This window comes from Megalops cyprinoides, chromosome 15 (assembly GCF_013368585.1).
Source record: "Megalops cyprinoides isolate fMegCyp1 chromosome 15, fMegCyp1.pri, whole genome shotgun sequence".
Lineage (NCBI taxonomy): Eukaryota > Metazoa > Chordata > Actinopteri > Elopiformes > Megalopidae > Megalops > Megalops cyprinoides.
In genome coordinates, this window is record NC_050597.1 from 33,023,717 (window position 1) to 33,167,895 (window position 144,179).

The 144,179-nt window shown below is 41.6% G+C and overlaps 5 protein-coding genes, 1 long non-coding RNA gene and 1 pseudogene across 9 annotated transcripts in view; 4 read left to right on the forward strand and 3 right to left on the reverse strand.

Moving 5' to 3' along the window:
- Positions 1-3,119: 3,119 nt before the first annotated feature.
- LOC118789717 lies at positions 3,120-11,531 on the reverse strand. 2 transcript variants are annotated; one of them, XR_005005475.1, is made up of 5 exons: positions 11,469-11,529; positions 10,732-10,790; positions 5,002-5,037; positions 3,432-3,479; positions 3,120-3,249 (listed from the first exon to the last, which is right to left on the reverse strand). It is a non-coding gene; the product is annotated as an uncharacterized LOC118789717 (long non-coding RNA). The 2 variants fall into 2 exon arrangements; XR_005005476.1 differs by lacking the exon at positions 10,732-10,790 and having other exon boundaries at positions 11,469-11,531.
- Positions 11,532-20,338: 8,807 nt separating this feature from the next.
- On the reverse strand, positions 20,339-49,547 carry dnajb12a (DnaJ heat shock protein family (Hsp40) member B12a). Of its 2 annotated transcripts, none has more exons than XM_036546276.1 (9): positions 49,376-49,547; positions 47,660-47,837; positions 47,229-47,374; positions 46,656-46,829; positions 45,157-45,236; positions 44,212-44,321; positions 23,582-23,754; positions 22,477-22,608; positions 20,339-22,151 (listed from the first exon to the last, which is right to left on the reverse strand). In XM_036546276.1, exons 1-8 carry the CDS (start codon positions 49,506-49,508, stop codon positions 22,487-22,489), a joined length of 1,116 nt encoding a protein of 371 aa, XP_036402169.1. In that variant the 5' UTR covers positions 49,509-49,547; the 3' UTR covers positions 20,339-22,151; positions 22,477-22,486. The 2 variants fall into 2 exon arrangements, with proteins under 2 accessions (XP_036402169.1, XP_036402170.1); XM_036546277.1 differs by lacking the exon at positions 49,376-49,547 and adding an exon at positions 49,115-49,195.
- Positions 49,548-49,719: 172 nt separating this feature from the next.
- Positions 49,720-51,543, forward strand: trmt2b (tRNA methyltransferase 2 homolog B). Its single transcript, XM_036546274.1, is given in 2 exon segments — positions 49,720-50,121; positions 50,123-51,543. Coding segments are annotated over 2 exon segments (1,359 nt in total). The 5' UTR covers positions 49,720-49,861; the 3' UTR covers positions 51,222-51,543.
- Positions 51,544-54,285: 2,742 nt separating this feature from the next.
- Positions 54,286-65,611, forward strand: scdb (stearoyl-CoA desaturase b). Of its 2 annotated transcripts, none has more exons than XM_036546566.1 (6): positions 54,286-54,360; positions 55,202-55,438; positions 59,950-60,080; positions 63,305-63,510; positions 64,649-64,881; positions 65,231-65,611. In XM_036546566.1, exons 2-6 carry the CDS (start codon positions 55,213-55,215, stop codon positions 65,428-65,430), a joined length of 996 nt encoding a protein of 331 aa, XP_036402459.1. In that variant the 5' UTR covers positions 54,286-54,360; positions 55,202-55,212; the 3' UTR covers positions 65,431-65,611. The 2 variants fall into 2 exon arrangements, with proteins under 2 accessions (XP_036402459.1, XP_036402457.1); XM_036546564.1 differs by lacking the exon at positions 54,286-54,360 and adding an exon at positions 54,853-54,982.
- A 10,593-nt stretch (positions 65,612-76,204) lies between these two features.
- LOC118789746 lies at positions 76,205-77,547 on the reverse strand (annotated as a pseudogene).
- A 37,343-nt stretch (positions 77,548-114,890) lies between these two features.
- On the forward strand, positions 114,891-123,148 carry wnt8b (wingless-type MMTV integration site family, member 8b). The gene is made up of 6 exons (XM_036547079.1): positions 114,891-114,961; positions 116,002-116,035; positions 119,312-119,450; positions 120,298-120,423; positions 120,962-121,104; positions 122,413-123,148. Exons 1-6 carry the CDS (start codon positions 114,891-114,893, stop codon positions 122,974-122,976), a joined length of 1,077 nt encoding a protein of 358 aa, XP_036402972.1. The 3' UTR covers positions 122,977-123,148.
- A 20,174-nt stretch (positions 123,149-143,322) lies between these two features.
- The window catches only part of hif1an (hypoxia inducible factor 1 subunit alpha inhibitor), a 15,241-nt gene continuing 14,384 nt past the window's right edge, over positions 143,323-144,179 (forward strand). The window contains exon 1 of the mRNA XM_036546603.1: positions 143,323-143,705. Within this exon, the coding sequence (XP_036402496.1) occupies positions 143,523-143,705 (183 nt within the window). The 5' untranslated portion in view covers positions 143,323-143,522. The remainder of the gene's footprint in view (positions 143,706-144,179) is intronic.

Below are 144,179 nucleotides of genomic sequence, written 5' to 3' on the forward strand. Positions count from 1 at the left end.
CTGAGGGTGAATTTATTAAAGACTGCGTGATGAAAATGGTGGAGAAAATTTGTCCTGAGAAGAGGCAAGAGTTTGCCAATGTTTGCCTGGCTCGTAACTCTGTGGTAAGGAGAATTGAAGACGTTTCTTCTGATATTAAGAGACAGTTAGAGGCAAAGGGAGTTTTTTCGTTAGCCTGCGACGAAAGCACGGATGCATCTGACAGCGCTCAGTTACTGATTTTTTTGAGAGGAGTGGACAATGAAATGAATGTGAGTGAAGAGCTACTTGACCTCCAGAGCCAAAAGGACCAAACAAGAGGAACCGATTTATTTGTTTCTGTTTGTTCCGCCGTAGATGACATGAAACTACCGTGGAATAAAGTCACTGGGATTATTGCGGATGGCGCACCTGCCATGGCTGACGAGCGAAGTGGATTATCAACCCTAGTCTGTAACAAAGTCAGCGAAGAAGGAGGCAAAGCTATAAAACTCCACTGTATTATTCATCAACAAGTTCTCTGTGCCAAACATCTGAAATATGATCATGTTATGAAACCGGTGATAAAGGCTATTAATTATATTTGCTCCAAAGCCCTGTGCCACCGCCAGTTTCAACAGTTTCTACTCGACATCCAGGCTGAATACAGAGATGTTGTGTATCACAACGACATAAGATGGCTCAGTCGGGGGTCTGCACTGCAGCGCTTCTACTCTCTTAGGGAGGAAATCGGACAATTCTTGGCAAAAAAGGGACAACCGATGCCACAACTATCTGATCCTGTTTGGCTGGCTGAATTTGGATTTTTAGTTGACATAACACGACATCTGAACGCACTGAACACGAGCCTTCAGGGGCAAAATGCAGTGGTAAGCCAACTGTATTCACACATCAAAGCCTTTGGGACCAAGCTGCTACTTTTCCAAAGGCACCTGTCACAAACGCAGCCCAATACCACACATTTCCCATCGCTGCAGGAAATAATGACAATATCAGTCCGTAAATGAGGAGGTATGCAACATCTCATTTCTGGCTGAGGAGTTTCAACAGCGCTTTCGGGATTTTGCAGCTATTGAAACAGAGATCGCGCTTTTTTCCCTCCTTTCTCCGTGGACCCTAATGACACTCCAGACCACCTGCAGCTGGAGCTCATCGAGCTGCAGTGTGATGCCGAGTGTCACAGTTGGCACCAACAGCTCCCTCTTGTCAATTTTTACCACCAGCTGGATAAAGGCAGGTTCCAAGAGATTCGAACATTTGCTAAGAAAATGCTGAGCTTGTTTGGCTCGACATACGTGCGAGAAGACATTCTCGGTTATGAACATTAACAAGAACCGCATGAGGACGAGACTAAGTGACTCTCACCTGCGTGACATCTTGCGCATCAAAACCACTGACTTTTAGCCAGACCTGGCCTATATACTACAGTCAAGATCTCAGTATCACCCTTCACATTAAGTGCAGGCAAGTTATTGTTTAGTCTTCTGAGGTGAATAAATTCTAAAATCTCAGAGAATTGATTTTTTTGTGATGACCAAAACCACAGTTTTGAATATGCACTGAGTCATTTCAATCCGTGTATCATTTGTTCTTTTGTTTTTCAATTGACAATCAAAGCGGGTCTCGGGTCTCTGAACCTAGATATGTTTAATCTTCTCGAAAGTTTTTTTTTTTCCAGACAGAATTTTTCTTCATTTTATGTGGTCTTCAAATATGAAAGGCAGAGTGATTTTGGTAAAACCTTGTTTGGATTTATTTGTGTTCTGTGTGAAGAAATGAAAAGTATGCCATTTGCAATAAAAATTTCATAAAATAGTTAATTTGCAGTTAATGTTAATGGTTCAAAGAATGTCAGGCTGAATGGTCGGCCCCCACACATTTTCACCTCACCAAATCTAGCCCTCTTTGCAAAAAGTTTGGAGAGAGAGAGAGAGAGAGAGAGAGAGATTTTTCCCCACCCCGATTGTTTCGTGGTGGTTATGTTGTAAAGCACAAATACACAATGACATCAGGTCTTAATTCGAATGAGTTATGGGTTTGTTGGATCTTCATGGATGGCTTTCTTCAAAGGAAGCAGACTTGTACTCCCCAACAAGCAAGTGCCCTCACTGAATTAGTCCAACCTCAAAATAAATTTAAAAGGCGATAGATAAATAAGAGCCATTGAGTAATTGTGTGCTTTATAATCCAAATAGTTGATTATTTGTTTCAATAATCGATAGATTATTCGACTATCAAAATAATTGTTAGTTGCAGCCCTAGTCAGATGACATGTGATCACCAATGGTGACCAGTCTGGAGGCTAGGTGGCCTAGGTCAGTGCATGATTCATGCATTTTTTGGGAATCCATTCTTGGTCAGAGATTTGAACAAGGTAAGACAACCACCACCCTATATTGCACACATCATGCTGTACTGTGACAATTTCTTTCTATCGTTCAAAGGGTGTTTTGATGGCCTGCTGCTTGGAGACCGAGGCTACCCGTGTCTGCGTTACCTGATGACCCCCTATCCTGACCCACAAACAAGGGAGCAAATAAATTATAACATGGCTCACAGTAACACAAGGGTCAGGATAGAGATAACATTTGGTGTCATCAAAGCACGCTTTGCCTGCCTGCAAGGCTTGCGGGTGCGTCTGGAGCAGGCATGTGAGGTGGTGGCAGCATGTGTAGTGCTCCATAACATTGCCACTATTAGAAAAGAGAGAGCACCATGCCAGCTGCCGATGCCACCAGATGTAGTGGACCCAGTGACGTTGGGTCACCCAACAGGAAGAGCCGTCAGAGAGGTCATCACAAATCAGTTTTTCCACTAATAAAAAAAGACACATGAAATTATTATTTTTTGATTTATGTATTTATTTATTGGCATTCTCCCTTTCCTAAAAATTAAAAGAAAAAACTTACAGATGGTAGAGACATATTGATCAAAGGATGGTCAATGTATAGCAATGCCTTTTTGTCATGTTCCAGTTTTTCTATTTCCAGTTTTTTTCTATTTCAAGTTTTTTTTTTTATTTGTAGCATTTTTTCTGGCAGTTGGGCTCAAGCATACGCTTATAGAGCGACTGCACATTGTCATATCCAACCTGCACAGCAAAACACATTGAGAGAACGAACATGGCATGCAGGGTTCGGCATCATTAGTGTTACATATTGTCAGTATGAATAATCCTTTTAATAGCAAAGGAAAAGCTGCCCTTTGAGTTCTCTGAGAGGCCTGAGAGGAGGTAGCCATGGGTGGGGAGAGTGGTTGATTTAGCTCCTCCTGAAAGACAATAATGCGATTACCAACTGACCAAAGCTTTGTTCTCTGAAGGTTCATTCTCATTCAATAGATGTATGACTGGAAATATCAGCTCATGACAATTTGCCATACATAGCCTAGTATTAGCCTATGTTAGGTAGCGTTAAATAGACATAAAAATACAAGTGATGAAGTGGGTCAACCTGGATGTGTGTGTCTGACATGGCTGGCATGGTCTCCTCACCCAAGTCCTGAAAAAAAAATTAAAGAGAAAAGCTGTTAAGTTGTGTCAACATATCAGCATTGATAAATCCACAGAACTCCTCAATTATTTCCACACTTACTTTTACCTGAGAGAAAGATGAGGGGCATGCTGGTGGCTGGAGCAGATCAATAGTATCCCCCTCAACTATACATAAGACAGGCATGTGAACTACATAACATTATTTTAAACTGGCCAATCAAAACAATTGATATGACATTACCCTGTACATAAAGGGTGGGACATTGAGCTGCCACCAGGGTCAGAACTGACTGCCCCCTCAACCCCCTCCATTATGGGCCTTCCTCTATTGTTCGCCATTGCCAACTCCTCTGCCTGTGAAAATGTAGCAGGAAGTGGCTCTCCTACAGTTTTCACTACCTCTGCCTTTTTCTGTGAACACATAAGTGTAGGCTACACACCACATCTGTACTCAGTATTAATGATGAGAACTATTAATGCACACCACTTGATAGAATATTTTTATATTTCATCCTGACTTGTTGCCTGGTGCACTTTCCACTGGGGTTGCAGCTCAAATGATTGTTAGAATGAAGTTATTCTTAACACAATACCATTACATTCATACAGGTAGCCCTACAGCCTAGGTGCTTTAGAGAGTAGATCTTAATTCATTAACATTGAGTAAGGGTTCAATTTCAGAAATGTAGCCCGTGTAGGCTATAATTAAATTATCCTAATTGTTTTCACATATTTAGATTTAGACTATTTACGTGTCCTTACATTTCAGTCACAAAAGAAGAGTCCGTAAGACAGAGAACATACGACAAGAACACTGTTTTTACGAATGTACTCTGCAATGCGCTGCCAACAAGCTTCCCTGGCTTTGTTGGCCGCCACGGCGTTAGATTTAGCCGTTAACATTTCTTTAAACTCCTCATATCCTGACATTATCAACGTACATTCTTCTGGGGAAAAATACAGAACACGAGCCATTATGCAAATATTCCGCCTGCTTTGCTGAACACGCCCCTTTTATGCGAACGCGCACAAACTCCGATTCAGTTAACACCGAATCAACCGACTGAAATCTTACTCACCGTCGTAGTACCATTTAACGACTTAGGCAATCAGAGTTTGTCAACCCTGACTTTCCTTGATAACCCCGAGTTAAATCTGAGTAGGTTAAACTCCCTTCGTAGTACAGCCCTCCGGTCTGCTAATATCAGAGCCCGTATACGCTAATATTAATTTATTGCCTGATCTAAAATCTCTGCACGCCAGATTTGCGGCGTGGGGCCGGAGATGTTTAACCCATGCTATCAGGTCTGTTTCAGTTTATACAAATAGTCATGATTTGTCATTCTACAACGGATGCTTGAATTAATTTTCTGGTATGACAGCTCATGTAAATTCCTCTTGAAAAGGTATACACAAGATTAACATTACCATAGCAGTCAGCTGACAGGAAATGTGTCACGATCGTGCTTGAAATTGTTTATACTTAAAAGAGGAAATGCTGTAAATTTGCTCACTGTGTCAGAGCTCACCTGTCTAGAGCTGCCACAGCCTACTGCAGAGGGACCCTGAAATAAAACAGGTCTTGTTGAATAAGACAGCCCATTTGCCGTATTTGCATGCAGTAGTAGATTGAACCTTGGTTCAATGTGAGGCAAACAAAACAATGAGAAATATTCATAGGGATGTTTATTAGCATGTTTAAAATGATATATAAGCATATTGTTGACTCATAAAAGTTCAAATAATCACATGAAATGAATAAACTGTAAAGCATGAAAAATTGTAGTCATAAAACTATTAGTATCAAATGAGCTGTAATTGTTAGCATGTTATATCCAAAATGAGTGCAGTATTATAAATTAAACATTGCACCATAAGTGCATTAGATATTTAAGCTACCTCAGGAAAATTGTGAAATGCTGATTGCTGTACACATAGGAAAGGATCCATTTTAGCATGTAGCTCTTCCACGTTCTCTGGGTTTTAAAAACTGTTTTCCAGTATTACAACATCAAGCACCACTGGAGATTTGGATAGTCCACATCAGTTTGTGGTAATACAGCCTCAGTGTCTAGTGAAATATTTTATGGATGAGCTAAATACTTTCCCAGGGTGATTTGTTTGTGATGGCAAAAAGACTCTCTAAACTCTGTTAAAACCAGGCTGTGAAATGCACGCATTTGGGCAATGACACACTGTGAGGCACTCCAAGCAGAACTGTCACAATTCCTAGGTATGTCTCTAAAAGGTGTGTCAATACAAGCAGCCTGGACTCATAGAACATGATGCTTGAACAAAAGAAAACCCAACCTAGAAACAAGTTATAAACATCTGATTTCAGACCATTAACGTTACAACACTACACACACCATAGAGGCCAAGCTATGTAAGGTGAATGTAAGATGATTTTTTTAAACTTCAATATATTTAATGTCACTAAACAGTAAATACAGTAAATGATTATGCTTGCAAAACAGCACAGATTGTCTGTAGTTTGTGTGCTTGCAAAAGCTACAGTGTGAAATTGTTTAATTAACAAGGATGGCATATATATATATATATATATATATATATATATATATATATATACATAAATTACATTAAATGCTCATGACACATCACAGCTTTTGTGAGGTCTGTGTTCTAAACGTTATTGTTCATTGCACTCAACCTAACCTAAAAGTTTATTCTCTGTTTTGTAATTTGAATTTTGTAACACAAGAAAGCTATAATGTGAAACATTTAAGAGAAAGCTTGGGGATTACTTGCCACTTAGTTGTTCAATTTGCCATCCTTGGTAATTAAACAACCTCATGCTGTAGCTTTTGCAATAGCGTACAAACTACAGACAATCTGCGCTGTTTTGCGAGCATAATCATTTACTGTATTTACGCATTGGTGTCAATTATTCTGTGAATTATTTGTTTTATTGTTAATCAAGGAGGATAAAAGGGAACAGGTTGAAAGTAATGATAGATGTTTCAGCTTCCCCAGTTCCCAGCTCACCAGCCGCCACTGCTTACACACCATTTAATAACTTACTGGGAGCTGATTTAGTCAGGTCTTTATGCTCAGTCCAGCACTGATGGTCAGCTCTGTGGAGAATCTGATTACCTGGTTACAATGATGTGCTTAGGCCATTACTGACGGTGAGACCTATAGAGAATGCAGTTACCAGATTACAAAGTCCTGTTTTTATTCCTCTCAAAAGTGTTTTAAAAGACTGTTTAATGTAGAACCAGCTGGCCTCTGACATAGAATGAAACAAGGTTGGAATAACCTATCTTTACATTGTGAAAGCACTCCATGCATCTCTGATGCTAATACTTGTGTGGTTTTGCCTATAGGTTGTGCTGTCCTAAAAGAGAGCAAGCTAAGCAATGTTAAGCTCTTTCCCTGCTCAGAGCAGGCGTTGGACCTCTGGACTGTGGACAGCGTATTATGAAGGTCATGTGTCCTACTTTGTGAAACAGAGAATATGTGTTTCACTGGGCTTGTCAAAGGGAAGACATCATTTATCAGCCTGCATGATGACAGAGCTACTGTCACATCCTCCCACTCTCTCTGCATCTGAATGATTAATGGTTCAGACTGCAGACTGGTCATGAGCATATATCCATTTATGCCATTCATTCTATGACAGCATTGAGTTTGATTTTATAGAGTTCATATTTGAAAGTGTAGATTTAAAAGTATGCATAATTTCTTACATTGACTACGATTTAACCAGCCAAACTGTGTTTAAAATGTCCATAACCTAAACCGCTGCAGAAATCACCACATTACCATTCCAATAAGGGGTACAGATGTGATACACTAAAGGTCTGCTTCAGCTATCTGCACCTTCCAGGCAGATATTACAATTTAAATTCAATACTCTTCATTGAGAGCCTTGGACAAGAAGCTGCTGCTGGCCTTCTATCACTCCTCTGTGGAGAGCATATTAACATACTCTCTGGGGGTGTGGTATGCAGGCTCCACAGCTGAGGAAAGGAAGGCAGTGCGGAGGGTTATTAACACCACCCAAAAAATTATCGGCTGCCCTCTGCCCTCCCTGGACGACATATCCAGATCCCGCTGCCTCAGTAAAATTAAGGCCATCACAGGAGACCCCTTACATCCCGCCTATCACCTGTTTGACCTGTTGCCCTCCGGACGGCGCTTCAGGTCAATCAAGTCCCACACCACCAGACTAACCAATAGCTTCTTCCCCTGGGCCATACGGACTGCTAACAAACACACTGACCACCCCCCCCCCCCCCCCCCCCCCGCCCAACCCTCTACCTCAATACACCTGTGCAATTCCACTGTGCACTTTAAGTAGTTTTTAAAAAGGCCACATTAATGCACAAGTTTTTCTTTATATTTCTTTTTATTTACAATGTCTTCTTTTTAAATTTGTATTTTACTGTATTTATTGTATATATTTTTTTTTCCTATGTCGTGTGCCTTATTTGTATTGTGTTTACATAATGTTCCTCAATGTTCCTCAGTGCGCTGCTGTTGCAGACCACCCACAATTTCGTTGCACCCCCACCGTGCAATGACAATAAAGCCTATTCTGATTCTTGAGGAGTAATACTAAATATTGAATTAACTTTCAAAATTAGGAAAGGCCCATACTCAAATTGCTGACACTAAAATCAAAGGCGTTGCTCTGGAAACAAATCATATATGGACAGACACTGGAAATTAGGATTTGTGTTCTTTTGTGTTCATGGAACCGATGATCCCTCCTGTAATGTGTATTGATGCGCTACTGTGCATGGTTTGTGTTCTATGGGCCTCTATAGATTGATTGCATTCCCACGTTGTTCTGTGTGTGACTACGAGTGATGCAATAAAGAGTCGCATGGACTCAAGTTAGCCTGTGTGTGCATGTCGTGACACATTATAAACATTACACCTCAAACGTCATGAGTGTTAAAGGAGCTAATTGTTCTGCAATCAGCTCTCACAGCCACAGCATTTGGAAGGAGAGGGAAAACAGATCCATTGCACTGGATCTATGTCAAATGCAATTACAGGCCCAAAAGTGACATAACAGGAAATCCCTCTGGCTAAAGCCAGACCATACAGAAGCATACAGAAGCCATCTATTACCCTGGTTTCCCATGTAAAAATTTCAATCAATGGTCAAAGTTTTATTTCAGTGTCTCTCTGTACTAGCTCTCTGTCAGCTCTAGACAAAAGCAGTGAGCAAATTATAAGTATAAACAATTTCAAGCGCAACATTGACACATTTGCTGTCAGCTGACTGCTATAGTAATGTTGATCTTGTGTATGGCTTTTCAAGAGGGATTTACATGAGCTGTCATAGCAGTAAATACAATCATGCAAGCCTCTGTTGTAGAATGAAAACCCACAACTACTGGTATAAAACTGAAACAGGGCTGGTAACCAAGACAAAACACATGCGGTGCTAGTTTATGCTGCCAGTGGGAGATCATGTTCATTGTGGTTTTAGTTAGCTCCACAAAACTGAGCAATTTGCATGGTTTCCAATTCAGTCCAACACCCAGTTGTGCTGTGTTACAACAGAATACATAATGATAATGATAATGCAAGCATGTTTACTGTAATTACAGTGCCATGCAAAAGTTTGGGCACCCCTGGTCAAAATTTCTGTTACTGTGAATAGTTAAGTGAGTAGAAGATGAACTGATCTCCAAAAGGCATAAAGTTAAAGATGAAACATTCTTTTCAACATTTTAAGCAAGATTAGTGTATTATTTTTGTTTTGTACAATTTTAGAGTGGGGAAAAAAGGAAAGGAGCATCATGCAAATGTTTGGGCACCCCAAGAGATTTGAGCTCTCAGATAACTTTTACCAAGGTCTCAGACCTTAATTAGCTTGTTAGGGCTATGGCTTGTTCACAATCATCGCTAGGAAAGGCCAGGTGATGCAAATTTCAAAGCTTTATAAATACTCTGATTCCTCTAACCTTGTCCCAACAATCAGCAGCCATGGGCTCCTCTAAGCAGCTGCCTAGCACTCTGAAAATTAAAATAATTGATGCCCACAAAGCAGGAAAAGGCTATTAGAAAAGATAGCAAAGTGTTTTCGGGTAGCCGTTTCCTGAGTTCGTAATGTAATTAACAAATTGTAGTTAACAGGAACGGTGGAGGTCAAGTTGAGGTCTGCAAGACCAAGAAAACTTTCAGAGAACTGCTTGTAGGATTAACTAGAAAGGCAAATCAAAACCACGTTTGACTGCAAAAAGACCTTCAGGAAGATTTAGAAGACTCTGGAGTGGTTGTGCACTGTTCTACTGTGCAGCGACACCTTCATGGAAGAGTCATCAGAAGAAAACCTTTCCTGCGACCTCACCACAAAATTCAGTGTCAGAAGTTTGCAAAGGAACATCTAAACAAGCCTGATGCATTTTGGAAACAAGTCCTGTGGACTGATGAAGTTAAATAGAACTTTTTGGCCGCAGTGAGCTAAGGTATGTTTGGAGGAAAAAGTGTGCAGAATTTCATGAAAAGAACACCTCTCTAACTGTTAAGCACAGGGATGGATTGATCATGCTTTGGGCTTGTGTTGCAGCCAGTGGCATGGGGAACATTTCACTGGTAGAGGGAAGAATGGATTCAATTAAATACCAGCAAATTCTGGAAGCAAACATCACACCGTCTGTAAAAAAGCTGAAGATGAAAAGAGGATGGCTTCTACCACAGGATAATGATCCTAAACACACCTCAAAATCCACAGTGGACTACCTCAAGAGGCGCAAACTGAAGGTTTTGCCATGGCTCTCACAGTCCCCCGACCTAAAAATCATGGAAAATCTGTGGATAGACCTCAGAAGAGCAGTGCATGCAAGACAGCCCACGAATCTCACAGAACTAGAACCCTTTTGCAGGGAAGAATGGGCGAAAATCCCCCAAACAAGAACTGAAAGACTCAAAAGCTACAAAAAGTGTTTACAAGCTGTGATACTTGCCACAGGGGGTGTTACTAAGTACTGACCATGCAGGGTGCCCAAACTTTTGCTTCGGGCCCTTTTCCTTTTTTGTTATTTTGAAACTGTAAAAGATGGAAATAAAAAGTAATCTTGCTTAAAATATTAAAGAAACATGTCATCTTTAACTTTATGTCTTTTGGAAATCTGGTCATCTTTTACTCGCTTAGCTATTCACAGTAACAGAAATTTTGACCAGGGGTGCCCAAACTTTTGCATGGCACTGTATCAGTAATAACAACATTTCTGATACCCCCATAGTATAAGAAGGTCCTACTGTACTACTAAACTTACATAATTTATCAGTTCGTTCAATCATGTCTCCTGATACCATTTGACTTTAGGCGTTGCAACTGGAAAAAAAATCCGTTCAAGGGATATTAAGAGACACGATAATTATGTTTCCATCTCAGTCAAAGCCCTATGAACGGAATACTACTGAACGAACTACTTTGAAAACGATATAAAATCACTTAATCTGACTGTGTGGAACCAACGAACTGGTTTCGATAGGAAGATGCAAGTTTTTTTTTTCTTAATACATTCTAAATCAGATCCGTAAACGATATAAATGCCCCACCTGTGTAGTTAGGCTTTGTGATACTAATTACCACTTTTCATGCTTTTACAGTAACTAGTACAACAAATTAACAAATAGCAAAAATAGCAAAACTGTTACAGCATATGTTCAAATACGAATTGAACAATTTCATAAATATAACTTTCATTCATGTAGTCACAATATATTTAGGATACTTAAGACAAATACTGTACGGCTCTGTAAGTGTGAACGTGTGTAACACTTTCGCCAATAACTAACGTTTTTCCATGTGTTCTGCCCTCAAAATGCGTTGGCTTTCCTCGCACAGTTTGGCAGACAGCTACTTTCAATAAACACCCAAGGAAGTTGCTTACAATTGGATATTTACTTTTTAATTCCGTTTTAATTGTGGTTGTAAACTGAAAAGAAATCACATCACACTTGCTAACCTAGCAAACATTAACCATGCAAACAGGTTCATCGAACTTACAAGACAAATCTTTTCCCAGGTTCGCCGAATGGAAGTTTTGTACGCCTTTACTCTGCTGACGACTAGCTCGAATGTGCACATAGCACGACGAGTCAGGACTGCGTAACCAGTGAAAGTAGCCCATTGGAGGGCGCCATAACCCCATGAAAGACAGTCCCTAACACCATGATTATGATCAAATTGAAGTGATACGGAGTAATTACTTTTCTGTTGTGCTATCCTTTCCTTCTGTTGAACGGCTCTATTGCTCTATAACGATTTGCACTGCGAACTCACGTCTCTGAAGCGGTCCCAGTGTCTGATCTTGCGGCTGTACGGGGAAATGGCGGATAGCCATTGCTCATCTCCCATAGCGCTCCCCTAAACATATCCCTCCTGGATACCTGAAATGATCTGTCTGTGAGGTAGGACTTGAACCAGCGAAGTGCAGTGCCAGGGATGCCCAGTTCAGCAAGGGTGGACAGGAGGATCTGGTGGTTTCAAATGCAGCGGACATGTCTGGAAGGATGAGGGTCGATGACATGGAGGCAGGTCTCGCCACCTGCAGGGTGTCGACAAGAGACAGGAGGGCCGTTTCAGTGGAGTGGCTGGTTTTGAATCCCAACTGATTGGAGTCCGACAAGTCATTCTGTAAGAGAAGAGCAGAGAGCTGGGGTTTTAAGGAGTGGCAGTGTAGCATAGTGGTTAAGGAGCTGGACTTATAACCAACAGGTTACCGGTCCGATTCCCACTGGGACACTGCTGCTGTACCCTTGGGCAAGGTACTTAACCCACAATTGCCTCAGTAAATAACCAGCTGTATAAATGGATAACATTGTAAAGAACTGTAAGAGTGTCTGCTAAATAATGTAATGTAAGGTGTTTCCATTGCTTTGTTTACCCCCTGAATACTATTCTAGCATAGACCAGCTATGGAGAGAAGCTGCCATTTGCACTATAAAATGGTTCAAAACCTATCTAGCCCTTCTCCTAATGGCCACACCTTGTCCTGTTTCTTACATTTTGAATCATTACAGGCTAATCCTTGTAATGATCTCCTGTGCACATGTTTTCATTATAAGTGTCAGACAGAGCAGAATAATCAGATAACATACCAAAGTGTTTCAGAATGGCTGATGACTAAACAGCAGTTCTCTCTTTCTTTGTTGCCTTAAGGCATGTTTTAAATGAAACACCTCTCTGGAACAAAGATTAATCAGCAAGAAGAAATTGATCACCAAGTCAAAGGGCTAGATTTATCTGGTGTTTGTGTGCAAGTTATGGGGGAAATGGAGGCCAGGAGGGCTTAAAAATGATGTAGGATTTGCCCAGCAGTCACAGCAGTTCAATCTATGTCTGACATGCATATATATTACTGTGGTGAATGTGTTCGAAATGGGAGGGGATTTTGTAAATAAGGTCCATTAAATATTCAATTGAATTTATCAATGCCCATGTGTATTTAGTACAAGCCACTTATTTGCCTGGAAATGTAAAGACTGCTAAAAATAGAGATTTCTGCTTGCATTTTTCTGCAAAATAATATCATTGCAAGAACTCAGCACTGCAAAGAAGCTCAGTTTATCTATTTCATTTGCAAATGTAAGGGTGTTCTTTTCTGCTTCTGTGGCGTATTATATTAGGACTGTTCCTTCTGTTCCTCCTATCCTGTGTAGCGAGAGTAGACTGTTTTTACATCATTTGTGTAGTCATGTGACATATGTTTATTTTATACTTATGCAATATAATATGCATAAAAACTTTAAAATTATAGATATATACAGTATGTAGCAATGAACTCTTTCCCGTTTCACTTTGTCTCGGGGGGAATGCTGGTGCTGGCCAGAGCAATGCCAGTGATGTATACTTCATCTGTATCTTCACTTCTACAGTCAACTAGAATTTAACAGAAGTTGAGGGTGGCCACAATAATCCATAAGACTAAGGCATTGCGTCTAAAATGCTGTGGAAGAGCTGAGCTGCCAGAATGAGAAGATTTGTAACATGTCAGCGGCCATCAGTGTAGCATAGTGGCAAAGAGCAAGGCTCATAACCAAAAGGTTATGGTTTGATTCCCTGCTGGGGCACTGCTGCTGTACCCATGGACAAGGGACTTCACCCACAATTGCCTCAGCAAATATTCAGCTGTATAAATGGATAACATGTAAAAATTGTAAACTATGTAAGTCACTCTGGGTAACAGCATCTGCTAAATAACAATAATGTAATGTCCAGGTGCACATGCCAGTGGACTGTCTACGTTCACCCCTGGGACTGTCATCCACAGATTATCTTCATCTGGTATTCTAAAAGGAGACTTTCTTTTGTCATTCCATGATAATGTTAACAAAACAGATCACACTTGTAATGTCTGAGGGTATATCCTCTGTCCACAGACATGCAGCTGGGGATATAAAATCCAAATTTCACGTTAAAACTGTTTACGTCACAGTCCTGTACTTTGAAAAGTATTGTGACATCACAGGAGACTAGAAGGTGACTAGAACACACCAGTGAAGTGGTTTGACCTCTGGATGACTGAGAAATTTGTTGGTTTTCAGGTCTACCTTTCAGTCTTTGGTGTGACATGGTAGGCAACTGCATTTATTATGAATGACCCAAAGGTTTCAACAAAGAGAATAATACATAATAAAACAAGAAATATATTTATGACAAAACACCAGGTTTTTAAAATCAACTTGACGAAGAAGATCTAGTTTTGTGAGTGTCACTAGACATTGCTTACATTAAAACCTGTCTCCTCCTCTACTCCATGCACATATTTCAAAACTGCTGATTAAGGCATGTCTGGTGCATTAGCCAATCACTGGCCTCCTCCACAGTCACAATTACACAGACAATGACAACCGGTTTGAAGTTGAAATGACATCTTGATGGAATGAAACTTTCTGTGAGAAAGTTTGAATAGGTCCTTCATGAACACTACACAAACAATTTACACTCAGTGACCACTTTATTAGGTACACTTCTCTAATACTGGGTATGACCCCCATGTGCCCCCAAACTGGCCTGAATTCGTGGCATGGATTCAACAAGGTGCTGGAAACATTGCTAAGAGATTCTGCTCCATGCTGACAGGATAGCATCACGCAGTTGTTGCAGATTTGTCGACTGCACATTCATGCTGCGAATGCCCCGTTCCACCACATCCCAGAGGTGCTCTATTGGATTGAGATCTGGTGACTGTGGAGGCTATTGGAGTACACTGAACTTATTGTCGTGTTCCTGGAACCAGTTTGAGATGACGTGTGCTTTGTTGCATGGCGCGTTATCCTGCTGGAAGTATCCATTAGAAGATGGGTAGTCCGTGGTCATAAAGGGATGCACATGGTGAGCAACAATACTCAGGTAGGCTGTGGCATATAAACAATGCTCAATTGGTATTAAGGTGCCTAATGTGTGCCAAGAAAATGTTCCCCACACCATTACACCACCTCCATCCTGGACCATTGACACAAGGCAGGATGGATCCATGGATTCATGTTGTTTACGCCAAATTCTGACCCTATCATCTGCATGTCGAGGCAGAAATTGAGATTCGTCAGACCAGGCAATGTTTTTCCCATCATCTACTGTCCAGTTTTGGTGAGCCTGTGCCCACTGTAGCCTCAGTTTCCTGTTTTTAGCTGACAGGAGTGGTACCCGGAGGGGTTGTGGTGGAAAAGTGAAAACCCTATATGTAAATCATAAGCATTGCCACTTTCACCCCACCAGAGAAAAGCGCAGCTTGACGTGATACGATCAAGCTTGTTACATGGTGGAGATAAATTATTGCCAGCAAACGTCATTGCCAATAACTAATAATGTTAGTTTTTGATTTTAGCCACAGTTATTGACATATTAACTGTCAAGTTATTGATATATCAGCCATTTACTCTATCTATGCATGTGGAGGTCTGGAAGTGTATATGGAAATCAGACAGTCCAATATGTTAGCCTTAAATAAACAATATATATTGTATTATACTTTGTATGCATGTGAGTAAAATCTAAAAGGAAGGGTCAGAAGAGTACAGAAGACTGTGGGAGGGTAAGCAGCTGTTGAAATGTAATGCCTCCTGGGTGGTTGCCTAATTTACATTTACATTTACATTTTATTTATTTAGCGGACGCTTTTATTCAAAGCAACGTACAAAAGTGCATACAGTAAGTATTAGCGACACTATGGGGACAGGATGTGTACAGTTCCACAATGAGACAGTTCTCAGCTGAGAGCAAGGTCTATTTGAGGACACAGTACTATCTAATTTATACAGCTACAGGGTATAGGGAAACTAATAGGATCCAACTTCAAATAGCGCAATGAGTGCCAGAGTAAAGGCGGTAACAAGAAAACAAAACACAAAAAGCACATAGCAATTTATAACAGCACTGATCCGGGGGGATCAGCAATTGTGTGACAGGTCAGTCCAGGTACAGTCTGAAGAGATGTGTCTTCAGACCAGGTCTGAAGGATTGGAGTGATGGAGCTGTCCGTAGCAGGACAGGGAGTTTGTTCCACCACTGGGGAGCGGTGTAGGAGAAACGCCATTGCCTAGCAGAACAAGAACCTCCTGCTTTGTCTGTGCAAGGAGCAAGACGTCCAGTTGATGCTGAGCACAGGGGCAGGTGTGTAGGGCTGGATGAGGTCTTGGAGGTAGGTAGGGGTAATTGCAGAGAGCAATGCTTTTTCTACTGAGAACTGGTGACCCATGGCTTTTCAAAAAGGACTCTAGCTCTGGCCACTGCCTCCCTGCTTGCTGCTCTGCTAAGCAGAGGGGTAAGTTGATTTTGGGAGGCGACACTTCAAGGTGATCCCCTGGCCTCAACAGATCTGTTGGCTGCCAGGGGCACTCAGCTTCCCCCTTTGACGAGATCAATGCTCTTTGAATGCTTGTGGCTGATTCTTCAGTTGTGTATGCATGTGTGTATGTGTGTGTATGTTTATGTGATGCACTGTGTATGATAAATGCTATTATTACTTTTTGTATAGGACTCTGTGAGTTAGCAGTGGCTCAATGGCAAACTATAAAAACTATCAAATTATTTTATCTGTTGTGTTTCAAAGAGAAAGCCACAAATTCCATATGAATTTGACTAATATTATGGAACTATGATCACAAAACAGCCACCAACTGAATAATTAAATGGCTTTTGAATTCTTCCATCTGACATTCTTGAAACCCACAGACAAACAAAGTTTTCCTTCATCAGGGTCTCATGCGAGAAGGAGTCACATGAAAATATCTGAGGCTTGTTTCAGAAATGGTTGGAGTCTTTTCAGTCAAATGGATGTATCTGACCATGCGCCAAGAGCAAAATGTGCCGTGTCAGACCTGCTTGTGTGAACAGCACCACACCATCAAATATCCATAAATAACAAAGCCAGGGGAGCTGATTGGTGCATGACAGAAAATTCCATGAAGAGTCGCTGGACACAATTAAGACTCTTTAAGGTTATAAAATAAGTATTAAGCACAGATTTAGGGTTTTAGATAAAGTGGTTTCGAGGCCTGAGGGTGCCTATTGAGGCAAATATGAGAGCTAGAACACTGGCGCACCCCTTCTGTTGGGGAGTGGGGTGTGGGGGGTCCAATTTATCAGTGTGCTTTTGAGAAGGCAGGCTAAATTATTTCTCCCCTCAATGGGAAGTCAGAGGAGGCAGAGAAGCTAATGTACACACCTCTCCTTCCCTCTCAGATAATGCAGCAGAAGTCTTGGTTCTCTCTTGCAAGGCCAGTGATTAATGCTTCTCGCTCACAATGTTTCAATCTACAAGCCACTGCTGACTTGACAGTCCATCCATCTCAAGTCTGACACACAGGGAACCACAGCCGGCTCAGCCCAAGCTCCAAAAGCAAAAACTTGGCAAAACCTCAGTTGATGCCTTGTCTGTCTATGAGTATCGGACTCCAGCCAGACTGGCTTGAAAATTTAATGAAATCTGCTTGCCTTTCCTGAAGAATCTGGGGTGCATACCATTTGTGTGAGTTTTGATTTTCTCGAGACATGCTCTGATGCATGAATGAACTCACGAACCTGTGGGCAGAGTATGCATTACTGGATGAGTATGATTGCTGGAATATATATTTGACAAGCAATCTTTGGATTTCCTTATTCAGCAAATGCACCGCTACATATTCATTACGAGGAGAGATATTGGCATTTCCCACAATACTTTTCAGCACTGTTACATCATAGCCCTGACGCTAGTGAGGACACTCTTTGGGGACTGTGGTTAGCTGATTATGCACTCTGCACTGGTGCAGAGTGACTTATGCATTCCTAATGCATTCCTCCAAAATATCTCAGCACATCGTCCACAGGCACGCATCTAATATTTTATGTTGACAAACACCCAATCTTGGATTCATGCTGTCTGAAACCCATTATGACAGCAAGAGGTGGGGATAGCAATCAGGACATGTGTGCTGACCACTGGGTTGTCAGGGCTGATGCCCCCTGCACCCAGACAATCCCCCCTCCCACCCACCCACACCTGCGTGACTGCACTTGGAGAGGGAGGGAGGGTAAGGGAAGGAGGAAGTGACAGGTTGCTGGGACATAGGGTGACAGAGCTCTTCCAAATGCAAAGGGTCACAATTGCAGGGGTGTTTTGCCTCTGCCTCTCTGGAAGCCACCCATTCATGCCCCCTAAGGACATGAACAGAGACCCTCTGTCACTGCTGTGGAGGACTGCCTGTCACAGGCATGTAACATAATGATTCATACGTCTAATTACAGAATGTAACAATACCTTCTTTCTCACAGATTTCCAGTTTCTTGTTACCCTTTTGCGAATGGTGAGGTAATAATGTTCAGTTTTTCTACACTCATTTTCACTTAGATTTTCTGTTAGTGACATTAGGATTTTATTAAACCACTCATAAAGTCCACTTCCATGGGGACAGCTCTGTATTAGGCTTTGGAAGATAGTGAGCCCATAATAAAGCAGAAAAGGTACACAAGAAAACTCAAATAAAACTCAAATAAACTATGTCAAGTCACTAAGGTGGTCTTCTTGCAGTCATGAGGGCTCCCCCTACTTAATTTTTTTGTTTTTATGTTTTATGTATGTAATGTAAACCCTAGAACATTGCCTCTTACCTGTATTCCTGTAGCAGTGCACATCAGCACCACTAGAAACAGAATCATCATTCTGATTCTTTCAGTAATATATTCAGCTTTAAATCCACCATTGTTCCATCTCTAAGCAGCTCACACAAAGGCTAGGGAAGTATTTTTATATATGCTCTACTGAAATGTCTGCTTTCTTAACAACATACTCCTGGAGTACCCTCTTGTCTTGAGAAAAATACCAAGCTCTTGATCCATCTCAATAAAGCAGTCATCTGAACTGTGCACTGCAGGGATATGTGCCAGACAAGCAAAAGGTTGACAGACGACATATGTCAGTGAGATAACCTACTAGATTTATGCAGAGGCAGATATGGGCAGCCTGAATACACTGACAGGCAGGTAACCTGGCAGAGCTGTGGGTAAAATTGACTTGTTGTCAGGACATTACAGGTTCCATTGCCAGGTGTGGCCCTGCTGTTATACCTGTGGTGTCCTCAGCAATGTCTGTAGAACTTCATCGCTTCATGATTTGACTAAATGAGAGGGTGATGTAATCTGTGAAAGTTTCGGTCCATAAGGGCAGTGGCCAAACAAACAAATAATAAAAAATAAAAATTTAAAATATATTTAGATATTATATATTCATATCCATATTTGTTCAACGTTGAAAAAAGGGACAGATGCTAATGCCAAAGGAATTCTGAATAATATTTTGATGTCAGCATAACACATAACTGTCTGATCATTGCAAAGCAGAATATTGATTGGATGAATTAGCCTCTTGCAGAAATAATAATGTAACCTATTTCAAGGTCCCTTTTTACATAACTTTTTTCACATTCATTCTTCTGCACCAAGTGTGCCACCATTTATTGTACAATTGAAGCACTAAAAGAACATACAGGCAACCTGGCAACACGCTTTATGTATGAATCAACTTCTAAAAGCATTGTTAAATAAAACTAACCCATATTCTTTTATGCAAATGAGGAAGTGCTTACTGAATTGCTGTTTGCAAGGCTGTCACATGTAATGATTAGTATTCTGTCAGCCACCAAAGATCGCTGAGAGGAGGCCGTTTCTTGTTAAGCATGGTGTTACTATGGTTACTGGTTCATGAACACTCGCCTAAGACTTGCCCCACGACATTTCCTCTCAATGCAATACATGAGCAGCGAGCCCTGTTTACCATGCAGAAAGTACCACAACTCTCTGAAATACAGCAGCTATTCAATGATTCAGTGATGTACAAATCTGTAGGGAAAGTCAGACAGCATTCTTCCTTTCCAGACTCTTTGGTCAGTTGTGTTTGCCAATAATGATCATTAACACTATCAAGTAAAAAAAAAAAGACTCAACTGTGAAAGCAGGCTCCAGGAGGGTTTGTGATCTGCATGATACTCTTTGGTGTTACCTATCTATGAGCATTTCAAAGGTGATTTTCCAGTTTCAGAATTCAAAAGATTCTGAAGTGAGATGGGATATTAGTGTAATGATAATACAAAAAAAGAGTAAACAAAGGGTTTTGCATAGGTTGAAATGATCCATTAAGGAAATAAAATGCTTGCATCCACGACTTAAGGGTGACTGGAATTTGTCTGTGTTGTGGTTTACTATAAAAACACCATGGGGTTCAGAACAGCGAGTGGTCAAAGAGGCTGCTTTAGCAATTCCATCAACGGCTCCCGGCCTGAATCTGGACCCCTGCTCCAAACCTGTGATGCACTGTGCCTCTGGTTGAAGAAAAGTAGCATTCCAACACAATGGCACCCCCTTTTGGACACACCAGTCCACACAAAGCTCAAAAGGAGCACCATGACATGTTCCTTTATTAAATCAGAAAAGAAACATTTCTTTAAAGAAAACAAACAGCTTCGCTTGGGATTTGAGTCTCAGGATCTTGTTTTTGCTATTCATCAAATTTGGCCTCTGAATAAATACAGAATGAACAGCATCAGCATTGTATGAGATTAATATTAATTACATTCTGTATCAAGTATAAAGGAAATGTAAAATTTAAGCAGATCATATACTGCTTGTGATGACTGACTAAAAAGCATTACTTGAGGGGTAACAAATAATGACACAATGTCAATCTTACAACAACAAACACAGGCATACAGGAAAAACCTGTGCTGAAAACACGCTAAAACCGTGCAGTAGATCACCTGTAACATGTCCAAAACACCCTCGAATCCTGTACCACAAACAGCGGCTACCAGCCCACTACTTTTCCATTCTGTCTCAGTCATGCCCCTGGCCCAAGAGTGGACTTTGGAGTTTATGCAATGTTTTTTTCCACAGGATCACAAAGTACCTTTTCCAAATCTTGCCCAAAGGTAAAGCAACAAAGAGAATTGTGGAATCATGCAATTTTGCAACACCCCCCACCCCCCTTAGCTATAAGTTTCCTCTGGAGTAGAATTAGGGTTTATCACAATGTGTAATGATATCACAGATGTGGCAGAACAGTTCTCAAGGTGTTACTGTTGCTATACCAGCTGTTATCAAAATGCTGTCTCGCTCACACATTAAATGGATGGAAAGGGTGACCCGCATAGCTTTACATGTCATACATTTTCTCCATTTATACAGCTGCTTTATATCTGTTTATATCTGCTGTTGGCAATTACAGCAGTGACCAAAAAGGGAACTAACAAACTTTTTACCACTACACCACACTGCTGCCCTGCTCCTTACCGCTACACCACACTACTGCTGTACCCTAGTGACAGAGTAGTTGCAAATTTCCCCATTTGCTGGGATTTCTCAAGCAGTGGAAATGGTGAGAGTCTCCAGTACAATGTTTAGATGCCAGACCAAAGTCAGTATTGGTGTTTCAGCTCCCAGATGCAAATTATACTGCAACACACTACATCTCAGTCTTAACCCTGCCCATCCTCTTAATGAAGTCACAGCTTTGCCTTTTAAACTTCCTCACAGAAACAGCTCAGATAAAACACCATCTTCACATCACCTAGTTTTTAATAAATACAGCTTTTGCCACTGATGCAATTTTCTTAAATACTAATTTGTGAGCTTTGATTGTTTAGAATACAACAAGCGAGGTTTGACTTTTTCCATAATAAAACGAGGAAGCTTTATAATTTACTCTAGTTCCTGCAAGTGAAAAGTAGAACATGTATACATATATAAACTATAAAAATGACAAACCTTTAATTGGCTCACTTAACTGGGGAAGGCAACCACATCTTTTATCAACAGTTTATCAACAGATGAAAAATAAAAGTTTGGACCATACTAAAAGCTTCATATTAGTAGCATTCACAGACTTTGGAGGACAGACAAATTATATTCAAATCACTGTCTGATTTCTTTCCAGGACCCTCTGACTTCTCTGGTGTTGGAAGGTCCTAGGGGATTAATAGGGGCTTTGTCCATTTTCTGGGCAGGAGGATGCCCACAGGAAGCTCCTGGATCCACTTGGGGGTGGAGATCAGCGCTCCACCGCTCTGGGCTGGCTCTCAGACAGGGCGGAGCCAGACTCTGCTGTGCCTGATTTTTTTTGCTGTTTTACACTCCAGGGTAAAGAATGTTTGAACAAGGACTTAGGTGGACAGTTTTCATCATTATAATACATCTTCTCAGCAACTGTGAAACAACCTATGGAAAGACAAAAAAAAAAACTGGCATTAAACCTACAAATTGAAAGCCATATGGATCAATTTTCAGTTGTTACACATGTTTATCCATGTTGAAACCTCTCTCATGCGCTTCCCTTTAAAGGAGAGGCTGTAAAAAAAACATTTCAGCAAAAAAACAGTGGCCGTATGCATGTTTATTTCACAGGATACCATTTTCTCTATGACATGCATAAAAATTCAAAGAAACATGAGGTTTGAAGTATTATTACTCATCTAGAATGTGCAGTATGCAGCACAGATTTAAAGACCACTTTGCAGAGCAAGCCCAGGTCTTAGTCACACACCTCTCTCTCTTTAACCATGGAGCAGGACCTGGACTTCGGACAGCCTGGTGCAGCTGGGCGTGCCCATCTTCTGTGCCCTTTGGTACAGCTCGCTGTCTCCGAAATACCGTGCCCGATACAGCAAGCCCTCCTCTGTAAGACAGGAAGAAGACATTTAAAATATTCAGCTCAATATAGCAAGCCCTCTTCTGTAAGACAGGACAAAGTGGTTTAGAATGCACTCTATCCAACTAAACTGAAGTGAATGACTCTAAATCTCAAACAAAATGGCAACTGCAAGATAAAAGTTGATAAAAGCAAAACAGCTTATTTAAAATTTGTATTCATTATCTTACACAGCAATATTACAACAGCAATACCAGCATTAGTACTACAGTTTAGCTTAAAATTGGCATATAAAATCCATTTTTGCATGAAACAAATCTCAGTTTCTGGAATATGACAAAGCATTTCAAAATGAATGACGTTTACAGGCATTTCACGGGATCAAGCCTGAACAGCCATTGGTGCCTCAACCTACAAAGCATTTTGTCCAGGAATTACTGTCCCCAACAACTAATGCAATGTTTTAGTAATGTGTGAGAACTGTATTTTGTAAGGAAGGATGTTTTACATTATGTTTCCATGTAAGGGAGGATCCTTTTCTAAATCACCAATTCAAATCTCTAAGATCTACAGATCCAATTAAACACACTTATTTTTAGACAGGCTAACTGTCATTATCTGTGGTTGTGATTGCCTGTGTTTGGTGGCAAGCCATTGGCTAATGAGCCACACCTGAGTAATGAGCCACACCTGCCTTAATTAGCCTTGGGGATATGGAGTTTTCGAGAGCAGATTATTTGCTGTGGCTGTGAATAACATGCTTTTGATTTGTTTTGGAAATAAACTATTTGGTTTTTGTACAGATATGGATAAAGACATAATCACTGAAATGTGTAAACATTTATACCCGAGTGTCTCAGGGCTACCTTCAGCGAAGTCTGAGCAGACAATACACACAGACTGCCAATCAGGTTGCTGTGTGATGAACATGATTTCACTGTATTATGCTGTCCCATATTCCATAAACAGGGTAATGGCACTGTGCTGTGCTCAGCCTTACTCTGCTGCTTCTCCTTCCAACAGTTGTTCCGGAGGTTGGAGATGTAGTCGTCCTCCACACTCCTTTCCACGTTTTTCAGATTCGCTCCTGTGTACTCCTCAGAGAAGCGCTCCCCTACGTAGTAAGGTACCTTCAGTGTTCCCGTCAGCCTCTTCTGCGTGTGTCCCGCAGACCTGCGAAGGGGAGGAGCAGATGAAACCTCAGGATCCAGGATGCCCAGCCATTGTTTGCACAACCATAAAAAGGGTACAGCATAGAAATGTCAAAGATATCTGGACAGCTAGGCAGTATGTACCCTTCAAATTTGCGCAAAATAATACAGCGATCCAGAATAAAGATCCCTTCCCGATTTACCCACAGTATCTGAATGCTAGTGCATTGAACACTGTAGGTACTGAAGTGACCTTGCAACCCCAGTGAATCTGACAAACTACTGTTGACTGTAACAGCCTCTTCAGAACAAGGTAACCTTCATTAAATTACACTACATGGCAGCCACCACAGCAAAGCTGTGAAGTGAAATCTTATTTACAAAATTAGATCTCATATTGAATGGGTGGTAAAATGTCTATTGGCTATAGGAAACCACTTATATAGGACAGGGCCAAGTAAACTGAATCATGGCTTCAGTCACTTCCAGGGATGCAAACTCATCAGGGGTGGAAAAAGGTGAAAAAGATGCGAAAAAGATGCGGCATGCCCCCAAAAAAGAATATCCAAAAAAGAACACTCAAATTCTTGCAACACCTAAAAATGAGCGACCCCCACTCTATAATTATTAGAATTGTCCTATTTTGTGATAACATTCAAATTCTGTTCAACATAATTGTCCACTTTTCTTCTTTTTTATGTGTGTATGTATGTGGCTTTGGCAATAATGCTGCTGTAACATTCATGTCAATAAAGCTTTCTTGAATTGAATTGAATTGAATTGAATTGAATTGAATTGAGAGAGAGAGAGAGAAAGGAGTGAGGGAGAGAGAGGGAGAAAGGAGAGTCATAGTTTGTATGAGCTCCTAGTTTTTTTTCTTTTTTGCAGTTTTAAAATGAGAGAAAGTTGAAATACTTGTATACATCAGCAATATGATGTTACCTAAAGAGTGAATTTAAACAAAAACAGGACCGAAATCAACAAAAGATTGCTAAAGGGACAGCTGAAGGGACAGAAGGGCAGAGCAGTAGCTAACTCTTAGAAGGAGATCAGCAAAAGACAAGGAGGTAAACTGGAATACAAATAAAATCCATCTTTTCAAACACCGATCAGAAGTGAGTACAACAACAACTTGAGAACTATACTTTTCTAAGTCAAAGGACAGAAAAAATTCCTGAGTTTGAGCTTTTACCTTTTTAAAATGGGGCTTTAAAATCAAGGATAAAGCTAAGCTAATTTGCTAAATCTTAGCTAAACTGTTAAATTTAAAGCTCAAGAGGACAGTTACACAGCACCCCTCCAAACATTCTAAATTGTATCCATTCAAATAAGCTGATAAAATGATCCAATCAGAAGAGGAGCTGCCCCTCCCCCTCTGCCCTGCAGAGTGTCCCTCTCCCACTCTGCACTGAATACTGTCCAGTTCAGTGCCCCCCAGAGATTACTAATGAAACCCCAAGAAAACAGTTCAAACAGAAACTCCTGAAGGCAAGCCCAGGGACACTTTTTGGAGATCTGTATGTAACCCACATGGTGAGTAAGTACACGCTAGGTTCAGGAAGAACTAAAAAAAAAGGCTAGCTGGACACCAATTAGGCAGAACAGAACACAGATGTGTATGCAGAATAGAGCAACTGTATTAACAAATAGCTGGCATTATCCAAAATGAACAGCAGCAATATACAGCCTCCACATACAGCCTCAATCATCACTTCCATTGTCTTTTTCTTTTACAATTGTATGGATGCACCCTCAAAATAAAATAAAAGTAATAAGATTAACTCCCTCATGTTCCCACTGGATGAGAAATAATAGTTTCTATTGGTGTTTGTTTGCCTCCTTTATGTGCAGTGATGTGATTGCTGGAGTGCATTTTGGATGGAAACAGCGGAGTGCCACTGATGCAGAGGAGACAGCTCGCTAGAGCACATTCCAGGCTGTCTGTCGCAGGTGCTTTGCCTTCTGTGATCATAACGTGATGGTACTGGTATCAAATTGTGATATGAAAGACACAGTCAGCTGTCCTGAGCATACAGACCAGGAATTGTAATAGTCCTGCTAATGTTAGCACTGTACAAACAAAAACAGTTAGGCATATTAATACTAGTTAGTTATACTAGTAGCTAGTACATCTAGCTAACATTTAACAGATAACATAGTCAGCTAGAAAACTAAATGTTGTGACAGGGTGTGCTGTAGGGTGATTTTTTGCTATTACTTTTGAGTTAGGTAACATTAACTATTCTTGTTCTTCTCATGTTGGCATTATACCTGTTGGCCAAACAAGAGGAGCATTAGTAATACCTCCAGGATTGTTAGTTTGCTATTCTGTCTTCTCCAGTTTCAAATCCCATCTGTGTGGCTACAGCCTAGGGTTACTGTAGTTAACATCACAATCAAGAGCGTTTAAACCATGCTGTAGTCTGCCATGTACATAGGAACATGACGGACAAACTGGATCTCAAGGCAATATGTAGACAATTTGTGTCAGTGAGAGGCGAAGACATGTTTTTGGGTCATACGCATGTACTTGTGGGTGCATGTAATAATATGGGAGGGGAAAGAAGACAGAGACATGGGGCCATGTTAAGGTAGACAAAGAAATATGTGTTGATTTAAACCTGCTGTATAGAGTAAAACTTTTACATCTGGTAGAAAAAATGATAAAATGGCCATGACACAAAATTTATCAAAGCTAAGTGATATGCATGTTTGTATCAACACCAGTTATATTATGAATTTAATTGTTTAAAAGTTAAAATGCTGTGATTATACTGATAATTTCTCACCTTTTATTGTGTTTAAGAAAGCACTATATTGTCATAGTATATTGTGTAAAATTTCAGGAAATGCAATGAAAAATTCCTAAATTTCTGGCGTAGGACCCCCAGACTCCCTGCCAAATTTATGTCCCCACCACTTTCCAAATCAAACCTACACCCTTGATCCAAGGTATCGAACAGGTACAAAAAAAACCCAGCCTGAATAATAAATCAGGACTGATGTATACAATTCCAAATCTACTGTATATTTCAATAAATTTTAACTTAAACTGTTTAAACCTGTACTTTTATTATTTAACCATTATCCAGTATAACTTGCTGTAAGACTCAAAGTTTAACTGTACAGTTACAACTTCTAACTACAAAGGAAATAGATATTCAAAGCAGTTAACACTAAAAAATGCTAACATGTGCAAGGAGTGATTACAATATGTCTACCCACCGGGCAATTCACTTCAAAAACTATTGCATGCTTGGTTCACGTGAACACTTGCTCACAACATAATATGGCTAACACAGGCTGCTTGCACTAAGAAATATCACCGAGCAATAAATGTATCAATCACAAACTACAACATTAAACTATATTAATAAACAGAAAATGAACTACACACTTTCAGTTGTACATATCTGTCAGAAAGCATTCTTGTTCAAGTACATGAATTACAGCCAATGAATTATAGTATTTTAAAGGAATACCAACGGAGCTTAGCCATGGCTAGCATAAATAATAAAAGCAGAACTCACGAGATTTGCAGGAATAAAAGGAAGAATGACGAAGATAAACTGCTCCTACGAAGGTTTCTTTGATGTTTTCGTGTTTATAACTTAAATAGAATGGTTTTATATTAACTTTTATTTTAATTTGTTCTTTATCTGATCAACACGTCTGCTCCGCTCACTAGCAACGGCAGAAAAGAAATTATTGTCGTATTGAAAATTAAGATTGACATAAAGGGCGGGACTACTGCAGTTTGGACCAATAGGGAAATGACACCTAACACAAGACTGAATACTAGGCAACCGCCTAGCAACAACTTATCCACTTCCTAGCGATCGTCTCATATACGTAACCACGTTTTTAGTTGCCGGGTTGCAATCACACTCTGCATTTTTTTCAGGAAATGCACTTTTCTAGTTCTTTTTCTGTAACCCGTCTGGTCTTTCTGTAACCCATCTGGTCTGACCCCGATCAGTGTGCTTGTATACAGCTAAGCTGTACCCGCACTCGTTCTTCGCTTTTTGTTGTTTTTTCATGTATTTTTTGCCGGAGACTCCCATTCATTTTCAAAATCACCCCCCTCACACTTCACTGCCTTCCCACTTGGTCACTTTTCACCCCGTAGCCACCATACCTCACGTTGCCTTGGAACAAATCACTCAGCACTCATCCAAGACCACCTTGACCTGCACTCATTTTTTTGTCATTTTTTCCACCAGTTTTTTTTAACTCATCCCTCCATCCTGCCATTGACTTCAATTCATTTTTCAAAGCCCTACCACACGGTCACACTTAGGCTGTTAGCAAACGTACCTCATATGCTGGCACCAGGTCATGCCATCCAACACTCACTGAAATAGTAACTTCGTACTCGCCTTTCACTCCTTTATTCATCCCTCCATCCTTTCATTGACTTCAGTTCATTTTTAAGGTGTTACCACTCGGTCACCTTTGGCCTGACAGCCACCGTACCACATATGCTGCCTCAGGTCAAATCACCCAACACTCATTGAAAGCCATACTGACCCACACTCATCTTTTACTTGTTTATTCATCCCTCCATCCTCCCATGTTTCAAAGTCTTACCACGCAGTCACCTTTCTGCCTATGGTCACAGTACCTCATATGCTGGCAGAGATCATGCCACCCAATACTCACTGAAACCCATACTGACCCCACACTCGTCTTTTACTCATTTATTCATCACTTCATCCTCCCATTCACATCTTCCAGTTCATTCAAGTCTTACCGCTCAGTCATCATTTGACCAATAGCCACAGGATCTGATATGCTGCTTTGGGTCATGTGACCCAACACTCACCAAAGGTGGGTGTGTCCCCTCCAACCATATTGTTTACCCTAGCAACCATCTAGCAACCACTTAGCAACACCCTAGCAACCGCCTACCAACACCCTAGCAACCACCTAGCAACCACTTTGCACGACTTTGGCAACCACCCAGCAATGCCCTAGCAATGCCCAACGACCATATTGTTTGCCCTAGCAACCACTTAGCAACACCCTGGCAACCACCCAGCAACACCCTAGCAATGCCCCAGTGACCATACTGTTTACTCTAGTAACCACCTAGCAACACTCTAGCAACCAATTAGCAACACCCTAGCAACCACCCCCCAACAGCCTAGCAACCACCTAGTAATGCCCTGGCAACCACTTTGCCACATCCTAGTGATTGTCTCATATATGTTAACACGTTTTCGCTGCCGGGTCGCAATCACACTCTTCAGGAAATGCACTTTTCTAGTTTAATAATTCTTATTTAATAGTTATTCAGCAAAATTTTCCTATGGGTTACATGTACAAAAAAGGCAAAGTAAGCAATCTCATCTTCTACTCAGACAACCCAAGAGCCTGGCACAAAGCTCTGATCAAGTACTACGCTCTGTGAAAAAAGAAGGAATCTGCAATGAGTGGAAAATAAAAATCAGAGATTCAAAATGACCCTGATAGTGTAATGACAACAGTGAACATTTACAAGAATGGAACTATCATGGTACAAGGAAACCTAAGAGTGTTTCAAGTTGGATTTAATAAAATAAAAAAATAGCTGAGAATGAGAGGTCCCATGATTGTGAGAACTCCCAGAGGGAGAGAAACACACACTGTGCCCCTACTGTCAGCAGCAGGGCAGAGAAGATTAATGTACCCCCCACCACAGAGTAGGACCAACCACCATCAACACAGAACTCCCTGATCATAATGAAAGAACAATTCACACAGCTAGAAATTGAACTAGTGCAACTCAGGGAGACTGTTCTTAAACAGCAGTCACAACAGAGAAGGGACAGCTACAGGAAAGAGCTGTCTGCACTAACAGAGCAAGTGAGAGAACTGCAGAGGGACAGAGACAGTTACAGGGAGGAGCTGGATATTCATAGAGAGCAGGTGAAAGAGCTGCAGCAGGACAGAGACAAATACAGGAGAGAGCTAGCATCACTCGTAGAGGAGTTGAAGGACAGAGACAGCACAGTGCAGAGCCTGAGAGAGCAGCTGTACTCCCTCAGCCATCAAAACCCACCAACACCAAAGACCCCCACCCAGACCAACCAAGACTCCCAAACCCAGCCTCCTTCCTCAGCATCTACCAGCTCACAGGCAACCCCCTATAGCCAGCCAACACACACACAGCCAACACTCATGAGGAAAATACGGACGAGAGACAGGACTCAGGAAACTCATGGACGCAGAGAGTAAATTCATTGATGAGAAAAAGCTCTTCCCAAAACACAAAGCAGCTAAGCTCTGATATCCCATTACCCAAAAACCCTTAGAGCTTATCAACAAGAGACAACTTGTCACATCCTGATCCACACAGGAACAAATGACATGAGGGCTCAGCGAGAGACAGTGGCTGATTCACTGAGAGCAGTAATAGAGAAGGCCTGCAACACATTTCCACAAATCAAGATTGATATATCCACCCTACTGCCCAGGAAAGATTTTCACCCACTCACCATCCAAAAGATTAATGCCAGTGTCTCCAGGGATTGTGCACTACGGCCAAATGTCCATTTCAGACATCACCCCATTCTGAACACTGACTATCTCTATGACCATGTCCATGTACATAAAGAGGTAGTCCCTGTGTTTGCTAAGACACTATAAGGTGCTGCACTCACTCGGAAAATCACCCCTCAAACACACAACAACAGAGGACACCCAAATACCCCTCGACCAATGAGACGCACCTCAGCACCTCCAGATAGAGCATTGCGAACCCCCCCCCAACAAGGATCCAATATCACAACTCTCACTATCCACCACAGCCAGGCAGGCAGAGGAGACCCCACGAGAACCCTGGACCAGCAACTACCACCAACAATGCGAAATGCTAGCCTAGCTATTAAACCTTCAGCTATGGTGGCGAGCACGGCGAGTCTCACTGTTGAAGATACTGACACCATATCCATGAATCAACTAGTAACTGAGCTAGCTAAGCAAAGGTCCGTTCTAAAAGAGGACATCTCCAACTTGATTCAAGAATCGCTAAAACCACTTCAGACTGCCGTGGATGCCATACAGGACACAGTCAACTCGTTCCAGACCAGACTTGTGTCTGCAGAAGCCATAGCTGGTGAGAATTTTGAGTGCCTGAACACCGCTGAAGCGGCAATTAAAACTCTATAAGCTCAAAATCAGGCGTTGTTAGACCGGGTGGACGATCTTGAAAACACCTGAGAACCTGAGAATAGTGAATATACCAGAGGGCAGCGAGAATGGCAAAGATCCAGTTTAATTTATAGAAGAGCTACTCACGGAATATATGGGTCTGAATGTTTTCACTAAACCGCCAGAACTGGAGAGAGCTCATCGGTCTCTCGCCCAAAAACTGGCACCGGGGAAGTTGGCGAGAGCATTCGTTGTGTGTTTTCATCGATTTCAACAGAAAGAAGCGGTATTACGATGGGCAAGGAATCATAAGGTTAAGTTTCACAATATAACCATTCGATTTTATCAGGACCTGAGTGCGGCTCTGGTGAAAAAACGCGCGGCCTTCAATAGAATTAAACAAACATTATACAAGAAGGGATTGAGGTTCCGCCTGCTACACCCAGCCCGCCTGAGGGTGACATTTGGCAAAGAGACGCTCACCTTTGAATCGCCGGAGGAAGCACAAGAATTTTACAACAATCGGATCCTATCCAAGGATTGAAGGGAAGTGACAACAGATTCTTTCTTTAATACAAATAAGGACTGTTCACATAGAATTGGCTTTGATTGTAAGATACTCTTAAGTAGGCCTGGAGAGAAGTTGCCTTCATCATGATGCGTTAAATATGGACAATTATTAGTAAATGAGGGGCTTTTAATCTGGTTATTTCAGCAAGTTACCAGTAAAGGGGGATAAGACCACACCATCTTATTCCCATTGTTGGAGATATTGGGGCTGTATTCATATTCTATTATGTATAATAAGTGACCAGGCCTAATATTTATCTGTTCATTACAGTCTATGTGTCAGTTTTCAGACCTCTTATTCAGATTTATTGGATAAGTGTTTAGAACTTTCATACTAATGTTAATATTTACATAAAAGATAAAGAGACTTTGGGATTTCGGTAAGTCAGCATAGTTCTAAAGGGAGATGGTTAAGGCAAAAAATAGCGAGCCTGCAGTTTATCCCAGTTTGGGATGTAGACTAGGCAATGTTCACGCTATATGTTTTTTTTGTATTGTTAAGTGTTTGTTGGATGGGGGGAAGGGGTTTTAAGGGATTGAGGAAGTGCATCATCGGTTGTCAGAATCAATACCGTATGTGTTTAGATTATGAATAGCAATGATCAGGATTTGGGAGGGGCTGCCAGATTCATATGCTGGAATGTCAAGGGGATGAATGGACCAATAAAACGGGCTAGAATATTTGCACACTTGAATTTTTTAAAATGCAAAATTGCGTTTTTACAAGAAACTCATTTATTAGTGAAGGATCAGTTTAGATCAAGAAAATCATGGGTGGGACAACTCTTTCATTCAAAATTCAACCATAAATCTCGAGGTACAGCTATCATAATTCATAAAAAAGTTCCTTTTAGTTTGACAAATGTGATAGAGGTCGATATATTATTGTAACAGGATCATTATATTATAAACCAGTTATATTGGTGAATGTATATGCTCCTAATTGGCCGATGAGAGATTTATAAAAAAAGTGATATCATCTATACCCAACCTTAATTCACATTCTCTTATTTTTGGAGGAGATCTAAACTGCACAATCAACCCTTCCTTATATCTCTCCAACCCAAAATTTAATTTTCCCTCCAAAATGGTGAAAAAGTTGTCAGCATGGACCAAGTAGGTAGTACTGACCCATGTAGTTTTTTTTCCCCTCGGGGAAAACCTTCTCCTATTTTTTACATGTCCACCATACATATAGTAGAATTGACTATTTCTTTATTGATAGTGCATTACTCTCTTTAGTTAAAAAAAATGATTATTCATCTATAGTCGAATCTGATCATGCCCCAGTAATTCTAGATCTCTCAGACTTCTGGATTGCACCCCCTGGAGATTGGATACCTCTTTATTAACCGATAAGGGTTTCTACCAAATGATTTCATCAGCCATCGATGATTTTCTGGAAATTAATAAAGTAGACAATGTATCTCCCACGCTACTGTGGAAGACACTTAAAGCAGTGATTAGGGGAAATATTATTTCATATAAATCCATGCTAAATAAAAGTAGATGATTAGAGAAAGAAAGACTGATAAACTCTATACAGGCCATAGACAGCCAGTATTCAGTTTCCCCATGTCCAGAACTTTACAAAAAAAGAATAGAACTCCAGGCTAAGTATGAGTTGTTATTATCGAAAAAACTGAAAGAATGTTACTGAAATCACAGGCCTTTGTATACGAGCATGGGGAGAAGTCTGGTCGTTTGCTGGCTCACCAATTAAAAGGTAGAGCATCCGAACATATTCCATGCATAAAGAAAGAAAATGGTCAGCTTACAATGGACCCTGTCGAAATTAATGACACCTTCATGGCATTTTATTCAAAACTGTATTCATCCAAAGCACGTAAACAAACAGATATGGATGACTTTTTCACCAACCTACACATACCTACTATAAGTTCAGTCAGTAGAGCAGAATTAGAATGTCCTCTCACGCAATCTGAAATTTCAGATGCAGTCATGACCATGCAAAATGGAAAGGCCCCTGGTCCAGATTGTTACCCAATTGAATTTTTCAAAAGATTTTAATCGAAATGAACTCCACTTTTATTAGATACACTATATGGACAAAAGTATTTGGCCACACCTGTTTTTCAGGGTTTTGGCTAGGCCCCTTATCTCCAGTGAAGGGCAATCTTAATGCTTCAGCATACCAAGACATTTTGGACAATGCTATGCTTCCAAATTTTTGGCAAAACAGTTTGGGGAAGGCCCTTTTCTACTCCAACATGATTATGCCCCAGTGCACAAAGCAAGGACTATAAAGACATGGTTTGATGAGCTCGGTGCGGAAGAACTTGACTGGCCCCCACAGAGCCCTGACCTCAACCCCATCGAGCACCTTTGGGATGAACTGGAATGGAGATTGCAAGCCAGGCCTTCTCACGCAACATCAGTGTCTGACCTCATAAATGCTACAGAATGAATGGGCACAAATTCCCACAGAAACACTCCAAAATCTTGTGGAAAGCCTTCCAAGAAGAGTGGAAGCTGTTATAGCTGCAAAAGGGGGACTCCATATTAAAGTATATGTATTTGAATACAATGTCATTACAATGTAATGGTCAGGCGTACAAATACTTTTGTCCATATAGTGTATGTTTGTGGACTCACAAGTTAATGGGGTTTTGCCGCGGACACTAACAGAGGCCTCTATAACACTCTTGCTGAAACCTGGGAAAGACAGAAAGGAATGTGGGTCGTATCGCCCTATTTCGCTGCTCAACTGCAACATAAAAATATTAGCCAAAGCACTGACACAACGTTTGGAGACAGTTATGGCAGAGGTGATCTCCCCGGATCAAACGGGATTGATAGAAAGGAAAAGGAATGACGTCCTAATTCGCCTTCTAAACATTATGTATTCACCAGCATCCAGTGGGGTGGCAGAAGTGGTTATTTCTCTGGATGCGGAAAAAGCATTCGATAGAGTAGAGTGGAGTTATTTATTTGAATGTTTGAGAAGATTTGGTTTTGGTCCCAATTTTATGGCATGGGTTGAGCTTTTGTACTCATTTCCAAAGGCATCTGTGGTTACTAATGGGAACCACTCAAAATTTTTTCCATTGACAAGGGGTACATGCCAGGGATCACTGATAAGCCCACTCTTATTTGCTATCGCTAACGAACCCCTCTCTATCATACTTAAGTCAACGTCAGAAATATACGGGATTCAAAGATGGGGATTCAACCATAAGGTGTCTCTGTATGCTGATGACTTACTACTGTATGTGTCAGCCCCAATACAGTGCATTCCTCATGTATTAAAAACATTTCATAGATTTAATGTCTTTTCTGGTTATAAACTTCACTTCATTAAGAGCGAATGTTTTCCCATAAATACTCCAGCTCGATCTATTCCAGATTCAAATTTACCTTTTTGTATGTCCAGAGATGGGTTTAAATATCTAGGTAGTAATATAGCTCAGACCATCCCTGAGCTTTATCATAAGAACTTTACACTGTTGGTCAATAGGTTAAAATCTGATCTCCAGAGATGGAACACCATTAATTTGTCACTGGCAGGGAGGATTAATTGTATCAAAATGTTCTCCCTAGATTTCTTTACCTTTTTCAGTGCCTTCCAATTTATCTCCCCAAATCTTTTTTTAAGTCTATTGAGATTATATCATTATTTATCTGGTCTGGTAAAGCACCCAGAATACAAAATAGATTCCTCCAGAGGCATCGTACCAAGGGAGGCTTGGGTTTACCAAATTTTAAATTTTACTATTGGGCAGCAAACATCCAGAAAATACTTCACTGGTGTCAGTCACCAAATTGGATCTGGTGTAAAACTGAAAACAGTTCATGTCTTTCAACATCCCTCCCAGCTTTAGTTACTTCTAAGATCCCCTTACCTATCACAACATACACTTGACTCCAACTGACATTAATACCTTATGTATTTGGCAACAATTTAGAAAACATTTAGGTTTAATTAACTTCTCCACTTATGCTCCTATTTCTTGTAATCATTTACTTATTCCAGCCAGAATAGATGCAACATTTTCGGAATGGAATAGACGTGGTCTCTCCAGATTTAAAGATTTTTATAACAAAGGTGTGTTTGCAAGTTTTAATGAAATTTGTGAAAAACTCAACCTCTCTCATTTAAACCAGTTTCGGTATCTTCAGATCCGCCAGTTCATTCGTTGCAACGTTTCAGATTTCCCCAATGAACCTCAGTCATCTGTCATGGAAGATATAGTGTATCAGGGGTGGCCAACCCTCTCCTGGAGAGCCACATGTCCTGCATGTTTTAGATCTCTCCCTGCTCCAACACAGCTGATTCAAATGATCAGTTTGTTATTCAGCAGCTTCAGGAGTTCATAATGAAGTTGATCATTTGAATCAGCTGTGTTGGAGCATGTTGTTTTAATTTGGCAGGAGACATGGTTAAAAGAGATGAGCCCACAGGCTGTCCCCCAGGTTATAGAGTTAGTAGTCCCATCTACCAAACTGAAAGGAGTGACTCAAGGAAGAAACTCAGGGGGGATGCTTATTTGGTTTAAATCAGAACTTTTACACTCAATAGAACTAGTCAAAAAAGGAGAAAATAATCTGTGGCAGAAAACAAACCATACCGACACCTCAAAATCTCTTCTTCTGTGCAATTTATATTCTCCCAATAGAGTCCCCTTACTTTAATGAGGACACCTTCTCTTATTCTTATTCTCTGTGACCTAGAGAGAGAAATCAGCCACTTTCAGACTCAGGATCATGTTATGATCTGTGGAGATCTAAATTCTAGGACTAGGGATGGGATGGGACTTGACTTTGTCAGTACACAAGATGATGATTTCATAACGGGAGATAACATCCATTTCCCCATTTATTCCCCCAGTCAAAACTACGACAAGTCCACAAATGCACATGGGAAGGAACTGTTGCGGCTCTGTCGAAGCCTGGGTCTGTGCATTGTCAATGGTAGGCTACAGGGGGACTCCCCTGGACGGTACACCTATAGCTCAGCTCTTGGCAGTAGCACTGTGGACTATGCCATAACAGATTTGAACTTGACCTTTCTGAGAGCCTTCACAGTCAAATCACAGCCTATCTGAACAGAAGAGAGACACCGAACATTTACACAAGGCCCGGAAAACGTACAAAATCAAACCCAGCTACAGATGGGGTGAAGACAGCTCTGAAAATGATCAAAGCTCAGTGATCAAATGATCAAAACTCCTGAACTCATTTCTATCCACAAATTACCCACACGATAAAGAAGGCATGAACCTGGCCGTATACCACCTAAGCAATATATTTGAGCATGTAGCTCAAATTTTAAATTTGGCCACCACTAAAAACAAAAGAAAATAAAATCAGATCATTGGATTGATTCTGAATGCAAAAAACAGAGGAAAAAGTCTGAGAAAATTATCAAACCAAAAACATCAGCAACCAGACAACCAAGATATTCGCATTCAGTATACTGAATCCCTCAAGAGGTATAAACACACAATAAGAGTAAAGAAAAATAAACATATCCAAAACCAACTGAAACAATTTAAAAGAATCAATTAACTCAAACAAATTCTGGGACAACTGGAAATACTTAAAACAAAAGGCCTCATGACGATTTAGCAATTCAAAATGGAGATATATGGAGAGAGCACTTTGCAAACCTATTTTAAATTCTGACCAGCAACAAATATCCGACAGACTGGAAAACCTTGAGATTACTATAAAGGATAATCAAAACCCACTGCACCTTCCAATAACTCAGAAAGAGCTTGAGGGAAAGCTACACAATCTCCAGCCCAGAAAGGCCTGTGGTGTAGATGGTATCCTGAATGAGATGCTAATAGATACAGACCTCAAATTCAAATTGGCCATTCTAAAGCTTTTCAATCTCATACTAAAGGTAGGCTACTTCCCTGACTCCTGGAATGAAGGACTTATTACCCCCATATATAAGAATGGTGATAAATTTGACCCAAACAATTACAGGGGCATCTGTATCAACAGTAACCTTGGGAAAGTGTTCTGCAGCATACTTATCACAGAACACAATGTCTTAAGTAAAAGCCACATTGGATTTCTCCCAAGTTATTGGACATCAAACCACCGTTTCACCCTTCACACCCTAACCGATGAATATGTAAGCTAAAATAAAGGCAAAATATTTGCTTGCTTTGTGGATTTCCAAAAGGAATTTGACTCTTTGGCATAAAGGACTATTATATAAACTCATTCAGACTGGTGTGGGGAGGAAGTTGTATGATGTAATTAATTCTATGTATTCCAGCAGTAAGTGAGCGTTCAAAATTGGATGTAACAGGACTGACTTTTTCCACCAAGTGACAGAGCTGCAGTTTTGAGTCCTATGCTATTCAACATTTACATTAATGAACTTACATTTACATTTACTCATTTAGCAGATGCTTTTATCCAAAGTGACTTACAATACGAGAAATACATTGAAGCTACAGTATGAAAGGAGGCCTTGTAGTAGGCGCAAAGTGCTAAGGGAGCTGTAAGGGATAAAGAAAGACAATGCAGACAGAAAGGTGAACCGATAAGTGCTATAAGATAAAGTGCAACATAATAAGGTGAGGGTTAGAAATGTTAGTATGTTAGGCGAGAAGGTGAGTTTGGAAAAGGTGAGTCTTCAAGAGATTCTTGAATATAGAGAGGGACGCCCCAGCTCTTATAGCCTTTGGTAGCTCGTTCCACCAACTGCCTGGACTGCGAGGAACGCAGTGATCGATTGGGAGTATAAGCCATTAAGATGGAGTTCAAGTAGTTGGGAGCGGAGCCGGCAAACACTCTTTAAGAGAGCATTAGTGACTCAAACTTTATACGGGCGGCTACTGGTAGCCAATGGAGCTCGATGAGTAGCGGTGTGACGTAAGCCTTTTTGGGTCCGTTAAAAACCAGACGCGCCACTGCGTTCTGGATCATCTGTAAGGGTTTCACAACACATGCTGGTAGGTCAGCGAGGAGAGCGTTGCAGTAGTCGAGGTGAGAAATAACCATGGCCTGTACCAAGAGTTGGGTGGCATACTGAGTTAGGTAAGGCCTGATTTTTCATATGTTGTACAGCGCAAAGTGGCATGAGCGAGAGATCGCAGCAATATGGTCGCTGAAGGATAGCTGGTCATCAATCATGACACCCAAGTTCCTCACCACCCTAGTTGGGGTGAGAGATGAAGAGTCAATATTGATTTTAAGATCATGATGGACAGACTGGTTGGCTGGGATGACTTAGAGAGGTTTAGCTGAAGGTGGCGTTCCTTCATCTAAGAGTAGATATCAGCGAGGCAAGCAGTGATCCGAGTAGAGACCGTGGAGTCATCTAGCGGGAACGATAAGTATAGTTGGGTATCGTCAGCATAGCAATGGTATGAGAAACCATGTGAGCGGATAATCGAGCCCAGAGCGGTGGTGTATATTGAAAAGAGAAGGGGTCCCAGCACTGAGCCCTGGGGCACCCCTGTGGAGAGGCGATGGGGTGAGGATGTTTGCCCTTGCCAAGACACACTGAATGAACGCCCAGTGAGGTAGAATTCAAACCAGGAGAGTGCTTTTCCCGAGATGCCCCTGTCAGCGAGCACGGATAACAAGATACGGTGGTTTACCATGTCAAAGGCAGCTGACAAGTCAAGTAAGATGAGAACCGAGGACTGACCCACTTTTGAGGAGTGGCCACTTTTGAAACCAGACTGATTGGGATCAAGGAGACTGTTCTGAGAGAGGAACTCAGAGACTTGTTTGAAAACTGCCCTTTTGATAACCTTAGAGTGGAATGGAAGCAGCGAGACTGGCCGATAATTCTCAACTTGAGCAGGGTCAAGAGAGGGTTTCTTGAGCAGAGGCCTAACCCAGGCCTGTTTGATAGCCTCAGGAAATGTTCCTGAGGCCAGTGAGCCTCAGGAACACAATCATGTGTGATTGTAGGCACAACGGTAGGAGCAATGGCTTGGAGAAGGTTAGTAGGAATAGGATCCAGCGGACATGGAGTAGGACGGCTACAAGTCAGGAGCTCTGATACCTCGCTCTCATTGAGAGGAGTAAAAGAGGAGAGTGAAGTGTACTTGCCCGAGGGAGACTACGGGGGGCAGGTGGTATGGTTGCAACCTGCTGCAGGTGGCTCAGAGAATTGGCGACTGATTGCCGCAACCTTATCTGTAAAGAATGAGGCAAATATATTGGCAGAAAGGTTTGTGGCTGGCGGAGGAGGAGGAGGGTTGAGAAGGGAGTTGAAGGTGGAGAACAGCTTCTGAGTGTAGTACTGCTGATTTTGTTGTTGTAGAAAGTGGTTTTAGCATCGGTAATGCTGGATGAGAAAGAGGCCAAGAGTAGCTGATAACCCTGTAGATCAGCAGTATCAGAGGTTTTCTGCCATTTTCTTTCAGCAGCCCTTAGCTTTCGGATGGTATCTGACAGCCTTTGGCGGGGCTGGTTAGACCGGGCAGGCTTGGTGGATAGTGGACACAAGCTATCCAGACATGAGCTCAAAGTGGAGCAGTTTCTGTAGCATCATTGACCTCTAATGAGGAGAAAGTGCTCGGCGGAGGTAGAGCGTAGGTAACCGCTGAGGAAAAGTGGGTTGGAGACAGATTTTGGAGGTTGCGACGGGAAGAGACCAAGGGTGGTGGAACAGAGGGCAGTTCCGGGAGGCAGACAGTGAAGCGAATGAAGTAATGGTCAGAGAGGTGCAGCGGCTTGACTGTGAGACAGTTCAGTTTCGTGTGAGTATGAGGTCCAGTTGTTTGCCAGGAGGGGAGGAGACCCTGTGTAACTCAAATGAGTTTATCAGAGACATGAAGCCTGCTGAGTTAGGATTGTCTAAGTGGATGTTCAACTGGCACACACATTACGGAATTCTACAGTTCCCAGACCCATACTGCAGGACACCGAAATGAAATGTTTGCTTTAATGCAGATTATTTGGTTTTGCTGTCACCAACAAAAGTGGGCTTGCAGCATAGCATGAATGTATTGGCAAAATTTTGTCAAACATGGGCCCTGAAAATAAGTCCTCAAAAAACCAAGGTTCTAATCTTTCAAAAACGTTCCAGGCTACAGGGAAATTTTACAATTGGCAACATCAAAACTGAACAAACAAATAACTACACTTACTTAGGCATAACTATCAATTCAACAGGAAACTTTGGCTTGGCTGTGAAGGAACTTAAAGAAAAGGCAAAAAGAGCATTTTATGCCATCAAAAGATCGATCCAATTAGAGTTACCACTTAGAACTTGGATTAAACTATTCACATCAATTATTGAACCTATTGCACTTCATGGCTGTGAGGTGTGGAGTCCATTCACAAAATGTGACTTTTCAAATTGGGACAAACATCCAACTGAAGCCCTGCATGCAGAGTTCTGCAAGAGTATCCTCCGGGTAAAGAGGAAAACACCTAACAATGCATACTGGGCAGAATTAGGCCAATACCCTCAAATTATCAATATCCAAAAAAGAGCACTCAAATTCTGGCAACACCTAAAAATGAGTGACCCCCACTCACTCCACTATATAGCTCTGAAAAGCCAAGAGCTGAATATAGGAAGGAGCCCACTGAGCCAACGTGTCCTGAGACTCAGTGATTTAACACCAACTCACATCACAGTGGCTCAGGACAACTACACAATAGCCAGAAACATTAGACCCAACAAAATTACAACCACTGAAAAGGAAAATTACATCACCCATTGGAAAGAAGTCACTAAAACACAACAACGTGAATATACAACAGCTACTTATCTGAGCACAGTAAAAGACATGAAACTCAGGAAAACCTTGACAATTTACAGACACAGTCAGCATAGCCTCACCATCGAAAAAGGCAGACACAGGCAGACCTGGCTGTCCAGAGTGGAGAGGCTGCGCTCACACTGCAGTCTGTGGGCTGTAGAGACAGAGCTGCACTTCTCAACTGAATGTACTAAATATGTTGAAATTAGGACTGGGCGGTACAGCCGTCACGGTATATCAAATAGCTATTTTTAGCGCAATAACAGCTATCCCCGGTACGCAGCGTTAGGCTTCTTCCCGTATTGTTTTCGCTTTAGTCATACCTGATGTGGGAGCACACCTCCAGTTTTCCAAGGCCGTGTGAAATGCTTCCGGGGGAAAAAACACCACATGTATCCAGTGACAGCGGATGAGCTGGAAATAGGGAAAGCCTGAACACTACCTTTAAATCTATCATTACTTTCAACCTGTTCCCCTTTATCTTCCTTGATTAACAATAAAACAAATAATTCACAGAATAATGACACCAGTCGCGTAATTAGAATAAATGATTATGCTTGCGAAACACCACAGATTGTCTGTAGTTTGTGTGCTTGTGAAAGCTACAATGTGAGATTGTTTAATTAACAAGGATGGCATTTATCAATTTGAATTAAAGTTTAAATTAAATTAATAAGTTTAATTAAACTTAAATTCAAGTTAAATGCTCATGACACATCACAGCTTTTGTGAGGTCTGTGTTCTAAACGTTATTGTTCACTGCACTCAACCTAACCTAGAAGTTTATTCTCAGTAATTTAAATAGATTTAACTAAATTTAGCTCCGTTTTGTAATTTGAATTCTGTAACACAAGAAAGCTATAATGTGAAACATTTAAGAGAAAACTTTGGGATTACTTGCCACTTAATTATTCAAATTGCCATCCTTGTTGATTAAACAATCTCATGCTGTAGCTTTCACAATAGCACACACATTTCAGACAATCTGCAGTGTTTCGCAAGCATAATCATTTATTCTAATTGGTGTTGATTATTCTGTGAATTATTTGTTTTATTGTTAATCAAGGAGGATAAAGGGGAACAGTTTGAATGTAATGATAGATTTAAAGGTAGTGTTCGAGCTTCCCGTTTCCAGCTCACACGTCTACTCAATCCTCCCTGAGTTTCAAAACTATACAAATGAAGAAAACAAAGGAAAAAAGAGAATGAAAAATTACCATACATTCTGGGAGAGAACAAGGATTTGGCCACTCTGGCAACAAAATTTATAGCAGCTTGCCATAACCTGACGGACAGCCAGTGAGGCCACCCATAACAAAACACCAACTCCATTTCTGTTTGTGATTATTATTAGAATTGTCCTATTTTGTGATAACATTCCAATTCTGTTCAACATAATTGTCCCTTTTTCTTTTTTCTTTCTTCTTTTTTTTAATGTGTGTATGTATGTGGCTTTGGCAATAATGTTGCTGTAATGTTCATGCCAATAAAGCTTTCTTGAATTAAATTGAATTGAGAGAGAGAGACAGAGACTGTCCTAGAAAAACTGTCACAAGGTAATTTCAATTCAACTTCTGTCATCTTCAGTGAGCTTGGCCTTTGCCCCCTTCTCAAGTGACATAATTAGGCTACTGTAACAAGCATTGCGTTTAACTACATCATAAGTAACGTAGGTCCATTTTAGCTAAATGTCTACACGGTTGTCTCATGAATTAGTCTCATGTTCCAAAACAAATCCAAAAGCAAATTGTTTAATTAAATCGTGGTTATGACAGTATTAGCCACAGTATTAGCCCATCAGGGGCTAACGTTAATGTTAAGTTGGCACTTAACGTTAACGTTAAGTTGGCTGAGAGCTCAATTCATGTTGTAATCGTCGGCAAACTGGTAACGTTAGTTAAACGAATTAAACATTAAACGAGTAGTCCCAGAGCCCTAACGTCAGTAACAAGTGGAATTTGGAATAACAAATACACTAGCTAACGTTAGACCCCATGGAAATAACGTTAACATCCAAATTGTGATGTGTGCGTTTGCTAAATCAAAAGAACTCAACCTTATCAGGCTAATTAACAGTCCCAAGCTTGACATATCATCATGTAAGCCAATTAAGGTTATCATAACGCTACTGTAAGAGATTCTTATCTTAACCCATTTACGCGTACAGTCACATCAGTGTGATTTGCTATTTAGCGCGTACGCTAAAACTGGTGCAAATAGAACACTAGATTGGAAAAATTCTAGCTAATTCTAGCTTTGAGGAAACAGCAATTTAACATTAAAAAATATAGCAAATGCTAACTGAAAACTATGAGAAGCTTAGTAACGCTAATGAAAACATAATGAACGTAACGTAACACGCGCGCTACATAGCATAAAATAAGTTACATGCAAAAGGGTTAAGGCATGGGCAGTCAAAAACTGACCTCCTAGAGACGGTCTTCACTGTTCTCAGGTGCATTGCACGTGCCAAGCACAGAAGCCAGGAGCTTTTTTTGACAACTCAGAAGGTGTGGTTCTCATTACATTCCCCGTGACTCAGTCCTCACAGACCCAGACCCCCCCCCCCCCCCCCCCCCCCCCGCATTTCAAAAACTCATTGGATCTACACAAATCACAGAAATTACCTGTTTTGGATTGAAAACGGTGATTTTCGCCGAAAAGTGACAAGTTTGCATCCCTGCACTTCAGAGATGAGTGATCTTTTTTGACCTACCCATTTCCTTTGTTGGATTAGAAAACAGAATAAGGGGCTTTAAATGATTATGCAGTTTGGGGAGGAATGTGTACAATTCCACAGAAAATGATGCAATCCCCATGATAAGATATGAATGGATTTCACTGCTATACAGTTAGGTGCTTATAGTCCTCCTATTACACCCAGGGGAGAGGGGGTAAGAATGGAATAGAGGGGGTAAGAGGGGAAGAGAGACAGTGAGAGAAGGAGAGTGGGTGAGAGGGAGTGAGAGTGGGTAAAAGGGAAAGAGAGGGAGGAAGTGGGTGAGAGGGAGAGAGAGGGAGTGAGAGTGGGTGGGGAAGGGTGTTGGGGGGGGGGGCACACTCACGGCCTTATGCTGAGGCTGTAGGGGGGGCTGGACACCATCATCTGACTGAGAGCCGAGACGATGATGAGGATGAGGATGGGCATCAGCTGGACAAAGAGTGCCAGTCCGCCCTACACAGAGAAGGCAGATACTCAGACAGTGACCTAACACATTTAACATCGTACGCAGAGAACACAGACGTTCAGTGACCTCACATAATGCTTTGTCACAGCAGGCCGGTAAGCACAGAACCAGAGGAGGAAAACCCCAGCTTCAGAAAGTAAAAGTCCTGCCACGTATTTGTTCCACCCATGCACTACACCAGCTGAATTTAATTAGCACAATTCTTCAGCCAGGTAGAGGAGCTAATTAGTGAAATCACCTTGTTTAGTGAATGGCTAGAATACATGGTAGGACTTTTCCACCTCTTTACAGAACTAACACATAAAGAGATCTGCCTTGTTAATCTTGGCAGCTATAAAGTCTTTTATGTACATCCCTACCTACCAAACACTTGTGGCTAAAAAGCTGAAGCTATAAACATAAGGCATAAACACACTTAATCAAAAGGAGCAACACTTAATATACATTCAGAGGGGAATGCAGAATTAAGCTGCGAGAGCAAAAAGGAAGACTGAAGGAGGACTGCAGCAGCTGTATCGTTACATGTCAATGGTGACGAATGCTGATCTGGGCAAGAGTGGCACGGAGAGCGCTTTCAAAAACAGACGAGAAGGTCCGGTCTGATTCCTCCTTTCTCGTGAGGTGCTGCTCTCACAGTCAAGGAAAAACAACCCTCCATGCCAGGCATTTGTTTTAAGCCAGATCCACGGGATAGCTTGCATCTGCAATGTGTGCTTAACTCCCTTTACTTTCACCTTAGAGGCCTGAAAACGGACTGGTCATGGAGGGGATGCAGCCGGGACAGGGAAGTTTATTGCTCACGAAGCAGAGCCTTGTACTCACGTCTCCCTGCTGGTCTCGGCGCTCCGCTCTCTGGTTGTAGGGGTAGCGCATTCTCCCATTACTGTACACGTGCACGTTACCTTGGAGGGCAGAAACACAAGAATGGGGAGTTTCATTCACCTGGGGGATCTCTAGAATCCATTCTGTATTCAGCAGCTGGAAAACACTACCATTTCATGCTGGTTTGAGTAAAGCACTAGTTTCTGCTAGCAATGAGAAAAATTATAAAGTGTCGAAGCAGTTTAAGCTATTGTGTTGCAGTTTCCTTAATACATATAAAACAAAGCCTCTTAATAGAGTTTCCCAAATACAAATACGGAAAGACCTCTTCATAAACTACATGTTGATTACCACTGTGTTACAAAACCTTGCTTTGCAGTAATTTTTGACTGTTGACTCTTCTATTAGTTAGTGTTTTGCTGAGCAGGCATGATCACTATGATCTGACTGGTCTGCCACCCTGTCTGTCAGGTTTTATGATGAGATGCAGGAGAAACTATAGAGATCATGGACACAGCTCAGCAGAACTGTGCAGAGGGGAAAGGAAACTGCAGCTCACAAACAAACAATTCATTACTCCACCACTCATGGGAAGGCTCCCGGCTCCCACACTACCAACATTCAATTAAAATCAACATTCAAATGAAGGGAGGAGAGAGAACGAAAATATGAGAGAAAGAGTGGGCAAGAGAGAGCAAGATAGAGGGAGCAAGACAGAGCATGAAAGGCCCTGTTTACACTTGGTTTTAAAATGCATCTTGAACGATCGGATCACAAGTGGACAGACGAGTCACATCGCTGTTTACACCTGTGTCTAACATGCGTCTCCAAGGTGTCCAGCCGACCACTTGTGTTCAGATTTCGTTACTGCCTACGTCACCCCGCCTACAGTCATTACGTCAGCCTCTGTCACCAGACAAGCGCCAGATTTGTTTAGCAAGGGGTAGCTAAGAAAACAAAAATGTTTCAAGAACTAATATACATGTACGGGCTAACTGTTGAGATTGGTGAGACAAAGTCATCTGCGACTTCCAACAGGGCGCAGGACAAAACAAAAAAGGAAAAATGTTAGAAAAGCATTTTTTTCAAGCGCTGGTGCACTGTCTCCAAAACAACCACCTCGTCCTGCATTGATGACGTATTTTCCTGTTACGTCTTGTCTGGGACACACCAAGATGCATTAGCATTTACACTACAAAAGATATGTGGTCAGATGCGCCCCAGACCACCTCGGCATGTGGTTTGAGTGATCGGATCACAATGCGTCTTGGTGGTCATTTACACTTGTATTTAGCGCTGTACACTTGTGATCCGATCACCCGAGACGCATTTTAAAACCAAGTGTAAACGGGGCCAAAGTTAGAAAGACGGAGAGCCAGGGAGAATGTGAGGGAGAGAGTTTGAGAGAGACAGTCAGTGAGACACAGTGTGAGAGTGAGAAAGAGAGAGAGCAAGAGAACAAGCGAGCTAGAGGGAGAAAGGGTGAGAGAGGGACCCACTTGATGGGAAGCCACCTCCAAAAAACATGTTGAACAGGTCTTCGGGGGAGATATCTGCCTCAAAGTGGCCGTGTGAGTGCCCGGGTTTGGGTGAATGTGCTTTTTCCTCACCAAACTGGTCATACTGCTGCCGCTTCTCTGTGTTGCTGAGAACAGCATACGCATTTCCAATGGCTGTTGCAAAAAAACAAAGCATAAAAAGAAACTGAACTATCATATGACACATAACTGGTCTGACAGTTGGAAGAAAGATGAACGGTGAAAAGGGTCAGCAGAACCTACCCTTGAGAATAAAAGGTCTACTGACACCCTCATATTCACATGTATTTGTTTGACAAACCTTTTTATCTACAGCCACTTAGAAAAAGTGCATTCAACAGAGACAGGCAAGTAGCTGCACAGGTACCACATCATTAGTACCATCTTTGAAAGCACTATCAGATTTTCCACTAAGCTTTTACTGCTGTTTGGACGTGGGGGGGACGACTGAGACATGATTGAAATTGGTGGCGTTTGAGTCTGCACTGTCCTCACGTGCAAATGTGCCAGTTCAGCTGCGACTTTCATTTTCACCTTTAAATGCCTCTGTGGCACCAGGAGCATGGTTTTTATCAGGGTGGAACTTCAACGCCAGTTTTCTGTATGCCCTTTTCAAGTCGTCCTCGGAGGCATCCTTGCCGACTCCAAGAATCTCATAATAGTCTTTACACTGTTTTATTCTGGAAGGAACACAAGGCAATAGAGAGAAACCAGAAAGCAAATGATTTTGTTTCTGTATGATAGTTGAGCTATTCTGAGAAACTCTGCTTACTGTAAATAATGAGCAGGACAGATATAATCAGGGGAGTGACATGGGGGCAAAAGCAGCCAACAACATAAAAAAGGAATGAAGCTGGCCAACATGCAAGGAAATGTCACTGGGAACCTTGTGACACACATATACTTGCACCCTCTGACACAGAATCTTGTATATTCTTAATTCTGCTACGCTTAAATGGCGGCACCTCTTCACGGCGTCCAGCTGCTCCAAGGTGTAGGATTTTGCCATGTCTGTGGGTTTCTCCGCTGTCGGGCTTGTCTCCTCTGTCTGTCTCTGCTTACGCAGCCTGGGGCCATCGCTAGAGCTGGACTGCTCACTCCGGCCAGACGCCTGACCGTTCTGTGCTATTGAGTCAAGCAGCTCTAGAAACAGATAAGTGAAGGCTTAAATTGATACCAAAATGTGTACCTCAAACTCTCACAGGAAACAAGACATACACGAAGGTGTCGAGACCTTCTCAAAACCAGAAGAGTAGCCTACAACAAAAATATAGGGGTGTTGTAAATAGGCATTTAAACAAGATAACAGAGGGGAATTCAGTAAAATGATGAATGACCCCTGACACCTACTTCAGAGAGTTCTTCATAAAATCGTCAATGTAGGCAGAGGAATGCTCAGTTTCTCATCTGTTTTTCCCCTCTTTTTTCCGCTGATCTTAAGACCGTCCTATGACTCAGGAAGGCACATTTTTAATTCCCGTCATGTGCATTGACTCCAGGCTCTTGGCTAAACTCCAACTTTATTCGTCTAATATTTTGCTTAGAGCATTTATAATTATCCCTGTTTTCATATTCCGCGGCTTTTCATTAGTTAGCATTACAATAACTTGCATTTTAATGCAAGGATTTAGACTAGGATTTAGCATTTATACTACCCTGAACATAACCAAGTGAAAATAGCAGAGCTAGGCAGCTATCAAGCTGAGACAGGAGTTTGAATGCAAGCGTTAGTTATATCACATTTTTCAATCGCCAAAATAAAAAGGATTGTAATTAGCTAGTCTACAATCGTATCTAGACTACCTATGACTTGCACGCTAGCTATGGGTAGCTGGTTAAATCATGTCCCTAGTTGACTGCAAAAGTCTCTCTAGCTAACGTTAAGTAACGTTATCTCGGTTAAAGTTAAGCAACCTGGACGTGAAAACAGTAGCTAGAAGTCCAGCTGGGAGAACAGATGTGATGAAATGTGATAACTAATCACCGTGTCGATCTTAAATCATTCCCATGACACTTATATATATGACTCTGTTCATAGTAATGGACGTTGTACTTAGTTAGCCAGCTAGCTAGCTAGTTTCACCCAGTGTTGACGGTAACTGCAAGTTTATACAAGGTAAATGAGTATTTCAATGACATCTGAAATGCAGCGCTAACTTATCCATGGCACTGTATAGTTATCGGATATTAACACAACGAAAGAAGAGAAAAAACACAATCTTTAAAAACAAATGACCCTACTTTCATCCCCAAGTATGACCCAGAATCTTACCAATACCTCAAAGTACGAAAATGCAACGCCAATCATTTCCGTGACTTTGACACTGGGTGATGAAGTATTGTACGGCTAAAGTTCACACAAACTTACAGACACAGAGCTGATTCTCTCAGAAAAGTGAGGTTACTTTACATTCTGGTACCTTTCCTACCCAGGACCCCGCGAAATTTTGGCATTTGACACACTGCAGCTACTTGGAACAGTACACTGTCTGCATACACGGGACTACAACTACCGGAAACTCCACGCTGCTGAATTTCTTGCGCATGCGCACTTGCCGCCCCAGTTTTCCATGGGACCTCCCTGAGATGGCCTTCGCTCCGTCAGGCAGAATCTAAATCCTGGGTTTGACATCGTGTCGTTTACTTTTGCTTACAAAACTACCACTGCAAGGACATCTTACCTGTTACCTTATCCGAAGGAAATAGTTTGTATGCCTTTTCTAGAAACCTCTGAGCTTTCTCTGGCTGGTTATTTCTTAGTGCTGTGACCGCAATCTCAATGCAGCGCTCCGCTTCGTCTCTGTTTGATTCCATCCCGACAGCGGAACTACCGAAGTGCCGTAAGGCGCTTTAGGATGGCGTCAGAATAATTGACTTAAGACAGGAACGTAAATAATGCGTCATTGTACAAAAACCGTTCATTCTGGCCGCATGAGAAGGACAAATAAGGTTGTAAAGAAGTTGCGCTTAGCTGAAGCGTGATGATCTGTCAATCGGTAATGCATTGCGAAAAAGTTGTTTGTGAAATAATATCAGATAATATCTGTTTTTCCCCTTTCAGCTACAGTATGTCTACACTTTGATTAAGATCAATAGTCCCATACTTGAAGTGCAGAGCTGTTTGTGCTGTAGGACACGTTAATCTATGCAGTGCCTCAAAGGATGTGATGACTACTGAGGATCTTGGAAACTCAGAAGGACCATTTCCTGAGGAAAAAAAGAGAAAGAAACTCAGAAAGTTACCACGGACTGATGTAAGGTCCTGGGAAGAAAGATTGTCTGATGTAGTAACTCCACTATGGCGTCTGAGCTACGAGGACCAGCTTCAGTTGAAGTATGACCAGCAGAGGAAGATCCTCCTCAAGATGTGTGATCTCCTTAGAGCAGAGTGTCAGAAATCTGTCATGGACGAGGAGGCATCCTCCATTTTCCCTACTGCCCATACGACCATCACCGGTCAAGGAGGGCTACTGCAGCAAGTCTACCTTCTCGGTCAACAGGGGGGCAGATGGCAACCCAAAGACAGTGGGGTTCTACGTGGGCACCGGGAGGACCCATGATATCGTCTGCGTCCACGTCGACCACCTCCTGACCACGCCAGAGAGGCATAAGCTGGTGGCGAGGCACTAAGAGGCCTTCATCCGTATCTCCCCCCTGGAGCCCTGCTTCCTCCACAGGGGCGGGCACTGGCGGGAGATCACGGTGAAGACTAACATGACGGGAGATGTCATGGCCATTGTGTACTTCCACCCCCAAAGCTTAACCTCTGAGGAGATTAGCATCCACAAAGCAGCCCTTCTGGAGTATTTCACCCAGGGGCCTGGCACAGCCTGCCAGCTGGACTCCCTGTACTTCCAGGAGAGCTCCATGATGCACTGCAGCAGTGAGCGCTCCCCCTACCAGCTCCTGTACGGTGTGCCGTACATTTATGAGGAGGTGCTAGGCTTTAAGTTCCGGATCTCTGCCAACGCCTTCTTCCAAGTGAACACTGCAGCAGCGGAAGTCCTATATGGGGCAGTGGCGGAGCTGGGTGGCAAGGCTTGGGGTGGAACACTCCTGGATGTGTGCAGTGGCATTGGAGCCATCGGAATCTCAATGTCTGGTCACACAGAGAGGGTGATCGGCATTGAGGTCGTGGAGCAGGCCGTGAGGGATGCCCAGGACAATGCCTCTGTCAATGGTGCACTGAACTGCAAGTTTCTGCCAGGGAAGGCGGAGGTGGTGCTGCCCCAGCTGATGTCCTCGCTGAGCTCAGAGCAGGCTGTGACAGCGGTGGCTAACCCTTCTCGAGCAGGGCTGCACTACCGCGTGATGCAGGCTCTCCGGAACCTCCCCAACATCCACCGGCTCATTTATGTGTCCTGCAAACCAGAGGGCGAGGCCATGAGGAACTTCCTCGAGCTCTGCTGCCCCCCGGACCTACAAAAGACGCTAATAGGAGAGCCTTTCGCCCCGTCCATCGCGGTCCCAGTAGACATGTTTCCCCACACCACACACTGTGAGCTTGTGCTGGTGTTTGAAAGATAGCAACTGCTGGAAAACTTTTAAATATATGAGGCTGTTGCTGGGCCAAACGCTTCAATGCAGCACGTGACATTCATTTTAGGGTGATGTACTAAAAGGATTTAATGTAAAAGTGATCAACCTCGAAATCTGAAGTATAACCTGTCGCAACAGCTTGATTTATATGAAAGATGTTCTTGATCATATCTAAGTTTCATTAATGTTTAATACTATTGTTTATGGTCACATTATTACCAGCTCAGATACATGGCCACGTTGTTTCACTAGATGGCGCTGGAATGCTAGTCTTGCTCATAAATTCATGCTTGCCCTCAGCAACAAAAAAGAAGCCACAGCAGGTAACGGAATTGCTGCAAGGTTCACAGTGGAAACCTTGAATGTTGTCATCGTGAATAAGGCAAGCAGCTATGCAAAGATATCATAAATAAAAGCCAGTCTCTTGAATCCTCATATTGTGTCTGACTTTCTGTGCTACATTTTCACACCATCCTCAGGACAATATAGTGCAAAACGCCATGCAGCAAACTCCACTGATATTCAAACCAATCAGAGAAATGAGACAGATCTGCATTATATTAATCACAAAATCCTACTGCCTAATATATTTACAGAAAAAGTACCAATCTGACATGTGTCTTTGACATCTTAATGGGAAATGGGGAACAGTTCAGCCCCTGACAAAGCCAAAATTTGGAGCATGCTGAGCAAGGTCCAGAATTGCTTCAGTGAAATGAACAGCTGTTCAAACAGATTCATATATAAATCTGGCCTGGATTGCAACATTGGCTAAAGCAAATCAGCTAAATCAGCTCACACTGCTGTTTTAAGATGTTACAGAGGGTGGAAAAAGGTTCTTCCTCCATTTTTTTCCATATTCATAATAATGACATTGCTTAATAGGCCAAGCATAAATAGGCTTATGTGCAATCCCCCATATCAGTTTCCAGATTGTTAACTCTGAGCAATTTCAGCTTTATTTATAATGTAGCCTTTGCCCTTTAATTATGTTTGAGAACTACGGTACATGTAAATACACGTGTATGAGTGAGGGCTGAGGAGGTCCCATAGTAAGACAGTAAGTAGTCAGAGGGGAGTAGGATGATGTTGGCAACCTCAGTGGGGAATCTGTAATGAGGATATTATATACACTATATAGACAAAAGTATTTGGCCACACCTTTTTTTCAGGGTTTGGGCTAGGCCCCTTATCTCCAGTATCTCCAGGGCAATCTTAATGTTTCAGCATACCAAGACATTTTGGACAATGCTATGCTTCCAACTTTGTGGCAACAGTTTGGGGAAGGCCCTTTTCTATTCCAACATGACTGTGCCCCAGTGCACAAAGCAAGGACTATAAAGACATGGTTTGATGAGTTCGGTGCGGAAGAACTTGACTGGCCCGCACAGAGCCCTGACCTCAACCCCATCAAGCACCTTTGGGATGAACTGGAACAGAGATTGCAAGCCAGGCCTTCTCGTGCAATATCAGTGTCTGACCTCATAAATACTCTACAGAATGAATGGGCACAAATTCCCACAGAAACACTCCAAAATCTTGTGGAAAGCCTTCCAAGAAGAGTGGAAGCTGTTATAGCTGCAAAAGGGGGACCAACTCCATATTAAAGTATGTACAGTAAAGTTATGTACAGTCCCTGTTGGTGTAATGGTCAGGCATCCGAATACTTTTGTCCATATAGTATAGCTAGCATGTTTTCAGATGAAGGGGTCACATATGTAGAGGTTGTGGTATATTAGCATGTTGGTAGACAACTTTCACAATAATAAGCTAGCTGATCTATCTTAGATAGTGTGATGTCAGTTCAATGATGCTGTATTACCAGTTTATGTTACAATACTAAGGAGTGTGTAATCATGTTGTGTAATTGTCTGTTTCCTTATGCATGTTGGATTTCAAACATTTGTTCTTCACCTTTTCTTTGACTCTGTTTTGTGCTGTTCATCACTGTTCATTTGTGGGAAGTACAAGCCAGTTAGTCAAAGTTCAACCAAAGCACATTTCACATAACCGAGTAAATTTAAAACATTTTATTTATCTGTTATTTATAAGCAGAATGTGATGAGGGTATTGTTTCTCTATCCACAAGCAAAGCACACTCTTATCTGGCCCAATCCGATAGAGCAATTCTGTCTGTAAAATTAGAGAGAAAGTCAGTTTAGCTCTTAGAACATGGTCAATATACATTTACATTTACATTTATTTATTTAGCAGATGCTTTTATCCAAAGCGACTTACAAAAGTGCATACAGTAAGTATAGTGACACTACGGGGACAGGATGTGTACAGTGCCACAATGAGACAGTTCTCAGCTGAGAGCAAGGTCTGTTTGAGGACACAGTACTATCAGATTTGTACAATTACAGCCTATAGGACAACTAATATGATACACAATATACATTTAATGCAAACAAACTAATGGAAATATTGAGCCATCTATTGTTTTACGTACAAGTCACCATGAGAGGAAATGTGTAACAACATAGTGGTTTCAACTTGATACTATACAGTATATGGTCAGAATATCATACACCAATAGAAAGAGTAGATACTGGCAGATAGAGTGTAGTGAGGGGTGGTGTTATGCAATTTGGGGCGTGTTGACAGATGTGGCAAAGGTAAAAGATGAAGACAGGGACAGAGATACAAAAAATACAGAAATGTCCAGATTTTGGCATGCATTGGGTTAGGGGATAATGCCACAGGGTTGGAATTCTGCTCACGTATCTCTGGGAACCAGTGTTTACTTTTCCGGTTTCGTCTGCTCAAGCCCCTGAAAAAGGGGGAAACAGATGTAGAAAGGCAGTTACACATGCGCACTGGCAGGCAAACGTGCCAAATGTTTAGAGTATAATATTTTCTGGGAATTCAGCTAGAGGTACATAAACATCAATTATCTCAGTTTTTTATTTCTTAAGTGGAAGCATAATCTATAATCATGTACCGCTGACTGGAGGGTGTAGTGTAGAGCATGGCAAGCTCTTAAGTTTCCATGAAATATTGTTGACGTACCCTCATGCAGATACTGTAGTCAACATAGCACGATGCAGGGTCTACACTATTTCATTTAACTCCACGATCATGATCAAAATCTGAAGTCCTGGTAATGCACAACGGTAACAACAGTGTAAGTACAGAAACATCCTAAATTTCTTTATGGCAGTCGTAGTGGTAGGGCAATTAGCGTACATACTACTTGTCAATTGTAGTAAAATGTAACGTTTTAAACCGCCGAGGCTGTTGTGCGGTGTAGCGCATTATGAATCTCTTTAGACTCATTACCTTGGCGTTGTAAGAGGGAAAAACACCCTGACCTATGTATGTGCGTGAATTACTTGGGCAATCGTTCTGAATGACAAGCTAATAAAAAGAAAACCACATAAGGAAACAAACTACTTCTATGCTAAGAAAAGTGTTACGTAATGCGAGAGTGCGCGTGTTAACGTGACTTGACTGTGACTTTGCCATGCACTTGCCCGTGAGCTCGTGGAACTGGGTGGAATGAACATGATGGTAAAACGTGAACAGCAGATAGCAGGCGACCAATGAGGGTTTCACAGTAAGGTGGTAGCAAGTTCTGTTCGACCAATTGCAGTCTTTATAACGTCGTCTCCAAAACTAATTCAGATGGTTAGGTAAACGGCATCGCCAGGAGTAACATAGCCTTCATTGTTTAGCTGTGTCCCTTTCTCAGTTATATTCAGTTTTGCTTATTGCATTGTAAAAGCAAATAACTTGCATCTCATAAGGTAAGAGGAACGTCATTGTTCGCTTTGAGACTAAACTGAATATACATACACCCTGCACGTTATTAAGTATTTTCAGACTGGAAAAGGGAAAGGGGAACACGCCCCTTTTTATAGCTGCAGGAATTGGGAGCGAATGCATGGCTGGCGCTTCCTGGCAGGATAGAACGGTTAATTTGTTAAATATTACTGTACGTAACAAAAAGGTATGTGCCGTTTTAGAGTTGCCTAAAATGACTGAGACGAAGACGAACCCTTCCGGACAAAGCAGCGGGGAGGTGGTGGGAGTGTCATCCACCGTGGAAGATGTTTTCGATGACACTTACAAGGAAAAAGAGGGTCCCAAACCGCCAAGGAAAATCGTGTGGAGAAACATTGTGTTAATGACATTATTGCACATAGGAGCTCTATATGGAGTCATCATTCTGCCCTCCGCCTCGGTTCTGACCTTGGGGTGGTGTAAGTATAAAATCGTAAAATTTTCTCTTGCACGACCAAACTGGCATGTAATCACAAGATGTACTGTCGTTGACTTTGCGAACTTTGGGCGAGATGGGATGGGAATAGTCCATGTATTCATTCCTACTGTGAAGAGTTGTTATCGTTGGATGATGTCACACCAGATTTTGCGTCTGATAGTAAATCGTGTCCGCCCACCTCTCGAAATATAGGTCATGGAAAGGCTTACTTGGCAATTTTATTTACCATTAAACAAACTTAAAAATAACGCTGCGTCACCGTTTTAACTGCTGGATTTATTTTGCAAGAAGCTGCAACTCACTTTTATAGCAGGGCACTGAACAGCTGGTGATCATTTTAGGTCTGCATTTCCAGTGGTTGGACGATACTTTTCAGACCTACACTTTGGATAACTGGCACAAGACAATAATTGGCGCAACGAGCGCATGTGAGGAGCATTTGTCAACCAATTTAGCTGCAGATTACTCTGCTAAAATAAAACATGAGATCTGTCTTGTCTCTCTATCGAGAAGTCATGTTACTGTGGACACGCTCAGCACAAATAGTCAAAGTACATGACATCGCTTACATTTTAAACGTAGAAACGTTTTTCCCCCCAAACTCTCACAGTGTACAAATGCAGGGGGCTGGACTACAAATGGGAGAAAATCATAATTTGCAAGTATGTTGAAAGACGTCCTTTCGTTTATTTAGACCACCGTTAACCTGTTAACACACACTGAAAAGACTTTGAACATAAGTTATATGGTGCAGCTGTGTTTGAATAACTACAACGGATCTTTTATTCAGGCCAAGGCGTGATTCTTTTGTGCGGAGTGAGTAGAATGATGGGGCTTACATATGTGAATAAATGGGCCCTGCCACGAATAACCACAGTAGTTCTCAGCTGACAACTGTTTTCCCAACAGCAATCACAACGGTCTGGCAAAGGCATATTACAAGTATAAGTTCTCGCATGGAAGTTAGTGGCTTTGGCATTCATTAAACGCGTCGAACTGTACATAGGGTAATCCTGTCATTATAGCTAGATATTAAGTTAATTTTATGTTTAGACATTTCTTAGCTCGTTAATGAAGTGGTGGGATTATAAGTAAAATGTCTTATTAAAGCTACTTGCAGGGTCATTTCTAGGTGAGGAGGCCAAAATGAAAGCTGTTTGTTTGTTTATTTAATGCATTAGATGTCTGGAAATCATACTCTCGCATATTGTCATGTACGAATAATCATGTCATGTATCCTGCCATTAGCAATCTTACTCCTGTAGTGAGGCAGCTCTCCTGCTTCACCAGTTGATTTGAATGGAAATTATCTGGCTTCATATGGAGTCACTGTAAACTAATGGGGTTTAACAGATGTTGCTGGAGTACTGGTGAGCTAATGGCTAGCTGCTGTGAATGCTGTAAAACAAAATGTTAACAAGCAAACTGGCAAGAAATGGATTGGATGTTCATTTACTGTTTCATCCTAATGAAGACGATGGCAAGAGGTAGGCTATGTAATGAAATCAAACACCGTATGTAGACACAATTTGTTGCTGTCCCTTGTCCTTATTGGTTATTTCCTCACACATTTGTAATTTTTAGAGCCCAGACGTGGTGTGCTCAGGGAGTAACTGACTCTGGAAAGCAGCTCAGTTCCCCGTTAGAGTAGGCCTACGTCAGATCTCCACAGCCCCCAAACAACCCCCCAACACACAAATTCATACGCCCGCTGGCTGCACTGTCAGCCGTTTTACTCCCAGATGACAAGAGTTCAGTTCTGCATGTCATCTGTTGGTTGTGGATATCCACAATTGACATTGTGATTGGCTCATAAATTAGCTGCCGCGTCCACAGATTGTTTTTAGATTTTATCTATTTCTATTATGTACAATTTAGTGAATCATTGCTATGAGATTAAGCAGTTTTTGTGTTTATTTTCCCTGTAAACCAAAAATAGATGCTGTTTATGAAGGAAAATCCGCACTATAGATATCCAGGGAAAATTGATTAAGTGTTAAATTCAGGACTCTACCCACCTTATTCCTGGGGGCGCTACTGTGTAAGGCTGTGTTCACACGTAGCGTCTTTTTTGATGAAAAACGCTGGCCAGAGCATTTTTTCCAAGTAAAAAGCAGTTGAGAGCGTCTTTTGTTGCCATAACAACGGTAGCATATACAGTAGCATGTTATTAGCGATCTAGCTGGCTATACATTGTTGCAGAGCTAACGTTAGGTAACAGGCTAGTTTTGCTAACGACAAGCAGTAAACACAAACACTTTCCAGAAAGTCCTATGATCCGTCCAATTTGACTCCAAACGGCATCTTCATGATGATACCGTTTAACTGTCATGTGCAGTTCACTGTGCTCAGAAACTAGCACAATTAACTTCTCCACCGCTACCTTCTCCATCTCCGCCTGTGATTGGTCAGATGGCAAAAAAAGCGCTTGACGTAGTGCGTTTTTCTCTGAGAAGTTGAACTTGAAAACTGAAGTTGAACTGGAAAAAAAGCTGCAGAAAAAGACGCCGGCGACGACGTTAAAAAAACGCTCAGGACGTTTTTGAAAACACGGTCGACTCCATAGGATTATTATGTAAAACAGACACTGACAGCTTCAAAAAAGACGCTACAACACAGCCTAGACGATCATGGGTGCAACTTCCGGTGAAGCAGCGGAAGTAGCCGTAAGCGGCAACAATTTATGCTTCCGAGTGGCTATCCACCGACGGCGGTTCGTTCAAACGCGTCTAACATATGTAGTGTTACATATATTGCTTTTTGAGGGAATGTATTTCTTTCTGTGTCATTAGCGTTGCCTGAAATGGCATTACATAGCTCGGGTACGTGTTGCGCCGTTCGCTGCTGTACAAATAACCAGGCTAAGCTAAATGTGTGGCTTCAACAACAATACTTTGATCATGCGCCAAAAACAAAGAAGGACTGTAGCTGTCATCAGTTGTAGAGTTTCTGTCGCCTGCCAAAAGGTGATGAATCGAGACGATATTGGTTGAAGAATCTATCTTTAAAGAGACCACCTAAAACGCTTTATGTATATTCATGTCACTTTGTTGACAGGAAACAAACGGAGGCAAACCCATGTCCTACTTTGTGGTTTGGCTACGAACGACCACCAGGTTGATATAAATGTATTTAATAATATCTGTGTCTAATTCATAGTACAATAAAAACAATGTTTCTAACAATGAAAATGAGTCTGTCATCTATGACAATGTGGACCAAAAGTTAGACGTGTGACTGTATCTACCTTTTGAAGAAATAAAACAAAAATGGCCAGATGGGTCAGCAAAGATCCCTAAAAGAATTCAAAAGAGATACAGTTGCTGGATTTAAAGTTATATCCACTAATGAATGAATAACATGGCGCACTTAACGCTAGCTAGTTAGTTAACTAACGTTAGATTGCTAGCTAGCTAGCAAACGGTACTTAAGATCAGAAGTCAATACCTTGGCTTGCAGTACGAATGTTAATATATTTATAATATACAGAATTTTGCGCTGTGAAAATTATTCTGATAAAAGATATCCACTGTGACCCCTCCAAACACTGTGTACATTTGGTTAAATGGGGAAAAAGGCTGGTCGTGCACTCTAGAACTGAACCATGTCATTCTGACATTGGAATGTCTTCGTTAAGTTTTCACTGTAGTGCCCTCCTCTTAGGTGCTTTCCTTCATGGTAAAAAATTGACATTAATAACGCCTGATCCCTTACTGCATGCATTCATCTGACTCTCTGTCTCTATATTCCTATCAGAAAGAAATAGAGGGAATTGCTGAAAAAACGCACACTCAATTTTCCCTGTAGAATACCTTTTTTTAAAACTGTATACCCCTCAAACTTGTATAATTTACTGTTTAAGTCAAGAAAGTTATTTTAAGTCATTATTTCCTCCACCCCTGTACCTTAACTCAGTAAATCTGTGGAGCTGCTCGATGTAAGCACCCTGTAGAATCTATGGTGTGTTTTTATTGTTCCCTAGCAACCTAACTATACATAAATTATAATGACTGCATGTGGGATATTTTTAAGAAAGCATGTGATTATTAAGTACATAAATGGCAGACTTTAACAACAAATGGTTAAATTCATCTCAGACAGACTCACTTTCACAGAGAGAGAGAGCGGCTTGGATTTCTGAAGGCTCATCTCATAAAAAGAATGCGTGTTTTTCTCCTGCGTGGCTGAAATGGCCAAAGCTGCATAATTCTGTTGGTGGAACAATGAACAAGTGCTGCTGTAATAGGCATGCTATTGTGCATCTGGGGAAGCGGTGGCGTGTTGTTCCTAGCCGGGCATAGCCTGAGGCCCTGCAAGCCCCCCCCCCCCCCCAGCAGCCTCGTCCAACAGAGCACAGAAAGGCATTGAGCAATTGGGGGCAGTAGACGTGAGCAGAAACATACACTCACTGTCCCCCCCAACAGAAACCATCTGAGTTATGCACGCGGTTGGCGTGCAGCCGTTAACCAAGTTCCCTCCCTGTCTTCCCAGCTGTGGTGTGTTTCCTCATAAGTGCGCTGGGGGTGACGGCGGGGGCTCATCGGCTTTGGAGCCACAGGTCCTACAAGGCTTCGCTGCCTCTGCGAGTCTTCCTTGCCGTTGGGAATTCAATGGCCTTTCAGGTAACTCACAGCTCTGGGACTGTCCCTGTAAGTTTGCCACCTTCATTCATTTCTTTACTTAGCTCTGCCCCTGCTTTTACAGGTACATTTGAGGACAGTTTTGATATACTATCACGAGTCAATTTTTGTCACATGTGCACTGTAGCTACTATGAGCTGGAAGCGCCTGAATGCAGGCTTCCTCCCAGGCATCCAGAGTGACTTCCACAGCTCATATTTTTCACATTACCTATTTATACAGCTGGATATATGCTGAGGTGGATCAGGCTAGGTTCCTTGTCAAAGGGTACAACAGCACTACAGTACAGTACAACCCACTGGGGAATGGGATCAGCATCCTTTGAGGCACCAGCCGTGCTTACTACTGAACTCCACTCTAACAGCTAATCTATGTCTAAAATAGTGTCGGTTCCAATGTTGCCAGTGGTTTTTCCACAGCACCCCTGCTGGTCCCATGTGCCTGATTGCCCGCTGCAGTATCTATTTGAAGATTTCTACTCTACAAGGGGAGTAACTCCCCAGAACTCCAGGACCAACCCACTGAACCACCCGAAAATGAGTCCATGTACAGTGCTGGCCAAAAGTATTGGCACCCCTGCAATTCTGTCAGATAATGCTCAATTTCTCCCAGAAAATGATTGCAATTACAAATGTTTTGGTAGTAATATCTTCATTTATTTTGCTTGCAATGAAAAAACACAAAAGAATGAAAAAAAAATTAAATCAATTATCATTTTACACAAAACTCCAAAAATGGACCGGACAAAAGTATTGGCACCCTCAGCCTAATACTTGGTAGCACAACCTTTGGACAAAATAACTGCGAACAACCGCTTCCGGTATCCATCAATGAGTTTCTTACAATGCTCTGCTGGAATTTTAGACCATTCTTCTTTGGCAAACTGCTCCAGCTCCCTGAGATTTGAAGGGTGCCTTCTCCAAACTGCCATTTTCAGATCTCTCCACAAGTGTTCTATGGGATTCAGGTCTGGACTCATTGCTGGCCACTTTAGAAGTCTCCAGTGCTTTCCCTCAAACCATTTTCTAGTGCTTTTTGAAGTGTGCTTTGGGTCATTGTCCTGCTGGAAGACCCATGACCTCTGAGGGAGACCCAGCTTTCTCACACTGGGCCCTACATTACGCTGCAAAATTTGTTGGTAGTCTTCAGACTTCATTATGCCATGCACACGGTCAAGCAGTCCAGTGCCAGAGGCAGCAAAGCAACCCCAAAACATCAGGGAACCTCCGCCATGTTTGACTGTGGGGACCGTGTTCTTTTCTTTGAAGGCCTCGTTTTTTTTCCTGTAAACTCTATGTTGATGCCTTTTCCCAAAAAGCTCTACTTTTGTCTCATCTGACCAGAGAACATTCTTCCAAAATGTTTTTGGCTTTCTCAGGTAAGTTTTAGCAAACTCCAGCCTGGCTTTTTTATGTCTCTGGGTCAGAAGTGGAGTCTTCCTGGGTATCCTACCATAGAGTCCCTTTTCATTCAGACACCGACGGATAGTACGGGTTGACACTGTTGTACCCTCGGACTGCAGGACAGCTTGAACTTGTCTGGATGTTAGTCGAGGTTCTTTATCCACCATCCGCACAATCTTTCGTTGAAATCTCTCGTCAATTTTTCTTTTCCGTCCACATCTAGGGAGGTTAGCCACAGTGCCATGGGCTTTAAACCTATTGATGACACTGCGCGCGGTAGACACAGGAACATTCAGGTCTTTGGAGATGGACTTGTAGCCTTGAGATTGCCCATGCTTCCTCACAATTTTGCTTCTCAAGTCCTCAGACAGTTCTTTGGTCTTCTTTCTTTTCTCCATACTCAATGTGGTACACACAAGGACACAGGACAGAGGTTGAGTCAACTTTAATCCATTTTAACTGGCTGCAAGTGTGATTTAGTGATTGCCACCACCTGTTATGTGTCACAGGTAAGTAACAGGTGCTGTTAATTACACAAATTAGAGAAGCATCACATGATTTTTCAAAGGGTGCCAATACTTTTGTCCGGCCCATTTTTGGAGTTTTGTGTAAATTGATACTTGATTTGACTTTTTTTTCTTTCTCTTTTGTGTTTTTTTATTGCAAGCAAAATAAATGAAGATATTACTACCAAAACATTTGTAATTGCAATCATTTTCTGGGAGAAATTGAGCATTATCTGACAGAATTGCAGGGGTGCCAATACTTTTGGCCAGCACTGTACATGATTTACAAACAGTGCTACAGTGGTGCTCCAGTAGGTGGCAGTGTTGAGTTTGTGAAGCATTGATAGACCCAGTGAAAAGAAGATGTTGAGTTTGGACCACTAGCAGTGGCAGTGTTCCAGATTTCATTCCGTTAGAGCCAGCAAAAAAAGATAATGGAACAGACCACCAGAGCACAACGTGAAAGCTAGCAGTGGAGTGTTGGGTTAATGGGAGGAGGAAAGTATAAGTATGTGCTTGCTGTCCATAATCATTCTGATATTTTGAGACAGATCAGTAAGTTTCTTCAAATTCGTATTTGCCAAAGATTAGGGCCAGTGAAAATAATAAAGCTATGTGCAAGATAGAAGAATATAAGGTATGCTGTATATGTCTTGGAGTTCTATCGATGTAAAGGATGAGCACACCGTATATTAATTAATGGGTTACCATTAATGGGTTTTAATGCAAAGCCAATTTCTCCCACCTTTATGTGTAGCTGGTCCATCAGAAGGCAAAGGCATTCAACTGGCTTATGTAAAAGTGCCTTAAAACTGACAAATGACAGCTGGCTGTACAGCCCCACTGTGATTTGTCTTTAAATGACATCAAGCAGTGTGTGGCCTCAGCTGCCTCTTAAGGGCAGATTTGGAAATTTAGCTTGCGTTGTTAAACAGGAAAGCATGTATCATTTTGAGCATGACATGCCGTCAGGAGTACTCTCAGGGTGTCTGAAGGAGGTGGTAACTGTAAGGTACAGCAATCAGAAGGTGATATTTTCAAATTAGACTCCTTTTAATGCTAAAGCATACATTGAGCATCAGGCTTCCATTGAAGTTCCACGCACTGGGAATGATTCGCAGGGGAATTGTTTGGTTGCATACTCCCAGGTATACATCCAGTCCGAGAACCTTTACCGTTCCATTCTTGGAACGTCCAATTACACGCTTGTCCCGGGTTTCATTTTTCCCTCCTACAAGTAGCACTGTTAGCTGCAGCATCTGTAACTCTCCCCCCTTTTTGCTCCACGTTCCCCCAGAATGACATCTTGGAGTGGGCTCGCGATCACAGGGTCCACCACAAGTACTCAGAGACTGATGCGGACCCGCATAATGCCGTGCGAGGCTTCTTCTTTGCTCACATTGGCTGGCTTCTGGTGCGCAAGCACCCTGACGTGATTGAGAAGGGCCGCCGACTGGAGCTCAATGACCTGAAGGCAGACAAAGTCGTCATGTTCCAGAGAAAGTGAGCGCCATTTCCCGGGTCATGCACCACACTCTCCCTGTCAGCTTTTTGCTTTGGGCAATGCACCATTTTACGATAGCGCCGTTCAACTCTGTGGGATTTTACTCTTCTGTGTTGGCAAATGCCAAAATTTATAAACCTTGAGGCATTTTCCATTCATTCTTTTATTGTTTTTAAGGTAAAAACTCAGAAAACTAAACATGCATAACAAAGAAACAATGTGCAAAACATGCCATTGGTGTTAAAGATTACATATAGAGCTATACAGCTTCCCTATACAGTAGAGAAGAAGTTGAACAATGAATTCATAGTTTGATGGAACTTAAAAATGTTGGTTAAAAAACCTATATTCAGTATACTCAGACTACATTTTAAATTGAACCTTTCTTTTTGGAAATCGTGATTTTTATGACTTTTCTGTGCATAATCTTTGAAATGGCATCCTATCAATAGAACATTTTGTTTTAGTTGCCTTTAATTGTAATGTTGCTTACAATTAGCATAGCATAGAGCATAGAGAACTTTCTTTAAAAGCCTTCAAAATCCCATACATGGAAACCACTCTGCTGGCAGTTGTGAGCAAATAGGTTTTTTTGAGTTGGCAAGGTTAGAGAAAACTTCAAACTAAGTGTCTGTTCTCTCTTGATTTTAGTTTAATTTTAGCCAAATTTAAATCATAAGTAATAATTGGTGCAGATTGTCAGTGGACTGAATTTCTTCACTTTAGCCCTGCATGGTGAAACTGTCAGTGTCAGAATGTCCCTGGTTTCTTTGGGCAGATGGATAGGTGGACTCATGGTTATGCCAAGGCTCCCATCAGCCCACATTCAAAGTACGATTCTTAGTTGCCCAGCATGCGCTGGGGCAACCCTGAGTCAGGAGGAAACCTTGCTCCAAAAAGCAGAGTACCAACTGGGTTCAGATATTCATTACCTATTGCTGACTCCTCCCAGTTCCAAAGCATGCTACAGCAAAACATTCACTTATACAGTTTACATAGCATGCATTTGTATCACATCACTGATGAACACACATTAAGCTTTTTGTTACATTACATTACATTACATACATGTTTTGGAGATGCTGCTGTATGTGTCACTGCTGTGTGAGTGCTGGGCTGTGTGCTCCCCCTCTGCAGGTACTACAAGTTGTCTGTGCTGGTGATGTGCTTCCTGGTGCCCATGCTGGTTCCCTGGTACCTGTGGGGGGAGTCTCTGTGGGTGGGCTACTTTGTCCCTGGCCTGCTGCGCTACACTATTGTGCTGAACGCCACTTGGCTGGTCAACAGTGCTGCCCACATGTGGGGGAACCGCCCTTATGACCAGAGCATCAACCCACGTGAAAACAAGTTTGTCACCTTTAGCGCCATTGGTACGTGGCAACACCGATACGTGTATCAGTGCTGTTAAATCCCACTTAAGTCTCGCTCGAATCGTTGAGTGACTCTAAGAGTGGTTGGATTTGAGAATTTATTTCTTAGGACAAAGACATTTGGTTCTCAAACTACCTTTTTTCTGTTTTCAAAAAAGTGCACTTTTTAAATTCAGATCTGTCTGAATAATTATAATTATTACATAAGCCCTAGAAACAAGGCTATCTTTTGAGAAAAATATCTAAAAGTTCCCTAAAAAATTTACCTGATGAGCACAGATGTGTTTGCAGTGGATTGCAGTGCCATGTGATTGTCCCCTGCCAGAACTCTGTTTGCCTTTGATTTCAGGGGAAGGATTTCACAACTACCACCACACGTTCCCATACGACTACTCCACCAGTGAGTTTGGCTGCAAGCTGAACCTGACCACCTGCTTCATTGACCTCATGTGCTTCCTGGGTCTGGCGTGGGACCGGAAGAAGGCATCTCGCGAGCTCGTCCTGGCACGTGCCCAGCGCACAGGGGACGGCAGCCACAGGAGCGGCTAAACACCCCCCTACAACCATAACCGCTTTCAACATGCTTCAAAAACCGATGTACCAAAAGAGACCACGTTCTCCACTAACATTAGGCCGTGATTCTGCCTGGTGGCCACAGTCGCAACTTCTGTCCTTCGTACGAGAAACATGGACTCAAGGAGGGGCCTCCTCATATTTAATATTGCCCCCCCCCCCCCCGATCCTCTTGTTAATGTTTTATTATTAATTTGTCCTTAGCTGCAGCAGTGGAACTTGCATGTAATGGATAGGGAAGCAGACCATTAGCCAAAGCTGTTTGTATAGCCAAACCAGGGATGCAGTCTGTGCTGAAGGCAGGAGAATGCTCTCTGGGAACAACGCTGGCCAAAGACTGTCAAACCTGTCAAATACTTCTCTGACAGCAAGCAAGATTTCTCAAACCACAGAAAAGCTTTAATATAGTTTTTTTTATCTGTTTTTTGTTTGTTTTTGTTTCTCTATTGTGTTTAACTGATTACCTGCAAGTATTGAAGAGCTTTGACCATGTATAATTTATAATTTTATTTCTTTGAGACATGATGTTCAGATATCACAGGTCAGGATTTAATAATTGTCCACTGCCATAAATACTGTGAGTAGACTTGAATACTTGGGAAATCCAGTTAAAAATCAGTAGGCATAGGGTCTCTTTGTATGCGACTTCCTGCATTCTTATTTAACATTGCTGTAGTTCGCAGCAGCATGCTCACCACTAAACAGGATGAACTGTTCCAGTCACCAGTGTTGTTTCGTAAGACATTGGTGGCACATATGCTAATTACAGCATGTGTAGTGATTCTAGTCTTATTTCCTGAGGTGCTCTTTGCATGTCTTTCTTGGCAAATGAGAGATTTCGGTATATCATTTCCAAAATGATCTGATTATTCTTGCTGTGCGTTTGTGGCCTTTGTGCCAATGACCACGAAGGCCTGGTGAAGAGGGAGAATTTCGCCCATACGACTTACTCTGAAAACCTTTTTTAGGTACTTTCATGTCCAGTTACTCAGTTTTCTTTGTTTTGTTACTGTGTTGCTATTGAAACATCATGAGGAAAATAGCAATGTTCTATTTAGTACTCCTCTAAAATTAAGATTTTTTTCTGTTGCCCCAGTGATAAAGGGTTGAGAATCATAGCTCCTTTGTGCCATCTTTAGCAATCTGGGATAAAGGAAGCGGGAAACGAACCCAGTGCCTTATAACTTGCGTCTGTTCCTGGCCCTTCTCATACCAAGGCAAATGTGAGTTGAGTACCGAACTACAGATCAGGAAGTGGCAGTGTTTGCCCACTGCAAGGGCTGGGCTTTCAATTCAGTTGAAATTTAGATTGAATTGCCAGTCTTGGAAATACTCATATGGGTGAGGGAAGGGAGGGCTGGGGGGAGGGGAGTGGCTTGGCATTTTCTTTTGGTCTGACTGAGCGCCCACCTGCACTAATGAAGGGCCAACAAGCACTTACTAAGCTCCAAAATGGCCATAAGTTCCCATCTTCTGCTATAACCAGAAAGAGCTGTTGCTATCCTGTTTTCAGGGACTTCAGTGAACTGTTATTCTATAACGTGTATACTGTAATTCATATGTAACATTAACACTATCACTGTAATGAAACTCTGGTCTACCTTTTTACAGTGCAATTTTTTTACAGCACTGACCTTTTTAAATCTGGATGCCTTATTTAAAAAAGTTTTGCCAAGGAATGTTTGAAGCACTCTATTTACCTTAGTAAGCATCTTTTCTACAAAGGGAAAGCCTGCTGTTGTGTCATTAATCTCATCACAGAATGTTTTTCATAATCAAATAAAAAAGTTATACCCTTGCCCAAACCCTTGTTCCTGTTTGGTCTTTTTTTGGTTTTTTGGGAAAAGTGAAATTACTGTCGACTGGGCCTTTGTTTCTTTGGTAAACCTTCAAACATTATCAAATGGATGGCTGCAGAAATACCATACTCATGTTTTGGGGAAACAAAAACATCCATATTGCACCACTCAGTGTTTAACCCTTGTGTGGTGTTCGTGTTTTTGTTAATCACTCAATGTTTGTGGGTCTGGTGGACCCACAACATAATTGGGTTTTAAAACAATACAGCCATAACAATTTATGCAAAAAATACTGAACAGATGTTGACTTTGTCTCAATTACAAGCAATATAGACAGCATATATGGTTAATATTTGCCATTTACCTCTGCTAGATCACATTTCAGGTAATTTCAGGTAATTTGCACTATAAAAATACTTTGCCTAGTTTTAATATGCATAGGCTAGGCCTATATACAGAACACATTTTTTCCATAGGAATCTCGAGGGTGATTGGTGCGATTGACTATACGCATATCCCCATTAGAGCACCGCTGGGAGAACATGAGGGGGATTATGTGAACAGTCATTTCACAGCATCAATGTTCAGGTATTTGATCATATTGTACTTGATCTGACATGTAGGCTAGCCTACATTATTTTGTCATTAAAACTTCTACTTATATTCAAGACAATGAAAGACACATTAGGTGGTGATTTTCTTACAGTGGTAGTATGTAGTATCTTACAATGGCCTGAAATCCTTTGTCAGATGACATGTGATCACCATTTAATGGTGACCAGTCTGAAGGCTAGGTGGCCTGAGTCAGTGCATGATTCACACATTTTTCAGGAATCCACTCTTGGTCAGAGATTTGAACAAGGTAATATAACATGGCTCACAGTAACACAAGGGTCAGGATAGAGATGACATTTGATGTCATCAAAGCACGCTTCGCTTGCCTACAAGGCTTGCAGGTGCGTCTGGAGCAGGCATGTGAGGTGGTGGCAGCATGTGTGGTGCTCCATAACATTGCCACTATTAGAAAAGAAAGAGCACAAATCAATTTTTCCACCAGTAAAAAAAGACACATGAAATTATTCTTTTTTGATTTATGTATTTATTTATTTATTTATTTATTGGCATTCTCCCTTTCCTAAAAAATAAAAGAAAAAACTTACAGATGGTAGAGACATATTGATCAAAGGATGGCCAATGTATAGCAATACCTTGTTGTCATGTTCCAGTTTTTCTATTTCCAGGTTGTTTTTTTTAATTTGTAGCTTTTTTCTGGCAGTCGAGCTCAAGCATATGCTTATAGAGCGACCGCACACTGTCAGATCCAGCCTGCACAGCAAAACACAGAGAGAAGGAACATGGCATGCAGGATTCAGCATCATTAGTGTTACATATTGTCAGTATGAATAATCCTTTTAATAGCAAAGGAAAAGCTACCCTTTGAGTTCTCTGAGAAGAAGTAGCCATGGGTGGGGAGAGTGGTTGGTTTAGCTCCTCCTGAAAGACAATAATGCGATAGCCAAGTGAGCAAAGATTTGTTCTCTTGAAGGTTCATTCTCATTCAATAGATGTATGACCGGAAATATCAGCTCATGACAATTTGCCATACATGGCCTAGTATTAGCCTATGTTAGTCACCGTTAAATAGACATAAAAGTATAAGTGATGAAATGGGTCAACCTGGATGTGTGTGTCCGACATGGCTGACATGGTCTCCTTACCCAAGCCCTCCTGAAAAAAAAAAAAAATTAAAGAGAAAAGCTGTTAAGTTGTGCCAACATATCAGCATTGATAAATCCACAGAACTCAGTTATTTCCACATTTACCTCTACCTGAGAGTCAGATGAGGGGCATGCTGGTGGCTGGAGCAGATCAATAGTATCCCCTCAACTGTATATAAGACAGGCATGTGAACTACATAAAATTATTTTAAAATGGGCAATCAAAACAATTGATATGATACTACCCTGTACATAAAGGGTGGACATTGAGCTGCCACCAGGGTCCGAACTGACTGCCCCCTCGACCCCCTCCATTATAGAGTACCAAGGTATGTCACACTGGTGTCGGAAGTGAAATTCCCCATTCATTTTAGTCATAGGCTGCATCCGAATACTCATACTTCCAAGGGTGCAGTTTTGGTCTCAACACTGGTAGGGACACAACAACTGAGGGGACATTGGAATTATGTAATATGACTTCACTCCAAAGATAATGCGAACGAGTTTGCTCAAATATTGGTAGGGACATGTCCCTACCGTCCATATGCAAAATTACGCCCATACTTCCATACTATATAGTACGCAAAAGCAGTACGTCACAATCCGTAGGGCGTCCGAATACCTAGTAGGCATTTAACAGTAGTCGAACGGTACTCGGATGACCTACTACATCGAACGTACTACACTACACTATCCCATAAATCAGCTGGAGCCAGAATAACCAAAGAAGAAGAATTCCCTGGGAAAAAAGAGAAAGAAGACGGCGGTGTAGCCAGCTTGGTTAAGCTAACAAATCAATTGGCTGGTTATGTAACGTTAGGTTTTCGTTTTGACAGTTGACAGTTGACAGTTGACAGTCAGCTAAGTAAAGCAGACTGATTTTTAAAACATGTAAACATTTAAACATCTGGGTCAAAGGACAGGTAAGATGGCGGCGGAGTCCATACTACTTGCTCGCATACTCAGTAGTACGTACTACAGTAACGGTCAGGTAGTACGTACTTAACCGAAGTTAGTGCATACTGAGTATTCGGATGCAGCCATAGACATTTTTTAAAATGCACTTTTAAAGTACTTGTAGTGATTTATGGCTTACCATCGATTTCTGGATTATTGTGTTCCCAACTTGCGACTTAGATTGTTTATTTTAATTGTTTCGAGCTAAATTTTACATATATATTTTTTTTATCTTTTATGCTAGTACAACCAGGGGCTAAAAACTACATGTCCCATAAAACCACGGAGCTTTCTCATTCCCGCTCGCTGGCCTTGCTAGCTAGAGTGTGGCTACTCATCGATATCAGCTATCGCTATAGCAGGTAACTTGCGAGCTCTTCTTTAGCGGTCATTGCTATCAGCAATAGCAAGCTCATCGATAGCAGCAATGGTGTCGCTTAGCCATATTCTCCTCTTCTTTAAGGATGAGACCCGAAGTTTTCAGTGGGGTGAAAACCATTATAAATCAGGGCATGTGGAGGAGTTCAGTTGTTTTGAGGGCCATATCAGCGGTTTGGTCAGGACAAGCATGAGGGATAAGAGATGCAGACGTCTCTACAAAATCGACTGTAACTCGCTTAATTCTGAAATTTGGTTTGTAATAAACTTGAGAAATTGAACATGATAGTGGTTGCTTATTGGAATTAAATTCAGTTAAGGGGGCGGATGTCACAGGGGTGACTGGGACACAAACACGGACCACGGGATTTTCAGGTTCCAGGCATTTATTGGAATCGGCTGGCAGTTCGTATGACCAGAGACAGGCAGGGTTCGAAAAACAGAAAAGCAGTCCGGGGGCGAATTCAAAGTCGGGAATCGGAGCAGACAGGGTCAGGAACCAGGCAGGCGAGTAATCAGGCGATCGAGTCCAGGCGGCAGGCAGAATCAGCGAAGCGGCAATCAATCGGAAAAACTACGGCGGAGACGAGACAGGTAGAAACACTGAAACAAACTAGCAACAAGACAGAGACACGCAGGGAAGGTATAGGGCTGGGGTGACAAGGAGATGGGATGTAGGTGGGCAGGCAGGCAGGTGAAGGCGATGAGGCAATCAGGTGGGCGGAGACCAGGTGGGGAGCGGGGCGGGGCTAGAACACAAGGAAAACAAAAACAAAAGGACAGGGAAAAACAAAACACCACAGCTAAGGGGGCGGAGCTCTGCCAGCGGGTCTAATCAGCTTTATGCCAAAACATTAACCTTCTGAATAGCCACTTCCTCTGAGATATGCAGGCTCCAATCTATGAATAGGCAAAATCAAGTGTAAATTATTTAGAATTTCAGCTTTTGTGAGTTTCTCCAAAAATGGAGATTTCTGTATCTATTATTATACTGTTATAAAGCTGCCTGGTTGCTTGTTATTGTATTAATAATTAAATCAATTCATTAATAAAATAAACAAGACTTTTTTTGTTCCCCAGACTACAGTTAACCCTCTATGGTACCCATTATATCAGTGGCTAAAAAAATATTTGTAATGTTTTTCTTGCTTAAAATTGGACACTTTAACAAAATCAGTATACATTTTCATTATTTTAAAATTTATTTATTTTTTAAAAGTTTGTTGCCTCAAAGCAACATTGTACCATAATGGACAAAATTAAACATTTGATGTTTTCATACAAAAAAATTAAGCATATTTCTTCAAAACATATATTTCTTCAACTAAACACTTAAACAGATTTATTTGTTTTTTTAAACATAACAGATTACATATTTCACAATAAGTCAGATATTGTATTCAGCCGTTGCTCTCAGGCAACATTATACCATTGTGGAACAAAAATATTTCAAAGTGATCATATTATCAATTCACCAAATATCAATCAATCAATAATATGAAATCATTATAATGACTGCTGTTTACAACTAAAAACAGTAAATAGCACCATTACCTTCTCCTTACATTCACAAGCATGCCCATACACACACAAAAGCATCCGCATGAACACGCAAGCACCCACATAAACAACACAATCTCCTTCCTCTGTTTGGCACCTCACTGCTTGCGAAACTTGAGGAAGCAATTCCTCTCAACACAGAAACACAGGTAGGTAGCACATTTTAGGCACTACACTTTTACAATTGTACAAGCTGGGTATTTGCATCTCCCTTTTTGTTCCACCCAAACAGGCCAGTGACTTGTCTCATCAAAACGCACCGGCACTGTTGGTCGTGCTTCTGCAGATGGTTTCGGCCTCTTTTCAGCTGGTTCGTCCAATGATGGTCTCCCCCTTCTCTTCGTGGTGGCCTTTTTCTCCATGCAGAGACAGCTTGCAACCTCAGCTTTGAATTTTGCCAAGCTGCACACATCCTTTTTGGGGATACCACAGTGTCTACAGTCTCTCTGGTAAAGGAGCCAGGCCTCAACAACTGTGAGATCCAACATGTGGAACACAATACTGTGGTATCACTTTTTCGATCTTATCTTTGTTCTGTAAAGGGCAATGAGTGAGTCAAGAAGATCAACCCCTCCCATCCCTTTGTTGTACGTGGTGACAATGCTTGGACATTCCACCTGGACTGTGGTCTTATTTTTCTTGTCCTATTTCATTGCAGTGGCAGTTGGATTTGCTGAAGCAAAGGTGGAAAGGAGAGTGACTGACCGGTTGTCATACCACTTCATTGCCCTGAGAGGAACCCCATTAAGCAGTGTCTCCTTTTCTTCAAAAGTTCCCCTCCCTCTCTTTTTCATGTCTGCATCTTCAGAAAAACTGCGTCCAGGTAGACGATTCATTCTCACGGTGCCCACACATTGGATTTTCCTTTTCTCCAGAAGCATCTGGAGGTCAACACTGACCTCCATTTTCTAGTACTGCAGTACCTCCATTTTCATCCTCATCATCATCCTCACTCTCACCCTCTCTCTGCAGGGTTGCCACTATCACCTCATCTTCCTCATCACTATATGACACCTCATCCTCACTGTCATCAACTGGCAGTGTCACTTGTGCTGTAGATCTTTTTTACTTGCCATAGAAAACTTGTGGATTCATCTCCTGCATTAAAATATATAGTATGTGCAAATGTATAGTATGTGAATTACATATTCTTATACATGCAATAGAAAATCTTATTCCTGGAAAATACATTTAGATAATTCAAACTCCATCTGTTACAAATATAATGTACTTGCATCCTAACCCATTATGCCTGGTCTGGCCTTATGTGATTTCATTACGGTACAATGTTGCCTCAGGGCAACATGCAGTTTTTTGTAATTTCCTGAGATATATATGATTAAACATAGTGTAAAATGCTTGAAAATACATCTTTACTTACCAATGAAGGATGGTCAGATTTTTTGTAGATGAGAAATTGGACAGAAATTGGTGAAAAAGACACTTTTTGTGAGAGGAAATATGGCGCCGTGCGACATGTGCGCATGTGCTGAAAGAGGAAGCAAAAGAGCCGCCTGTAGAGCATGTGACCAATTTTTTGCATTTTCATTGTTTAATACTGTGGCATCCAGCTCTTAAGGTGGACTGAGAAGTGTAAGGGATGTCTCATTTTCTTTCAACAAGGTAAAGTAGTCTATGTTGCCTGGAGGCAACATGGTACCATAGAGGGCTAAGAGAAGAACATCCAGTCAGTTCATCCGTACACCCTGAGACACATATGATAAGTCCACTTCTGCAGGCTGGCCAGTTGCCATTACACAAACAATGTCACAAGTATTGTTAATTGCAAATATTTTATTTTCATCTTCATTAATTCACTTTAGACACTGACACATACAGTACAATACTATAATATAATATAATATAATGTACTACTATTGTAACGGGAGTGTGAATATTTTTTTAAAAGTAAGCGTTTATAGAATTCATATCCCCAATGAAAATGATTATGATATACCTCTGAAACCCGCTAAGGTAATCGCAATTTTTTTAGGTTGGAATTATCTCCTACCTGTCTGTTTGGTTGGGTGGTTGGGGTTGGGGTTGCGGAAAGGTTTTTAAATATTTTATCTCGGTCTCTGTAAATGTTTTTATTATTCTAACTTATGCGGGTTCCTTACCCTAGCCTAGAACGGTTAGCAGAGTCAGACCAGTTACTAAAGCGATTCATTGTGTGCTTATTTGCTGTGCTATTTCACCATATTGATACTCTGCTGTGCAGTGTTATTTGAGGGTTTGGTTTCTTTGTGTAGTTATTTATTGCCTTTGTAACTGCTTTGCCTATGTCTGAACTGTGAGTGGCTATTGGTGTTATTGCCTGCCTCTTAATGACAAAAAAGGAATATAATAAATTATTAAACTTGCTTATTTTTCTAACTGGTCTGGTCTGTACTTTTGTCACTGAAGTGACAAAACTAACCCTAACCCTAACCCACTCTAGATCTTTTTGGTCTTTATTCAGTAAGTTTGGGCTTATTACGCTATAACACAATGACACAATACTACATACAATGTAGTGCATCAAGTGTTTGAGACCAAAGTTCAGATATAGTGTGTAGAGTGCAGTCATATGTAAACATAAAATAATTGGGATCTAGAGCAACCAGGTAAGAGTCAAAGTAGTTCACCTCAGTTCCTCTCCATCTCACACTTTTCAGCAACATGTGAACACCTTTTGTTGTAAGGATTAATATCCCTGAAACAGTATACAGTTTTACTACAGAGATATGTGCAACAGAGCTGAAATGAATAGCTGGTGTGAGTCCTGCGTAATTTATTTATGATTTATGCTTCTGCGTCGAATCGACGGCGTACCCCCGCAGAGCCCCCTGCGTCGCCGCGTACCCCTCCACAGTCGCCTGACGTGCACCTCCAAAAAATTGTAACTTCGCGTTGAGGCGACGCAGACCTCAAGGGCTGTGATTGGTCCGCTCAGTGCATCATTTCCGGCATTTAGCTTTTCCGAGTTGCCGGTTTCTTCCTCCCGCTATACCGCCATTTTTAAAGTTCTCGTATCGGAGTTGTTTTCTGCACGATAACCACGGATCAAGTTGAGGAGCGTTTAACCGAAGAAGTACGAAAATACGAGCACAAATAAAAGCATTTGTTGTTCTACATCAACCATCTCCAGCTCCAACAACACTCTTTCCCTTTCGGTCGCCATTGTTCACTGTTACCGGAAAAACGAAGCGGGAAGCTAAACAATCAACGAGTTTCCCGATTGACCTTTCAGAAATCACACATCCCCTAGCGTTATGGCGGTGAATTGCACAGCGACGCAGAGCAACGCATTTAACCCCGACGCAGAACTTCGAAAGGTTCACGACGGCGTCGAAGCGACGGCGGGGTTACGACGCAGAGGCATAAACAGGGTAGCGGGTGGCAGGTAGCCGAGCGGTTACGTCACTCCTTGAGACCAGAGGGCTGTACTACGAAGGGAGTTTAACCTACTCAGATTTAACTCGGGGTTATCAAGGAAAGTCAGGGTTGACAAACTCTTATTAAGTAAATTGGAGTTAAACGGTAATACGACGGTGATTAAGATGTCAGTTAGTTGATTCGGTGTTAACTTAATCATAAAATCATAAAAGAGGTGTGCTCGGCAACGCAGGTAGAGTTTTTTGCATAATGGCTGTGTTTGAGCAGGGAGGGAGCTAAAACATGCAGGGCGGGGGGTACTCCAGGAGAGGGTTGAGAAACACTGCCCTAAAGCACCTAGGCTGTAGGGCTACCTGTATGAATGTGCAACAAGTCAGGATGAAATATGAAAATATATCAAGTGGTATGCATTAATAGTTCTCATCATTAATACTGAGTATAGATGTGGTGGGTAGCCTACACTTATAATTGCCTATTCATGTGTTCACAGCAAACAGAAAAAGGCAGAGATAGTGAAAACTGGAGAAGGGCCAGCTCCTGCTACATTTGCACAGGCAGAGGAGTTGGCAATGACGAACGATAGAGGAAGGCCCATAATGGAGGGGGTTGAGGGGGCAGCTCAATGTCCCACCCTTTATGTACAGGGTAATATCATATCAATTGTTTTGATTGGCCAGTTTAAAATAATGTTATGTAGTTCACATGCCTGTCTTATGTACAGTTGAGGGGGATACTATTGATCTGTTCCAGCCACCAGCATGCCCCTCATCTTTCCCTCAGGTAAAGGTAAGTGTTGAAATAATTGAGGAGTTCTGTGGATTTATCAATGCTGATATGTTGACACAACTTAACAGCATTTCTCTTAAATTTTTTTTTCACTTGTATTTTTATGTCTATTTAACAGGTTAATACTAGGCTATGTATGGCAAATTGTCATGAGCTGATATTTCCAGTCATACATCTATTGAATGAGAATGAACCTTCAGAGAACAAAGCTTTGGTCAGTTGGTAATCGCATTATTGTCTTTCAGGGGGAGCTAAATCAACCACTCTCCCCACCCATGGCTACCGCTGGCATGGTGCTCTTTCTTTTCTAATAGTGGCAATGTTATGGAGCACCACACATGCTGCCACCACCTCACATGCCCGCTCCCGACGCACCCGCAAGCCTTGTAGGCAAGCAAAGCGTGCTTTGATGACACCAAATGTCATCTCTATCCTGACCCTTGTGTTACTGTGAGCCACAATATATTTTATTTGTTCCCTTGTTTGTGGGTCAGGGTAGGGGGTCATCAGGTAACGCAGACACGGGTAGCCTCTGTCCGCAGGCAGCAGGCCATCAACACGCCCTTTGAACGATAGAAAGAAATTGTCCCAATACAGCATGATGTGTGAAATATAGGGTGGTGGTTGTCTTACCTTGTTCAAATCTCTGACCAAGAATGGATTCCCGAAAAATGCGTGAATCATGCACCGACCCAGGCCACCTAGCTTCCCAGACTGGTCACCATTAAATGGGGATCACGTGTCATCTGACAAAGGATTTCAGGCCATTTTAACATACTACCACTGTAAGAAAATCACTTCCTAATGTGTCTTTAATTGTCTTGAATATAAGTAGAAGTTTTAAGGACAAAATAATGTAGGCTAGCCTACATGTCAGATCAAATACGATATGATCAAATACCAAACATCGATGCTGTGAAATGACATAATCCCCCTCATGTTCTCCTAGGGGCGCTCTAATGGGGATATGCGTACGGTCAATCGCACCAATCACCCCTAGGATTCCTATGGAAAAAAATGTGTTCTGTATATAGGCCTATCCTATGCATATTAAAAATAGACCAAGTATTTTTATAGTGCGAATTACCTGCAATCGCATAAAAAGCCTCTTTGATCTTTAGAATGCTTAAATGGCCAGGGAACACAACAAATGCATCCAGCAGTTTAGTGAGAGCAAGCACCACCTTGCGAACTGCACAGCATACAGTATTCTTGCTCAGATGTTCAGCATTACCAATGGAATACATGAAGTGAATGCTGGCAAAATATCGCAAAGCAAGGCACACTGTCTGTTCAACAGTGAGGGCATTACTCCAGCGAGTGCCATTAGAGACGTCTGGCCCTAGAAGCCGGCAAAGATACTGAATTCCCTCAGATGAGAATCAATATCTTTCATAGAGAACATCATCGGGGTAAGGTAGAGGATTCTGATGGTCTCTAAACACCCTTGCCCTGCGGAGTGAGCCTCTCACAATCCGTGCACCAATGTCAACTGGGTCTTCCAAATGTGCCGGCATTTTTTTCAACAAGATTGTGGGCAGAAGGGGCGGTGCTTATATAGGGTAACATCAAGTTAACCACGAAGATAACCTGCTCGGAGTAGTTTAGAGATGCAGCGTAAATTGCCCTGACAACATATCTCGGGTAAGACTTATCCACCTTTCGTAGTACAGGTTAATCGGGAAGTTACACCCAACGTCACAAAGTTACTCCTGAAGTTACCTGGATAGGCCAATTACCTCGCTTTTTAGTGCAGCCCTCTGGTTAACCAGCGTTGTTGCCAACAGGCTGGGGGCAATTTGCCTTTAGCTCAACTGGCAACGATGCTGGCCGTAAGGGGTTAGTAGCGAGCAGTGAGAACTCCGGTTTGAAAGTTGCTCGCTCGTTGACCCATGAAACATCTAATTGAACACAACACAAGATCCCACCCATTACATATATAAATCTGCATTTTTGGAGAAACTCACAAAAGCTCACAACTCTAAATAATTTACACTTGATGTTGCCTATTCATAGATCGGAGCCTGCATGTCCCAGGGAAAGTTGTGGCTATTCAGGAGGTTAATGTTTTGGCATAGAGCTGATTAGATCCGCCCCCAGTAACTGAATTTAATTCCAATAAGTAACCACTATCATGTTCAATTTCTCAAGTTTATAACAAACCAAATTTCATGAAAATAGGTTCAAAATTAAGCAAGTTACAGTCGATTTTGTAGGGAAGTCTGCATCTCTCAATGCACATTGTATTTGTTTTCTAGCGGATCTTGACCGCTCCAATATGGCGACCACACAGATGCATAGTGGCGACATACAGCAGCGGCCAATGAGGTATGTACGTTTCTATATCTATGGGTGTAGCCATGCCATCGATCCAAGTCAAACCCACCAATAGAAACACTTCTCTCATCCATCAGCGTAGATCCCGCCCATTACGTCCACTTCAACTTGCAAGCAAAACGTTTTGACTTGCAAAACATTTTGACCCATAAGCAAAACTTTTTGATTCGCAAGCAAAGAGGACTGATTCGCAATCAACTTTTTGTGGTGCAAAAAAGACTAACTTGATTTTTGATTGCAGTGCGAGAAATTTGCTCTCAAAACTGTCTTTTATGCTTGTGTTAAAAAGACAAAAAAATAACTTCATAATAAAGCTCTTTGGAATTGAAATTTGAAATTGAAAATTGAGAGGGGGGGGGGGGGGTGTCAAGAGACATTATAAGGAGGAGACAGACCACTCGTTGAAATATGAATGGCATTGGCCGGAACGCTCAGTGTGGCGGTTGCATTAAGGGAAGTCCCGCCAATCACTTTGTTGGTAAAGGCATAACCTGGGAAAAGGCAGGCCTATCATATTTTTAAGGTGAAAAAGAACGCCCACAGCCCACTCTCTTGTCACAATTATAGCTAGGCTACGCTGCGCAGCACACAAATGGGGCAAATCTACACAATGAGTAATACTGAGTACCAAGCTAACATCCTATATAATGTCTCTGATGGAGATCGGCGCATTGCGCCAGCTTTTCCGCCAAATATTACATGTAAAAGACGACACAATTGTCTCTTACAAAATTAAAGTATAGACCATTTTTGGATTGTATCATCATAATAGCGTGAGCATTTATTAACATTTGGCATTTATTGTGCTTTTTTCAATTTCTATCAAAGCAGAAATTAGCTTGCTAACTGGGTGTATCAATTAGCTAGCTAGCTTGCAAGCTAAAGTTAGCTTGCTAGTCACCTGCAGCTAGCTCTCAGCACACTGAGGAAAGTAGCTATTAACAAACAACAAATTGTGATACACCGACTTTATTAAGTACCGGGCACGACATGGTGACCACCTCTGAGTGTTTACTGATGTTCACAGATCATGTGCAAGTGCACTTCATATTTCTCCTCAGGCTAAACGTTCTTTAATTATTCATTAATCAGTCAGTGGCGTTTCTCTCTCAGCTCCCTCTCGATGTGTGTGTGTGCGTGCGTGCGTGCGTGCGTGTACGTGCACGTGCGTGGACAGGTGTCTGTGCATACCTAAGAGGAAATCCTGCAGACGAATCCTGGGAGCTCTGGCTTGTTTTTTGTACTGTTCTTACCATTGCCAGCTTCCTCTTTAGGAGCCCCTGTCCCAGCTTGTGCAAAGTAAAAAAATTATTGCATGTGGTGTTGTGGCCACAGAGTCCCTGTGTCATATCCAGGACACCTCACATCCCTTGGTTCTTCTGAGGGGCTCCTCCATCTGGCTTCCCCGTATACACTTGCAAGTTCCACGCATATGATGAAGCAGCATCACAGGCAGCCCAGATCTTGATTCCATATTTTGCGGGTTTAGACGGTATGTACTGCCTGAAGGGGCAGCGCCCCCTAAATGGCATAAGCTGCTCATTAACAGTAACATTGGGCCCAGGGTTGTAAAACAGGGGAAGGTTTTCCACCCACTTGTCCCACACTGATCTGATGGCAGCTAGCTTGTCTCTCTGCTGCCGAGCTGGTCTGGTGTCTCAGTTATCGAAGCGGATAATCCTGGAAATAATGTGGAAGTTTTCCAGAGACATTGTTGCACTGAAAAGTTCTCTGCCAGTTCATGCATCCCACAGGGATTCTGTTGATTCCCCACTGGATCTGAAAACCCCAGCAAGGATAAGAACCCCAAAGTATGCATGTAAATGGGTTTGGTCCATCTCCTTCCACCTCTCTCCAAAAATACACCTCCAAATTAGTGTAGTCCAGAATGACTTTCTGGATGCTGTCTGGTAAGAAAAGTTCAAAAGAAGACTTTATGTCCTGCACATGAGTAACCTCCATCCACGTTGGCCCTGGTTGCATCCTTATCATATTGGCAGCCATGCGCGTGGCTCATTCTTTGGGCAAGAAGACCATTCACTTTCACCATTTTTTGACATTCATGTTTCTCCTCCTGCAGGCTGCTGATGGGCTGGCTGCTGATGGGCTGGTCCTGGGGCTGGCTGCTGACGGGCTGTCTGAGGGTCAATCTCATCCTCTTCTTCAAACTCTCTGTCAGACTCTGAATTGACAGAAATGTGATTGTCATATTCTGAAAACTCTTCATCTTCATCTTCCAAAGCTTCTCTCTCTTCTAAAATCATTTCTAAGGTCCTCTGAGCAGAGAATCGTTTTGTCATATTGATCGATTGTGATAAGGTGCCACACACACAAAGCTATTTATTTGTTGTGTCCCACCCCCAATTTGCAGCTGGGATACCGTGTGAGAAAATATAGAATGTTTTGAAATAACATTGTGCAGGTTCCCGCAAGACATTTTGTGGTTTCACACACTACATAGGGTACAGTGTGCAGGAATATGTGGGAGCAGACAGGTTCTAGGTGCTTGAAATGTAACGATGTTGCAACCTAGACTGTGTGTGTGTGTGAGTGTGTGTGTAGTTTCACACACTACAGAGTGTAAAGAGTGCGGGAATAGCGGGAGCAGAAAGGTTCTTGGTGCTATGTTGAAACCTTGTGTGTGTGTGCGCGTGTTGTCCACAGAGAAGCTGGGAGGTGATTTCTGATTCTGAAAAGAAAAGAAATAAGAATCCTTATGGACTGGGAGTGTGTGTGTGTGTGTGTGATACACCACCAATACACCCCCCCCACATACACACACACACACACACACACACACACACACACACACACACATACTACCAGCAGACCCAGATAGGAGGAACACAGATTGAAGTTACAGTGTCATGTTCCCTGGTAATAAGACCATAAATCTGTTTTTTGTGAACCACTAGCTTGTGCTAGTCATTTATTTCTCAGCCCTTTTACAGCAACCCCCATAGCTTCACTTCCTTCAATTCTTGCGGTATCCACCTGTTCACGTCACCTTCACATTCACTACGGAAAGCCCACAAGAACAAACATTGTGAATGCATGTTTCTGCATATCAACACATTCCTTTTCCTTTGAGAATATAAACAAATCAAATCTAAGAATATGCAACATTGCAATGTCTTTTGACAACTGTACCAATATGTAAATGTAACATTTCTTTGAACTGACAAAATGATATCGGTAACACATTTGTTAGTATTCTACACATCTCTACAATAGCTTCAATTAATCAAACAGTTTTACTTATTTTTTACTATTATTTTTTTTTACCAACAGTCTTTGACTGAACTCACATCCTTAAGAGATATACTCTCACTGAGCAGCTCATACATTTAATCTGTCTGCCATTTTTATCTCACGAGTGGATCTTCTCAACACAGGAGATTTTGGAAAGTCAGTTTGTGAGCTTATTTCAGAATCTCCTGGTGGTTTGTCTGTCACATTATCATCCATTGACTCTTGAAAGGTCTCTGCTGTCTTCAGCAGGTTACGGCGATTCCTCCTTAGGATTTGTCCTTCTTGGTCCCACTTCCTAAAGAACAGTAGCCTTTCTGGTCGTTGCATCTTGGTCCTCAATCCTCACATCATACTTTTTTAGTGGTTTGAGGTGTTTGGATGATTTGTCATAATGGAGTTTCTGGTTTAGGTTCAAGAGCTCAAGTTTGCATTTCAGCTCTTCACTCTGTTCTTTTTCAACAAAAGGTAGCGTGGTGCGTAATCTGCAATTCATTAACAATTTAGCAGGTGAGGCCCCACACTTCAGAGGTGAAGCTCTATAATTCAGGAGAGCTAGGTAAGGATCAGACCTGCTGTCTGTTGCTTTCTTCAGGAGCTGTTTGAGAATGTGTACTCCCTTCTCAGCTTTGCCGTTTGATTGTGGATACAGTGGACTGGAGGTGACATGCTGGAAATCATAGTATGTTGCGAATTTTTGCCACTCCTTGCAGTGAAAACAGTCCATTGTCACTCACAACAATCCTGGGTATGCCATGTCTTGCAAAGATGGATTTTACATGTGTAATTACAGTGCTTGCTGCCAGGTTTGACAGCAGTGCCACCAGGATAGTTGGAATAGTAATCTATCACTATTAAGTAGTCTTTTCCATTCAAATGAAACAAATCTGCTCCTACCTTTTGCCATGGTGCTGTAGGAAGATCAGCAATCATCAATGGCTCTTTTACTTGCCTGCTTTGATGTTTTTGGCACATCTTGCATTTGCCTATCAGTCTCTCAATCTCCTGTCTAATCCCCGGACAGTAGACTGTGCCTCTTGCTTGTCTTTTGCACTTTTCCATTCCAAGGTGTTCCTCTTGTATTCTCTGGAGTATCTCTTGGCATAGACTGTGTGGAATGATTATTCTATTCTGTCTCAGTAACATTCCATTTGCAATGCTGAGCTGAGCTCTGATCTGATGCAGTAGTATTTTGGACATGATCCTTTAGGCCAGCCGTGCAGCTCTGCATCTTTTGCTGTCTCTTCAGCTATCTGCTTTGATTTTGTGTTTGACACTGGCAGTGTGGCAGTGACCATGTTGACATGAGCTTCCACATCTTCTTCTGTAGAACTCACAAGACTCACTGTGGGTGCCCAGGATAGTGCATCTGCTAACACTATGTGCTTGCCTGGAGTGTATATGAGTTCAAACTCATATCTCTGCAGTTTCGTCATAAGGCATTGAATTGACATCTCGTTCAAGCTCTTTATGATGATGGATATATATATATATATATATATATATATATATATATATATATATATATATGTATGGGTATATAACGGATGGTGATCAGTCTCGGCTATGAAGGTGGGTAGTCCATATACATAGCAATGGAACTTTTCTAGTCCAAATACCAAGCCCAGACTTTCCTTCTTTATCTGTGTGTATCGACGTTCAGCTTCAGTCATGGACCTGGAGGCGTATGTTATGGGCTTCCAATCTCCTTCTGCCTGGAGTAAGACCCCACCAAGGCCATCTTTGGATGCGTCTGTGGATACTTTGAGCCTTTTGGTGGGATCATAATAGGTAAGTACAGGAACAGTTGTTAGCGTTGTCTTTAGTGCATTCCACTCTTGGTCATGTTTTGTTGTCCACCTGAATTCAGTTGTGTAGCAGATCTCGCATGACTGCTGTTTTGGCTGACAGGTTCAGAATGAATTTGCCAATAACGTTAATCATTCCCATTGCTCTAAGCACTCCTTGCTTTTCTGTTGGTCATGGCATTTTGAGTATGGCGTTCACTTTCTCTTCATCTGGCTCAACTCCTTGTGCTGACAATATGTCACCTAAAAATATAATTTGCTGTACTCCAAATTGGCTTTGTTGAGCTTTAGTCCATTCTCTCTGACTCAATGTAGCACTTTTGTCATTATCTGTCATTATACTCCTGTTCTGAGGATCCCCATATTATCATGTCATCCACATAACACCGAACCCCATCGAGACTTTCTAGAATGTTTTCCATTGCTCTGTGGAAGAACTCAGATGCTGATATGATGCCAAAAGGCATTCTCAGGAAGCGATACCTTCCATATGGTGTACTGAAGGTGCAGTATTTGGAGCTTTTTTCATCTAATTTTATCTGTCAGAAACCTTGTGATGCGTCTAGATTAGTGAAGTACTGAGCACCCGACATTTCACTTATTATCTCTTCACGCTTTGGAATCTGGTAGTACTCACGCTTGATATTTGCTTTGTCTCTGGGATCCATGCAGATTCTCAGCTCCTTGTTCTTTTTTTACAACACACACCATAGAGTTGACCCATTCTGTTGGCTCGTGAACGTTTGTGATCACTCCAAGTTCTGTCATTCTGTCCAGTTCCTTTTTAAGACATTCACGTAGTGGTACTGGGATTCGCCTAGCAGAATGCACTACTGGCAATGCATCCTCTTTCAACTGGATCCTGTATGTGTATGGCAAAACACCTAGTCCTTCAAACAGATCAGGATATCTCTGAACAATAGAGTCCACCATGTCTGTGTGCTTTTGCTGTTGCAGTTGTGCAGTTAATCTGGTAAACTCTCTTGACCAGTCCTTAGTACTCCGAAGCCTGATCACCCAGCAATCACTCACATCCTTCAATCACAACTGAAAACAACACACTGTGCATCTTGTCTTTGACCTGGACTTTAAGCCTGCACTGACCCTCTGAAACCTTTTTCTTTCATTTTTACCATGTTTACTTGTTTTCACCTACAATCCCCACACTTTTATTACTCTCGGGTCTTGAGGACCCGAACACCACATATGTAAAATAAATGTGTGGGGGGGTGCAGAGTGTGCACTCAATGAAAGTGTTCTTTTACATGTTCTTCACAGAAAATGAGCCAAGGCCAATGAATCTCAGGTTGAAAAAATAATTTGTTGCATCATTTTTCTTTTAGTAAACATTGAAAACAGGTCCCACAGACCCGAACACCACACAAGGGTTAAGAACAGATCTTTAGGGTGTCAGTACTCTGGCCCCCTAGCTGTTGTTTTGGTGTTTTCCCTATCTGTCAATGTGGTCCATGTGCTTTTGTTTACTGTTCCCATTTGTTCCAGCCCTGGCCCACTCTCCGCCCTGTCCCCGCCCACCTGATTTCCTGATCGCCTCCACCTGCCTGCTTGCGCGCCTGCGTGCGCCTGCCTGTCTTGTTCCTGCCTGTATATTTTGTTTTCGAGTTTCCTGTGCTGACTGTGCCTGTTCCTTGACTCCATCTCTGCCTGCTGTTTTGCCCTGATTGCCTGTTCCGCCTGCCTGCCTGGTTCCGGCCCCGTCTGCCCTGTCTTCGACACCCCAATTTTGTCTCTGCCTGCTGCTCTGACCCGTTTGCCTGATCTGCCTGCCTGCCTGGTCCCAGCCCTTGCCTACCTTGTTTACGACCCCGGCCCCTCGTCTGCCCCGCTTCGGACTGCTTCCTTGGTTTTGACCCTGCCTGTTCTGACATTCCGTACTTGCCCTGCGACTTCAGTAAAATCACTTAGAACCTGAGTACGTCTGGTCTGCATTTGAGTCCGTGCCTGCCCTGAAATAGGGTGGGAATAGACAGGTTGCATGATATGCATGACTCTGAGATCAATGACTGTGAACATGATTGAAATGCAGAGAGCATTTGTAAATTGAGAGAAAGATTAAGGCATATTCAGTTTCAAAAAGGGCTAAGTGTTAATCTGGTGTGAGAAGAGAATACAACTCTGGTTTGTGTCTCCCCATCAATCCGATTTAATTACAGATGCCAAAATGACAAGATATAGGATATAGGATGTAGAATAGGACCTGATGTGCCCAAAAACCTCTGCACCCATCATTGCCTTCAGTGTAGTGTAATATTAGGAAACATAAGATTGTACATCATCGCTACACTTCTAATTTAGGACTGGGGCATTTTCAACCACACAGGATCATGTTAGCATAATTTTAATAAAAAACCAAACTTTGTTCCAAATCGAGTTGAAATCACTGTATGCTGCCAAGGTAACATTAACCCTGACTTTTTCTCTCCTTCCTCAAACATCACAAGGTGACAAAATGGACACCTGCGCGAGGACGTGAAATATCAAGATGTTAATTTATGCATGTTATCACTTTAACTTTATGCAGCGTCTTTGTCAGGCCTCGGTTTTCGCTTGTTCATAACATTTTGTACATGGTGGAAGGAGTGAAACATGTCTGACAGTGAATCACTTAATAAGAAAAAATGGTTTATTGGAGGTTTTATTGAAATAGCCTGCCTATGGTGACAGTTGAATTGCAATTTGTTCTTTTTGTATATTCAATTCAATTCAATTCATTTTTATTTGTATAGCGCTTTTTACAACACAAGTTGTCACAAAGCAGCTTTACATTGTTCCCAGGCCTGAGACCCCCTGAGAGCAAGCCTAAGGCAACAGTGGCAAGGAAAAACTCCCTATCAGGAAGAAACCTTGAGCAGAACCGGGCTCATGGGGGGGGCCCATCTGCTTCTGGCCGGCACTGGGCAGATAGAACAATAGTAGTTAACAGTAGAGTAATTATAAGAATGTCTCCTAGGATGTCCGGGTCTTGGAATGCAGTTGGCTTTGATGGGCAGGGCAGCGAGGTAGCAGGACTGGAAAACGGGATGAGGCGCTTGGGCTACAGCTCCGGACAGGAGCCCGGAGCAGGGAATAGGAAGCAAACAGAAAACAGTGGTTAGTGGATGATAAGAATGGCAGGGATGTAGAACAGAGAGGCAGGAGAGGAAGGGCAGAGAAAAAGGTGTGCAACAAGGAAAGACCCCGGCAGGCTAACATTATGGCAGCATACCTAGGGGACGGGAGGCAAGGGACCAGCATAGTCATGAGGGCGACCCTAAGACAGTCAACACCAGATCACGGCACAGGGTCCATGAAAGCAATGACCACTTAGTCCACCAGAGACTCTATGATCCACGCCAGCACCAGGCCATGTCCCTCAGCTGAAGGATTTACTATATAGATATGTTTTGAGCCTAGACTTAAAGGTGGAGAGAGAGTCTGTTCCCCGAATCTCAGAGGGTAAGCTATTCCACAGGAGAGGGGCTTGATAGGAAAAGGCTCTACTGCCTACAGTAGTTTTGCCCACTCTTGGAATGGTGAGAAGCCCGGCATTTTGGGAGCGAAGGGCTCTCTGCGGAAGATATGGATGAAGAAGGTCATTAAGATGGGGGGGGGCAAGCCCATTTAAAGCCTTAAATGTGAGTAAGAGTATTTTAAAAATGATCCGGTATTTAATAGGTAGCCAATGGAGAGAGGCCAGAACTGGGGTGATGTGCTCAAAGCGTATAGTTTTAGTTAAGATTCGAGCAGCTGCATTTTGCACCAGCTGAAGGGGTTTTAATGAGACGTTTGCACATCCTGACAAGAGGGCATTACAGTAGTCTAATCTGGATGTTACAAAGGCATGGATTAGTTTTTCAGCATCGTTAATTGATACGATTTTCCTGATTTTAGCAATATTTCTCAGATGGAAGAAGGCAGTCCTAGAGGTGTTAGTTATGTGAATTTCAAAGGAGAGCTCGGGATCAATAACAACACCAAGGTCTTTGATGGCTGCACTCGGGGCAAGGGAGACACCATCAAGGTCCAGTGTAAAATGAGTGAGTTTGCTCCTGATTGAATTTTACCAATATTTCGGTTTTGTCCGGGTTGAGGAGGAGAACGTTTCGGGCCATCCAATTCTTTACATCTGTTAGGCAGGCCTCCATGTTTGAAATATTCAGAGGGACATCGGGTTTGACTGATATGTATAACTGAGTGTCATCCGCGTAACAGTGGAAATTAATGTCATGTTTACGGATGATATCGCCAAGAGGCAACATGTATAAGGAGAAGAGCAGAGGTCCAAGCACAGATCCTTGAGGTATACCATATTTTACTCTGGAACGAGCGGAGGATTCGTTGTTGATGGAGGCAAACTGATATCGTTCTGATAGATAAGACCTAAACCAAGATAGGGCCTGTCCACTTATGCCAACCAGGTTTTCGAGGCGGTCAAGGAGGATACAATGATCGATGGTATCAAAGGCTGCACTTAGGTCTAGTAGCACAAGAAGAGAGATACAGCCATTGTCACAGGAGAGTAGAAGGTCGTTGAGCACTTTCAGGAGAGCGGTTTCCGTACTGTGGTGAGGTCTAAATCCGGACTGGAAAACTTCCAAAATGTTGTTAGAGTGTAAAAAGGCACAGAGTTGCTTTGATACTGCTTTTTCCAGAATTTTCGAGAGGAATGGAAGGTTCGAGATGGGCCTATAGTTCGACAGGTCATTGGGATCAAGATTAGGCTTTTTCAGAATAGGCTTGATAACTGCTACTTTGAAGGGTTGAGGTACGTGTCCAGACATAAGAGAGGCATTGATAAGATTTAATAGTGGTGTGCCAATTGCAGGCAATAGCTGTTTTAGGAAGCCAGTTGGTATGGGGTCAAGTTGGCTGGTAGAGTTATTAGATGAATTGAGAAGAGAAGAAAAGTCGCCAAATTCAATGGGTATAAAAGAGTCAAAGCGCGAGGCGGGCCTAATAGACATGCCTACATAATCTGGAATGGGACTGGCCAGGCAGGAACCAGAAGTTGATGAGAATTTTTGTATTGTGTCTCTTATCTTAAAAGATTTTACTATCAAAGAAGTTCATGAAGTCACTGCTACTATAAATTGCTGGTATGGTAGGGTTAACTGATGCAGGACTCTTGGTTAATCTGTCGATAGTGCTAAACAGGTACCTAGGATTGTCCTTGTTTCTCTCAATAAGAGTAGAGAAATATTTGGATCTGGTAGCTGTGAGGGCAGGCTTGTAATTTAGGAGACTTTCCTTCCACGCCAGGAGAAAAACCTGTAATTTGGTGGAGCGCCATTTTCTTTCGAGTTTTCGTGTGGCTTGTTTGAGAGCACGAGTATGGTCGTTATACCAAGGTGCTAGCTTCTTGTCTGTGATTTTCTTCCTTTTGAGGGGAGCAACGGCATCTAGAGTTTTACGCAAAGTAGAGTCGATTCTGTCCGCGAGTAGATTAATTTCAGTTGAGCTAGGGTTTGAACATAAACTAGAGGAGATTTCGTTGTGCAGGTAGTATGATGTAGGGAGCTCGTCGATAAAGGCATTTGCTGTAAGAGAGCAAAACGTGCACCTGGAAGAAAATCTAGGCTCCGAGTATGTGAAGCACGTTAGTGGTAAATTGAAAGAGATGAGATAGTGGTCGGATAACGCAGGATTGTGTGGCATAATTTCTACCTGGTTAATATCTGCTCCATATGTGAGGACCAAATCAAGAGTATGGTTGCGGTAATGTGTGGGTTTGTCCACAGCTTGATAGAGTCCAATGGATTCGATGATGGACAAAAATGCTGTTCTGAACGGGTCATGTTCATTATCCATATGGACATTAAAGTCGCCTACTATTACAGCTTTTTCTATATTGACAACCAGGTCAGATAGAAAATCGGCAAATTCCGATAAGAAAACACTGTAAGGGCCAGGTGGCCTGTAAACTATTACAAGGGTAAATAGCTGAAATGCAGTCTTGTCAGGATGTGCAAAGCTAAGTACTAACAGTTCAAACAAATGGAAGTTATAGCCAGGTTTAAAGGTGGCACAGAGTTTGGAGCTGTGTACAGCAGCAACGCCGCCACCTCTACCAGTAGGTCGAGGGACCTGGTGATTACAGTAACTGGGAGGAGTTGATTCATTAAGAGTGACAAAGTCATTAGGTTTAAGCCAAGTTTCAGTCAAGCATTAGATATCAAATTGGTGATCAGCAATCAATTTGTTATATGTAATATAGCTTTAGGTTGTAACGACCTGATATTTATTAACCCAATCTTAAGGACCATTTGTCTACAGGTACTACTTTCAGGTTTGTCAAACTTAATTTTTATCAAATTATCAGCACAAATGCCCCTATTGGACATTTTTAAGAAGTTTGGGACCGAGAGTCGTGGAACAGACACTGTCTCTATGAGATTGACTTTAAGTGGTGGTTCCAGGGAAAAAGCAGACATCTGTGTAAGACAGAAAGTCTGCTGCCTGGCCTTGGCCCTGATAAGTCAAGGTTTAGTGGAATTCAGACTATGACCTATGTTACTAGAGATGATAGCTGCACCCTCCCTCGAGGGGTGGATGCCATCTCGTTTTAAAAGACCAGGCCTCCCCCAAAACTTGTGCCAATTATCTATAAAACCCACATTGTTAGAGGGGCATCATTCAGACAACCAACGATTAAGTGACGTTAATCTGCTATAGATCTCGTCACCTCGCCGCATGGGGATGGGGCCAGAGAAAATTACTGAATCCGACATAGTTAATAGTAAATAGTTAATAGTAACAAAGTTAATAGTTAACTTTGTTACTTCCGATTGCCTCATGCGAACATCGTTAGCGCCGACGTGAATAACGATTTTTGAGTATTTCGCTTTACTTTTACCTTTAGCTTTAGCCAGCACTTTCAAATTGGCTTCAATGTCGGAAGCTCTGGCTCCAGGAATGCAATTGACTATGGTCGTTGGTGTCTCTACGTTCACGTTTCTAAGAATAGAATCGCCAATAATCAGGGCTCTTTTAACAGGTTTCTCAGCAGGTGTGTTACTGAGGGGGGAGAACCTGTTGGAAACGTGAACCGAGGGTTGGTGGTGCACCGGGGGCTTGCGCTTGCGTCTATTTTCCCGAACCGTAACCCACTCGCCTTGCTGCGAAGGCTCTGCCGGGGTTGAACTAGGGGAAAGGCTAATTGACGCATCCGGTACTGAAAAGGATTCGATAAACTTTTCACTAGCTTTAATCTCGTATAAGGTGCGGATGCGTGCTTCTAATTCTGCTACCTTCTCCGTCAACCTAGCGTTAAGCTCGCATTTAACACAGGTGAAGTTGGTAGTAATGGCGGAGAAGGAATAACTTAACATGTTACACACAGAGCAGGGGAGACAGCGAGAGGGAGGAGAGCTAAGGATTGGAGAAACAGAGCTGCGAGAAGCCATCGTACGTAACTAGTGGCTACTTACGTAGTTTTTGCGAGGGTGTCGAAAAGTAGTGTCGGCGAGTACTCCGGGTTTGGGTCCTGGCTGGGTCCTAACCGATCGGCGTCTTGCGTCTGGCGTTCGGGGAACGAGCAACAGGAAGTGCGGGGAACGAGCAACAGGTGAGGAGCAGCAGGTAGCGAGCGAGTATATTGGGTTGTGTGTAAGATGAAATAAGTATTATGTCCTACAACCAAAATTGTCTGGCAGCACACTGCTGCAGATCTCCACTGTTCACCCCTTAACCTCCACCGCCATGCCCCAGTACATCACTTCCAGGCCTCACAGGTGAGGCAGAAGTGGAAGATACCTTTGGTGTTCTTTCTGTTTTTGAACAGAGATTCTTTAGATTTTTAAAAAGGTTTTAAACGGGATAATCTTGTTTGTTTTAGATTCTGCCCTTCAACACAAAGCTGGCACACACTCTGAATAGAACAACACATTTTCCATATCCATATTTTTTAGCACCAGAAATTCTAACATCATCAAACAACTAACTCAAGGTATGCTGGCTGTTTTAATGCGTAATTGCTGCATTTAAAAGCAATTAAACTCAACTGTTCTTACCCATCATTGTCAGGGTTTCAGTGGCCAGCAGGTATGTTTGTAACAGCCTGTCTGTGTTTTTTGCCTGCTGCTTCCCTGGATTTCTCTGTCTTCCTGTTTGTGTCTTGCCTTAATTAGTTAATCTTTTCATTTCTGTGTGTAGTTAGTCTCTGCATATGTTTTTTCTACATAAACCCTGCTTGTTCTTGAGCTGCCATGCTGTGTGTATGCCCCTGTGCACAAAAGCCTGTTTTTTGAGTCTTTAGTAAAAGTTACTTTGTTTTTTCATAAGCTATCTGTGTCACTGTGTGGTCTCTGCACTTGGATTCTTTCTACTCTGCGTAACAATCATGTTCATTTAATGACCTTGTTTTGATTATGCTCTTGATCATAAAGCTTTCATGCCCTATAGACAAAAATACACACAAGGACAGTCCTTCCCTGTGGATTTGTACTTAATATGGATTAAAAGCACCTCAATATGAACTCCTCTTGTTGTTAGGCATTTAAACAACAGTCCCCAGCACTTCTCATGTCTACGACCAACCTTTACCTGGAATGGGTTGATCCTGGTTGAGAAGAATGCTGGGCAATACAGCCGAAGATAAGCAAAAGGTAGATCTGCCATCTTTGGGTTAACTGATTGAGCTCTCCATTTTTGACGCTCGGCACAGGTACATTTCTTTCTCCTCACAGCTTCGTGGCCACGGAAGATCCATAATCTCCTTCGTAGGTCTGCAAAGAGATGCTCCGCTCCCAGGTGCTTCAGGTTGCTATCTAGTTGCCATATGAGCAGCCTGGTAACTGCATACCTCGGGTCATGGACGACAGATCGCATCTGTGTCTGATGTTCCACAGTGCCTCAGTTTACCACCCACTCTGATCAATTGTACGGAGCTGTCAAACTCAGGTGCCAATGTAATCAAGCAGCTGGATGAGGGAACTGGTTTTCCAGCAGCCAAACACTGAAGCTCCTCAGGGAAGAGTTCTGCTGCCAGGAACTCCTTTGCAGAGGTTACTCCTTCAACATCAGCTGCTGCCCCGTGTTGGTTCATGGTAGTGGCTCTCACCACATCCTCAGAGCTGGTGAACTGCTGGGGACCAGGTGGTAGGTCATCTCGCAATCAAGCAAGTTATAAGTTTCTGTAGCTTGTCCAAGATGTCCTCACCTCTCTCAACAGGGTTTGCTGGCCACTGGCCAGGTGGCAGACGCAAGAAGGCAGGCCCCTGAACCCAACGGTTCTCTCGAGTGAGATCCCACAGCATCGTCCTCCGTGTGAGGTCATCCGCTTCTTCATATAATGCCAGGCATGCACATCCATCAGCTCACACAACTTGAAGAACGACATTGACAGCTGTTTCTTGGGTACCACTCATGGCCGGATCTAGAGGTGGGCAAATTTTAGCATTGCCCACCCAAATTTTCTGGCCAGAAGCATGTGTAGGCTATATCTGTCAGAGTTGTTACACTCATTTGGAATCCTGTAGACGAATCACTTTTTTCTGCCCCCCCCCCAGTGTCAATATCATTGGCTAGCTGAGCGATTTCAAACTGTTCCGATTTCTGATTGGTTGGATGGACACTACAAAACTTGGAGACAGAGAAATTAACTGACAGTTCTACAGTGCATAGCTCTTGATTGAAGACTAGATCATAGCGACATTTTTCTCATATGTAATTTAAAATTGACATTAAAAAAATCATTGTACATTTATTTTTTGATAGTTTTACTATTATTGGTTTTGTGTTGTGCAGTATAAGGGGCATTTCTGGTGGGCTTTAGGACATTGGCGACACCTAATTTAGGACACCTAAATTTCATCACAGCACCCCTAAATAACAACAATGATAATAATAATAATAACTTATTATTATTTTCTGAAATCATTTTTAGCCTTTATTTAAACAGGTTTATACCACGGCTTGGTTAAATACTTGTTGCTGATTGGGTGGAGGGGTGTGCATTATTCCCTTCCCCATTATTTCACTTCAGGGTGGTTAACAGCCCCTTGGCCCTCGCCATGGGGCCGCATCACACCACCCTGTCGTGGTTTATTTCCATAGAACTGCACCACCAGTCGTGCTTTATTCCTTACTTAGAAAGTGTCTGGTTATAATTCCAAGGTGTGAATAGTGTCAAAGAACATTAGCTGACGTAGTTTGCTAGAGATTATTGCCTAATGTTTGCTTTCTGAGCTAGTCTGCTTTCACAGTTGCCAGCTAAGGAGCTAACTGATGTACTTTATTATTTTAGTTAAAGTAGTCACATGTTTCTTATTCTGATAGAATTGGGCTTTATGGTATATTTACAGTACATTTGAACCATGATTATTATACACTACCATAGACCAACCCAACTAATTAGGTTGCTTCTGAAAGTAACGTTGTGTACCTAATTGAATTGAGGTTCGCCAAAGTGAAAGAGGTTGAATACTTTTGCAAACAGCATATTCCATTTTTCATTTTCTTAAAAAAATATTTTGTGGTGTAAAACTCATGTTATTTAGGCTACTAGTAATTCATTAAATGTATTATTGTTGTAAATTAAAATATCATATATATAAAAATATTAATGTATTAATTGTTATCCAGTGAAATGAGTGATTTAGCAGGGGGGTTGAACACTTTCGCAAGGCACTGTATGCATGTCATATTCTCATTAGGGGCTGAGCCCCCCTAAAGGTTTGATCCTAGAATCGCCCCTGATTTAGGATAGGCTACTTAGCTAGCTAGCCAGTTCCCCTAGCTAGTTAGCTACTGCTGTCTTGAAAGAGTGGTAGCTTTAGAAATCAGAAGCTTTAGAAATCTGATTTAAATAATTTCTTACCTGGCTAAATTACGTGGAGGAGTTCTGTATCCTGCATAGTTACAGTTGAACAGCCAAGCAGCAATTTCTGGTTCCTATTAAACAACTTTCTGCTAATGCAGCAGCAGCTGCTCCAGAATCAAAGGCACTGGGTCCGGCGCCTTCGCATGAAGTGCCAAGTTCAAGTAGTGCATTTTCCGTGCCCACTCCACATTGACACATGATGTTCACAGTTCATGTATATATAGTTAGCTCATAATTACTTCAGGTAGCCTGGTATTCACAGTTTTTCTCAATTGCTTTGGCTAATGATATTTAATATTTTCAAAACAACAAGTGCAAAACTCACTTTTTGAAGGTTAAGCCAAAGTAATTGAGAAAAACTGTAATAACACATCGACATTCCAACATTTTTTCTAAATGATTATGATCTAAATGATTGGCTGTAGCAGATGACCGATCATCAACAAACATTGGCAGACAAGCCATGTTCAAACACCCTCAGTAGGATGCAACATGAAGCGGGATTTGAACCAGAAACCATTCAATTCCCTATCTGAGATACTGCCACCCCTTATATCTTACATTTCTGTCAAGTTATAGGCTGTTGGTAGCCTATAGGCTGTATTATGCATTTTTTGATATGCTGTAAAAAGAAAATTATGCATTGGTGAATAAAAATTGCCCACCCCAAAACTATGATTGCCCCCCCAATTGGGGGAATCTAGAACCGGGCCTGGTACCACTCTTGATTGGGCTGTCAAGAAGGTGACCTCCACGTGCCCTTGTGCATCTCGGTGCACAGGTGCACCAACACTGCTGTAGGTCTGCTTTGATGCATTACAGAATATGTGTACTTCTCTCCTGCATTCAGGGATTCACATAGCACCGAGGCAGGCTGACTTTATCCGTGAGCTGCAGTTCACCTTCCCAGGCCTCCCATGCTGCAAGGATGTCACTAGGGAGGAGGGGGTTGTCCCATTTGCGTCTTTTGTGCTACAGTTGTTGGATGAGCATGTTAGCCCTTGTGGTGAATAGAATGAGGAACCCTAAGAGGTCGTATTGACTGGCTAAAACTCTACATACATTCCTCGTGGTGGGGGCTGCAGATTCGAGTAGACGTGATCTGTAACAGAGCATGAGGGACCCAAATGCAGAGATCATTCAAACACACGGGAGTATTGCAAACAGACAAGAGTCTTTACTGAATGAGCATGACATTGGCACAGGAAGACACAGCATGCAGGCAAGCTCAAGACTGAGCAGGAAACAATACAACAGGTGGGGTTTAAATACACCAAACACTCAAAGACTAAACCAAACACTCAAAGACTAACAGATGTGATCAATCAGTTAATGATGCCCACACAAGAAAGTACCTCTGGTGGGGGCTGAGGGAAGCAGCAGGCAACTGGGACAGACTGGCTGTCATGAGGACGCCCGCTGGTCATTTTGGGAAGCTGTCTCTGAAACCCTGACATGATCTGTGCCTCCTAGTGTCAGAATGGCAAAACCATCACAGCCCCAGAGCCAACTCCTGTGGATCCATGTCTGTATGGCTCAGCCACTGTTCACTGCTCTCTCTTGAGGTAAGTGACTGATGACATCGGGCATGTTACTCGTCCACTGCCTTAACTCAAGGCCTCCCTCTGCTAGCAATGCCCTCATCTCATTCACCATCTTCCTAGCCACATCTGGAGAGGAGACGCTCTGCAACCAGCTGTCCACATAGAAGTGCTTCGCGACAGAGTTGCGGACCTCTTCTCCAGATTCACTGTGGTCATGGACATGCCTCTGAAGGGCATAGATTGCGCAGCATGGGGAACAACTAGTCCCGAAAGGGAGTACCTGCCATTCTTACACTCTTGGTTCTGAGTCCCTCTGAAGACCACACCAGAGAAAGCGTAAGAGGGATTGGTCTTCAGGTAGCCGTCTCACTTAATGAAACATTCCCTTTATGTCACTACTGACAGCAGTGGAGTGTTCTCTAAATCGCAGCAGGACACTCAGGAGTGATGCCCCTAAATTGGGGCCTGACAACAGGTTGTGGTCTCTAAAGGTGAAAGAACAATTAAACACTACTGTTCTTCCCGTTGTGTGTCACCATGTGGTGCAGGATGAACCAGGACTCCTGGTTCTTCACCTGCTCCTGACTGTCCTCACTAGCATACAGCACCTTCTCCATCTTTTGGATTTCAGCCTGGTAAGTCTCTGCTTTAACGGGATCTTTGGTAAGACATTCCTCCATCCCCCGCAAACTAGGGAGTACCACTTCAGGTGGCAGCATCAGTATTAGCATGTTACTGATGCACAGCAACGGGGTGGCATATTGCTGGACTCCCTCAACCTCGACTCATACTGTCTTGACTTGAAGCAGATCTGCAGCCTCTTGGTCTCTCTGTGATCTCATGATCAGCTTATGGCTCCTGTAGGGTAGAGTGTCCAGCTGCCATAATTTCTCTACCTGACTGAAGAGCTGAACCGCAGGGGATACTGTGGACAGGAACATGCACTGCTGTGGGTGACTGTCACTGAAGACACTTACCGACCCTTGCAACGTCCACCTGAGCCTCATCTTCATGGCAGCTGGACCACTAGAGGGACCATCCCACCTACTGGCTCGGTAGGTGTTACCAAGTGTTATGTCCTTGGACGTATGGAGTTTGTGTGTCTGCTCCCGCTCTTGCATGGTTCCGCCCTCCGTTTTCTTTTTTCTGCAGATTGGCGCCCCGCTGCGATTTGGTGAATAACGAGCGGGAAGGTTTAAAAGGAGGAAGCCTCAGGATGGAGCGGCCCTTCCCTTCTTGCTAATGCCCATCCGTGAACTGCTACAGTGCTAGCTGATGCGTGTTTGTGTGTGTGCACTCTCTGATAAATCTGAAAATAGCTGTAAATACTGTTTTTGTGTTACCGTTTTGTTATTTAGCCAGCGGGTAGTAGGGGGGTGGGTGCTGTTTTCTGTTGTTGGTTTTTTCTCTTGTTTTCAGATAGTTAGGGAGTCAGGGAAGAGACTGTATTTTATTTTCTTATTTTCTTAGGTTAGGTAATTTATTCCCTTTCTCCTCAGTAAGTTTTGTTCTGTTTATTTTGGCCTTGCCCACCCCTGATGTTTTTTGTTAATAAAAGAACCCTGGATTTATTTACAGTGTGTGTGTTCTGGACTGGAAACAAGAAAAGGGGGGGGGGTGTCCACACGTTTTATTTTATGTTACACCTCACTAGTACTGACCGATAAATTGCATTTCATCATCATCGCAATATGAACATGCGATGCGCAAAAGACTGCCTGAAATGCGATGAATAAGAAAAATAATTTTATTTACACACGCCATGCAATCACACTCATCAGGCAAACATTTGACCTATCACAGGGCCGCCCAGTTTTGCTCCCTTTATTTTGGCCAGCCATGAGCTATGCGCTCCAGCCGCCACTTTCTTCCGGGTAAGATGCCACACCCCTTTAAACTGATGTTCCACCAATGAGCGGAAAGGGGCAGGGGCATAGCGAGCGCTGGTTGAATAGGAAATGAAATGCACTAAAGAAGCGTGTCTTTTTGATAAACTACAGCCTTTTTGACAGGGTTATCAGTCTGATTTCAAGTGACGTCACATGAAAAGCTGAAATCGTGTTACACGCTGTCAATACCCGATCCGTGCCTGCTGCCCGATGCGTTCTGCACAGGCGCGCACATGCGCAATCGGAAACAACGTATTTCGATCCGTGCCTGCCGCCCGATCCCTTCGACAGCGAGAGTCGGTTTAAAGATATTTAATGCTTGCTATTGACGATCTGAAACCGCTTCGCGTAGTCTACGCCCGTGTTTCCCAACCCTGCTCCTGGAGGCACACTGTCCTGCATATCTTCTATGTATCCTTCCTGCTTGACTAAATCAGGTGTGCTCAGCTAATCAAAAGTGCCACTGATGAGTTCAGTCAGGTAGGTAGAGCAGGGATAGATAGAAGATATGCAGGACGGTGTGCCTTCAGGAGCAGGGTTGGGAAACGCTGGTCTACGCATTACCATTTATCTTTTTTTATATCAACCAACATAAAAGCACAGATACGACTGCTCTTGTTTTATTAACATTGATTTATTAACATTGATTGTGAAAAGATGTTTTACTTGATTGTGAAAAGATGTTTTACTAAAATTACGTTGTATTACGTCTGTAATACAGAAATAAAAGGAATATGATGACACAAGAAAGGATCGTTTTTTGTTTGTCCATGTCACATCACACACTGCCGTTTAGGCTACCTGCTTTATACAACTAATTTAACCCATACCAAACGATACCATCTCCTATTAACAATTACAGCGACGTAAAAAAAAAAAAATCCTGCATGCGTGGAATGGATCGGACAGTGTCATAAAAGAGGTTTTATTCTGCACATGCGCCAGAACGGATCGGGCACCTACACACGCTATCAAAACCAATTCCCAGCAAGGTTCGCTTTGGAAAAAGCGCTAAAACACCACTCTGCCAAGTGTATACTTACAATAAACTGGTAACTGTGGAAACAAACTATGGCTATTTCTGCGCAGGAAGGAGTGTTGAAATTGATGGCTAAAATGCATGTTTCATTTTAAATTGACGCGATCTCAGTAAGGAAACCAAACTTTTCAGCCATTTCAGTCACACAAGTCAGTGCGAAATCACTACCAATCAGGCAAAAATAATTATGGCAAAGGCAGCCCGGGTTAGTGGATTCTGTTTTATTTCCGACCAATAATCTGTTGTTGGTGTTATTAGTTAGCCAATTTTACTGAATGAATGAAAATTAGCTTCTCATTCACCGGGTCACTCGGAACGATTTGGTAATTTCGTTTTATAGTAACGTTGGCTAACTAATAATATCTGTCATCCTCTTCTTCGCATTTGAATATGTTGTGAATGTGACATTGATGGCTTGCGGCCCTGCTACCGTAAGCAGCAACGCAATCTTTCTCGTATCAGGTTTTGAGTCTAATCCAATAGCCACTATGTACAGTTGAAACTACTGCTTAAAAGCCTGCCAGCTGCTATCGATGTTTCCTGTGAGTTTCAAACCCTCCAGTGGTCTTAAAGTTTCCATTATGACAAATGACAAACAAAAACAATTTTTTTGTTTAGAGGCCTATGTGCTCATAGAACATTATTAACAACAATTATACCAAGAAACCTACAACAGAAGTGCTTTGGTTGAACATAAACCACTGCCAAAACTAACAATGCCACAATAATCTATAAACATTTTAATAAACGTTCCAACATATATCAGAGAGGGGGGACTACATGAAGAAAACTGAGTCAAGAAACCTGGACCCATGATGGGCTTAAAACGTGCTGCCTGGATATGGACCTACAATATGAGGATTGATTTTACAGTCCCAACACAAACTTGTGATTAATGATGCCAGTCTAATGCGATGGATGCGCCTGCTTTCTCGCAACTAACCGATCGAAATGAGGAAGACATGATGACAAGGCCACTCGGAGCGTGTATTCAGTTGTGCTTAGAGGCAGCTCTTTGCAACACAAGAAATCCTCGTGGAACCGGACTTCGTAAGCATATCTGATGCACACCAGAGACATGCTGCTTTGGAAATATCAGTGCTCTCATCTAATTGAATAGCAAACCAGTTTGATGTTTTTGCTCCCTCTAAGATTCGCGTTTCAATGTCGGCTGCCATGTCCGCAATTCTACGGCAGAATGTGTTATTTGACAGAGGGACTTTCCTCACGTTTGCAGCAGCAGCCGGACCCAACACTTCAAGCAAGCACTGACTAGGGGATAACGAGTTTCTCCCCCATCGTGAATGGAGCCTGGCATTTTGAAAGGTGGTGTGAAATTATGTATGACGCTTTTACAAGTTTCTCGTTTTCGTCAAATTGTTTTTAAGTACTTTAGTTTGATTAGCCAATTCATCCAATTTCCTTTTAAAGAAATCCTCCGATTTGTCTTGGAGATGTGCATGTGTTGTCTCTATATGCCGGTGCGTAATTTCGATGGTTTGATAGCCTCGTTGCTTAGCATGGTTTGGCAAATGACACAGACTGGCTTTGGGGGGAAGCTATCGCTGGAAATGAAACCAAATTTATGAGTCGTAATTACGAGTAAATGGGCGATGTTTTGCCTCTGGGGCTTCGTTTAAATCAACATCGTTAGATGCTGGTTGTTTCCTAAAACAGGAATCTAGACTTGCTCGCTTGAAACATGCCATGACTAAACGACAGCTCAAGTAGCGTGCGAGAGTGAGGGAGAACGAAGTAAGAGAACAAAGGGTGCAAGTTCTCGCGGGCGGGAATGCTTAATATTCCAGAATCTTGAATAAAATGTTACTATTTACGAAGCAATGAGTTCAGTCAAGGGGGCGGGGACTTGGCGACTGACAGAAGCACCGATCATAATTTGACTGGCGTAGCGGCAGGGCTCTACGGACCGGCAGTTTCCTCGTCGCGGACCGGCGGCGGTTCGCGGCCCATAGTTTGAGAAACGCTGGTCTAAGTCACTTACTTCAACTGGACACACACTTTTACTTAAGTGTCAAGATCAATGAACAAGGATTAAACGACTAACGAGTGCGATGCGTTACCCATCAGCTGCCTACTAACTACAACTGATACGCAAAATGGCAGTGCTGCATTAATACAGGTCTGTCAGAAATGGCAACCAGAACTCATGCACTTCATAACAAACGTAGTCTTTCTAACGGTTTGCAAATGATGCCACATTGCTCTTTACAATGTTTTTCAACAGTTTTCCTTGCAACATTTTATGTAGAATTCCATAGTATTTTATCATTTTCATATTATTTTCTTGCTTTGGGGGCTGCTGTCTGTTGTGTGTGATAGTAATGTTGTTGAATGTGTCAATGTATGTGAGTATACAGTGTCTTCCCCCAGCAAACAGATGGCTTTGACAGACACACCATTCAGAGGTAAACTCCAAGGCCCCTTTTTAATTCTTAATTGGCTAAAATTGAGTTATTGGGGCTCATTACAGAGTATTTTTACTGAGGCTAAAGTTTGTGAATGTGTATAGTTTTGCCACCACATTTGACTGTGTGTGATCAGTTCATTGACTGATTTGATCATTTTTCTATTATTGTTCATGTATTAATGTTGTTAAAGTATGAATCTTGAGCTTACTTTACAAGTCTAGTAGTAAGAAACTGCTAATTGCTCATTGCCAGAGGGGGGCAGCAAAAGAGCCGCATGCCGATTGGGGTCACAGGTTGCTGGCCCCTAACATAGCCTATTCATTTTCTCTGCTGCAGCAGACACCTTAGCAAGTCTGCCAGAACCCTCCCCTATGATGGTAGCTTCTGTAGCAACAACAGTCAGCTTGTGATGCAAGAAGTAAGGCTTTGGAATAGTTTATTCAGAAGAGTTAAAAATTTTTCTGAGAGAACATTGTTCAATGACTAATGTCCAGCCATGTGATTGACTAACCAGATCAGTTTATTGTGTGACGCTTAAAAAGATAATATCCTAGAAAAGCTTCCTTTTTTTGCAGTCACTGGTTAGTATATGTTACCTCAACCACATTGGTCTCAACCATACTAAATCTTTCATGAAACCCTCCATGTGAAATAGGACGTAGTCACTGGATACACGGTTGTCCACTTCCTTCCCTAACAAATACAAGCCTCTAGTGGTTTGCGCAATGTGGCTGTCACTCCATAGAAAGTCAAGAGTAATCAGCAGACTGTTGAGTGTACATTAAACCAAAGAAAAACATAAATATGAATATAAATATAAATAAAAGGCAGAAAAACATAAATAAATAACTGTAGACATGTATAAATAAACAAACAAAAGTATGTAAGTAAAAGTGTGAATGTGGCATATACTGGAACCGAAGAACATTCTTAACAGTTTTTAAAAGAATGCTCATTCTGAACAGTTATTTTTAGAATGTTCACTTTGTTTTGCTAACATTTTGTAGCTAACATTTTGGCACCCCCATATTAAGTCTATGGGCATTTCATCGCAGTTTCTTCAGAATTGTACATTTTAATTCAAAAACATGAGTTTGAAAAGGCACAAGTCACGCATAGTGTAAAATTGTTGGAGTAATTGCAGTTTTGAAATTTCACTATATATATTTATTTATGGATTTATTGTCAAAATATATTTATATGTTTACTCATTATTTTTTCATGGGTAAGATAGTAACTACAGTAGTGTATGGATACTCTTTTTCATTACTTGATGAATGATAATATTGGCTGGATAATTTGAAGAATGTTATTGTTCAACTGAACGCTGAAACTCTTGTGTGGAAATAATACTACTAATACTAATACACTACAGAATCAAGGTTTATGTTTTTGTCATTGCTGATGGTGCCATGATTGAATGCCTCATCTGATTCAATCCTCACAATATGATAAAAAATATCAAGGATTATCATCACATCACAGGTGTCCATGTCCATGTAATGCATTTTTCTCCTTTTAGGGTGAAAAAAGTAACTAATCCAATATGACCTGAATAAAGATTTAGGCATGTTTTTACAAATAACTAATTTCTTTTTATCAACATTGGTCAGAGTTGTGATGGATTTATGTGTCTAATTAATGTTCTTCCTGCCATTGCATGCAGATTAAGATTGCAGCTGTGTGGATTAAATCTAAAGGACAACCAAGCCTGTTCCATTGGTGCTAAATTATGATGTTTTCCATTCACAGATTAAAGTAAAGCAGCTGTGATTAAGATACCACAGGTGAAAACAACACGCCATGAAATAGCATCGCATTGTAGGAATTTAAGGATTTGCAAATTTAATTAATAATATTGTAAACAGAACAACAAATTCTTCATTAGTGTTAGGGATACTGTTGCTCAAAATTTTCTGTAGGTCTGTAGGTTTCCAATGATTGAAGCCTTAGCTTGATGCTCTAATGACTCCCCTCGTCCGAATTCACATCAAGAAAATCCACAGGACCACTCGGGAAAGTTGAACGGTTTACTTTGACACGAGAAATTTTTGGTACAGAAGGATTGTCCATTAGCAAGAAAGAGAGACAGAGAGGTCAAAAACTGTGTGGCTCCACTCTCTCCCTGCCTGACTCCCCCCAATTCTTACCCCAACACTCCTCGCGAGAGTATCAAAAGGCAATTAAAGGTGCGCGCAGTTTCTAGGAAGCAACAATCATAATCACCATAATCAATCATCAATTCCCAAGTATTACAAATGTAACATAAATGAGAGCTTATGCATTTTAAATTATTCACACTCCTTTTAAGTGCAAGGAATCAAACAATTAACTTATTGCATTATTGTAAATATGGACTGTAAATAAATCAACCTGTTAACACTGTAACTATTCCTTCCAATTCCCTCTGAATCAATGAACCATGTAAATTGCTGTTGTTTTACATATGAACTTAAATTATTGCATGCTAATTAATCAAATACTTATATTTTATAATTTATCAATAAACTGCATTTAGGCTCCTACAAGGTCTACATTTATGGTGGTTTGTCAGTTCCCATGACTTGGCAAAATAAGGCAAAGGCAATAGGTTAACACAGTGGATTTTCTGTTTGTGTAATAGTAAAAGTCAGCATCCTCTTCATATACACCTTCTAACTGTATCACCAATTAGGCACAGAGAAAAGGCAAGAACAGCATGAGAAACAACAGGTTTTGAACACAACGATGCGTCCGTTCTGCAGAGTTGTCTCTCTGTCGTGCAAGTTCAAAGTGAAAGCAAAGAAAAACATGGAAGCTTGACGAAGCAGCTAACCTGACTACTAGTTACACTCATGTTCAACCAGTCTTTTTGTGATAGCATGCTCTGTGGGAAAACACCATATGACCAGCTACTCTGACTGCTTTCATTTCCTTCAATGTTTTCTTCCTCCTCCTCCTTCTTTTCTTCTATTTCCTCATCCTCCCATCCCCTCCTCTACCCCCTACTTCTTTTTCTGTTTAAATCACCTGTTACATTTATTCAGTACATCAAATGTTAATATAAACAACCAAATTATGAAACATCTTCTTGTTGCTGTTGTATGTCTTCCGTTGGAAGCGTAGTATATTGGTTAAGGAGCAGGACTCGTAACCAAAAGGTTGCCAGTTTGATCCCCGCTGGGACACTGCTGCTGTACCCTTGGGTAAGGTACTTAACCCACAATTTCCTCAGTAAATATCCAGCTGTATAAATGGATAACATTGTAAAGAACTGTAACCTATGTAAGTCGCTTTGGATGAAAGCATCTGCTAAATTAATAAATGTAATTATGTTTAGGTTGTGAGGACCGAGGACACTATTGTGCAGAGAAATTTAATGCACAACATTAAATGCTGCTAGGAAATTATTAAGTTATAAAGTTATATAAGTTATAAAGCAAGGACAAAATCCATTTATAGAGCTATTGGAAAAACAAATGATTTGGGATAACAGGCTTTCTCTTGTAAACCCATTTGCAAATCATGATGGTAAATAGTCTGGGAAGGGTGGAATTTCAAACATAATTTCAAATGAAGGTATGACCAGCTGTCATTCCTGGCACCTATTGGCTGTATTAACAGATACAAAATGGTTTGAAACTTTATACTTTGAATACACTTGAACACTCAGTTCTGCCAAATATTCTCCAATTGTATTGTTGAGACATATCATGCAAATGCTTTTAAATGTGGAGAAAAGTGCAGGTCACTGAAGTGTAGTTTCAAGTTATTTAACCAGCTTCATTTGTGGCTGCCTATTATATTATAGCACCATAATTAATACACTCCCGGGCAAAAAAATGGGCCAAGCCCAAAATGGCAAAACATTAAGCTTTTAATGGTCTTAATAACAAATAACTTTTCAGGAAATTAGCAAGAATTAAACAAATAGATAAAGTAACTTAGTATGGGATAGCTTTCCCCTGTGATTTCTTTAAATGTTGAAGCCTTGAAGGTAAACGTGCAGACAGCTGTTTACAGAAGGAAAAGCCAATATTGTTTCACACAGTGTTGATGGCTTCAAACAGTTGATGAGTAGTTGAAAAACATTTCCTGGCTAGTTTGTGTTTAATGTGAGACCAAATATTCTCTGTAGGGTTCAAATCTGGACTCTGTCCAGGCAAAAACATGAGCCTGATGGACTTGTTCTCAAGCCACTTCTTGGTGGTCTGTGCAGTGTGAGCAGGAGCATTGTCTTGTGGAAAAATAATGTCTGGTTGTTCCTCTTTAGAAAACAAGCAAGTCTTTCTCCTGTACTCCAAAGCATTAATTGACTTTTCACAGTGAAGCAGCTCACCAGTACCAGCAGCTGAAAAGGTTCCCCACACCATTACACTGTGGTAGAGATGCATATATTGTATTTCTCGCCAGGTCTTTGAAGACACCTCTCTGGAGCATCACCATACAACTCAAACCATGATTCATCACTCCACACAACTCTGCTGAACCACTCTGAATCAAACTTTCCATATTCTGCCAAAAACTTCATTCTGTCTTTGATGTTTTTCTCAGACAGCAATGGCTTTTTAAACACATCTTCTAGACACAAAACCTGCAATAGACAACCGTCTGGTAGTTGTTGTTCTCGAAAGATTCTTGTTGTCTGAGGTCTTGAATTCTTCTGACAGTTTTTTTTCCTGTCTTTGAGAACTGTAAATTTCAGCAGGTGGTCATCCCTGCATGACGTGGCTTTGGGCTTTCCAGATCCTTTCTTTCTGGCATCATCACCTATTGTTTCAAAGCGTTGACCTGTTCTCTTAATAGCTGATAGAGAAATAGGGATTTTCTCTGCCTTTAGGGTCTTGTAAATTTCAGAATAACTACAATTGGCCTGATGAAGACCAGCTATGCAATTTCTGACAGCAACCCCTGCATGATATTTTGCTTTTTTGGAGCAGATTTTCCTTGGGACTCACAACACTGTATATTGTAGATCTCTCTATCACTCCTGGCTCCACTTATAAGTTCATTATCAGGCCTTTGACTGGCTGCATTAGGTGTGGCAGATCACCAAATGATGACATCTTTTCAGAATAAAAACATCCCAGAAGATATTTTTAGAAAATTTTGTACACCCAGACATGTGTTAGTTTGAAATTTATATCAAACATTTTAATCATTATCATTATTCTATCTTGTGTACAAGAACACTATATAAGTGAATTTCTCTGTTTTCAGCTTTCTCCCAAACTATTCACTATCTGCAATATTTGATCTGTATTTAGCAAGGCTAAATTCCAGTTGTTTCTGATTCTAGACCGATGTAGTTTTACAGCAGTACTGTTGCAGTGAGTTTGTATGTTTACCTCTTTGTATGTGTACCTCTTTTTTTTATCATTACTCCAATGAAAATCTGTGGCGCAAGTCGATCACACAGGTTTTGTTTTCCACAGTAGAGCAGTCTACCCTGAGCCTGGAGGTAGGAGACATTTCTACTGTGTACCCCATTGCTATAAATATAACAGAACTTTGCTTCATGCAGTAACAGACTACTTTTCACACTCATTACCAGCTTTTCCTGGTTCCCTGTGTTTGTTAGGGCATCCCACAGCACCACAGTGTGGAATAGATGGCTACTGGGATCCAGGTAAGACCCTCAGATATTTCTCTACATTAATAAAGCTACTGAAACATAAGCTTTATTGTAGCCATCAATTGCAGTGTTTAACTGTCATAAACATTATTTATGTCATTATGTGATATGTTTTGTTTACATATATTATTTACGTCATTTATTTTCATGAATATTGATTCGTTTTGTATTAACACTACACAGGAAGTATGTTTACGTTCTCTGTTGTGCAGGGACACATTTAGTTGTTGCAATCTCCTGTTGCAAAGTTTTTATACTCCATTTAAAGGTTTAAGAGTTTAAAAGTGATAGCGCATTGCCTGTTTTGAAGATTTTATGTTTGTGCAAGTGGACTCATTCCCTCTTGGTTGTGTGCATCCAGCGAGGTATGATTATTTACGTGTTTTATGTTTTGTCGTGCATATTTATAGTTAGGTTTCTACAGTTTGTGTGTGATATGAAATGTGTGCTTATTCTGTACATTGTCATGTATTTGAACAGTTCGACGGTGGATTTGATGATGTTGATGTTGACTGAAGTGCAATTAGGATGAATAAATCCATCAGTAACAGAAGAACCACAGTGTTGCGTATTTCCTGGAGGGAGTTATACAGTGTATTGTTTCTCACCTTTGAATTTCTCCATATCAGTTTGTATGGTCATTTTGCATGGGTCTTAGGTTGTTTCTTTAAATTGAATTTAGTGTGTGGGGTCAAAGCTGGCCCAAATTGCAACATACTTCTGAACACAGACCACCAACCTGACCAGTTATTACAACCTCCAGGTAAACAGTATAAGCAATGACGCAGTGGATAAATATATATTTTAAATATCAACGTCAATTTTCTGTTGTTTTTGTCAGGGAAGATCTGTAGGGATATTTTGGAATATTTTACTGGTTAGCCTCTTAGACAGAGCCAGTGGCATGGTGCATTAATTTTTATTCTACTTTATACATTCACTGGTCATTTATCACATTTAAATGCTTTTTACAGGCTATATTTTAAGACCATAGGAATAACAGACATCACAACGAAGATGAAAGCTGCTCGTACTGCATTTGATGTGAGTAAATATTACACACCACTTTTTTAAAAGACGAAAAAAGAAAGTGTTATTGGGAAGCTGGTAACCTAAAAGGTTTAAAATCTGATACCTAATATTTTTCACAGATCATCCTGGCAATGGAGAAGCAAAAAAATATATATCTTCATGTGACCACATACGTGATTCTGGGGGGCTGTGTAGCTCTCCACAAACAGGTAACCTGTCTCGGCCCTCACTGAATGACAACAGAGCAAGGTGAATATGGAGCACCTGAGCAGGGAGCTAGCAGCTGTAGGGGTAAGTTTCCATAGTAGCCAATCTCACACAAATCTGTATTCACTTTAAAACCAGCTCATAAGTTTTTTGCATTTATTTTCAGATCAACCACTGCAACTTCATTGATTGGTGGTTTTTGAGCTGATGGGATTCCACATCCTTTGGCAGCAAAGGCCACTGCCACCACCAGTAAGTATCCCTTAAAACAACACTGGGGTCACTTCTATGTCTGTGTTGAGTCTGCATTAGAGAACTCTGAGAAACTCTAATATTAGTCTTGAACACTTTGCATCATGGACATGTTCAGCTGAGGCTGTTTAAATATAAAACATCCCCAGTCCAGTTGTTCCTCCCTCTGTCCTGTTATTCTTTTAAATGGTCTTCACCAATCCCGTAACTAACCTCCTGAGGTTGTATGGTTTGACATCACTGAACCCAATCTGTCCTTCAGGAGCCAATGGGTTTCCTAAATAATGTGGACACTACTCACAAACATTTAGGGATATTTGGCTTTCGGGTGAAATTTCAGGATGAACCTAAAATGCACTATAACCTTTACAGGTGAACTTAATTTGACCTTCTCTAAACTTTTGAATGCACATGTCCAACTGTTCAATGTTTGAGTACTTTTTGCACAACTTGCTGTTCTCTAACAAGGAGCTGAACAGCAAAATTCACAACAGGTGTTTGATCCATGAATCGACCAATAAATTTCCTGGTTCAATTAGAATTGGTATTTAAACAGTCCTCTACATCATGCTGTTCACATTTTGACATCATGAGACCAAGACGAGACCTAACAATTGATCAACAGTACCGCGCCATTGCGAGGCTTCAAACAGGATGTTCTTAGAGGGAAGTGGCCGCTAAGCTTAGAGTGTCACAGAGTGTCATCAGCAGGTTGCAACAGAGATACAGAGAGACTGGAAAAGTCACAGAAAGGCATAGAAATGGACGCCCTTTGGCCACATCCCACACTGATGACCGCCTCATTATGAACAGTGCCCTGCGGAACCGGATGATGAATGCCACTCAACTCCAGGCACATTTAAGGGAGGTGAGAGGCACCCAAGTGTCACGTCAGACCATTCGAAACCATTTACATCAGCGTGGTCTGCGTGCTAGACGACCTGCAAGGGTACCTGACCACACCACCAGGCACAGGCGTCATCGTCTTGCATGGGCCAGGGAGCATTTACGCTGGACGAGGGACCAGTGGGCCTCAGTGCTGTTCTCTGATGAAAGTCGATTCACGTTGAGCAGAAATGATGGCCGCCAACGATGTTGGAGACGTCAAGGAGAGCACTATGCATCAGCCACTGTTGTCACCAGACGAGCCTTTGGTGGTGGTGTAGAAAACCTATGGGATCAGCTGAGTTGCCATGTAGAGGCTCGTAACTCTGTACCCCAGAACCTCAATGACCTGAGGGCTGCCCTTCAAGAAGAGTGGGATGCCATGCCTCAGCAGACAATAAGTCGAATTGTGAACAGCATGAGAGGTCGTTGTCAAGCTGTAATTGATACTCAAGGGCACATGACAAGTTATTGAGACATTGACATTTTTTGTTGTGGTATACCCACCACTGTTGTGGGCTTTTGTTTCAATAAATAGTTTGAGATGAGGAAATCACCATTGCATGCTTCTACTTAAATGCCCTACTTTCATGATATAATATCACTGTAGCGTGAACTTTGTACATTTTCCATAAATTTCACCCGAAAGACAAATATCCCTAACTTTTTGTGAGTAGTGTACGTGCTGATTACCTACATATTTCAAATAAACCAGGAGTGTGCACCAGAGATGGCCCAGGTCTTATGATGGTAAAGTACTGTATCTGTCAGGGCTCAGGCACCGACGCAGACGCAGACGCAGACCACGGGAACTTCAACTGCCAGTTTGTACTGACAGTATCATTATTGAATAGAGATTTTACTTATTTCTCATGGGATATTCATATGACTGTGTTGTATACTGTCGGCTCCTGCATCTCCTATTCTTTATAATCCTTGATGGATTGATGAAAGTAGAGTTGCAGCTCCTACAGTACCACAGTCCTTTTGTTTTTTCAGATCCAGATTAAGGCAGTTGTGGACATTTACAGTTACAAATTTACAGTTACCAAGACATTTTAATGAAGGCTGTTTGGAACAGTGTAGAACAAGTCATCCAATTTCTTTTGGCCTGCCTAGATGCTATTTAGGGTTAGGGTCCGCGTTTATAATTAGTGGTTAGGGTCAAAGGTTAGGGTTAGATTTTAGTGGTTTGCATTTAGGTATAGGATTACATTTTTGGGGTTCAAATATAAACAATTACATGAAAAAACAAACATCATGTTTTTTCTTAGTAAATGCCTGTCATTTTAATAGGAATTATATTGTTTATTTAGGATTGTTTTGTTTTGTTTTATAGTTTCCATTACAATAGCTTTATTGGCAGTCTAGCTACCCTGATGTGATAGCTGTTGAAATGTTGATGTTAGTAAATAACCGACAACAGTGCACTCCAGCAAATACATCACACAACTCAACCATCTTTAGGCAGTACTAATAAATCTAGCAAAGACAATAAAAAGGGTACTTCATACAACCAGTTTTACAGTGTTTACATGTGCAAAGAATGCAGTGTGATATTATTCCTTTATACAAATGAACTGGGGTAATTAAAAACATGAGGTAGCAATACAGGTGCAAAATACCATTCATTCAACAAAGGGAGACCTTTATTACACCAGCACACTGATAATATTGGCTTGTTCTAGAGGCCTCTGCATAAATCTGCCTACATGTCACAGTGCAGGGCAGAATCCACCACATAAAACTCAATTTCTTCACTGTGCTGCACATGAACATTTCAGTCAACTAAATATGACTGACTATTCTTTCTAAAAACAAATGAAACTTAAAAATGAAACTAAATTAATTTAGTTTCAAACATGGAAAAAACACAGTGAAAAAAAAACACTGTGTTTAGTTTCATGCCATTTAACTATTTTAGAGAAAGTAAAACAGATTATTTGTGTGTTTGTCTAATGTCTTTCAATTAGTCACCTCCATAAACCACCACTGTTCAGAAGTAATGTAATCATGTTCATTGTTACAAATTACAAACGCAAAAAAATGAATTAATTTGGATAAAAAACACTAAAAACAGGAGGTGGGTCCAAAGAAAGATGAAAACAGTGGGCAACACTGGAGCAGAAAGTCCTCAAAACAGGCAAATACACACATGAGAAAGAAGGAGCTGAGTAGCTTTCATATTCAAAGTGCTGACTTTGTGCCTCAGGAACACCATCTGTTCAGAACTGTTTTGTGCTGTATATGTAGGTAAAAAACCAAATCCTTGTCCACTCCACATGATATTGAACTCGTCTAGTGTATTTATATTTTGAAAAAAAAAAAAAAACCCTAGACCACCATCCAGTAAAGGTGTGTTTAAATAATAAAGCTGATGGGCTACTCCTTTTCCCAGGTAAAAATGGATAAATTCAAGCTTATGGTAAAAGACTGGTTTTGATCATACTGTCATTGCTGTGTGCTCACAGCTGGTCTTTTTTAAATGTCTACATTTTAATGATTATTTTATTAATGCTGTATGCTTGGGGTGGTGTGACTGGTGTTTAGCTCAAGTTAGCTTAGGTTGTTCAAAACAGCCTGATAGAAACTGGAAAACTAATTGAAACTATAGAAGAAAATGAAATGAGCAGTAACACTGATCACAACTACTCAAATGATATCCTTCCCTATGTAGATGAAGGAAGATCCCTAAAGATGATTAATTATAGGATCAGAAAATATAATTGTGGAAAGAGGCCTCATTGAACTTTATAAAATTCTACCCAGGCAACCCAACATCACCACCAATATAATGAAAATCAAAGATTGCATTAACCCCCCTTCCTCCCATAGGTTTATCTGGTTGGTGAGTGTTTTTGTTTGTATGTTGATTCCTTAATGTGTTGGGTTTTTTGACTGTTGGATTGTTTGTTTCTGATTCCTTACCTAATTTAACCGAATTCCTATTTTAAGACACGGTAAGCCGAACTGAAACAGAGGGAAGGGAAATTTGAATACGGTTTGTCCCATGTATATTGTGATATTCAATTACAGTTTTGTCTTATGATTTATGCAGAGACGAACCGGAAGGTTCTGTGTTCAGTCTCAGGTGTGGCGCTTTGGTTGGAATCCAAAGGGCTTTGCCCAAACTGTAGCGGTGAATGTCCAGCTGGAGACATGGAAAATCTTTAATCCGAACTGGGAAAAAGTAACTGCGGACCCTTTTGTCGTTGTGCTTTCACATTTAACAGTTCATTTTTGTGTCTTATAACAATATTATTTGTATTCTATAGTGAAGGTCATTCAGAAGATCGTATCCTCATATGAATTCAGTTAAAATGCGTCTCCCTCTCTCTCCTGTGTCTGTCTGTCTGTCGGTCTCTTTCTCTCTCGTCGTTGCCTACATATTATTAACCTTAACATTACCGTTCATTTAATGAGATGATTTATGTTTAACGCTTTTGATACTGTAACCTATCGGTTACTTTCCATTATAATGCGCCCATTTCAATCCTATTAGATGTAAAGTTATTTTACTACCAAACCTCTATGGCTTCGATTTGGTTTGAAGTCTAATCTTATTGGTCGTCGTTTTCATACAGGCCAGTCTCTACCAACGGAAAAAGTCGTTTTCCGATGGAGACATAATTCGCGCATGCATTGCGGTTTGTAGCAATTATCTAAACAGCTGAATTTTCAATAATGTTCATGGTCAGTGTGCCCAATTTAAGCATAAAGGTTCTCAACGCCTGTTTTACAATGCGGGCTCAATGTGTGCGGTCTGTCTCAATCAAAATGTCTAATTTGTTGGAACTTCATGCTAATGAAAGGCGCAGTGCCGTACTCCTTCTCAGAAAATCAATGCAGTAATGTTACTTCGCATACAACTAATCAAAAAGGTAAGATCCAGGAATTTCAATAATAATTACACCAGGGCGTTTATGATTAAAAACTGAAATTCAGTACTAAATTTTCATTATCGAACCTTTAAAATATTACTCTCGATTTCAAACTCTCTCCAGTGACGCCCTTGTTGTATCTGTGACAGATTTAATATGATCATATCGCATAATTTGCTAGTATCAGTATTCTCATCTATTATTATTATTATTATCATTATTATTATTATTATTATTATTATTATTATTATTATTATTATTAGTAGTAGTAGTAGTAGTAGTAGTAATAGTAGTATTAATATTATTAGTATTATTATTAGTTGTTGCTGTTCCGATTTATTGCAAAAGAATTTGAGAAACCTCGCTTTCGAGAGCATTCTGTAAAGCCTAATTCAATAACTTCACAAATACCTACCCAAATAACTTTGTGTTAATCCTAATTTGCACACAAGAAGATGCGAAGACGTCAAAAAAGAGGGCCAGTAAAGACTTAAAAGGTCAGACAGGGGTCTTGGGGGGAAAAGACAAGTAACAATTCAAGCAACGCTAGCTATCTCCTATCAGGATTAAATATGCAAATGTGCAGTCCTATCTGTTATGTGACCGTTCACATAATTTGAAGTTCAATTTATTTTTCACCTGAGCCCATTGAAAATGAGAAAATGTTGATGAATAAATAAATAATAAAATTGAAATATCACCCACGTTTTGCCTAACTGCAACACCATGGAAATTATTAGAAAATCAATGCATCTTTTAGAAACACAATACTACTCAGTGTTTCTTTAATTATTTAGTAACAAATTAAAATCAATTTACTAATTGGATGTCATAGTAACACATCCACATTTCAAATTTCATCCACAAATACACATTATGTAGGCTATTTATGAACAGTGAAAACTTCTTTTTCGTTATTTTTAATGATTTACTATCAATTTAATAGATTTAATATCAATTTTAGAAGACCTAGTAGGAATTGTGTTTGTGTTCCCTGTGATGATCCTGAACAGTCGAACCTCGGGAACTGAAATTGGTCTCGGTAAATGAACAAGGGTTATCTTCAGACTACGTCGAGGCATACCGGATGAAACGTTCGTTTTGAAAAATAACAGAGGTTCCATGTTCAAATACATTAAGTCGATAAATTTTTATTTTTTCCCCGTTCTCTCTGGATGCACAACATTTTGAACACATGGTTTAACCAAGTCACAGAGGATCAAACGGTTCCCGTCTTTAAGTCCCCAAAATAAATTTCTTTTAAATGCAATTGAGGGCTTGGTAAGGTTCTCAAATAATGGATTTTAATCAATGAAGTTCAAGCATCGTTGTGCTTATTTTTCTCAAATGAATTAAAGGTTGAAGATTATATCTGATTTATTAATTTGCTAAAACGTCAACAAATACTGATCTGTTTGGTGTCTAAGTAACATTTGAGCTCCGTTCCGTCTGATAAAACCAGCAATCTCCAGCCATTATCCTCTCCTACTGTATGAAACCCTTTCAAGCTGCTGAGCAAATGAGCTTTAAAGCGGAGGCCGCGGGAGCTCAGCGCCGCTATTCCGATTTCTTACGAATTTACTTTAGGGACTAACACGCAGGGAGCTCTTCCCCGCTATTTGTCCTCTAGAAACCCAGGGTGCCCTTTTGATCATTTCCATCTCTCCTTAGTACAATAGCCCTGATTGGCTAGAAGAGCAAGAAGGGGAAAATCTTTAATTAAGCAGATAATCTCTTGTTGGGATGAGAGCGGCTCTATTTCAGAAGCCCCCCAGCCCCTCCTTGGCTGCTGCATGAGTTCTGCATGTAGGTATATATCCTCGTGCAAGACTACCCTCAGCACAGCAACGCAGAGATCTGGCAGTTTTGTGCATGATGTTTATGCATTTGGAGGTCTGCTACTACATTTTTATTCTGATGGTCCACATGAAGTCGTGTTGCAGTTGGTAAGTTCGACAGTTCTGATTTCTTAATTCGCCGGAGAAAAAGAGATTAATTTAATTTGAAATTACAATATAAAAGAACGAATGTGGAATTGTGTTGGTTAAAATCAACGTAAAAGGGATGAACATTTGTGCTTTGCCTTTATCATTAGCCAAACTGTTTTCAATAATGATTTTCAACTGATATTCAACGACCCACATGATTATGTTGTGTTAATTGTTATTATCACCGTTGTCCTTTTGTAAATATTAATGCTGCTAGCTCTCACTATCACTGTTGGGGTTAATAATTAATGATTTAGTTTATTTAGTGTAACATTTTTAAATGTAATGAGTTACGACGTGGTGCGCCACGAATATTAATTTTACGATTGTTTTAAATAATGACATGACTCTTGTCAAATTAAAATAAAATAGTAATTAAATTATAAACGATAATCAAATAACAACACCATGAAATAGCACATGGAACAACGTATAGCATAATTTTTCTCTTGGAGTACTTCCTAAATTATTCTTATGAAATCTCGTCGCTATGTTCTCCAATCACAATTAAAAGACCTAAAATAGTTTTTATAATAGGTACTTTCAACGTAAGGCCTGTACGTTGAATAATAATTTGTGTCCAGTGAACATCACGCATGTGGTTGATGAGATCGTCTAACAAGCTCGTTGGACCGGTACACTGTGGCTCTCATTCCAACAATTCGTTTTATACTTTACAGATTCTAGTTCTGGTAGAATGTACGTAGAGTGTGTTCCTTTTTATATTTTATCTATCTATCTATCTATCCATCTATCTATCTATCTATCTATCTATCTATCTATCCAAAACTACCAGTCTTGATCTAGCTAATTGATAATCACTGATTGATGATCAGCAACTTTTACATTTGGAGCACCCAAGGGGAACAAAATGTGTCGTGAAGGAAGCTGCTCTATGACTGGTCTAATTAATTCGCTGCAAAAAAGGAGGTGTAGGCTGTGCAGGCCTGCAGAAGGCCATGTTGTTTCCCTGGTTAATGGGCTGCTCTGTCTTCCAGGTCAGTGAATAATTTCCTGATGACTGGCCCAAAGGTAAGCCAGCTCCCTTTTGATCTTTCCTTTATCCCTGATCTTGTAGTGTGGGAGAAAGGCCCACTCCAGCAGTGTTTCTCTGCGTTATTCTTGTGCCCGCAAAGGAAAAGGTCCACTGGCTTGACCACAAACCCTGGCAGGGATGTAGTACCCATTCCTGTTGCACTACTCATATCCTATACTTCAATCATTTTAACATGTTAGAATGTGACTTATCACCTTTGAAATTCAGGAAACAGGATTTCTGTCCTTTGAAAATGACAAGTATGTTTTTTACTTTGATAGTGAGAGGCCAGACTCAGATATGTGCAAAACAGGAATGAGATGTGAGGGTTCTATGAACAATATGTGAGGTATATGTGAATGATATATGTGTGATGTGAGTGAGATGTGTGTGGGGGATATCTGTGATGTGAGTGAAGTGTGTGTGTTGTGTGTGGTTGTGAAGTGTGTATACGAGAGATGAGTGTATGAGATGTGTGTGTGTGTGAGATGTGTGGGTGAGAGAGATGTGTATGAGAGAGATATGTGTGTGAGATGTGTGTGAGAGATGTGTGTGTGAGAGATATGTATGTTAAAAATGTGTGTATGAGGTCTGTGTGTGTGTGAGAGAGAGAGAGATGTGTTAGATGTGTATGTGCAAGATACATGTGAGAGGTGTGTGAGATATGTATCTGAGAGACGTGTGTATGAGATGTGTGTACGAATGAGGTGTGTGTGTGTGTGTGTGTGTGTGTGTGTGTGTGTGTGTGTGTTATGTATGGTTGTGAAGTAGGTGTGTATGAAAGATGAGTGTGTGTGAGAAATGTGTGTGTATAAGAAATGTCTGTCTGAGTAAGATTTGTGAGAGATGTGTGTGTGTGTATGTGTGTGTGGGTGGGTGAGATGTGTGTGTGTGTGTGTGTGTGTGTGTGGTTTGTGAGATGTGTGTGTGCAAGATATGTGTGGGAGGTGTGTATGAGGTGTGTGTGCAAATGAGATGTGTGTGTGGGTGGGTGAGGTGTGTGTGTATGAGGTTTGTGAGATGTGTATGTGCAAGATATGTGTGAGAGGAGTGTGTGTGACATGTGTGTGTGTGTGTGTTTGAGGTGTGTGTGTGTGAGAAATGTGTGTATAAGAAATGTCTGTCTGAGTAAGATGTGTGTGTGTGAGGTTTGTGAGATGTGTATGTGCAAGATATGTGTGTGCAAATATGTGTGTGTGTGTAGTGTATGGTTGTGAAGTAGGTGTGTATGAAAGATGAGTGTGTGTAAGGTGTGTATGTGTGAGAAATGTGTGTGTATAAGAAATGTCTGTGTGAGTAAGATGTGGGTGAGATGTGTGTGTGTGTGATGTTTGTGAGATGTATATGTACAAGATATGTATGAGAGGTGTGTGTGTGAGATGTGTGTGTATGAGATGTGTGAGAGATGTCTGTGTGAGATGCGTATGAGATGTGTGTGTGTATGATACATGTGTGTGTGAGAGGTGTGTGTGTGTGTGTGTGTGTGTGTGTGTGAGAAATGTCTGTGTGACTAAGGTGTGTGTGAGATGTGTATGTGAAAAATGTGTGTGTGAGATGGGTGTGTGAGATGTGCATGTGAGAAGTGTAGAGATGAGTGCAGAGGCACAGCTCCAGTGGGTGGTCATCATTAGTGAGCCAGGCGCCAGTGGGAGGGCTTACGATTCAATCTCTTCAAACCCACTTGAGACATATTAGCATGTATCACTGATGATCCAGGGGCTCACCCCACAAAGGGGCCCACCATGCCGAAAGCAACCCGCAGTGCACACGGTGACGATAAACATAACAGACGAGCAAGGACCAAAACCTCAAATGGAGAATAAACTTTTTGAGACTGGGGGTTCTCAAAAATCTTTTGTTGGGATGTGGTTTTCTTCTCCTCGTGCACTCACTGCTCATGTCAGTAAACACCAGGAGCCAACATTTAGCAGCAAAAGCGTGAGGTTGACATCATTTAGCAGGAAGTGTCAAGGGTCCTGGTGAATTGGAATATTTTGGGAGTGTTGTACCATGGACAGAGGTGGACACCCCGGCTTCAGAAAGTAAAAGTCCTGCCACGTATTTGTTCTAACCATTCATTACACCAGCTGAATTTAATTAGCACAACTCTTCAGCCAGGTAGAGGAGCTAATTAGTGAAAGAACAAATACATGGCAGGACCTTTACTTTCTGAAGCCGAGGTGTCCACCTCTGACCATGCATGAACAAGCAAAGAGAAAGCAAAAGAAGAATGCAATTGAAGGATGCAATCCATGAGAAGATATAAGAGAGCATGTGAATACATGCCACTGGGAAAGAAAAGTGTTATTATAAACAAGGAAAAACACTCAATGTTTTTATGGGACAAACAGAATCTAATTTCTTCGCATTAAAAGTTAATTTGCACTCAGCTTCCAAAGTCATGCAGTTTCCAAAGACGATGAATCCGAATGATTACTGAGAAAATGGCAATCATGAATTGAACTGTTGCAAGGAAGAGGCTCCAGAGAGGGAGCGAGCACAGCAAGATATGGCACTTTGAACTCTGGAAGGAGTCACAGAGCCACAGAAGCCACAAATCAAGATACTAACCCCTCATATCCATTCTTTTAGTGACAGAATACTTAAGACATCTGCAGCTGATTTTTTTTGGACAGACATTTTACATTCACAAATGAGATGGGCAACACAGGAATAGGGTCTAAAATTCAGGAGGTGAATTTTTTATCTGAAATGTATCTATTTTATGTGGTTACCTGACATAAACAGCATTACACATATACATACATGTGATACAAAGAACAGCTTTTTAAACATTATGCAAAGAAAAAGTTTTTATAACGGAGCATGATGGCTAATGCATGATGCTCTCAATGTTCACTGATATATATACAGATATATACAGATACTTATATACAGATTCAAATACACAAGGAGAGGACAAGGAGAACTTCTATCCAGTCTATCCTTCCTGTCTGCAACTGTTGCTCACAAAAATGCACAAGTGCATTTTAGGTAAAATCAGTACAGAGCAGCTGAAACTGTTAAAGGGGGCAATCCATCACCCTCAGTATTAATTATTAAAGGGGGCAATCCATCACCTTCAATATTAATTATTAAACTGATAGTGAATAAGTCTAATGAATGTTACATTTAAATGACAGACAACAGACACTAATGCAGAGTAACCTGTATACATGCTTATGAAAAGGTTATGTCAAGTAAGTGTATTTTCCCCCATTTGGTCATCCCAACTGATTTGCCAGGCCGTTTTTGTTTCCTCTGAATCGCAGGCTTATCTGATCTACTCCAGCAGTGTGGCAGCTGGCGCTCAGAGTGGAATCGAGGAATGCAAGCACCAGTTTTCATGGGACCGCTGGAACTGCCCAGAGAGAGCCCTGCAGCTGTCTACCCACAGCAGCCTGAGGAGTGGTGAGAGCCAGGCCCTGGGCCCTCCAACACCCCCTCAAATGCATGCAGGGCCCCCCATCTCCTAGTGGCAGCAGTCACAGAGAAGCAAGGCTGTTCCCAAGGGCTCCATCTCAGTAAAACTTCAGGGGGCCCTGTTCAATCTAACCACAGTGCACATAGTCCTTATCTCTGCACCAAGAAACCTTCCACATTTGTTTTTACTGATTTCAACAGTGTTGTGTAATGAGCTTAAAATGCTAGCAAAGTTAAGGACAAACTTCAGTGTGAGGGACCAAACACACAGAAACAGGAATGAAGGGACTGCTGGGCTGATGCCTGCTTCCATTGGCTGAACATGTACACACATCAGTGGTGGAGGCCGAATTTAATTCTCACTGCTGTTTAGTCTTACTGCTATGGCACTTTGACCCCTGCCTCCGCACAACAACACTGCCAGTGCCAGGCTACTGTAGTTGCATGAGCTAAATAGGCAGATTTCTGGAATATGTTAATGTCACACACAGTCCATGATCTCAGAAGTGACCAGATGAGAGCACAGAATGGCCTGTCACGGGTTATATCTGTTTATTATGGAATGAGCCAGATAATGCTTTTTTAACCCCAATAATAAGCATTTTAAAAATCCTCTGTGGATCAACCTCACAAGCTTCTATGCACAAAACAACAATCCAAGATGCAATTGAGAATGTAATAAATGAAACTCCAGTGCCTAAATGGGGAAAATTGCTCAAACCTCATATTGCTCTGTCTGTCCTTGGAGCCAAAGAGTGCTGTCTCCGTGGGCTCACTGACACAGGACGGTTCACACCCCCCCCACACCACTCTCACATTGTGTCTCCATCTACAGCCAATAGAGAGACAGCGTTTGTCCATGCTATCAGCTCCGCCGGAGTCATGTACACCCTCACCCGGAACTGCAGCCTTGGGGACTTTGACAACTGTGGGTGTGATGACACGAGGAACGGACAGCTGGGTGAGAGGCACACACAGGGATCCGTGCAGGTTACTGGAGTGCAGTGTGAGCAGTATTAAAATACACAGCGTCTGCACCATACACTCAGATGCTGTCGTGAGGAAAGTTGTGCCGTATCCACTATTCAAACGCAAAAACATTGTGGGTGTACTTTAAAAGGAAAGTTTATTGGTGTCCTTTAAAGAGGTTTCCTAAACGAGGCACTAGAAAGTGGACTGAAATAAAAGCTGTCCACATTACGTTGCATTGCTGGTCATAGTAAGAAGCTTTCAGCTGAGCTACAGGCCTGTTTAGAGTTTGTCTGCTGGGTGAGGAGTCTTACTGTTCACTGTAAGAACGGAACTGTTTCTGCAGTCTTACTGTTCACTGTGAAAGTGGAGATCTTCCTGGAGTCTTACTGTTCACTGAAAGAGTGGAGATGTTTCTGGAGTCATACAGGTTACTGTTTATGGAGTCTTACTGTTCACTATGAGAGTAGAGCTGTTTCTGGAGTCTTGCTATTTGCTGTGAGAATGGAGATGATTCTGTCCACCTGCAGGTGGTCACGGCTGGCTGTGGGGAGGCTGCAGTGACAATGTGGGCTTCGGGGAGGCCATCTCCAAGCAGTTTGTTGATGCCTTGGAGACAGGGCAGGATGCACGGGCCGCTATGAACCTGCACAACAATGAAGCGGGACGAAAGGTATGTCTGAGCGAATCATCTCAGAGCAGGGCCTGAGAGGCAGACGCAGACTTCTGTCCATTAGACAGAGGTTGTGTCAGAATCTTGAGAAAATAACAGGTTACCTCTCGGGATTGGGGTGGGATGGGGGTGGGGCCATCAGCCAGTTTGAGGTGGGGCCTGAGATTACAAACCTTCAACGGGCCACCAACGGGGTGCTGAAATCAAAGTGCATGTTTAGTATTTTTTTCTTCCCTCCAGCCCCAAAATGAAGCATACCACCCAAGAGTCCCATTCATAGCCTTATGAGCAAGGTGCCACTCGTCCTCATAACAGTGTGTGCACTGTACCAGAAGGGGCTATTTACTGCCTTTGAATGTCTTTTATGACAAGATCTCAACTCAAGACTCTTCAGACCAGTGGTGCAAGCTTAATTAGAAGACCCAGGGAGCCATACATTCGGAAAGGTTGGGTATTATATGGGTTTTAAATAAGTGTTTAGTTTTATTCTTGCAATAAGGATCTTACATTTATGTTGGTCTTTGTTGCACTTGAGAAGCCTGTGGGGATCTCAGCCATGCGAGTGGAGTGCTCTTTGTTTTTGCTGCCTCTGTTCCCGTCTCAGATTTTTTGTGCGATTCCAATGGCACCTGGAACATCATTGTAACCGAATAAGAAATACGACAGAAGCCTTTTTAACTTCCCCCTCAAAGGACTTTCTGTTTGGTTCTTATAGAAGAAAACATATTGACAATGGGACACGCTAAATAAATACTCCTCTCCTCTGGGTGGGACAATCACTCCCAATGTGAAACCTTGACTCCGCCCTCACCTCTGCGGAGAGTGGCCCGGCGACAAAGGAGTGCCCCCTTTCAGACAGCAGCTGTTTATTTCGGATGAAGTTGAGAAACGCACAGGGGGCAGAGGGGCCAGGGCAGCCAGGGCGGGCCACGGGCTCACCCCCCTCAGATTCTGTCCTTCTCCCTTTCTCTTGATTCAGCCTTTCTGTGGAGTGGAGGGGTGGCATGTGGAAGCATCCCCTTTTGGGAATGCATTGCTTAAAACCTAAAAGCCTTGAACAAAACCAGGATGGGCTGAACAATAACAATGAAACACATATTGCTTGCATGATTCTTCCACCAGTGGGTGATTTTCTTGCTTGTACCTTTTTTGTTAAAGTTTGAGATGAATGGTTAATAAGGAATCAATTCAAGGATTTTAATATGTTACTAAGAAACAGCTGTGTATTCATATTATGTTTCTGTGGCTAGTGCACACCTGTCAGAGCTTGGTGGGGTGTTTCTGTCAGTAACATTCTCTCGCACACAGGCAGTGAAGGGTACCATGCAACGGACATGCAAGTGCCATGGCGTGTCAGGGAGCTGCACCACACAGACCTGCTGGCTGCAGCTGCCTGAGTTCCGTGAGGTGGGCAACTACCTGAAGGAGAAGTACCACAAGGCCCTGAAGGTAGACCTCCTGCGGGGCGCAGGCAACAGCGCAGCCAGCCGCGGTGCTGTTGCTGACACCTTCAGCTCCATCTCACGGAAGGAGCTGGTGCACCTGGAGGACTCGCCCGACTACTGTGTGGAAAACCGCACCCTGGGGCTACCAGGCACTGAGGGCCGAGAGTGCATCAAGAAAGGCAAGAACCTGAGCAAGTGGGAGCGGAGGAGCTGCAAGCGGCTCTGTGGGGAGTGTGGCCTGGCCGTGGAGGAGCGCAAGGCTGAGATGGTGTCCAGCTGCAATTGCAAGTTCCATTGGTGTTGTGCTGTCCGCTGTGAGCAGTGCCGCAAGACCGTCACCAAGTACTTCTGCGTCAAGAGAGGCCGCCGCAGCAAGGGAGGCAGCACCACCCTCAGGAAGAGCCTCCGGCTGAAGAAGAGGAACTGAAAGGAGGGTCCCCCGGATATCCGCCTGCCCCTCTCCTCCCTGCCCCACACGCCCACCCTGTACACACTGAGGCAGCACTCTCCCCAAACACACCAAACCCAGGAAGAGGCTGGCCACTACAGAGCGCAGTCACGGAACAGCCTGCCTGAAGGTGGAGCCATGTGTCATTGCAGCTGGGCCACTGTAAATAAAGACTATAGATATTCCTGCGGGCTTCCATAGTAGAAAATGAAGAGAGAATAAGAAGCATGTTAGAACTGCATAGAAATGACATTATATATATGAATATATTTTTGTATGTTTTCTTTTTTCTTTTTTGCGGGATGTTTCTGCAGAAGTGACTTAATTTGCCCTGAGATTCATTGAAAACGAGTTTGGGCCTGTTTTTGTGTTTTTGCATTTATGAGGCAGCACTGGCCTTCTGTAAAGGGTGGATCTTCAGTGTAGATCCTAGAACTGACTGTACACACACCTACACCACAACCATCTTCACCTTCATTTCAGTTTTTTACAAAATTTCTACCTGGATCTACCCTGCTGTAAAGTTACCACCAGCTTGGGGGCCTTGTCCCCTTAAATTGTCTTGTCTGGCAGTGTCATATGAACACAGTAACAGTAACACTAGATAATCTTCACACAGTACATCATGCGGCTGCGCTTTGTAGGAATGCATACCACAGTCACTTGAAATAAATCTATAATAATTCTACATACCTGCAAATGTTCACTAACAGTGTAAATCAGCCTTCAAAGAACAATGTTTTCATCTTGGCAAGAACCATAAATACATGTTCATGATATACAGATGAAAAAAATTCCAGAACATAGTCATTTACTTCAAATCTCTGGCCCATATTTCTGTTTTTTAAATAGAAGCAGATTGTGCTCTCATTTTATCTTATAAACTGAGGACAGAGGTGTGTAGATCAAGAGACTTTCAGCATGGATCTTTTATAAATGTATTTACTCTATGTTTCCACACAAAAGCAGAATAATTGAATCTTAGAAATCACTGTATCATACAGAGAGAGGTTTAGAAGAGGCCTCACAAAGCATACGCAGAATATTCAGTCTCCATGCATCATCTTGTAGTGTATTTAATTGTACAGAAACTGAGCACTTTGTAAATTGTTTATTTATTGCACGTTTATTCCTGAGTTCATTTGCTTTTTACTTTTTGGGTTTTGTTTGAATTTCTTCCTACTGAAAGTAAAGAAATATCTGTAAGGATGGTTGCCTTTAACACTTTAATGGTCTCTTTCTTCATCCACAGCGGTGAGGCAAATCAGAAGTTTATCCATTTCCCTCTGTTTCAACTGAGACTGAATCAGATGGCTAACATCATATATGCCTCTTATTCAGAGCAATGAGAAATGAATCAGTCTGTGTTTGCAGATCGTTTTAAAAATGGCTTTGTTATTTACATACCATTACATGTTCAGGTATCACAGAGAAGAATGAAAACTGACTTAATTCAAAATAGTGACACATTTAAATGAATGAAAATTGGTGGGAAGCACAAAGTGTCAGAATTGGACAGCCCCATAGTTTAGTTCCCAATTAAAATTCCCAACAAATAATATTTAGTACTTTAAATGCAGTACTAAAGAAGCTTTTCATCCGTTAGAGGCTAGGTTATCAGGCAGAATGCTAAGGCTAATTTGAATTGTGGTAACCTGTAGCAGATACAAGCCCAGGTTTAATAACCAGATGGTTCTGCACATTCTCAAACTCGCCCCTGGCACATGCATCTGATTGCTTTGATTGGATTCCAAACAGAGCAGAGGCACTTATCGAAGTCTCCATTCCGCGGCGTGCCCAACCTTGCTCTCTCTGCATTGTTCACTTCAGTATCAGATAACCCCAGGGCAATGTTACAACAAGAGCAAAGCTTTAATCACAGTCTTCCTTCCTTCAGGCCCTTTTCAATTGCGCCTTGACAAATGCCTCCTTTCTCTCCACCGGTAGTAATCCTCAAAGCAATCCCAACACCACGGCAACTGGAACTTTCTTTACTGTTTAATACTAGTTTAATTAACTTTGTTGGAATGGAGGGGTAAAAACCTTTGCACCAAGCCGCCCCCTCAAACTGCCTGCCTCTAATTGTGTATGCTAATCTCCTTTTTCACACCACCTTCTCAGGGGAGAGAGGGACAGAGAGAAAAAGCTGTTGGGAAAACTTGGTGTCGCCTACCCAGGGCTTCCTGTGGCTGCTTTATTCCTGGCCCACCTATTTGGCCCCTTTCAGTCCTCCTGGGCCTTCCTTTGCTCGATTTAACAATGAATGGTGAGCTAATCAGCCTCCTCGGAAATGCACCGCAACGGAGGCGGCTAATCCCCCCTCTCCTCCTCCCTCAATAGGTTGTCAGCTTCAAAAGGACTTTGGGAAAAAGCTTTGCACGGATTCACACTGTTCGCTGAATAGAAGTTAGTTCAAGTATTGTACCCAAACAAGTGGGTTTTATAAACAAATACTTGCCAGCTACCACCCCACCTGCGAAAGTGCCAACCCCACGATAACACGAGGGGACAAAAAGCCCCACAGGCCCTCCAAATGTGACACAGGTTGGGGGGGGGGGGGGGGGGCAAGAGTACCATTGAGCTGGGCCAGCGTGTCCCTAAGCAGCCGTCCTCTCCCTCCCCTTCGCACGGTGACAAGGAAGCACTTCACTGACATCTTATTTATGTCAAAAAATGGCCATCTACATCAAAATGTCCCTGTTGAACTGGCTTTTGACAACCAGTGCAGGCATAGCTCCTTCTGCTGTCCCAAAATTTTTCTGGCAAACTCTTCTGTGGTCATACATTTTTCAAAAGTCAAAAACTCCTCAAAAGCAAAATAACATTTGACAACATCTGAAATTGGAACTGGTTTCCTGTGCCTTCTCTTGAATGCATGCCCTCAGCTACTCCGAAGCTGGTTTCAAGGGGGCACAAGAAAAACTTTGGCGGAAAAGCAAAATGATATCTTTAGCATGCATATATGTTTTTTGTATACCTCATAATCATCTGATTGAATATGAAACTATAAATTAATTATTGGTGATTAATACAACTGGCAAGCTTATCTCAAATAGGTATTAGCAAGCTTATCTCAAATAGGTACTAATACCTACTAGTATTAGTAGGTATTAGTGCTAGAGGATGTTTTTAATTTATCAAATGGTTTATTAGATCAAATATTCTTCTTTGTCAAGTAAACAAACAAAATCTAAATATTAATAATAAAAGTTACATCTGAGAGGCAGAACTGAAATGCACCTGAAAATGAGGTCTGTGTTTGGGGCAGGATTTTAAAAAAAGTTGCCCTCCATATTTGTACAAACACTGTAACTGCATAATTTGCTCATAAAGAATTTATATTAGACTAAACATCCCACCTTAGGGCAATGCTGTAACTACATCATCTGACAAAGAAAACACACCCTGAGTGAGTTTGCTTGAGAAAAATCTATGTGTACACTGTCACATAGTCATCAACTCCACACACGCACAGGTGGGTAAGCCAGCAGTATCCATTTCCACTCCTTTAAATGAAATCGCAGCATCTGGAGGCACATCCACAGTCAGAACTGTTGGGGTCACCATTAAATGCTCCTTTCACATGTACAACATTTAAACACTTCTTTCACGTGTACTACATATAAATGTACCTTTCATATGTGCTACATTTAAGTGCTTCTTTCACATGTACTACATTTACATGCTTCTTTTGCATGTACTAAATTTAAATACACCTTTCACAGGTACTAAATTTATGTATTCTCATTACACAACAAAACAGCATAGACTCTTAAACATGACTAAAATTGCAAGATGTCCATAAGTAAAGGTGTTACAGGAGTCTTCAGAATAAGGTTGTCATATTCTTCACTGCAAGGAAGCTGAGCTGTATTCCATGTACCCAAGCTATAGCCCTCTGTGGGGTTCTCTGTAGAGGCCTTCATGGGATACCCCATCATCTTGGTGGTGAAGGACAGCAGGGGAGGGTTTTGGGAGCAGCTGGAAATGCAAACCAACAGATACATTCGACACTTCTGCGCCATCATTAGCCTACAGCAACCCGCTCCCAAGGGGAGGGATGAAAGTGTGTAATTTTGGCTATGAGCTAATCTCAACAGACAGACTAATGGCATGCTTAAGCATAAATCTGAGGAGCACCTTTTCAGGGTTTAATCTGCGGATTTGCTGGAGGTGAGAAATGGTAATGAGAGCGCAGGGCCACCATTTCCGATTGGTGTTACTTTCCAGCCCCCCCCCCCCCCCCCCCCCCGGAACATCATGCACATTTGCGCCAAACAACACGTTACAGCATGCAGAAAGAGCAGAATGAACTCTGCAGGCTTTCCCCAACTGGGCAGGCACTTGGCGGTGGGAAGCACAGTGGGTCCAAGTGTTGAGACCTTTCCCTGCAAACCAACACAACCTATAACCTTTGACCTGAACTTCCGTCTTTCCCCCTCTCCTGGCTAAAGCGGGGTCAGGCCCGGGAGGCCAGGCTTATCATATATGATTTACGCTGGGGGCATTAGTTAGAGGCTCATGAAGAGGAAGCATATGAACCTCATGCAAGCCAGAGTCAAATTGCACCCCTCACTCCTGTGACCTTTCCTAGCTCCTTCCCACTGCCTGTAAATCACACAGGTGGAAAGAAGCCATCGAATGATAATTGAGTGAAATAGTGTGTCTGTATTTTACAGTATGTCCAGCTCATTCCCTTTTGAACAAGTCATTTCTCCCCTGCATAGCCATTGGCAAATACCACAATTGTGAACATCACTTAACATCACAAAAATGATTTTGACCAATTTCAGTTTAAATCCATGCTTTTCTTCTCTCAAAACGATACTGGTGAAAGTGTCTCAGACTATGAAGTGATGATGGAAACCATGGGAAATCTGAAAATGACATCTAATGGTTCCGTGAAGCCCTTACTAATAGGATTTGTAGCTTTGGTACTCTGAAGACACAACACCAAGAGGGGGACAGCGTCAATTAGGATGTGACATCAGAGTGGCATGAAGGAGTGAGTGGAGCTCAACACTTTGTAATGACCAGAAAGCTTCATCTCTCAGACAAAATAAATGGCATTCTAAACCACCTGTTCTTACCTATCCCAACAGGATCAGATGTAGTCCATTGAAATTGAAACTCATATAAGTTGAGCATATTTTCCAACAATAATTTATTGATTATTGTACAGCACCTGGAACCACACAGATTTGATGGTTAACAATGCTGTACCTTTCATTGGACTCATTCAGACTGACCCCACACAGCAGCCAGTGATCCTGGAAACAGAGAAGCATGTTTGTTCTGTAAACATTAACAAACACTGGTAAACAGAATGACAGCAATAGACAGCCATATTGGGAAATGATTGCAGGTTTGGCTTGGTCCCTCAGTGTCAAACTGATATGAATCTGGCATGGCCTACTCGGATACTCTGGTGATTAGATGCTCAAGTTGGCACATTCATCTCATAACAACTCAGGTGAGATTTCCAGATTTGTCTACAATTTCATACCAAATAAATTTGAGATGCCAAATTTAAAGTAAAGCTTTGGTATTTTTAAATAATGTTGCATTTGAAAGCAGTGTGGATTTTGGTATACTGATGATTTAGGCTGTAAATAATACATTTTATTTATTTGTTCATTTTCACATTCATATTCTTTTTTTTATGAGAAAGTGTACCTCTAAAGTGATTTCAGATACATATAAACTGTTGACCAGATGCTGACCTCAGTGGGATTGTGTGTGTGCCTATATTAAAGGACGTAAACTCTCAGCTTATCATAATAACAACCTTAACAACCTTAATAACCTTAACTTTAATGCAAGAAGATCCATTGTGTGTACATGTTGTGTGCATATGTCTGTATTTGTGTGTGTGTGTGTATGTGTGTGTTTGTGTGTGTGTGTGTGTGTAAGTGTGTGTGTGTGTGTGTGTGCATGGGGTAATGCTGGCAGCCAGTCAGTGAGACATATATATTTAAAAAACATGACAGATAGATATGCCATTATGGCACTGATATGAACAAACATTCCTTAGTTTAACTTGAGGGGTTTTATTGAATTTCTGTTAAATATTCACAGATTTTAACAAACTGCATCAACATGCAAAGAGGTCTACTGTGAACAGAAATCAACCATTTAAGCAATCCACTGTAAACAGCAGGCTCTGTTTAATCTCTAAAGTGTGCGTGAAGTTCACTCAGCTCTCTGGAACAATGTAGGAATGCTGCAGCCAAAATCAGCACTTACCCAACATCACCTGTTACACCTAACGAGGGACAAAGTTCAGGACATGAATCATCTCCATCTCCAAAAGACACATGAAAAAAATGCACATGCACACACACACACAACACAGATATTTATATGGTTTTGGAAATAACTAAATCACAGTTCATGCCCAGATAAAAAACATACATTACAGTCATTCAGAAGATATTCTCATCCAGAGCCACTTACATAGGTTACAACTTTACATGTTATACATTTATACAGATGTAAATTCTGGGTTAAGCACTCAAGGTTACAGCAGCAGTGAATTAGCAAGCAAATCAGAAAGCTAGTGTTGCAATCATTACAAATCACCCCATGCCTCAGCTTCCTAGCTGATTCTGCTGACAGAGGACAGAAGCAGGTGGTGTAATGACTGACCACATCGCACCACATCCAGCCTATCACCTGTCCCCTGGGTTAGCCAGCAGCTAAAGAATTCATCATATTTATCTCAGCCTACAAATTTAGAACATAAATCTTGTACATTGGGTAAAAATGTGTCATATAGCAAGTGTAACACAGGCAAACAATGGCTCCTTCTGAAGGATGTGTCCATGGTAGCTGAGAGGATAAGTGTATTCGAGCATGCATCAGTTCCAAACAAAGTGCATAGAGATCCCATGTCTAGACAAGTCAGATTAGACCATCACCTAAAGAGCAGGACCAGCTGGTGGTAGCCTCACAGTGTTCCTCTAAGCCAGCTCAGAATTCATCCACACCTGCAATGCAATGACAGCAGCAGCTCCAAGGGCTGGTTTGATCGATATCACATATTATGCAACACATCTCCCACTCTGAACCTAGTCTGTGTGAACAGCCCCTTGCGCAAAAGTTGCTTTATTTAGTGGAGGGTGAATGGGAGCAGCCCAAAAACTGCAAGCCCAAAAAACCTGAGCATTCACTTCCACAGCTCGCTAGTGACACCTGCTGGCCAAATTCTATACCTACAGCATCTGTCCAGTGTATTTGCCCATCAATGAGTCATAAGCAACCGCAAACTTATTGTCATTTATTTATGTATTTATTGATAATCACTCTTTTTTCATGTAGAATATGTTTACATTACCTATGTTACAGTAACAGGCTACCTTATTATTATGTTAAGATGCTCTCAATTAAAAATGTTGTTGATTATGTTGATGTTGATTGTTGATTAATTAAAGATTTAGTTAAAAAGTTGAAAGGCTTTGATCTGAGAGACGGTTTTGCATGTGTGCCATATGCAATACATATGTAGGATGTTTGCACATTTGTCAAAATGAAATTTGTGATGTCAAATTTTAATGAGCTTAGCCAAAGCACATATATCTACCCGCAAAGTTTCTAGGAATGGAACACTGTTTTTGAGTCATACAGAGCACATTTGAAGATCCCATGCTGTTTCTTCAGTGAGGCTCACATATTTGTGCAAGGAAGTGGAAATGAAAGATTGTCACTACCACTCACTGCACAGCAGCTCTTTATTCAAAATACAGAAGCAGCAACTGTGCAATGGTGTCCTAAGGAGACCTGGAGATAACTGCTGTAAGCTGCTCTGTGCTTTTTACACACCGGGTTGGACCATGTCTAGCAAACATGCCTTCTACATGACATTTTGCTGATGAAGTGTAATTACTGGTGGTGGGAAAATCGACCTACAAAGCAAAGGTCTGAGCCCTTGAACAAAGGGCATTCTTTACATCATTGGATTTTTAGTTTTGTATCCCATATGCAAGTTTTCCATGCATATCTCAACACCTGGGATTTCCAAGCATCACCTGACTAAATAATTCTGCTGAACTGCTGAAGACTTCACAAATTTAAATTAATGCTCACACATGCATCTGAACAGGGCAGATGAAACAATTTTAACCTTGCATACACCACTGCCAGTTCTTCCATGCATATGCAACACTGAACATTGAAGTTTTATATATATATATATATATATATATATATATATATATATATATATATATATATATATATATATATATATATATATATATATATATATGTATATATATATATGTACAGGGGTGAAATTGGCTTCTATGTCATCAGGGGATGCCCAGCCTTGCACATCTACTATATTTTGTGGCCAAGCACTCGTTAGAATTTTTCACAATTATTAGGGGTCCAAGCACATAGTGCTGGAACCCTATTGTGTTTGTTCTGATTTTATTATTATTATTATTATTATTATTATTATTATTATCATTATTATTATTATTAGGGGTCCAAGCACGTAGTGCTGGAACCCTATTGAGGCTGTTCTGATTTTTATTATTATTAGGGCCCCAGCACTGAAGGTGCTAGGCACCTATTGTAATTGTTAGAATTTCTCACTATTATTATTATACTTTCTCCTCTCGGAGTCTATGACAGCCCATAGAACCCCTTGGTGGATCTTTATTAAATTTTGCACATTGATAGAGGACAGTCCAAAGTATCCAGGCCTCAAATTTGGGGTCAATCCATCCATCTCTGTAGTGCCACCAACAGGCCAAACTTCAAGGTACATTTTTGCTTTACTTTTGAACCTTTTGTCCTAGAGTTGTGATCTTTTTTCCCCTGAATCCTTGGGTCATGATGATTCGAATGCACCCATTGGCGTTAAAGTCCGCCATATTGGATTTTCCGCCATTTTGAATTTTTCAAAAAACCTACATTTGTGAACTAGTCCTAGGCCGTTGATCCTATCACCACCAAATTTGGTACGTGTCATCTACACATGGGTGTGACCAAAATTTGTTCAAAGAATTTTGCTAGGGCAAACGATGTGGCCGCTGTCATCCAATGAATTCCCATGCCAAAGACACCAAAACAGGAAGTGAGCCATATGTCAGCAATGCTTGGTTGCAGTCATGCCAAAATTGGTATACTTTATTGCCAGTATTGCACGTAGTGCTGGAACCCTGTTGTGTTTGTTCTGATTTTTAGGGGTCCAGGCACGTAGTGCTGGAACCCTATTATGTTTGTTCTGATTTTTATTTTTATTTTTCTGCCCTAAAAGTGTCTGCACAGCAAAAACTATAGATGCTAGAACTACCAAACTTGGTAGATAGGTTCCTATGGCCACCCACTACTCAGGTCAAAAAATTACCCCAATTGGCCAGATGGTGGCACTATAGTGAGCCACAAGGAATTTTGGCCTATAACTCTTGAACCATTTGGGTTAGAATCAAAATTCTTTTTTCCTTGATTCCCTGGCTCTAGATGAACAAAAAAGCCTCCTGGACCAAAATGATGATGATTTTCCACCATTTTGAATTTTTTGTAAAACATTTAAAATCTATCTCCTCCTAGGTTTGTCCGATTTGCATGAAATTTGTTACACAACATCTTCAGACCAAGATCTGTAAATATTGTATAAAGAAAGATGCTATATTAAAAGATGTGGCCGCAGTAAGACAATGAATTTGGTGGGTGTGGCCTCTTTTGATATATTGAGCTATAACTCCTGAATGCAAAGTCCAATCATCACCAAACTTTAAAATATTCATCTACAAGCCATTAGACTCAGGCCTACCAAATTTGGTGTAAATCCGTCCATAGGTGGCACTACAGCAAACAAATGGTCATGACTCCTAAAGCACTTGCCCTATCAAGTGCATTCTGTGTCTTGATCAAAGGTCCTAACAAAGTGTATAAGGACAAGTTGATAGCTCAAACAAGATGGCGCCATCAGCAAATCAAATTTTAGCAGCCCTTAAACTGACTTAACTATGACCTATCATCATGAAACTTGACAGGTTGGTTCCTAGAAAACATTTAAAGCTCACTGATGGCCAGAACTGAGCGCTCCAGAAGAAGCTTCTTTCCCCAGGCCATAAGGACAATAAACACCACCACTTAGCCACTTATTCTATATTCTATATAGAACCCAGCAAAGACACTTTATATTTTCATGTTGCACAGGCCATATAGACAGTGAACATTCCTTTTACACCTGCACTGTCTTGTTTGCACTTAGTTTTACCGCTTTCTGCTGCTCATCTCACTGTATAACATGAATGTAATGTTATATCCTTAGGACACTTCATCTGCTCTGTACATAGTATCTGTTGTGTAAATAGTATATATATCTTATTCTTTCATATTTTCTTCTATTTTATATAAATATATATATATCTATTTTATATTTTCTTCTCTTTTTATTTATCTCTCTACTGGTGTGTTGTGTGTCACTTATTTGCACAGTTGGAGTGTTGCAATTACATTTCACTGCTGAGGTATTCTGTACAACATGCATGTGACAAATAAAGCTATTTCTACTTCTACTTCTACTTCTAAATCCACATTAGTCTGGCACGAAAGCAGATATTTCAACTAAATTTTTTGAGCTTCATCAAAGTTAAGGATCCTAACTGTGAACTTATGAAAGCTCTGAGTCAGCCATTTTGTGTTTCACCCAGCTTTGATTTTGTCAAAAACACATTTAACCATCTCCTCCTAGAGTTATGGCACAATGAGGTTTCGTGTATTACCTTTTTGGACCATTGTCTTTACAACAGTTGTTAAAGGATGGCTGCCACGTTGAACAATGTGGCTGCAGTGTACCCACAAATTCACCCGTGAAGGCACCATGAAGGAAGAGTGGCCATATCTCTGCAATGCTTTTGTTCATTGGCATAAAAGTCGGTACACATGCTTACCATGAGCCCTGGGTGGCAGTTTAGTGAAATTTGGCCACTTTGGGGTGCTATACTGAAAAACAGGTTTAAACACCCATGTGTCCATGTACTTAGATTTTAATGACATTTTGTTCCAACGGACCAAAGGGACAATCACAAGGCACATTCACAAGGCACAAACCACACAAAGAAAATCAGATATTGCAACCAATTTTTTGTAGATCATTACATCATTACATGTCAGGTCCGAACTGGGAAATGAACACATAGTTCAATGTCCAAATAGCATGGCTGCTGTGGTGGAAAATTTTTGATAAAGTGTATACCCCCCCCCCAGAGAAAAGCTGAGTGGTATGATTAAGCTTGTTACATGGTGGAAATAAGTTATTGCCAGCAAACATCATAAGCATTGCCAACAGATGTTAGCTTTTGATTTTAACCACAGTTATTGACATATTAACTGAAGTTATTGATATATTACATTAGCTATTTACTTTATCTTTACTGTACATGTGGAGGTCTGGAAGTGTATAAGGAAACCAGACAATCTAATATGTTAGCCTTAAATAATATGTATTCTATTATACTTTGTATAGTGGAAAATATTGTATGCATTAAGCACTACTACTGAAAAGTAATATGATGTGATTCTATGCTGGGGGGTTACCCTAGGTCATAAACATTGCATGTAGGCCATTGTAAGACACTGCTAGGGGGGTAATCTTGGGAGCTATTACAGGACAGTGAGTGACCTTGGAGAAGGAACACTGCCTTCAGCATTGGCCCTCCCTGGAAGTTACCCCAGAACCTTCGTGCACTATGTTTCTGTTCCATAGTCATGCCAACTTCTCCTCTTGGTTCATGGTCTATGCTTATTGTATCTTCTCTCCCTTCACGTCTCCTATTGGTTTACGGTCTACGCTTATTGTATCTTTTTTCTCTGGTTTCATAGTCATGCCACTTTCTCCTATTGTTTTACAGTCACGCTTATTGTATCTTCTTCCTCTGACTCATAGTCTTGCCACCTACGCTTATTGTATCTTCTCCTCCTGACATGCCCCTACAGCGTGTCAGCATGTTTTTGCCTCCTTTTAACATATGCATCCCATTTTAGTTTCATATTTTCTTTTAGGAGTCATACAGATAGAAAATAAGAGCTGATTGCCTGCTTTGGCCTAGCTGACATCTACTGGCAAATGCTTGCGAACTGTATGTAGATTTACTGCAGTTTGTCATAGTTGCCCATCATAGTAGTGCTGAGCCAACGGCCCCCCTTCGCAGGGTTTAATTCTTCTTTGTCTTGCTCTCGCAGCCCATCTCCTGTGCCGTGTCCAGATGGGGCCTAGTTCTTACATTAACCCTTTGCTTTAAGGCCTAACCTTGTAGCTTATGGCACATAGATATCTGTGTGCCTTCTTACAGTCTGCAGCACCGCTGTCTGGCTAACTGAGTTATTTAACCTTTTTTATTATTCAAACGTGGGCCTGGAAATAATGGTAATATTCCAGGCATATATGCTTAAAAATAAAATGAACTCTGTATTATTTAATTATGTTTAAAAATCATATAGGTGTGGAGTGGGAATAATGGGAAATTTCAGAAGTGTTATGTTTAAAAATAATATACAATTAATGACTATAGAGTTTATGGGACTTTCCAGGCGGGGTAAATGTAACAGCTTAAAAATTAAATAATGGTGTATTAAATGGAAAATGGGATGATCTTGAAGGAGGAGCCTGGGAGGATTTGGAAATTGTGGTCTGGGATAGGAGGAGTGAGAAAAGGCATAATGGATGGATGCAGGCTGAGGGGAGGGCAGAGTGATTGGGGAGTGTTTGTGAATGAATGTATACACACCACATATACACCTATTGCTCTGCGGACCAACCTGGTTTACTGTACGTGATTGATCACCATATGCAATAAACCAAACAACCATGATTACATCAGACTCTGTGAGGACTTATTATTTTTTGGAAGGCATCAAAATGTTGAGGAAGACCCTCAGTCGATTTGGCCCAGACCAGGGGGATATCCACCACACTGCTAAGATACAATCAGTTTGTAGGGCTTTTATAGGCACGTCTCCTGCACCTTTTGACCTACTGCCACAACTAATACACTAAATAGTGTTGAAGAAACACTTGGACTTTCCACATTGGCCTGAATGAGAGACAGGGTTTTGTATTCTACTTCAAGGACTGAAAAGTGGGGTTGTCTTGCATGGGTTGACTAGACTTTTTAATGTCATCATACATTAACAACAGCAGATGGTGCCATTTATCTGAGATTGTTCAGTGGTATTAGAAATATCAGTAGACTAGTTTATTTTAATTTTTATTTAAATAACTTATTCATTTGAAAATGTGATTACATTTTATTTTCATTTAAATGTGACAATTTCATTTAAAAGATCAGGATACCGTCTTTTATTCAGTGTGTTTTATTAAATTCATGTCAAATGAAAGTTCTTTCTTTAAAAATTAAGACTTGATCTTCAAAAAGTCTTTTACCAAAAAAGGTGTTGAAAAAAGGGGGTCCTTTTTTAATCAAGGACATGTTATTATATTCAGCTAATATGGTATGTTCTCTGCCATTTTTCTCATGATTTTGGATTTTTCAAATAGCCAAAAATTGCACTCCTCCAACAGCATTGGCATTTCCTATTGCAATGTCCCAAAAAGGGACACTGCATTTTATGGCACTGCTTATATTTAAGCTTCCCATATATGTAGTGGGGGCAGTACAGTGATGCAGATGGGTAGCACTACTGCCTGACAATATGGAGGTTTCAAGTTCATGATGCGTCTGCGTTCAGTTTGTAGCTTGTACTTGTGTTCATGTGGGTTTCCAAACACATTCAGGTAATGTCAATTGGACATGCTATATTGCCCATAGGTGTGAGTGTAAGAGTGGGTGTCAATGTGTCTGTTCACCCTGTGATGGACTGGTGTCTTGTTCAGGGGTTGTTCTGATTATTTGTCTACCTGGTGGCCCTGAGGTGCTTGGCCCCTTCATTGCTGCTTGCAGCTATATTTTTTACACTTTTCTCGTTCTTAATAATTCAAACAATGACTAAAACACGTTTCCTTCATAGCTGTAGAGAATATAAATGAGGTGATATATTTTTAATGTTGAATTGTTGTTTCCTCAAAGCTAAAATTAGCTAGAATTTTTTCAATCAAGTTTTCTAATCGCATCGGTTTCAGCATATGCGCTAAACAGCTAATCACACCAGTGTGACCTTACGCACGAAAGGATTAAGATAGCTGGCAAGCTCTAGTTCAAGTTACACTGTCAAGCAAGCTAGCACGTATTGAAATCTCTCAGCATTTTCAGGACAATTGTGGTTTGAGCAAAATATCAGAGCAACTCAAATTACACCATGGGTAGCTACCAGAAGGTCTGCAGACCATTTAGCATGTATACAAGGATGCACTACCACATAGGCTTCCCCATATCAGCCCATCTGGGATCTGATGAATTAACTGGTCTTACTGATACTTTTAAAGTAAGATGTGCACAAAATTTTTAGAAAATCATGGAATTTGATTGTGTTGTTTGTGGTGGAATTAACTGTAATATTAGCCTACCATTTCCACTGTGTGTATTGATGTGGAAGTTAAAATTCTTCTATCTGGCTAGTTGGGATAATGTGTCTTCATTGAGTACACATGTAGTTGCTTCACTGTTTTTCACTTTTCTATCTATAGATTATGGTTAGGAAGTGGTGATTGAAATTTTATGGGACTTTGAAAAGTCATGGAAAGGTTTGGAAATTTGAAAAGGTTTTGGCAGCCTGTGCATATTGTAATATTGAAAGATGTAAATTAATCCCAGTGTAACTATTAAAAAGACTGTTCTATTCATATTACTTTGTATTATTATTCTTTCCTTTAGTGGTAACAACACCATTCCTATATTTGATACAGACACACAGGAGAATGCAACTACAGAAAGATTTTATTGTAATCAGCTGTAGTTTTGCGCACTGCCAACATATATATATATATAAATATATATATAATATATATATATATATATATATATATATATAAAATTCTTGTATCACCCCCTGGAGTGGTATGTTTTTTCTTTCTCAATATGAGGTCCTGAGAGGCCTGAGAGCTTGAGGGTCCTGTGCAGTAGCTTCGCTGTTCCTAGTATTGTGCTCTGCTGGACTGAGAGCTCCGATGTTGTTTCTGGGATCTGTTGGAGCCACTCTCCCAACTTAGGTGTGACAGCTCTGAGGGCACCCACCACTACTGGGATGACTTTGGCTCTTACGTTCCACAGCTGCTCTAGTTCCTCCTTCAATCCTTGATATTTCTCCAGCTTCTTGTATTCCTTCTTCTTGATGTTACTGTCATTCGGAACTGCTATGTCGATCATCACTGCCATCTTCTGGTCCTTGTCCACCACCACGATGTCTGGTTGGTTTGCCAGGACTTGCTTGCCTGTCTGGATCTTGAAGTCCCACAGGATTTTGACCTGGTCAATCTCAGCCACCCTTTGGGGTGTTTTCCATTTAGACTTGGGAAGCTCTAATCCGTACTCAGTACAGATGTTTCTGTACACCATTCTGGCAACTTGGTTGTGGTTGTGCTGCTCGATATATGCTGTTCCCGCTTGCATTTTGCACCCAGCCAGTATGTGTTGGATTGTCTTGGAGGCCTATTTTCACAATCTGCATCATGGGTCCTGCCAGGTATAGTACACCCCTGCTTCTATTGACTTGGTGCTCAGTGTCTGCTCTTGTGCTGCTATAATCAGTGCCTCGGTGCTAATCTTCAGTGGGCCCTTTTCCAGCCACTGGTAGGACTTCTGAATGTCTGCTATCTGTCAATGCTACATCCCATGGAGGGGGTTGTCTTGCCCTGGCACTTCCACTGTCTTGGTTTTATCCACCACTGGCTCTATCTGCTGCTGCCAGAGATATTCTCTTAGCAGTTCATCCTTGGGAGCTGTTTCACTGATGTACCTGTGGATGCTTCATGCTTCATCCAGGACAGTGGTTTTGACACTCACTAAGCCCTAATCCCCTTCTTTCCAGTTAGTGTACAGTCTCTGAGTACTTGACTTCGGGTGGAATTCTCCATGCATTGTGAGGAGGGGTCTTGATATCAGCACCTTCCATCTCCTCCACTGGCCAGCCCACTATACCGGCTGGATATCTAATGACCAGTACTTTGTAGGTGAGTTGGCTTCTATTGTTGTTTTTTCACAATCCCATTGAGTTCCTGGTGGAGGTCCTTATTGTCCTGTTGACCTTGTACAGCTCCAGGCATTCCAGGATCCAGGTATGTGGCATTGAATTGTAGGCTTTCTTGTAGTTGATCCAGGCTGTGCTCAAGTTGGTGATTTTGGCCTTTGAGTCACAGACAAGTAACTGGTAACTGGTGTTTTGAGCCTGTGGTGTTGTTCCCAATCCCCTTCTGAGCCATGTCCACATATTGTCCCAGGTGTCCACTCAACTTGGAGGCTATGATCCTTGACAAGAGCTTCCATGTTGTGGAAAGGCAGGTTATAGGCCAGTAGTTTGATGGTGCTGTTCCCTTGATAGTGTATTTCAGGATTAGTACTGTCCTGCCTTCCATCATGCAGTCAGGGTGGGACCCTGTTGTCAATAGCTGGTTCATTTGTACTGATAAGCATCCGTGCAATGCTGTCAGGTTCTTCAGCCAGTATATGTGGATCATGTCAGGCTGGGTGCTGTCCAGTTCTTCATTCTGGTGACACACTGTTGGATGTCCTTCGTTGTGATAGTAACTGGTTCCTGTTCTGGTAGGCGTGATGCTCTGCTCGTAGTTGTACAAGCCATTGGGCATTGGTGTTATGTGATGCCTCTTTCTCCCGTATGTTCTTCCAGTACTGCTCAGTTTCTGCTCTTGGTGGACCTGACCCACCAATGTTGCTGCCCTGCATCTGGGAGTACACCTTGGATGGTTCCCTGATGAACAGGGCATTTTTCCTTTTAGACTCTGCTTTTCTGGTGTGTCTCCATAGTCTGGCAGCTAATGATGTGAGCCTTTGCTTAGCAGTCTCCAGGGCCTCAGTTTTGGACATTGTATTTCTTCATGATCCAGCTTCTGTCCTTGATCCCCACACCAGTCTATATTTGAGCCAGCAAACTCACCTCCTTCCATGCTGTTTTTATCTTGGCTTCCAGCCTCATCCTCCAAGGTGGGAGCTGCCTGCTGTTTGCCTTGCTGATCTTGTAGCCAAGCATCTCCAGCATCTGTTGCTGTGGTGTATACCAAGTCATTGGTTCCAGTGATGGTGGTGGTTGAGATTGTACGTAGTGCTGCGCTGACATATGCCAGCATGCTGCCAGGTAGGCAAGATAGGTGAGGTAGTCTTGTTCGGGGCTTGACAGTGGGTAGCTTGTCCATGATCTTCCTTCTGATATCAGCAGCCACGGTGTGTGGTTCAGGTTCAGGCAGGGTTGGCTTGGTGTCCCAAACTGGGCATTTAGGTCAAGGTTGATGTTGCTGCACAGGTGCGTTGGGGTGGTCATCACGTGTTGTCTTCAGCCCATCTCCAGTTGTGAGAGTACCTTCTTCTTGACTATGTTGAAGCAATGTGTTACCAGTTGTTGTGCAGTTATCTTGGACATTGGCCTTCTACACACCCATAGCTCCCACATGCGCTGCATACAGCATCTTTCATTGGGCTTGCTGTTGTAGTAGCACTCCATCAAGTACAGGTTCTCTGCTCTCGTCCATGAGTGGTTTGTTCCAGTAGCCCACTTGTCACTACATTGCCCTGGTTCCCCAGCATCATCTTAACCTTGTTAAGCCGGGCAACATCCGAGCCAGTATGACTTTCCTTGTTCTGGTAGCTCTCATTGTAGAGGTTGGCAGGTGTAGTGTTAGGGGTCTTGCCTGAGGACCCTTACTGGCTGTGCGGCTGTGACTGGGATGCAAACCCCAGTCTCCCAGGTGGTAAACAGGTATGTTGCCACTGCACCACCCATCTTATTTCAGCCTCCCAGTAGCTTGAATTACAGGCACACATCACCACGCCCTGCTAATATAATAATAATACACTGACTCAAACCGGCTATTTCAAATCCATTACTACAAATACTGTGTAGACCAGTCATGAACAGGTCACCACAGTATGTACGCCATAGATAAACCTCTGGGCCAACAGATGATAGGTACAACCAAAGGCTCTTGAAAAAAAAAGATCTAAGATCAGTTTCCCCACACCCCAACCATTTAGTGTGAAATTTTGATTTGATCAGTTTTAAAGGCTGAAAGTGACTACAACAATGGGCACTCCTGTGGAACCTCTTCACTGATTTTAAAGGAAGAGGGATTACTGGTAAGTGTGCTGGTAACAGTGATATTATTGGTGAACTGAGCAACTGTGCCACTGGGGTATTTTGATTTGTTTTTGTTCGCCTCAGTAATATCAATGAGATTTTGAGAAGGCAGGAACTAATGTGTAGCACTCTAGTCATTGGATGAATGCAACAGTGTGGTATAGCAGTAAGGAACAGAACAGCAGTGTGGTGTAGCGGTACAAATGAGGGCACAGGTGTGTTGTAGTGGTAAAGAGCAGAAGTGTGGTGTAGTGCTAAGAAACAGCAGTGTGGTGTCTTGTTATTGAGCAGCATTGTGGGGTAGTGGTAAATAGCAGCACTGTGGTGTAGTGCTAAGGAGCAGGGCAGCAGTGGGGTATAGTGGTAAGGAGCAGTAGTGTGGTGCAGTAGTAAGGAGCAGGGCAGCAGTATGGTGTATTGGCTAACAGCAGGGCAGCAATGTGGTGTGCCGGTAAGGACCAACAGTATAGTATAGCGGTAAGGAGCAGGGCAGTAGTGTGTTGTAGTGGTAAGGAGCAGCAGTGTGTTGTAGTGGTGAGGAGCACAGTTTGTAACCCAAAGGTTACCAGGTCAATTCCCAGATGGACTACTAAAGTTGTACCCTTGGACAAGCTACTTAACCTCAATTGCCTCGGTATTTATTGCATTCAGCATTATCCAAATATCCAGCTGTATAAATTGATAACGTATAGAATTATGATATGCATGTTACATCTACTGTAGGCTAATGTAATTCTGAGTCCCAGCTCATTCCAATATATGTCATTTTCGATCTGTGACAATAATTGTACTTGTAATAGTAACATTGTAAATGACTTTGTCATACCATATTATTTACATTAAGTGGAATCCAATGAGCACTACATCATTTAATACTTGTTACTTTTATTGCTTTTAGATATATACTCCTCATGAACTGAGCAGACTTTAAATTGTCATTCAGTTTATAATTTGTGCTTTTCAGGGCCTAACAGCTCTATCCAACCCATTTGTTTACTGTATTCCAGCTCGATAACCAGCACTGTACAACAATCCTGGGAAGAAACCAAGATTCATCACATTCTTTTTTTCATTAGATTTATCCTAAAATGTATGTAAAAACACAAAGAGCACACGAGATTAAAGATTACTTTGGCTTTGCCAAAACTTCAAAATTCTGTGTGATCCAATGGTTCATAGGGGATTCTGGAGGATGTAAAAAGGGAGTTTTAAAGACTACAAAGCCTTGCTCATGCAGTAAGTTATCGTACAAAAATCAATTGGTGAATTTGTTTCTGCACCACACCCTGTTCCACAAAGCATCATATGAAATGAGCTGATAACAGAAAAAAAATATTGAAGCGGCTGTGCCTCCAGAGCACTACTACTGGGCCAAGAGTTTCCACAGAAATCTTGTTTTTAATAAATAAGTCTGAACTAACTAGGGTAATTAGAAGTTCAAAAACTTGTACACTTTTATTGGTACCTGCAAAGGTTGTAAAAGGAACTACATGCTCTGTTGCTCTTCCAGGTCCAATGCTTCATAAAAAGTGCCCTAAGAATTAAACATCCATCCCTATTCTTACATGCCTTTCAAAATTCCTGTGCTAAGTGATGGCACAGCAATATCTGAGGTCTCACTGTAGCTGTGACAGATTCCCCTCAGGCTTTTGCTTAAGTCAAACCACAGTAACTGCATTGCATAAAATAGCCCATATGTTAACCCTGTTTTCACACTGTAAACTGCTCCAGATGAAATACTTCTTGAACTGGTAGATATATCTTTACTCACGTAGTAGCAGATACATAAATGACCAAGATCCTTTAACTAAGGACCAAGATCCTTTAACTTTATCCTGTGCCACTTTACTTGCAAAGCCTGTAAGCCATTAACAACGCAAATAAAGCTAACCTGAACCTCTAACCCCACCAAGCTCTTCATCTGCCGATGTACACATCAAATAGCTCGATCAACATAGCTAATTAGGCAAAACCTCGCAACACAGAACATCCTCACAAATGCTCTTTGGTTAACTTGTAGTTGATCCTTCGAGGCACTAGGTGTCCCAGTTTTTCTATTGCCAACATAACACTTCTTATATATCCTCTTAACTGCCTAGTTGCGTTGTTTGGCTTGACTGCCTATCGGTTGTATGTTTACAGTTACTTGCTGATGAGGTAGTGCTGGTCGCACCTTTTTGCATCGTCATTTAGCGTTATTTTAAATCACACTGTAGCTGGATAACGTGGGGGCCTCGGAAGATAAGGTGTCACATCGTTAAGGAAAACGCATTTGGAGAGAGGGCGAGAGCGATCTTCGGCACGCAGGCATGGCAGCAGCGACGGTGGTGGCGGAGGCTGATCCATCGGGTGCCGAGGGCGCTGCCGCCTTCGCCGCGCTCCACTGCTCGGGATGGAGCGAGTCTCAGCTCCGCAAGTACTCTTTCCAAACCCGGCCTATACCGAGACTGTCTCACACCGACCCCAGAGCGGAGATGCTAATAGACAATGAGGTATTTTCCCCCTCGCTAACCGTTTTGTTTTTGTATCCAACGTCAGCTAACCTCGCTAGCAAACTTCAGCGGCTGTTGATTGCAATGTAGCTAGCGAGCAAGGCTAATTCAGGAATCGGATTTCAACCCCTTACTCTAGGTAGTTAACGTAGTGCTGCTAGTTTTAGGTTTTAGTAAGCAAACCGAGTAGGTTTGTTGGCTATACTGAGACAAATGGAGTTATTGGTTTTAATTTGTGTTTTGACTTACAATATTTAGGATTGTTTGTCTAACTACCTAGACGGCAAGCTTTATTTTGGCATCTGCAGATCAGAGTGAGGTTGCTGACGTTAACTAGGAGGGTAAATAAATGCATCTCACGAGCTCCACGACAAAGGTGTGTTTAAGACGCACACATATTCACTTAACGCATGCCAACACCTGACCGCTTTGGAAAGTATATCGTTAACGTCGATATTATTGATAGAATGACAA

Bases quoted from the DNA above. Each gene is read 5' to 3' on its own strand.
- dnajb12a (XM_036546276.1), bottom strand. From the start codon at position 49,508: ATGGAATCAAACAGAGACGAAGCGGAGCGCTGCATTGAGATTGCGGTC. The intron at 47,375-47,659 runs GTGCCGCCATTT...TGTTCCTTCCAG, and splicing joins CAGCTGGACGCCGTGAAGAG to AATAAAACAGTGTAAAGACT. The intron at 45,237-46,655 runs GTGGGTCCCTCT...CTGCCCTCCAAG, and splicing joins TGGAGGTGGCTTCCCATCAA to GTAACGTGCACGTGTACAGT.
- scdb (XM_036546566.1), top strand. From the start codon at position 55,213: ATGACTGAGACGAAGACGAACCCTTCCGGACAAAGCAGCGGGGAGGTG. The intron at 63,511-64,648 runs GTGAGCGCCATT...CCCCCTCTGCAG, and splicing joins GTCGTCATGTTCCAGAGAAA to GTACTACAAGTTGTCTGTGC. The intron at 64,882-65,230 runs GTACGTGGCAAC...CTTTGATTTCAG, and splicing joins TGTCACCTTTAGCGCCATTG to GGGAAGGATTTCACAACTAC.
- wnt8b (XM_036547079.1), top strand. From the start codon at position 114,891: ATGTTTATGCATTTGGAGGTCTGCTACTACATTTTTATTCTGATGGTC. The intron at 116,036-119,311 runs GTAAGCCAGCTC...TCTGAATCGCAG, and splicing joins TCCTGATGACTGGCCCAAAG to GCTTATCTGATCTACTCCAG. The intron at 120,424-120,961 runs GTGAGAGGCACA...GTCCACCTGCAG, and splicing joins CACGAGGAACGGACAGCTGG to GTGGTCACGGCTGGCTGTGG.